The sequence below is a fragment of the Geotrypetes seraphini genome, chromosome 6 (assembly GCF_902459505.1).
Source record: "Geotrypetes seraphini chromosome 6, aGeoSer1.1, whole genome shotgun sequence".
NCBI classification, from domain to species: Eukaryota; Metazoa; Chordata; class Amphibia; order Gymnophiona; family Dermophiidae; genus Geotrypetes; species Geotrypetes seraphini.
The window spans coordinates 188,132,279-188,237,753 of record NC_047089.1 but is presented as its reverse complement, the minus strand read 5'-3'; the positions used below and the strand labels follow the sequence as shown (position 1 = coordinate 188,237,753).

Genomic DNA, 105,475 nt, shown 5'->3' with positions numbered 1-105,475 from the left:
AGCAGCAATCTGCCCATCCAACCAATTGTCATCCCCTCCCATCTATCAAGATCCTGAAACAAACGTTGAAGAGCTGGAAAATTCGCCGCAAACAAGGTAGAAGAATGCGCAGTTAACTGAACGCCTAAATACTTAATAGATTTTCTGTGCCCAATGAAAAGGAAAATCCCAGCTGAGCGTTGCACCTGAATATTGGAAAAGGAAAGATTTAAAATTTCAGATTTGTTCATATTCACCTTAAAACCAGAAACCTCTCCATAAGCGTCCAAAGTGGAGTACAGACTACCTAAGGCAGTGATGGCTATTCTTTTTGAGCCCGTGTGCCCAAACTGCCGCACAAAACCAAAGAATTTCCTCAAAGTGCCAGTACATCAATTAAACCTTAATAACAAGATTTTAGTATCTAAAAACTCTTTATAAAGTTGCTTGAACTATGTAATATCATTTTTAAAGGTTGGAATCTTTGTATTGTCAGAGAATCAATTTGATTCACAATCCTTTGGTTTTCATTTCAATTTATTGGCAATTTATAATGTTTTAATGATTTCATTCATGGGCCGAATACACACATACTTTTCTCTGTCACCGCACTCTTTGACCAAAAGATTTGTAAGCCTGCAACCACGTCAAGGTAGACTCTTTCAGCAGCTCCCCTCCAACCCCCTTACCTTTGTGGCCAAGTCAAAATGATCTACCAACAATAAAATTTTAAAAACACAAAGCACGCTGTACGCAGAGAAAATGTTAATTATCATTTATATTCCGCGGGTTTTCAAAGAGATCAAGGCAGATGACTTTATGCAATGTCACCTCAGTAACAACTATACAAAAATAGACAAATATTCCCCCTCCCTTTTTACTAAACCGCGATAGCGGTTTTTAGCGCAGGGACCTGCGCTGAATGCCCCACGCTGCTCTTGAAGCTCATAGGCTCCCTGCGCTAAAAAACGCTATTGCGGTTTAGTAAAAGGGGGCCATAGTGCAAAATATAGACAGCATATATAAATTCTCAAAATGGACACATTTTGATCACTAAATTGAAAATAAAATCATTTTCCTACCTTTGGTAATTTCATCAGTCTCTGGTTGCACTTTATTCTTCTGACTGTGCATCCAATATTTCTTCCCTTTTTTCAGCCTGCTTTCTCTCCTCCAGACCTCATTCCCTCCCCAAACTTTTTCTTTGTTTCACCCTGCCCCCTTCTTTCTTTTTCTCTCTCTCCATACCCCCTTTCATTCTGTATATCTGTCTTTCTCTCTCTCTCCATGCCCCATTTTTCTTTGTTTCACCCAGCCCTCTTTCTTTTTTTTTTTTGGCTCCCTGTCCCCCCCTTTCTTTCTTTCTCCTTGCCCTCCCCTATGGAAAATGCTGCCACCACCACTGGGGAATAGGCTGCCACTGCCGCTATCGGGAACAGGCCGGCACCGAGTTAGCCCTGCTTCTCTTTCCCACGGGGCCGACCAACTCTCACCACTCGACGTCAATTCTAACATCGGAGAGGACGTTCTGGGCCAGCCAGGCAGCGATTGGCTGGCCCAGAACGTCCTCTCCGACATCAGAATTGACGTGGGTGGCGAGAGTTGGTCGGCCCCACAGGGAAAAGCAGGGAGAACTTGGCACCGGCCTGTTCCCAATGGCGGTGGCGGCACTCAAGTGGCTAAAGAGATGCAGTTTGCCAGCCTAGGGAGAACACTGGAGGGTGGCCAGCTGTGCACCCCCTTGGGGCGTAAAACCGGGACAGACCGCCCCCCCCCCCACCTTGGTATGCCACTGTCTGTACCTCACTCCCTCCCTATGACCAAAAATTATCCTTTCTTCTATTCCCCGTGTACACAACCATCTCTTTCCCTCCCTTCCTCTCTCCCAAGACCTTGCCTTCTGTGTCCAAAAACACATTCCCTCCCCCACCTCAGCATCTCTTTCCCTCCCTTCCTCTCTCCCAAGTCCATGCCTTCTGTGTCCAAAAACACATTCCCTCCCCCACCTCAGCATCTCTTTCCCTCCCTTCCTCTCTCCCAAGTTCATGCCTTGTGTCCAAAAACTCATTCCCTCCCACACCTAAGCATCTATTTCCCTCCCTTCCTCTCTCCCAAGTCCATGTCTTCTGTGTCCAAAAACCCATTCCCTCCCCCACCTCAGCATCTATTTCTCTCCCTTCCTCTCTCCCAAGTCCATGCCTTCTGTGTCCAAAAACCCATTCCCTCCCCCACCTCAACATCTCTTTCCCTCCCTTCCTCTCTCCCAAGTCCATGCATTCTGTGTGCAAAAACCCATTCCCTCCCCCACCACAGCATCTCTTTCCCTCCTTTCCTCTCTCCCAAGTTCATGCTTTCTGTGTCCAAAAACCCATTCCATCCCCCACCTCAGCATCTCTTTCCCTCCTTTCCTCTCTCCCAAGTCCATGCCTTCTGTGTCCAAAAATCCATTCCCTCCCCCACCTCAGCATCTATTTCCCTCCCTTCCTCTCTCCCAAGTCCATGCCTTCTGTGTCCAAAAACCCATTCCCTCCCCCACCTCAGCATCTCTTTCCCTCCCTTCCTCTCTCCCAAGTCCATGCCTTCTGTGTGCAAAAACCCATTCCCTCCCCACCTCAGCATCTCTTTCCCTCCTTTCCTCTCTCCCAAGTTCATGCTTTCTGTGTCCAAAAACCCATTCCATCCCCCACCTCAGCATCTCTTTCCCTCCCTTCCTCTCTCCCAAGTTCATGCCTTCTGTGTCCAAAAACCCATTCCCTCCCCACCTCAGCATCTCTTTCCCTCCCTTCCTCTCTCCCAAGTCTATGCCTTCTGTGTCCAAAAACCCATTCCCTCCCCCACCTCAGCATCTATTTCCCTCCCTTCCTCTCCCAAGTCCATGCCTTCTGTGTCCAAAAACCCATTCCCTCCCCCACCTCAACATCTCTTTCCCTCCCTTCCTCTCTCCCAAGTCCATGCCTTCTGTGTGCAAAAACCCATTCCCTCCCCCACCTCAGCATCTCTTTCCCTCCTTTCCTCTCTCCCAAGTTCATGCTTTCTGTGTCCAAAAACCCATTCCATCCCCCACCTCAGCATCTCTTTCCCTCCCTTCCTCTCTCCCAAGTTCATGCCTTCTGTGTCCAAAAACCCATTCTCTCCCCCACCTCAGCATCTCTTTCCCTCCCTTCCTTTCTCCCAAGTTCATGCCTTGTGTCCAAAACGCACTCCCTCCCCCTTTTGTGTTCCCCGTTTGTCTCCCAGCCCATCTTAGCAACTTTCTCAGCAAAATGTAGCTCGAGCCGCGTAGGCTTGTCTTCTATTTCCTGCCTGTCCCGCCGCGCACACATAGCCGATCGGAAATCTTCCCCGACTTCAGCGCTGACGTCAGGGAAGATTTCCGATCGGCTGCACTGGGGGCACTATGGACACAGGACAGAGGTACTAAGGACATGAGAAGGAGGCACTGGGGGCACTATGGACACAGGACGGACGCACTGGGGGCACTAAGGACATGGGAAGGAAGAAGGGAGGGAATAGAAAGGGACAATTGTTGGGCCTGAGTGCAGAAAGAAAGAAATGAAAGACAGGATACACAGTCAATTAATAGATGTCCCCTTTTGATGAAAAAAATAAATGGTCACGTTACCTCTCACTTACTTTCTCTGCAGCAGAGTTGGCAGCCGTGCTGAGGTGCAGGAAGGTCCCGCGCTGACTCGTCTGCTGGCTCTGCTCTGGAAGAAGTAAGTTACGTCGGAGGGGGTGGACCCGGCAGACGCAATCATTGCGAGACTTTGCTACAACTCCCTGCGTCTGCCGGGTCCACCCCCTCCGACGTAACTTACTTCTTCTGGAGCAGAGTCAGCAGACGAGTCATCGCAGGAACTTCCAGCATGCGGCTGCTGAGTCCGCTCCAGAGCAAGTACGTCGGAGTGGGGTGGACTGGCAGCCGGCAGCTACAATCATCGTGGGACCTTGCTGCATGAAGGGAGAGAAAGGAGCAGGATTGCTGGAATGGAAGAGTGGTGGAGGGAAAGAAAGGGGCAGGGTGGTATGGAAGGATGGTGCTGATAGAATTGATGTACAGAGAAAGGAGAGAGACATAAGGGGGGAGGGAAGGATATTGGAGGGAGAGAAAGGGGGCAGATGCTGATTGAAGAGGAGTGGATGGCGAGAGAAAGGGCAGACATTGGATGGTAGTGGGGAGCCTATGCTGGATGGAAGTGCAGATGGGAGAGATAAGGGAGCAAATGCAGGAAGGACAGCTTCAACTGACCTCAAAGCTTTTCGAAAAGAAATCAAAACCATACTATTCAAGAAATACATTCTAATTTCCTAACCCCACTCCCCTCCCCTCTCTCCCCTTCTTAGGATCCTCCCTTCAACAAGTGATTTAGACCTAACGCCTTTAACTGTATTCCTCTTCCTGAAAACGTCCAGCTATCGTTTAGATGTATTAGGCCCTACGTCGTTAATTGTATTCCTATTCCTGGAAATGTCCAGTTATCTTTTTGTTGTAATCCGCTTAGAACTGCAAGGTACAGGCGGAATAGAAGTCATTAATGTAATGTAATGTAATGTAAATGGGAGGAGAGAAAGAGGGGAGCAGACGCTGGATCGAAGTGAACAGAGAGAGGAGAAGGTACTAGATGGAAGGGTTGGAGAAAGAGGGTACATGATGGAAGGAGGGGATAAATAAAAGGAGGGCACATGATGGGGAGAAAAGGATTGAGTTAGGGAAATACTGGAGGGGTGAGGGAAAGAGGTGGCAAGCTTTAGGTAGACAGTAAAAAAGGACATTGATGAGAGGGTAGTAAGAACGTAATCTAGACAGATGCAGAAAATAAATTGAAAAGGAAAATGAGGGGAAAAAGGGAAAGGGATTGCAGAGGAGAGGTGTGGGAGAGGGAAGGAGAGGAGAGAGATGCCAGACCAATGGGGGTGAAAGGAGAGATGGAAGGGGGGGGGCATACAGTTTCTGGAAGGGGCATAGAAGGAGAGAAGATGCCATATAGGGGAAGAGAGACGGCAGACAGTGGATGGAACCAAGTTACAAGAAGATGAGGAAAGCAGAAACCACAGAAGACAAAGGTAGAAAAAAATTTTCTATTTATTTATTGCTTTAGGAGACATGTCACTGTTTCTGTGGTGCACTGTATGCAGAGTCCAGCTTCTTACTGGTTCAATTTAACCTTTGTCTATGTATTTCTATTTTATCTCCCCTTTTACAAAACTGTGGAGCATTTTTTAGCCGTGGTGGTAGCAGCTCTGATGCTCAGAATTCTATGAGCGTCAGAGCTGTTACCACCATGGCTAAAATCCACACTACAGTTTTGTAAAAGGGGGAGGGGTTAGTTTGTGATGACATATTCCATACTAGGCGTAGGTGTTTTCTGTGTTCTGTGTGTTGTAAACACATGGTTTTTTGTTAGGATTGACTGCAGGATTGATCTGTACTAGTCTGGCTTGTTTAGTTTTACAATGGGTATATTGATATTGTACTGCTTACTGCATATGTAAGATGCTGCCTTTTCCTAGGTACTCATGTGCGACGTGTGGCTTGTTACTAAAAATCATGTTTTTTCATACAGATGGGGGGGGGGTCAAAAAATGATGGACCCCGGGTGTTACATATGCTAGGTACGCCACTGACTACACTTTCTAGTAATGGGCCTGACAGTGATTCAAGGGACACTCAAACTGAACTTGTCATATAGCTCTCCCCTTTGTCTGTACCTTTCATTGAGCAGCTCTGTGTTCAACATGCTCAGCCTTTTGCTTCAAAGTCACTTCATACAACAGAAACAGCTTGAATTTTCAGCCAGGTGTTTTCTAATCAGCTCAAGTCCTGACTGGACATAGGTGTGCTTTGTTTAACTTATCATGGCCTTTGTTAAGGCAAGATTTGGAACCAGAGCAATCTTGGGTTTGTTATAATAAAGGGTGTAAAGACATGAAATCAAGATTATTTTTTTTTTCTCATTTATTTATTTTTACTATTTTATTGGTTTTCTCGGGTTGAAAACACAGAAACTATTGTGTTGATCAGTGAAATAAACACTCAGATGGATTTTGAATTGTGTTTTGTAGACATGAGAATGTGAAAATTATACAAAGGTATGAAGACTTGTTGCAAGCAACTGTAAGTTCACCAAGAGTTTTCAGACTTACACTGAAGATTTTTAGGAATTTGCCAGGGATTCTCTAACATACAGTGGGAACTGATAAATTATTATATGGGAGACTAAATTCAGCACAATGCTTGAGACCTGGAGAAGGGAGTTGGAAGCCAGTATAGGTAATGGCAGATTAGCAATGTACATTTACTGGAGTGAAAAAAAAAAGGATAACGCAGGATTTTATATCCCATTATTCTAAAAGCAGATGCTGTAGCTATAGAATAATCAGGATTGGTGATATCTAGGAAGACTGTATGATGACACAGCATGTCCTCTGAAGACAGCTGGGTAGAATTTGCTGAGATGCTTGGTACTAAATAATAAACTGTGATCCTTGTCACAGTCACCAACGTTTCTAGAACAAAAAAACAACAACACACTGTACAAATCAAAAGTATGGGCTGGGTCTAACAGCTGATGTTGATTCTATAAACTAAAAAAGGAAATAGAGTAAACAAAAATTTCTCCCACTAGTGGATGATTCCTGGCATATTCATCTTTATAAGGAGCCAACTCAGAAATAACAAGTCAGCAGTCATAGCTCCAGCAACCGAGAACAGCAGAAGACAGCACAGCTTTCCCAAAAGCTGAGTGAAAAGAAATAGTTTTCATGCCAAGAGAAAGTTTAAAATCAATGATATAACACGCTCAATGCAGAAGATGAGCTGTAGTTTCATACAACTGACAAAATCAGAGTAAGTAATGCAGCTTCGTACAGGCTGTCAGCAGCTAAAAATCTGATGAAGTTTTAGTCTGATCACACAGCTCTTAAGACAGACTATTAATTGAAATCGGCCTAGAATTATGCCTGGCTTTGACCATATCTACGTACAAGAAACTGTATGTAATAAAGCAACACCAGTTCTCCATGGACAAACAGAAAATACTGCTAGAGCCAAGGGCAGGATTAATTCATTGAGGGCCCTTAGGTACACAAGCACACTGGGTCCCCCGCCACACCCCACCCCACCATGCGCCCAAGTGGAAACAGGAAGCTGCATCAGCACCGCTTGCACAATTACAGTTCCCGTTGCCTTTCTTAAACGCGTTGCTTGTTTGTCTTACTTTTCATCGATGGGGGGAGGGCTGCGTTGCCGATGGGGGGGGGGGGGGAACCCGCGTTGCCGATGATGATGGAAGGGCCCATTGCCATTTGGAAAAAACAATGTTGATGCCCTCCTTCATCTGGCCCCCCTGACAATTTCGGGCCCTAGGCACGTGCCTACTTGGCCTATTGGTTAATTCTGCCCTGCTAGAGCCAGTGGTAAAAGCAATTATTGTAGCTGAGTTTAAGAAAAGTGTGGACTAATTCCTGGAAGAAACGTTCATAAACTGTTATTAAGGTAGACATGTAGAAAGCCCCAGCTTATCCCTATGTTTAAGTAGCATGAAATTCTTGCTACTTTTGGCACTTTTCCAGGTACATGTGATCAGGACTGGCCACTGTTGAAAACCGTGCACCATTGGACTGGCCAGTAGGCAAGTCTTAAGTTCTGACATGGGGACAAATTTTTCCCCATTCCCATGGGAACTCATTTTCTCCTAGGACAAGCAGGATGAGTCAGCCACATATGGGTGTTGTCCCAACAGCTCCCAATTTGCGGATAAGCTCTGCAATAGCTCAGAGAGATTTTTTTTTTCTCTCTCTGAGCATGTGCAGTTCCCGGGCCCCACTGGGCATGCCCGAGCCCTACCCATTTCCCCCTGCTTCCCCCTAATCCCCAGTCTTTAGTTTCTGCCCGTTCCCATCGGTCGGATTTTCTACAGCTCTCCATTACAACTTTTCTACTCATCACCTTGAAGATGCCTGAATCATCAAAAGAAATGACTGGGATGCAGGAGTAGGATGAATGCACTGGATCCTCATGAATTGTGCGTCCACTGATTGGATCCGGCGCACGAGGTTCCATGTTGCTTGCATTGGTGCGCACATGTCTTCGTGAGCATGCAAGCTGACCCCTGCTTACCTTGGTGCCTGCTTGTATCCGCACGCACGTAAGCCAGCCCTCCTGGAACTGTGCCCACCTGTGTTCATGAGCACTCCAGCTGAGGAAGAGGGCACTGAGAAACACGCAAGCTGACCCCTGCTTACCTTGTGCCTGCTTGTATCCGCACGCTTTTCCATCGCTGCCCCATTCCTGCAAACTTCATCATCTGTACAAGCCTCAAGCACTTTAATATCATAAGTGTTTGGGGGGAAGTGATGTCACCGTGCAAGATGGCGGATTGACGAGAGAGCTCTGTATGCCCTGATTAATTGGCTTCTTTTAACAGCAGTCCATCATATTGCACGGGCCCCGAATTAGCAGCCTTTGTAGTAGCAGAGTGCCCAGCAGCGATCGGTGAGCTCTGATGGTGGCTGCAGGGAAAAAGATGCTGTGAGATTATGCCTTCAGGCTGGCCCCGGGAGGTGTGACAAACACTATGGCGCGGGAGAGCGAGCAGGCGGATACTGTGTCAGTGGGAGCGGGGACCGAGCCTGCAGCAGCGCTTCCGCGGCCTGAGTTGGACTCGATGGCGGAGTTGAAAGGCATGCTGCAGGAGATCCATGCTGATATCCGCTCGGTGAAAGAGGAACTTAAAACTGCAGACCTCCGGGGTGAGATAGCTGACCTTGGCCACCGTGTACAAGAGATGGAAGATCGTGTGGAGGAACACCAGAGGCACCTCCAAGAGCTGGATTCCATTACACAAGACCTGCAGGCCCACCGTGCCTTTGTCTTAGACAAATTGGAGGACTTGGAAAACCGGGGTCGCAGGTCTAATTTGCGTATTTGTGGAGTCCCTGAGCTGGCGGAGTACGTCAACTGTGAACAAGTGGCACAGCAGATTACAATCCTGCTATTATCTATGGATATAATGGTGGTTCCTCCTAATACCATTGCACTGGAGAGGGCACATCGGGCCCTGGAGGATACCAGAGGTAACCGGCCTCAGGATATAGTGGTCTGCTTCTCCAACTGTAAAACCAAAGAGGCGATCCTGCATGCAGCTCGAGCGCAGCCCACGCTGACCTGGGTTACCTTTGCAGTTGAGATCTACCAGGATCTAGCCTCGGTCACACTCTGAGACGAGCTGACGGTCCTCAATTATCTACGTGATCATAATTTTAAATATTGTTGTAGCCATCCATGTGTTATACTTTTTTATCTGGATGGCAAATACGGACAGTGAAGACCTTGGAGGAGGCAGCATTCTTGTTTCCTAACGAGCACTTTATTTCAGAGGCTGCTACCACCAGTGGCGCAGTTCGGTCTTCAGCATCTGTGGGTGCCCGTTCTCCGCAACTGTGTTGGTAGCGTGTGGCCCGCTCAGTGGGACGTCTGCAGCGACACTCTCCTGGAGTCGCATCGAATCCTGGACCAGCAACTTGAGGGGGCACTATTTGTCCTCTGTGTTTAATCTTGGAGGGGAGCAACTGTATCTTGGGGGAGGGTCTGAGAGGTGGGGAGGTGGGCCCTCCTTGAGTTGGTTCTCTTTAGTCTTTTTTCTGGGATCTGTTTGTTTTCTTGGTTCGGGTACGTTTGAAAAATTTTATAGAGGACTAGGGGTTTGGAGGCCTTTGGGTCTGTGATGTGATAATATTGGTGGGCAAGGGTCTCTGTGTGGCTCGGTGGATGTCTTGGGGGCGGGGTATAGGGGGTTCTCCTTCCTCCTTTAGCCTGGGTTCAGCCACATTAGGTGGGTGGCCGAGGGATAACTGGATTGGGGGCTGGGGTATGGAGGGGGGTAGTGAAGTGAAGGGACTGGGTTGGTAGTGTGAGAGTGTGGTGTGAGTAGGTGCCCTGGAGTGGTTTGGGGGTATGCCTAAGAGGTTTCAAGTGGGGTCTTGACTGACCTTATTGGCTGTTTTAAGACAGGGGGGTAATGGGGGATTTACATGAACTTCAGTTACTGACCATAAATGCTAGGGGTTTAAATGCAGCTACTAAACGTCAATTGTTGTTTTGAGAAGCTAGTTGCCTGCAAGCTCAGGTACTTTTTATTCAGGAGATGCACTTCAGACCTAGGCATGACCACCTATTGTGGCACCCTCGTTATCCGGGCGTCTATCTTGCCTCAAATAAAGATAATAAGAAAATCAAGGGAGTAGCCATTGCTATTGCACGTGAGGTACACACTGAGTGCAAAAGGGTGATACGGGAAGAAGAAGGCCATTATATCATCTTGATCCTTCAACTTTATGGTGAATAGTATACGCTAGTGAATATTTATTTATGCTCCTAATGATAATCAGGGTCCCTTCTTTCAAAAATTGGAGAGTCGTATCCAGAAATGTGTGGAGGGGACCCTGATCATTGGAGGGGACTTTAATTTAACTATAGACCCTAAGGGGGATAATTCAAATCCAATTGTGCAGTATGGAACAGAAGACAGGGCAGGCCTTAGGGCCTTGTTATCTCATTAGGTGCTTAGTGATCTCTGGCATCGGATGCATCCTACGGTTCGGGATTATACATACTTCTCCTCGCAGCAAGCCTCCTTTTCTCGGACTGATTTTTGGCTGGGCGATGCGGGATTGTTGGCCCGTATGAAAGTGTGTAAATAGGCAGTAGTAGTACTCTTTCTGATCATTCTCCAGTGCTTCTTATTGTGCAGGGATGTGGGGAGATATGTCCTAGGCCACCTTAGAAATTCAATAATGCTTTACATGTGGATGCGGCCAATGTAGAAGGTATTACTAAGGCTATCCTGTATCCATGGTGCCCCCAGTGCCTCTGTCCCGTGTCCATGGTGCTCCAGTGTCTCCGTCCCGTGTCCATAGTGCCCCCAGTGCCTCCTTCCCGTGTCCATGGTGCCCCCAGTGCCTCCTTCCCGTGTCCTTAGTGCCCCCTTCTTATGTCCCCCCACTACCTTCCAGATTTTACCCACCCCCAAAGCCAGCCTACCTGTCTACCTATCTCCCTCCCTCCCTGCCACGCTGCCAGCCAGCTTGCCTGCCTACATCCTGCCCTCCCTGCCGCAGAAATAAAAAAGCACCTCTCCTCTTCCTTTCCCCCAGTCTGCGCCTGCAATCTTATCTCCCCCCGCCGGCAAGAAGTCTTTCCGACGTCAATTCTGACGTCGGAGAGGATGTTCCGGGCCAGCCAATCATTGTAGCGGCGTGGCCAGAGGAAAGGAAGGGCAGGATGACCTGGACCTGGCCGGCTGTGCACCCCCCCCCAAGAGCCGTGCACCCGGGGCGGGCCTCCCCCCCCCCGGCCCCGTTAGTACACCACTGAGTGTAGTGTAGACTGGTAGGAGTAATACACTGTGTCAATCAGGTTGTCTCTCCAAAGTCAGCTGTCAGGAGTAAAGGTCACTGTGAGACATGAGTACTAAAAAAAATAAAAATAAAATACCTACAGCGGTCTCTCACTGAGACTGGGGAAAATGCTGACTGTTAAATAATTTCAAATTTACTTCATAAATATGACCTCTATGGGAAGATGGCAAAAAGAAGACAATATAAAAGGGAGTGCTGAAAAGTTCTTAGCCCAACCAAGAAGGGAATGATGTGGAGCCATGAAACAAGCTATTTCACATTTTCACCCCTAAGTTCAACACACTTGGCAGTTGTATCTAAAGTTTCTGTAACCCTTCCAAAAAAATAATCTGATGTCTGATCACAGAAATACTGCTCTGCTGCTGCAATCACCTCTGAATCACATGAAAATTGTCACCTTTCAAACTCTTTTTAAGGTTTGGAAACAGAAAAGAGTCAAGTGGAGCAAGATCAGGTAAGTAGGGTGGATGGTCTATGCATCTAATATCTAGACAACTGATCCTCTCTTCTCTCTCCCCTCTATAGCGATTAACTTGTTCTATTGATCACTCTCTCCTCAAAAATGGATTTCCTGTCCTATTAACCCTCTTTCTTCCTCCCCTCTTAAAGTCAATCAATTTGTACCTTTGCTTAATCTTTGTAAACCGCATAGAACTTCACGGTATTGCGGTATATAAGCTGTTATTATTATTATTATTATTATGCACTGAAATCCTAACTCCATTAAAACATTCATTGTTACTTCTCTTTATAATGATAGGGGTTTCCATGCAACTTATTTTGAGGAACTGGAAAAACTGGGATTGATTAAGTTATACTTTTTGGTGGGAATCTCTGTGTCACACTTTTAAAATGGAACGTATGATGGTCACACAACAGGGACATTATAGGAAGTTTATGGATATTTGGTAGCCATTGACAAAATTCTGTAAGGAGTGACTGTTGATTTTGCCCATTGATAATACACGTCCAGGGTGGGTGGGAAGATATATTTTTAATTTGAGTGCAAAGTGTTGAATATGTAGTGGGGGAGGGGATATATGTACTGTATTTGTCATAGAATATATTTTTGATTGAATTTAAAGTATAAAATGACTGTATAATATGTTGCACTTATTTTTGGCTTTAAAATGAATAAAGATTTATTAAAAAAACAACCAACATCCATTGTTTTGCCAGCTTTGTGAGCTTGTGCATTGTCTTTCAAAAAGTGAACTCCTTTCTGCAGCTTCCCTCTCCTTTCTTCTTTCAGAGTCTCCTTTAATTAGCACAGCATGTTACAGTAATATTCTGAATTAACTGTTTGGTCCCTTGGAAGATAGTCATTACAACACCTTCCTGATCACCAAACACTCTGACTATGACCTTTCCTGCTGACTTTTGGGTCTTGAGTGCTGCCTTGGACTGTTGTTTTGTCTCAGGCTTATAGTGGTGTAACCATATTTCTACAACAGTAACTAGTTGTTCCAAAAGGTTGGCACCAGCTCCCTGAAAATGCTGCAAAATCAACTTGGAAGTGTCTACTCAACATCATTTCTCATCTGCATTCAAACAGACTTGGGAGTTATGATCGACAAGTCAATGAAGCCATTCACACAATGTGCAGCGGCAGCAAAAAGGGCGAACAGAATGCTAGGAATGATAAGAAGGGGATCACGAACAGATCGGAGAAGGTTATCATGCCGCTATAATGGGCCATGGTGCGCCCTCACTTGGAGTACTGCGTCCAGCATTGCTCGCCGTACATGAAGGACACAGTACTACTCGAAAGGGTCCAGAGAAGAGCGACTAAAATGGTTAAGGGGCTGGAGGAGTTGCCTTACAGTGAAAGATTAGAGAAACTGGGCCTTTTCTCCCTCGAACAGAGGAGATTGAGAGGGGATATGATTAAGGTATTGAAGGGAATAGTCCTGGTAGATAAGGACAGATTGTTCACCCTCTCCAAGGTGGGGAGAATGAGAGGGCACTCTCTAAAGTTGAAAGGGGATAGATTCCGTACGAACGTAAGGAAGTTCTTCTTCACCCAGAGAGTAGTAGAAAACTGGAACGTTCTTCCGGAGTCTGTCATAGGGGAAAACACCCTCCAGGGATTCAAGACAAAGTTAGACAAGTTCCTGCTGAACCAGAACGTACACAGGTAGGGCTAGTCTCAGGGCGCTTGTCTTTGACCAGAGGGCCGCCGCGTGAGTGGACTGCTGGGCACGATGGACCACCGGTCTGAACCAGCAGCGGCAATTCTTATGTTCTTATTTGGGCACCTACTTGAATGACAGCTTGGATTACACGCCCAAAACATTCCCTGGATATCTGTCTGTCTGTAAGTATTTATTCATTCAATTTTCCAGCTTGTCCTCACAAAAGAGCCTATTACAAGTTTACATATATAATATAGGTTTACGGTAATTGGAGTAAGGACTTCAAATAAGGATAAGACATACATATTGTGAGTTAGCAATAAAATAGTGTCTCAGTAATTGTTTTAGCCAATATTTGCCAATCTGCCAAAATCAGGTCATGGACATGGTCAACAATTTCAGGAGCTGACACTGTTTGAGGCCTCCCAGACCTTGCTGCATCTTTGGTCTCAAAATCCCCACGCTGAAAGTTTGCACACCACTTCTTCGCTGTGCAGTATGATGGGCATTTGTCACTCAGTGTTTGCATCATAAATTTATGGATTTCCTTTGGAATTTTCTTCTGCAGGAATAGGAACTTTGTGACGGCTTGGAGTTCCACACTTGAAAATTCCACACTTTTTGTTAACATGGTTCAATTAATGATCTGAAACAATGTCAAACCATAGCATTAAGATTCTGCAAATTGTCACTTTGTAAAATAAAATAAAATTATTTTCAGCTAAAGAGGCAAAATAATGCTCCAGAATTTAGAAAGTTGGGCTGAGAACTTTTCAGCACACCCTCCTAATTATAATTGCATCACATCACCACTAGGGGGTTTTACACTAATTACCGTACTGCAGTGCAGTTACTGTTTAACAATAAAATGCCCGTTTCAAAATCTCTGCTGCTTGGAGCTGGGGTACTCAGTTGAAACTTTTTCAAGCTAGGGGGTACTTGTCTTGAAGATGTTGGGAAACACTGGTCTACACCAAACCTTTTGTGACACACTGGTTGAGAACTGCTGATCTAATTTGATTGTGTTGGGGTTATAAATCCTGCACCTTTATTTAGGATTATAACTTCTACTCTTTTGTCTTCCTATAAACCAGAAACATTTGCTTCCTACACCAAACCTGAAAGAAAAAAAAAATGTACTTAGGACCAGCCCTTCATCTTCCCTGGACCTTTAAATTGAGGGTGGGGAGAAGAGAGAATGAAGGGCTATAAGAAGTGAGGGAAAGCGAGAGGCGTCACGTGCCTGCTTGTAAGATGGCCGCTTAGCTCTTCTCCTCCGCTCAGCCCCGTTAAACTTTTTCCACGCTCGGCCCCCGAAGCTTTCAAAGTGGCCGGAAATCGCTCTTAAAACATCACAGAATGTCTTCTAAACAGGGTAAGACAGATTCCTCCTCTGCCGCGGCTCCCAGCACGTCGCATTCTGCCTCAAAGCGATCTAAACATGAGCCACCATCTCCCGCCAAGGCCTCATCCTCCTGCACGCCCGAAATTAACTCCTCAATCTCACAAGACCTGCAAGTTCTCCGCGAACTAATGCAGGAGAATCTCGCTGCCACTGCTGAAATTAAAAATGAGATGGGCACCATAATGTCCCAGCTAAAACACCATAATGCTCGTCTAGATCTAGCTGAGGAACGGCTTACAGCACATGATTCTCAATACCAGGCAATCCAGCGTGACTTACATAAGATCACCTCCTTGCAGTCTGACCTGGAAGATTTATCTAATAGAATGCGTCGGAGCAATGTGCGCCTCATTGGATTACCAGAATTAATAGAAGGATCTGATATGATGGCGTTTTTACATACTTTCATCCCTGACACACTGAAACTTCAGTTTTCTCCACCTCTAGAGATCGAGAGAGCGCACAGGGTTCCCTCGGGCCCTCCATCGCCTGCTAAGCCTCCCAGGCCGGTAGTTATAAAACTACTACGCTACCCTCAAGCCATCCAAATTCTCCAATCTGCAAGGTCTGCCTCAAATTTAATGGCAGATGGCAAATGCATTTTATTTGTTCCTGATGTCTCAAAAACAACTGCTCAGAAGCGAAAAGCTTTTCTCTCCATGCGACCTCAACTAAAGTCCATAGGTGCGCAGTATGGATTATTCTACCCGGCCCGCATGAGAGTGACATACCAGACCAAAAATTTTGACAATCCAATGGATCTTCAAAAATATCTGGATGAAACCATAGGAGTCATGACCTGATCTCCTGCACTAAACTGCTTAACCCACTTTTCACTTTGCGGGGCCGCACCCAGCATTTGTTCTGACAATGGGGCTGATTGCGGAGAGATTGCTGAGCCTCTCTTGCCAGCATGCGATCCCATTCTTGGATCTTCATTTGTTTTATTCTTCTCAATGTCTACAAGCATGTTTCCTGTGTTGTTTTAGTTTTTTCCTTCTTTGCTTCCTCCCTCGTGGATGAGATACCCACCATTGCTCCTACCAGTATTCCACTCTCCTATCTCCAATATCATCTGGATTACACCGCCTTGATGACTAAACTTCATATTGTCTCTCTCAATGTTAAAGGAATCAATCATCCAATTAAAAAGAAGAAGATTCTACACTACTTCAAGCACCTTGCTGCGGACATCTGCTTAATACAAGAATTCCACCTTACTCTGGATGAAGCACAGAAACTAACTGGTGGTTGGGTAGAGCATTGCCTTGCCGCTCCAGCTCAGAACAAAAAGAATGGAGTTATCACCTTGATAAAGAAAAATCTAAATTTCCAGCTATCCTCACACAGCTTTGACCCTAATGGTAGATGGTCCATTTTAGGCAAACCTCTGAACCTCTTCAATGTCTACGCCCCCAATGCAGATGACCCTTCCTTCTTCCAAGCTTTTCAATCTCTCAATACCTCTTCTTCGACCACCAACACCATCTTTGCAGGAGACCTCAACTTTCCGATAGATCCCTTCATCGACCGCTCCTCTACTTGCCGTCCTGCAAAAACTGAGGGTTCGAGCGGCTCTCACCAAACTCATTGACCTCCATAGATGGTCGGACATTTGGAGAATCCTCCATCCCACCACTAGAGACTACACCTTCTACTCTGCTCCCCATCAGTCCCATTCAAGAATTGACTATATTTTGGGCTCCAAAGACATTGTGAACCTAGTCACCTCATCACAAATTCATGATATCACAATTTCAGATCACGCTGCTGTATCCTGCACCCTCAACTGGTCCGCCAATCCTTCATTTCGACAATGGCGACTAAACAACTTTCTTCTACACGACGAGACCTTCCTCTCTCATATCAAATCAGAATCTCAAACTTTCTTTACCAATAACCTCAACTCAGTATCGCATTTCTCAACCGTTTGGGAATCCTATAAAGCCTGGCTTAGAGGTGAAGTAATCAGCTTTTCAGCTTTCCAACTCAAAAAACGTAAATCAACTTTGCATCAACTTGAAACTGATATTCACGCAAGTGAATCCCAACTGTACAATCGACATGATCCTCTTCTATATAAGAAACTTCAACAATTAAAATTTCAATACAACGAAATCTTCAGCTCCCTTGCATCAGCTTCCATCTTTCATCGATCTGCCACGTATTACTCATCATCCAACAAGACTGGTCACCTCCTGGCTACTTACCTAAAAGGCAAACGCTCAATAAACCGGATCACCCACTCAAGTTCTCTGATGGTAGCATTCACACTTCTACCAAAGATATGCTAAATGATTTCCGCTCTTTCTATGAAGAGCTCTACTCGTCTGATAATATTTCATCTGATAGTTCCATCACTGATTTTCTTCGTCGACTGAACCTACCTGCACTATCAGAAACGCAGCAACAATCCCTTCAACAGCCAATATCGTCGGATGAAGTTATTCAGGCCATAGCCTCTCTACCTTCAGCCAAAGCGCCTGGTCCTGATGGCCTCTCATCGGAATTTTTCAAATCGTTTTCTACCCTCCTCACGCCTCATTTACTTTCCTACTTTCAAGATCTACAATCAACTCCACATGGACTCAATCGCTTTCTAGAAGCCAATATCATCATTCTCCCAAAACCGAACAGAGACCCTCAGTTAGTAAAGAATTATCGCCCTATATCTTTGTTAAATATAGATTATAAAATATTTGCTAAAATTCTTGTGTTTCGCTTAGAAAAAGTTATGTTTTCCTTAATTCACAGAGACCAAGTTGGTTTTATGAAGGGTCGCTATGGAGCTGATAACACTAGACTCCTATGCCACGTACTTCACTTTGCCCGGACGAGCACTACTCCAGCTGTTCTTGCTTCACTTGATGCTGAGAAAGCGTTCAACAGGGTAGAGTGGAAGCACCTTTTCGCTGTCCTAGCTCAATATGGTTTCCCTCCTTCCTTCATTCATTTAACTTCACTGCTTTACCAGTCTCCCACTGCTAAATTAATAGTTAATGACGAAGCCTCCTCACAGTTTCCACTCCACAGAGGCACCCGTCAAGGTTGTCCAATGTCCCCTCTTTTGTTTAATTTAGCCCTCGAACCTCTCCTCACAGCCATCAGACAGTCCACAGACATCAAAGGCATAACCATCGCCAATATCGAATTTAAAATCTCGGCTTATGCAGATGATGTCCTCCTGTACTTGTCTGACCCAGAACCCTCACTGACCTCTTTAATGCAATTGATTACTTCCTTCTCTTCGCTCTCAGGCTATAAAATCAATTGGGACAAAACAGAACTCATGCCCCTCAATGATTCTTGCATCCCCTTTATTTTCTCCTCTCAACCTTTCACATGGGTCTCTAAGGGAATCAAATATCTTGGAATCACTTTCGATAGGGACCTACCTTCCACTACCCAAGCAATCTGCTCCACTCTTCTAAGTCAGATTTCCACCACCCTGTCATCTTGGTCTCCCTTACATCTCTCTTGGTGGGCCGTCTCGACTCTTTAAAAATGGTTGTGGTTCCGAAATTAACATATATCTTCAATATGTTTCCTCTATTGCTCCCCCCTATTGTATACAAAAAACTGGAAGCTAGAATGCTTAGTTTTCTATGGAATGACAAACCCCATAGAATCTCTCTTAAAAAGTTGAAAACCCCTACTTTACAAGGCGGAGTCAACTTTCCAGATCTCTTCAGTTACCATAAAGCCTTTATCCTCAGACAAGGGGCTGAATGGCTTGTATCCCCTTCCCCCAATGATCACCCCAATTGGTTGCGCCTAAAAATGTCTTTGATGTCTCCCTTTCTGCTGATAAGACTTCTGGGTACTAACTACTCCCCAAATCTTTCCCGTAATCCCATCATGGCGACCACACACAAAACCCTCATGGACCTTGATGCCCACTTGGACACACCTTGGAACAAATCTTCCTTTTGCCCTTTATGGTATAACAAATGTCTTCTGATAGATAAAAAACCCATCTGCTGGCCTTCCTGGTTTCAACAACAAATTTGGGACCTTGGATCCTTATGTCGACCAGATGGGTCTTTTCTTACCTTCAGTGAGGTCATGGACTCCTTCTCAATCAAAGAATCTCATTTCTATAAATGGTTACAGCTGAAATCTTCCCTCAATAAATCAGGCCTCTTACCTATTCCAGTAAACTCTACTCCCTCTTTATATTCCCTTTCCCATCAATTTTTAGCACTAGGTCATACAGCATCACACTTTTTTAACTTCTCAAATCCCTCCTTCCTTCCTCGTTAACCCCATTACACTCCTCATGGGAAGTGGACTTGGGGATTCAAATATCCGATGAAGTCTGGAATATGGTTTATAAATCCACTTTTCGAACGTCCCGCTCTGCATCAATCCTTCAACATATGTTTTTCTTGCTTCACAGAACTCCGTGGACCCCAGTCAAATCTCATAAAATCAACCCCACTTACTCCAATAAATGTTAGACCTGTCAAACTGAAGTTGGTACTCTTAAGCACCTTCTTTTCTCTTGCCCAGCAATCAGCTCCTTCTGGTCCTCAGTTTGGGCTACAGTTTGCACAGTCTTCCAGATCAATATTCCACTGACTTACCAAATGCTCTTACTAAAATCTTCCGCAATATCTGATGATCTCTCAGACTCCGATCATCTTCTCTTTGATATTTTACTCACCTTGGCCTTAAAGACTATTCTCACTTATTGGAAGGATTTATCCAAAGCTTCACACTCACATTGGTGGAACCTCGTTTGTCTCACGTACAGAACTGAAGCGTATTTGGCTAAGTCCTCCAATAGGTTTCCTCGTTTCCAGCTCAGATGGAATCTACTGAAACTCTACCTGCACTCTTCTCTCCCTTGATTGGACCCTTCTCTAGTCTTTCTTCTCCCTTCCCCCCTTTTCTTTTACTTATTCGTCTATCTACTTACTCATTCATTTGTTTATTTATTTATTTTCTTTTCTCTCTTTCTTTCTCACACTTATTTCTCTCTCTCCCTTTATTTTGCCTGGAACGTGCTTGTTTAGGTAGTTAGGATACAGTTTGTTGTATTAGATATGCTATGAAGAAAATTTCTTAAGGAATGTACGAATCCATGTTCATGTTCTGCATTTCATTTTCTGTATTTGTTGATTCCATTCATTGGCATATCTTTTGTTTTCCACTATTATGGATTGTTTTATTCCATACTTTGTAATTTTGTAAAAATTCAATAAATAAACATTGACAAAAAAAAAAAAGAAGTGAGGGAAAGCAAGTAGAAACAGGTACAAATCCATCTGATAGGTCCTACGACATCAGAAAAAAAAAAAAAAAAAAGAAGATTCCACAGTAAAAAGGAAAATCCCAAAATAAAAGAAAACTGTGGCATGTAGTTTCTTGATGGAAATGTTTATTAAACATTATAATATCAGATAACCAACAGTCATATGAGCTCAAACTTATCCAAATCAATGATGCGGCTGGGGTCCTAAAGGATGTAAAATATATGTCTAAAAAATGAACAAATATGAAGATGATAAGGGAACATGATGAGATGAATGTGATCACAAGCCAGGAAATGCACTAATGAAGCAGCGACTAGCTACAAGACCAGCGCTGTCTCACTGTCTACCCCCTCCCCCCAAAAGAAAAAGGATTGTGGCTATCTACCTATTCCCAGCCCTACTAAATCCAACTTCTGTAACAGAGGGAGGGGGATGTATCTGCCTCTCCCACTGCTAAAACAAGTGCCTTTGTATTTCTTAGCAGCTTCCCCTGTCCGGCACCACCCTCATTGCCTAAGAGCCTCCCTCCTCCTTGTGTGCTTCCTCCTCCGGGCAGAGGAGGGCAGCTCGGGCGCTGGGCTGCAGTGGGGAAGCGGATCAGCCATGGCTGTAAACCTCAGCAAGAATGGAGCAGCACTGCAGACAGCCTACAAAGACGTGGTGGACGAGAGATCCACAACAAACTGGTAAGGAAAGAAGCAAGGGGGGCTTCTGTGGCAACTTCCTTTTCTAAACCTGCTGGCTCGGGTTGGGCTGCCGAGATCCCCACCCTAGGGCTGAGACTCTGCCTTTATTTCCTGTTTGTAATCCATTCCTCTCTTGCCGCACTCTTTCTAACCCGGCGCGAGAGTGGCTGGCGAGCTTGATGCACTAAACTTACTAAAGAGTGATATTGGGGGGCGATGTTTTTTAATCCAGTCGAAATCGTGGCTGTCATAACCCTCCCGGTGCTCGCCGAGCGGAACTGGAGAGACTGCAGGAAGTCAGACTGCTGCACTCCTGGGACAAACGGAAGGCGGGAGGGAGCGTTATTGTGGGGGGTTTCCTTTCAGGGCACGTTTCCTGCGCCTTGCAACCGTGGGTTTAGCAGGCGAGATCGGTGGCGTTATAGTGGGCCAGACATTTCTGGATCTAGTCGGTGCTGAACGAGAAGGGGAGGTGTGGGCTGGGCAGTTCTGCCTGCGTTTGCAATTGCAGGGACTCGATGTATTTATTGTAGTCTTATGCGCTGCTTCTCCTTGGAGTTTGTATTTGAAACAACAACCAAAAAAAATCTATTATTTATTAGTAGTGCATGCATTAGAAACGAAAAGTGAACACGGCAAGCAGCTTCGCCTCCTCTGTGCCCACCATTGTGACTCTGGGACTGTGTTGAGATTTCCGTACCGCAAAAACGTGGCTGAAGCAGGAAGTGAAGAGTCGCCTTTAGGGAAAAGGCTTCTAAAGCCAGTAACACCACCCCCACCCAATGACATTGACTGGCTGCTCAGATATTCCCCCTGTTTCACACTGATATTTTTTTTTACGAGGTGATATTAATGTTGACTTTCAGATTTCCTTTTATCTAGCCCCTTCTACAGTGAATCTCAGTAAAGCCAAGTGCTGCTGTTCTGATCCTCCTTAGAGCATTATGCAGAGAGATTAATATTAAATGCAGATCTGCTGTTCACCTGACAATAGGAATGCATCAGAGTTCCCTAATTGGGCATTAAACTAGTGCATGCATGGACAAAGATAAAAGTTGATGGCGCTGAAGAGTTGAAATCTGGTGCAGATCTGAATCAGAGTTAGCTTAGCAGGGTTTGAAAAAGGTTTGGACACGTTCTTAAAGGAAAAGTCCATAAATCATTATTGAGATGGGCTTGGGAAAATCCACTGCTCTTGCCAGGAACTTGGACCTGGATTGACCACCGTTGGAAATGGTATACAGTACTGGCCTTTCCTAGCATGAACAATGAATGCGTGGGTTCTTATGAGCCCTTTGCAATCATCATACTGATACAGGAAAAGTATGAACACAGCACAAACAAGAGTGGATTTGGGAGAAGGAAATTAAAAAAAAAAAAAAAACCCCACATATGCGTGACATCATCACGTTGACGTCCATGCAAGTGCAGAGGCCCTCCAGATGGGCCCTGATGCCAGTAGGGGGTGCCAGTAGGGAAGAGGGCCAGAGAGAAGGAGAGGCACTGGTGTTTCAACTACTTCAAGCTAAGTACCCCCTAAATCTAACAAATATCAACTGAGTACCCCAACCACAGACCTCCTTAGGCCCACCCAAGCTCTGCCCTAGATCCCATCCCCTTTACTAATTGTAATGCAATTTTTTTCTGTTCATTTTTCATATACACACACTACACAGCAGATATCAATTCTCAAAACTGACACAGTTCAATCACTATATTGAAAATAAAATAATTTTACCTACCGGTGATCCTCTGTAAGCTGCTGTAATTAGCTTTAAAGGTGAGACCGGGAGACCAGGGGGGAAGCCGGAGGATGCTAGAGAGAAGGGGGAAACATGCAGGCCTTTGGCGAATTGGGCAGCGCTGGTACTGTACCGTGTAGAGAAGTCAGCTGGCAGGCGCCTCTCTTCCTCCTTAGTGTGTTGTGGCACACTTGAAATCTCAGGAGGCACACTAGTTTGAGATACACTGCCTTGGGGAGGAGAAGTGCAGGCTAGATGTAATAATATCTATTTCTTCTTTTATTCCTATATAAGGGGGTCTTTGTTAAAGATCAGCACATGTTATCTGCAGCAGGCTCCATAGGTCCATAGGGGGGGAGGTGGAAAAATATTTAGAAAATCGTTGTTAGCCGAAAATATATGGTAGCTAGGGAAATTTTGTTTGCCCTTCTATATGCATTTTACATTTTTGCCTTGTTTCTTTTTAGAATTCTTTTTTTTTTCCTTTCTATCCCTATTCCCTCCTTCCAGGCACTCTCCCCTCCTTTTGGCTTCTTTTTGGTCCAGTAATAGTGATGCTGCTGATAGTCATTACAATACACTTAGGTATTACTATATGTTGTCCAACACAGAACCTCTTCTCATTTGAGATTTAACCTGCATTTCTTCTGTTGATTGTTGAGTCCCCAGTCTTGGGTGCCTGGAATTCTCCCAGCCCTGTTGCTATGCATACATCTGTTGAATATGAAGACAGATTTGAAAGAAGATATTCAGCTCAGATCAAGGCGAAATGACATTTTGGGAAGTGGAGGCAATTACTAGTTTAAACAAAAGGGAAGTGGTAGATACTAGTTCTTATTTTCTTGAACCATTGACCTTAGACACTGCAGATACTTTACCATGAATCGTTCACTTCTTAGATAAATGTGATTTATTTAGAAATTTTGGTTAGTATAAAAGGAAGCTTGTGACTGAGTGAGCTCTGTTTCCTATGAGCAACAGTTTAGGGTTATAAGAAGTTCCAGGCCCTCTGGGCAGCTTTTAAACAGAAGGACATTATCATCACCATATTGGAACAGACTAAAGGCCCATCAAGCCTAGTATCCTGTTTCCAACAGTAGTCAATCCAGGTCACAAGTATCTGGCAAGATCTCAAAAGGTAAAATAGGTTTTATGCTGCTTATCCCAGAAATAAGCAGTGGATTGTCCCAAATTTACTTAATAATAACCATAAACCATTATTAAGTGGATTTGGAACAATACACTTGGGTGAGTTTATGGACTTTTCTTATAGGAACGTGTCCAAACCTTTTTTAAACCTTGTTTTGCTGACCACTTTTACCACATTCTCTGGCATGCCATCTAGTCTTGTATTTTTGGAAAGAATAAACAAGCAATCCACATCTACCTATTCCACTCCACTTAGGATTTTATAGACCTCTCTATCAGCCTATCTTTTCCTGCTGAAGAGCCTTAACCTCTTTAGCTTTTCCTCATGGGGAAGTCATCCCATCCCATTCCCTTTATCATTTTGGTTGCTCTTCTCTGTACCTTTTCCAGTTCTGCTATAGTATGAGAATTCATTTGGTAATTACAGCAAAACATATCCTTAGAATCCAGCTTTTCAATTCTTGTGTATGTCTTATTTCTAGGTGGAGATTTCAGCACACTTAACACATCAATTTCTACTTGCACCCAGTAGCATAGCCAGAAGTCCATTTCTGTGAGGCCCATGCATGCATTTCATCTCTTCCTTCCCTCCTGCCCGTGTTAAAATTAATACATTATCAGAGCTGCCTCTCCCTTCCAGACAACACACTAATGCATTTAAAGCATGAACATGGCACAGACAGCTGAATATTGGATCTTTATCGGTGTCCTATGCAGGCCTCACAAGTAAAGCATGAATATAGCCTGAAGAAATAATTACTAGATCTTTGGAAGGAGAAATGAAAAATCTGGGTATATAACCATTATAAAAGTGCATGTTTTTATTGAAAAGAGTATAAGAGTAAGGAATACAGGAACATAAAACAAGAGAGCCCTTGAGCGTTCGTAGCACTTGAAGGGAGGGGGGGAGTATCAGCCATCATGAAATGGTGATACCTGATGACAACAGAATTTAAGGCTCATGGCTGCAAGCTTCTGGAAGGAGCTCTTCTTCATGGCCTTCAGATGAGGACTGTTACACCAATGACTGATCTGGAGAAGTTGGCAGGGGATATGAGGGAAATCAAGTGAGATGCAATTTAAATCGAATTGATCTAAATTACTGGTCAGGAGGCAGGATGAATTTGATTTGACTCGCTCTTCATATTTCTTGGCATCCGCCAGGACCTGGAACAATCTCCCAGTTGACATCAGGATGGATACATTCTACAACAGATTCGGAAAGAAATTAAAAACTCTCTTCTTTGAAAGCATACACACCAAAGATAACTAACTCGAAATACCTAATGTCTCTAAATCCCATACTCAACTCATGTTATAATAGTGCAACTCAAAAATACTAGATTAGATTTAAAACAAATTTAAATCACTAGTTAGGAAGATTTCTGAACCAATAAAAGTGAAACTATAAGAGTAATATTTGCTCACCCAAAAGCTATGATAGGAAAGACAGTCAAGAAAAAATTAGGCTGAGGTAAGTATATTTACCAATCTGAAGATCCTGCATATTCAGACGTACTCAGAATTGAGGCTTGTGAAGCTGTTTCATTTGGATTACCATGCTGGCGTTTTTTGTTGCACTTTTTGCATTTTGCACACATGCCTGTCTTTACCCATAAGATACAGGAATAAAATATTTCCAGATGGAATCTCTATTACAGTCTGCTATTAAAATAGCTTTTCCCTTCTATAGTTTCCACAGATCTTAAATCAGCAGAGGGCAAATCAGAAACTTGTTATTCAGGGCTGCAGGGATAGATTCTGCCGCTCATTTTGTTTCACTTCATGTCCCTCTCAGATGTTCCATGATGAGTCAAAACCAAGGTCCATTAAGCCCTAGCATCTTGTCTCCGACAGAGGCCAGTCTGGATCAAATTACCCAGCAGATCCCCAAAATTAGATCTCGTGTAGCTCATCTCTAGGCATAAATTATGGCTCTCTGAAGTTTGCCTGGCTAATAAAGTTGTTTTTTTTAAATTCTTCCTCCAGGAATTTGTCCAAATCCTTTTTGTATTAGTCACCCTGAATACATCCTCCAGCAGTTCCTGTAGATTAATTGTGAACTGTGTGAAGAAATAATTTCTATGATTTATTCTCAGTCTATTAGTTATTAGTTTGATGGAGCATCCTCTTGTTTTAGTGATGTTTGAAGGCTAAACAGCCATTTCCTATTTAGCCTTTCCATCCCATTCATGCCTATAAATTTCTAGCATGTTGTCTTTTTTCCCCCCAAGCTGAAGAACCCTACTCTGTTTAACTTTTCTTCATGAGGGACGTGGGTTGTGTTCCTTCCCATTGTCATATTTGGTGCTCTTCCCTGAACATCTAGGTCCTATTATATCCTTTTTATAATGAGGTGACTAGAACCTCACACTACTCAAGGTTTGGTTCGGACCATGGAGCTGTACAAAGATGTAATAATCACAGTTTTGTTCTCCATTCCTTTCAAAAATCTCAGAAGTAATTTACAGGCAGTCCCTGAGTTACAGACGCCCGACTTAAGTACAACTCATACTTAAGAACGGGGCTGCAGCTTCATTTGATTTCACTGTGCAGTATTTCCAGTAGCATAGACTCCTATACTTCTCCTGTAGCAGATTCAGGAATGATGCGTGGCCACATTAAGAGCAGTGAGTGGTTGTGCATGCTGTACCTTAGAAGAAACACTCGTAGGGACAGTTGGCCCTTTTGTCAGCTGGGAGCAGAGGTAAGCAGCAGGAACCTTAAAATCTACAAGTTCTGAGTTATATACAAATCCGACTTAAGAACAGCTTTAAAAACGTAACTTGTTCTTAACCTGGGGATTGCCTGTATTTACTTTTTGGCAAGCAGAAAACAAACAGCGAAGGAGACTTGGTGTTCAGTGCCATTTATTATTTGACAAGACTCAACACGATCGTGTTTCGGTCCAAAATTGCCTGCCTCAGGAGTCTCGAATCAGGTTGGTTGTAAGATCACTATCCCTAGTATAAGTCAATATCTTAAAACATGAAAAATGGCTCTGAGAGCCGGCACGGCGGTACTGACAAGAAACTTTCACGCAAATTTTTATGCACAATTTCCTGCAAAGTTTTTTGTCAGTACCGCCGTGCCAGCTCTCAGCCATTTTTCATGTTTTAAGATATTGACTTATACTAGGGATAGTGATCTTACAACCAACCTGATTCGAGATTCCTGAGGCAGGCCCTTTTGGGTTGAAACACGATCATCTTGTCATATAATAAAAAGCATTGAACACCAAGAGTCTCCCTCGCTGTTTGTTTTCCGCTTTCTAAGTTCTGGGAAGTTGGCATCTGCTGTTTTCCTGGGTTTACTTTTTGGCAACCACAGCACACTGGTTTGAAAATTAACACCTTAATCCACAGTGACTCCAAGATTGTTTTCTTGGATGGTGTCTCCTAACATGGAACCCAGCATTGCTTACTTGTGGCTGAAATTAGTTTTCCATATGTGCATCCATTTCATATTTGTTCATGTTAAATTTCATCTGCAATTTAGATGCTCAGTTCTCTTAGGGCTCCTTTTACAAAGGTGCGCTAGCGTTTTTAGCGCACCTTTAGAGTGCGCTATTCCGCGCGTTAAGGCCCTAACGCACCTTCGTAAAAGGAGCCCTTAGTCTCGCAAGATGCTTAAACATTTTTCCACAGTCCTCTACTATTCAGCAGTTTTGAGTTCTGACTCCTTTCTCCAGTTCATTTATGCGTTTGTTAAATAGCACAGGTCACAATACAGATTTCTTAGAACCCTCTACTATTTACCTTTCCCTGCTGAGAAAACTGACCAATCAGTCCTTTTCTCTGTTTTCTGTCTTTAACCAGTTACCAGTCCATGCTGCTGGACTTCTATTCCATGACTTTCTAATTTTCTCACGAGTCTCTCATAAGGAACTTTTATTAAACTCCTTCTGAAAATCTAAATCAGCGCATCTTTAACCATTTGTTTCTTTACACCTTCCAAAAATATCTAAATTGGTAAGGCAGGTGCGTTTTGCTAAATCCATACTGACTCATTCCCATTGGCCATATTTGTCTTATTTGGTCAGTAATTTTGTTTTTGAGAATAACTTAATTTTGTTCAGAATCAACCTTATCTCTCCAGTAGTTTCTTGGATTGCACTTGAAACCCTTTATACAATTGGTCTTATATTAGCTACCTTCTAATCTTTAGGTACTGTGGCTGTTTTAAGTGATAGGTTGCAGATTACTAGTAATGGCTTTGCAATTTCATGTTTTAATTCATTCAGAGCTCTGAAGTGAATACCACCTCTCCTGGTAATATGTTATTTTTAGGCTTTAGTTTACTGTGACAGTTTCTAGATATACAGTGATTTGCTTTAGTTTATCTAATTCTTCACCATCAAAGAACAGTTGTGGTCTGGGTTTGGTCACAGCATCCTCCTTGGTAAAGATCAAGGTAAAGAATTTAGTTATTCTGCTTACTTATTTTTCTCCTTGAGTTCTCCTTTTACTCCTTGGTCATCCAGATGTCTAACTCCCTCACAGGCCTTTTGCTTTGAATATTCTTGAAAAAAAGTTTTATTATAATTTTTTGTCTCTATAGCCAGCTTCTTTTCAAATTCTCACTTGGCATACCTTCCTTTTTATATTTAACTTGCCACTGCTTGTGCTGATCCTGTTTTCCTCATTTTGGTCTGCTTTCCATTTTTTTGAAATATATCCTTTTGGATTTAACTGTCTTTCACTTCATCATTAAACCACACTGTCAGTTGTTTGTTTTGTCTTTGACCTTTTTTAATGCATGGAATATATTTTATCTGGGCTTCCAAAATGTTCTAAATAATTGTGCATGCCTTATGCAAACATTTGACCTTGGCAACTGTTCATTTTTTGACTTTTTTTTCTGTAACTTCCTCATTTTTATTAAAATTAAATACTCGGCAGCAATTTGTTTGTATCTGGTCTCAAGGGGTTATGTAAACCTTAATTGCATTATGATCGCTCTTACCAAGCAGATCTCCAACTTTTATCCCTTGTGCTATATTCTACATTTCAATGAGAATTAGATCAAAAGTGGTGCCCTTTGTTGGTTCCATGAAAAGATGCTGCATGAGGCAGTCACTTATGGCATCTCCTGATATGACATTTATCTAGTCAGTACTGGGGTAATTGCTGTTTAAATTTTTGGAATGGTCACTATTGTTTACTATTACTACTATTTATCATTTCTATAGCACTGAAAAGCAAACAGCACTCTACAATCAACACTCAATAGACGGTCCCTGCACGGAAGAGCTTACAATCTAATTGGACAGACAGACAGGACATATAGGGGTTGGGGAGTTTCTTGCAGAGAAAATGATAGAATGGAGATATGTAATTTTATGGGGAATGTGTGTTAGGAATTGAAAGCAGACTTGAAAAAGTGAGGTTTTAGCTTGGATTTGAATACAGTACTCCCCTGATATTCACAGGGGTTCCGTTCTAGGAACCCCCATGAATGTTGAAAAACTGTGAATACAGTTTTTAGCAGGGGAGACAGGAGAGGGCAGCTGGAGCACCGGCGAGTGAAGGAAATCACTCGCGATATACTCCGACCGCCTCTTCCTGTACTAAGGTCGGGCCTCACCAATCAGGAGCTGCGTGTCAAAGCAGCTCCTGATTGGGTGAGGCATGACTTTAGTACAGGAAGAGGCAGTCAGAGCATACCACGAGTGATTTCCTTCACTCACTGATGCTCTGGCTGCTCTCTCCTGCCCGGTTATTTGCGGTCGGAATGACCGGGACCGTGAATTCACGGGGGAGCACTGTACTACTAAAGATGGTGCCTGACAGAATGACTCAAGCAGTGTGTTCCATGCATATGGTGCAGCAAGATAGAATGGATGGAGTCTGGAAGTGGCAGTGGAGGCGAAGGGTGTGTATAAGAGAATCTTGCCCAATTAATGGAGTTCATGGGGAGGTGTAGGGGGAGAGAAGTGTGGAGAGATAGTGAGGGACTGCAGAGTGAGTGCAGTTATAGGTCAGTAAGAAGAGTTTGAACTGTACTTGGAAATGGAAGGGGAGCCAGTGAATTGAAGAGAAGGTAATGTGAGTGTGGCAGCTCTTACAGAATATAAGTTTTGCGGCAGAATTTTGCATGGATTGAAGTGGGGAGAGATGGTTGGAGAGGAAGACCTGAGAGAAGCAAGGTGCAGTAGTTTAAGCAAAAGGTGATGAGAATATGGATAAGGGTTTTGGTAGAGTGCTTGAAAGGAGAGGTCAGATTTTGGTAATATTATAGAGCAGGGGTGTCAAAGTCCCTCCTCGAGGGCCGTAATCCAGTCGGGTTTTCAGGATTTCCCCAATGAATATGCATTGAAAGCAGTGCATGCACATAGATCTCATGCATATTCATTGGGGAAATCCTGAAAACCCGACTGGATTCCTGCCCTCGAGGACCAACTTTGACACCTGTGTTATAGAGGAAGAAGCGACAGGCTTTAGCAGTTTGTTGGATTTGAGTGGAGGGGAGAGAGGAGTTGAAGATAACCCTGAGGTTGAAGAGATAGGGAAGAGGAAGAGTGTTGTCCACAAAGATAGAGAATGGGGGAGGAGGAAGTGGGTTTAGGTGGGAAGATAAGGAGCTCTGTCTTAGCCATATTCAGTTTCATATGGCAGAGAAACATCCAGGTGCTATTGTTGGACAGGATTTCTGTAGAGATATCTGGTTTAAACTGTTGTGTGCCGGTTAGTAGAGCTTTACACCATTTTGGTCGATTTTCATGGATTTTCTTTGTCCTATGATAGCAGAGGTTCAATTATTTTCCTTTTTGAAATGTGGGTTTAATTTATTTATTGGGATTTATTAACCACCTTTTATAAAAAGATTCACTCAGGGCGGTGTACAGGAAGTTGGCCCTGCCTATTATTACAAGGAAACCCCTGTGAACTCCAATTGAAGCCCAGAAACACAGAATACTGGCAGTGTAAGAGTTTAAGTTTATTAGGTTTTTTTATATACTGCCTGTCAAGATTATCTAAGTGGTTTTACAATCAGGTACTCAAGCATTTTCCCTCTCTGTCCTAGTGGGCTCACAATTTATCTAACATACCTGGGGCTACGGAGGACTGAGTGACTTGCCCAGGGTCACAAGGAGCAGCGTGGGGTTTGAACCCACAACCCCAGGATGCTGAGGCTGTAGCTCCAACCACTTTGCCACACACTATGCCAGTCCGGTTTTCTGATAAGCCCAGACAGAAACAGGACAGAAGCACACTTTTAGGCTACACACTTAGCAAAGAGCATACACCAACCAATACCTATTTAGCTTTTTCTAACCAGTTGCCACAGAAAACAAAGTCTGTACAAGGAGTTATTTCTAAGTTGGGAAAGATAAAACATGATTCAGTTAAAACTCCACAGTATGCAACTGAGGCAAACAGCTTCACTTCTTCCCAGAAGGTTCAGCCAATCAGGAAGCAATACACACCTGAAGCTAGCTAGCGTTAGTTGTCCCACTGTGCAGAAGTAAAGGGGGCGTGGTGGAGAACAGAGCTAAGCCAGGCCAGGAAGGCAATCCACACTGGTTTTGGAGACAGGGACCGGCCAGCAAAGGAAAGCAACACAGACCTGACTTAGAGCCCAAGGTAGTGTATCCTAACCTAGAGTTGCAAGAAGAGGCTATGTCAGTGTGTTCTGAAGAGGCTGTAATAGATAAGGGTTTTACCTTAAGAGCCAACTTTTCAAAATGATTTCGGGTGCTAAACGTAATGCAAGTGAATTCTGGAGTTTATTAATATTGGAGATTCTCTGGCACCTACTGTGTGCGCGCGAGCACAAGTTCAGCACTTGCAAAGGCTGAGCAAGCACATTCCCAGAATATAATTAATAGTTGTATTCACGATGGTATTTGTGAGCTAGGCTTATTTTTATTCTTTCCAGTCCAGCATGTTGGAAAGAATTACAGGATTCATAAGTAGTCTAAATTATCTGTCTGTATGTCTGGGAGCAATATAATGCTCTGAAAATTTATTAGAAAACAACTACCTAAATTTGGCATGGGGGAAAAACTGATAGAAAGACACACGGTAGAAAGTGTGCCAGATTGGGCTGGAGTGGCTCCAAAGAATTAAGCTCCCCCAAAACAGGCGCATTTCTAAGGGAGAAAGCAGATCCAGCTTTTGCAGCATAAAACTTTGATACAGCAGTTAAAGAGAACGGCACCTTTCAAATTTACTCTCCAGATCCTAGGTAAACACAGAGCCTTTACTGTGCACACACTTACAGGGCAGCCTTAGGGATTAGAAATGCAATTCTTAATCTCTGATAGGCTGCTTTTTAGTGATTCAAGTGTGTATTTCATTTTCTTTGTTGAAAAATTTATTTATTTATTCAATTTTTCTATACCGTTCTCCCAGGGGAGCTCAGAACGGTTTACATGAATTTATTTAGGTACTTAAGCATTTTTCCCTGTCTATCCAGGCGGGCTCACAATCTACCTAATGTACCTGGGGCAATGGGGGGATTAAGTGACTTGCCCAGGATCACAAGGAGCAGCGTGGGTTTGAACCCACAACCCCAGGGTGCTGAGGCTGTAGCTTTAACCACTGCGCCACACACTCCCCACTGTGAAACTTAACTGAATCATACACTTTTCTTATTAGGTGTTATATGTAGTGCCAGATATTGCATGTTGCTGTGAGCAGGGCCAGAATAAGGCATTGGCAGACTGGGCACATGCCTATGGGCCAAATTTTAAGGGGGGGCTATGAGATGGCAATCCTAGCCTCCTGAATTCTGAGCCCAACTATGGCATTTTTCAGGGTTTTCTACACATTTTTCTATTAATGTCTAGAAACTAGAAGGATGGTTAATGTTTCTGGATGTAAAAAACTCTGAAAAATTCTCTATTTATCTTCCCTGTATGAGTTGCTTGCCCTGCCTGTTTTCAGTGTTACAAGCAGAGATCCACTCAATGGAAAGGCAGCACTGAAAGGGAAAGGTGGGAGATGTCCACTGCTGTAAATGTACAAGGGGCCACTGAAAAGTTCTCAGCTCAACTAAGAAGAGAATGATGTGGCGCTATTATTCCATACAGACCAAAACAACTGGAGATCCAACATAAAACTCTACAAACAACAGATAAAAGAAAAACGTAAAACATTTTACTCATCCAAAATTAACACATCAGACACTAGCTCAAAAGGAGCTAATACAAACGAACTGTTTAACATAGTTACAAATTTATTTGACACCACCCGCCACACTCATCCCATGCATAATATCAAGCTACCCTCAGCAAATGATCTAGCACAACATTTCGATTCAAAAATTAAAAACCTAAGAAATAACTACTCGACAATTGTCACACACGAACATCAATCAACTGATATACATGGAAATGAAATACCAGCGAATATGATTTGGAGTTCCTTCCACAACTTAGAATGGAATAACTACATCAAGTTATATAACAAATACTCTAAATCACAGGTGTCAAAGTCGGTCCTCGAGGGCCAGAATCCAGTCGGGTTTTCAGGATTTCCCCAATGAATCTGCATGAGATCTATTTGCATGCACTGCTTTCAATGCATATTCATTGGGGAAATCCAGAAAACCTGACTGGATTCCGGCCCTCGAGGAGGGACTTTGACACCCCTGCTCTAAATCATACTGTGTTCTGGACTCATGCCCCCCAGAAATTATGAAAGCAGATCCACTAGACTTTAAACTATCTTTGTTGAATTATTTAACCAATAACCTAACCAATGGAAAATTCCTCACTAATAATGGTCACATCATAATAACCCCAATTCCAAAACACCGCAAAGAATCACCAACATCAGTAACCAACTATAGACAAGTAGCATCCATTCCATTCATTGTAAAAATCATGGAAGGATTGGTACACACCCAACTGATGGAATACCTCGACCAGTTCTCTCTTTTGCATGAAACTCAATCTGGTTTTAGGCCTCTGTTTAGCACAGAGACAGTAATTGCTGCTATCCTGAATAATCTGCGCTACTTGTTTAGTAAAGGCCTCAATGCCCTGATCATGCAATTCGACATGAACTCTGCCTTTGACTTGGTGGACCATGGGAAACTGTTACAATGCCTAGATGCAATTGGAATCAGAGGAGAAGTATTAAACTGGTTTCAAGGTTTTCTTATATCCCGCACCTACCAAGTCCGTTTTAATTACGATCTCTCTGATACATGGAGCAATTCATCTGGCGTGCCACAGGGGTCACCATTATCCCCTCTGCTCTTCAATGTTTACATGTCCTCAATGGGTGCACAATTGTCCCAGCTGGGGATAAAACTATTCAGCTACGCTGATGACTTCACAATAATTATCCCATTTACTACCTCTATCTCTGAAGTCACCCCCAAAGCAACAGAAGGAGCAATGGATGACTAAATTCAAACTGAAACTAAACTCAGAGAAAACAAAATTTTTTATAGCATCGCCACACCCACTTAATACTAAAGCATCAGTGTGCATCAATAACCTTAGTTATCCCATTCAACCCACTATGAAGGTATTGGGAGTAACACTGGACCAGAGTCTGATCATGACAGACCAGGTAGACTACTTGATTAGAAAGATCTTTCTTACCCTCTGGAAGTTTCGGTCTATTAAAGCTTATTTTGATGTCCCACTTATACTGAGTCAACTTGACTATTGTAACATCGCCTACTTGACACTCTCCCAGAAGAATATGCGGCGATTGCAACTGGTACAAAATGCAGCGGTTAGGCTACTTTGTGGACTGCAGAAGTTTGATCATGTAATACCTTCCTATCGACTTCTACACTGGCTGCCGATGGAGGCACGTGTGAAATTCAAGTTTGGTTGTTTTTGCTTCAAGGTACTTTATGGCTTAGCCCCTAAATATATAACAGACCTTTTCTCTTTCACAACCAACCGACATAGGAGAAGCTCACACCCTAACTTTGTTTCTCCACTGGTTAAAGGTTGTAAATTTAAAAGTCATCACCAATATCTTTTCTCACATCAAGCAGCATTATGGACTAAAGATCTGGAATAACTGCTCGTGCCTACTACTTATAGGGAATTCAGGAAACGCCTAAAAACACATCTGTTCCTGAAGTAACTTAGGTAACTGACCTATACAATCTTAGTCCTCAACAAATGATCTTTAGAACTCTTATTCACTAACTCTGAACTATGTTTATTCCACTCAATCTGTAATACCTTTTAATCATTGTAAACCGCATAGAACTTCACGGTCCTGCGGTATATAAACTGTTATTATTATTATTACTCCACATTCCAAACTGTTATTCCATACTTTTCTTGACACTTTTTATTTCAATGATGTGAAATGGAACAAAATGTGTCAAGAAAGGTGTGGAATAACTTGTAAGTTTAATGGTTCCACATCATTCTCTTCTTAATTGGGCTGAGAACTTTTCAGCTGCCCCTCGTATTGTGATGTCATAATGCCTCATTCCACCAATGCCTAAGAGCCAACCTCATTGGTAATGTCACAGTGGCTTGGCTTCCCTATACTTGCGCCCATTTACTAAATGCATTTGCCTCACTGAAACAAAAAGTATCAAGAGAAGTATAGAGTAACTTGTAAGTTTCATGGCTCCGCATAATTCTTTTCTTGGTTGGACTGAGAACTTTTCAGTGAGAACATAAGAACATAAGAAATGCCTGCACCGGATCAGACCTTGGGTCCATCTAGTCCGGCGATCCGCAAACGCGGAGGCCCAGCCAGGCCTACTCTGGCGAATACCTTAGTTACTCGTATCCCTCAAATGTGTCTTTCAAGAAGATGTGCATCCAACTTGCCCTTAAATCCTTGAATGGTGGTTTCCTCCACAACCTCTTCCTGGAGAGCGTTCCAGGCGTTCACTACTCGCTGTGTGAAGCAGAACTTTCTGACATTTGTCCTGGCCCTTTCTCCCCACAGCTTCAGTCCATACCTCTTGTCCGATTCACTTTTGACAATGTGAATAAAGTTGTTTCCTGCTCTATTTTGTCGAATCCTTTCAGTATTTTAAAAGTCTCTATCAGATCCCCCTCGCAGTCTCCTCTTCTCGAGGGTGAATAATCCTAGTTTTCTGAGGCGATCTTTGTAGCTCAAGTTCTCCATACCTTTTACAAGCTTCATCGCTCACCTCTGCACCCTCTCCAGTAGTATTATATTCTTCTTTAGGTAGGGAGACCAATGTTGGACACAGTATTCCAAGTGTGGTCTTACCATCGCTCTGTAAAGCGGCATTATGACATCCTCAGATCTACTTGTGATACCCTTCTTTATCATGCCCAACATCCTGTTTGCTTTTTTTGCCACCGCTGCGCATTGAGCCGACGGCTTCAGGGTCCTGTCTATCATTACCCCCAGGTCCTTTTCTTGTTCGCTTTTGCCCAAAGTTACATCAAACAAGGTATACTGGTGCTCGTTGTTTTTCCTGCCCAGGTGCATCACTTTGCATTTTTCTACATTAAACTTCATTTGCCACTCCTCTGCCCATTTCTCTAGTTGTCTCAAATCTCTCTGGAGTTCCTCGTACCCATGTATTTACTGAGTGGAAGGAAGGTTTTAGTGTGGAGAAATTGTCTCTCTGGAGTTCCTCGTACCCATGAATTTACTGAATGGAAGGAAGGTTTTAGTGTGGAGAAATTGTCCATGTAATTAGCTGGTCAAATTCCTTTGAAAACTGTTGTAATACTGGTATATGTTTTATCCTTTCAGGGATTCCAAAGAAACTAAATATTATTTTCTCTTTCTTCCATTTACGAAGCCTTTTCACCACTTTTTAAAACCTTTCTAAATTTATATACTTTGGGACACATTACATACGAATCTCACTCTTTGGTGTGGTCCATCCTTGGCAACTCTCATTTCTACCTAAGACAATGGCGGTTGAAAGTGGCTTACCCAGTTTTCCTGGTTGTCAGCCCTCTGCTGTAACCACTAGGCCCACTCCACAGTTTCTGTGCCTACTTACAACTTGCTGCTGCCGCCTCTGCACCCTGAACCAGGCTGTGCAGTTTCCCCTGTATTGTTTCTGGAAAGTAAAGTTGTGGGGGGTGGAGGCAAAGCCGTAAACAAAGATCCTAGAGGGTAAGGGCCATGAAGAAGATGAATGAGACTCTATGTAAACTTTAGAAAGGGAATCCATGATGAGCCTACAAATTTATCTTAGTATAGGGCCAGTATATTGTAGTTTTAATCCATTTCTGGCCTTAGGACAATAGCACCCTGGTTAAACTTTAAAAGCCATCTTTTGAAATGTTGTCAGTGATATCTAGTGGTTTTGCAAATTATCACACTTGTTTTCATGTTCATTCAAGACAATTGAATGTTTGGGTACCATACTACTCTAGTCACTCTTTCCTCTCAGACTCTGCCTCTGGAAGCACTAAGGATCTCTAAAAAAAAGAAGGTAATCTCTCGTAGCAAATTTGCTCCTAAGACAGAGGAGACTCCTCCCAAAGAAGCTTCTACAGTATTATGCTGCTTTGTGTGGGTAAAGTCTGACAGGTCTCCTGCTGGTGTCTGCAAAGGCTGTATCTTTCATAGGTCTACTGAACTCACTTAATGAGTCCCAAAGGATCCTCGCCAGGGCCGAGACCCACAGGTTGAGATCAGGTAAAAGTTCACAGAAGTGTCTTCACCAGCCACTGGGACTGAAACTAAGGTCATAGAGGGCCAACAGGAATCGACCCTCAAAGAAGAATTCTGCTGCACCCATCTGCTGGAGGCAGAGAAAACTGGCAAGCTCTAGGGTTGCACATGTCCTTGTGCTACTGTTGATGTTGCTGGAAAGTTCCAGATTTTCTGCCTTCATCTGCTGGTAGGGGAATATAACCCACTAAATTGAACTGGTCTAGCAGGAAGATAAGGAATCACCAGTTTTTACCTATCCTGAACCCTCAGCCTTGGTTCCAGCAAGAGCTGAAAATCCAAAGAGCAGGAGGAAACTTAGAGCTCGGTTCAAATTTAAGAACAGAACTGGAAGGGAGAAATAAAGCTGAAGATATAGGCAGAGGTCTGTGTCTAGTCAGTTGTTGCTTAAAGCTTCCTGTTTCAGTCTTCTGAGGCTTGGTGGCCCAGACTATTTTAAAGTTATAATAGCCTGAGGCATGTAAGGAATTTGAAAACTTAGGGACTAGCTAATACTCTGGCTGTTGGCCTGAAACCACCTGACAGCCTTAGTCCTGCCAGGAGGAAATGTTGTGAATGAGGTCTAAACACATCTATTATCCACAATATGTAATAATACCAAATAGAACAAGGGTAAGACTCCTGATTGGTGAGGCCCAACTTTAGTACAGGAAGAGGTGGTCGGAGCATACCGCGAGTGATTTCCTTCACTCGCCCGGTGCTCTGGCTGCCCTCTCCTGTCTTCCCCTGCTAAAAACCATATTCGTGGTTTCTCAACATTCACGGGGGTTCCTGGAATGGAATATCGGGGGAGTACTGTATTTATTCATATTTATCACTGAGAGCTAGCTAAAGGATGGTGCATTACCACTGGTCTGTCCATCCAACTGTTCAAACCTATTTAAAAAAGCACAGCCTATAAAACTTTAGGAAGCATGACTGAAATTAGCCTCTCCTCCCTCCCTATCTTGGTTTATTAGCTAAGCCCTACCCCCTTTTTTAACAAAACCATGCTAGCAGCTGCCACTGCAGTAACTGCCCCAAAGCTCATAGGGATTTAAAGGGCTTCAAGTTTCAAGTTTAATAAAATTTGATGGTTCGCCTATTAAATCTAAGCGAATTACATAATAAAAAGGATAATAGTATAAAACAGTAAAACAAGTTATTTTACATTAACAATTTTCAAAGGGCTATGACAGATTGACAATACAGACGAACTAAGAAACATTAGGAAAGGACATTAGGGAATAAAAGTTACAAATTGTTGTTTCCTCAAGGGAAGAAAGGGGTATGATATGGGTAGGACCAAACGATTAGGTTGGGGAAAATGTGTGAAGAAGTATTAATTGTTTAGCTGTACGCGGAAAAGTTGTTCTAAAGGTTAAATGAAGATTTGAAGAGATATGTTTTTAGATTAGTTTTAAATAAATTAAGATCTTTGATGTTTCTGATATAAAGGGGGAGGGTATTCCAGGTGAGAGGAGCCATAACTGAGAAGATATCATGGCGTCTAGTTCCTATTATTTTCAATGAGGGGACCATTAATAGACCTTGAGTATTGGACCGAAGTGAACGTTTCGAAGTATGAGGAATTAGGAGCCGATCTATAAACTGTGGCTCATTAGTATCTAGTGTTTTAAATACCAGTAATGCTATTTTATATGTTGTACGTTGGTTGATGGGCAACCAATGAGATTCTATGAGATAGGGAGTTACGTGATCGTATTTTTTCCCATGATGGATTATTTTGATGGCGATATTTTGTATTATTTGTAATCGTCTTTGATCTTTCTGGGTGATGTTCATGAAAAGTGAATTACAATAATCGAGTCTGGATATTATAAGGGAGTGTATTAAGATATTTAGGGATTTTGGTTCCAGATATTTCGACATTGAGCGGATTAAACGTAAACGGTAAAAACAACTTTTAACTGTGTTATTGATATGCTCATGATAAGAGAATTTGTCGTCGATTATTACTCCTAATATCTTGAGGGATTTGACGAGTTCAATTGCTGTATTGTCAATTGAAAAAGGCATAGAAAGATTTAAGCCTTGTTTAAACGGAAAGAACAACGCCTTTGTTTTTGATATGTTTAACGCAAGCTTATTCTGAGTAAGCCAATTTTTGATTTATTCTAATTTTTGATTGATTTGTATTATTTCATTGGAGTTTTCCGGATTGACTGGATGAATCAATTGAATATCATCCGCATAGGCGTACGTCGTGAAGCCTATAGATTGACTAAGGCTGAGTAGTGGAGATAAGAAAATATTAAACAGCAATGGAGACAAGATTGAACCCTGAGGGATTCCATAGTTATGTGAGAATGGTGTAGAGGATGAATTATTAAAACGTACCGTCGAGGTCCGGTCAGTTAGGCTTCAGGGCAAGTGTTTTTTTTTCTATTGTATTTGTGACTTGTCTTTTCCTTAATTGTTTTCCAGATCTATATAATCAGCATTAACTCTACTTAAGGAATTTCTGGCCAAAATGTCAGAACTGTATTCTGATTTGGTCATTTTGGCTGTTTTTTTTTAAATACATGCTAATAGACAAGACATTTAAACTTTAAATCTGGGAAATTCTGAACAATATTGCAATATATATATATATATATATATATATAAGTGTTGAATAGTTTTGTATTGTTTCAGATTATGTGATGTTGTAATCCACCTTGTATAAAGGTGGACTATAAATAATAAAACTATAAACTGAGATTTCAGCAACATGTGAAACTAGCCACTTATAAAGCTGGCCATAATCTTGACAGATTTTTTTGTTTGTTTGTTTTTAATATACAGGGGGGATGGGACTGATATACCATCTTTCTGTGTGATTACAATCAAAACGGTTTACATATTTTAGACAGGTACTTATTTTGTACCTGGGGCAATGAAGTGTTAAGTGACTTGCCCAGAGTCACCAGGAGCTGCAATGGGAATCAAACGCACAACCTCAGGTTGCTGAGGCAGCAGCTCTAATCACTAGGCCATTACATTACATTACATTATAGTGATGTCTTCTATCCCGCCAATACTTTTCAATTCTAGGCGGTTTACAACAAGAAATTAGCATTCCCAGGGAGATTATAAGGTTGATAGCTATAGTAGGCGTTGGGATCTGGGAATGGTTGATATGGTTTGGTTATATCATTTGACAAATTTCTTGAATAGTATGGTTTTTCAGTTCTTTCCTGAATGTTTTGTAGTTGGGTATCGTGGTCAGCAGATTTGAGAGGTGGTGGTCTATTTTTGCTGCTCTGGTGGCTAGTAGACCGTCATATATTTTTTTGCTTTGCATGCCTTTGATTGGGGTTGGGTAAAGTGTGCTTGAGTTCTCCTTGGTCTGGATGTGTTTTTCCAGATTAGGTGGTTGTTCAGATAGCTTGGTCCATTTCCATTTAGGGCTTTGAATAGGATGCAGTAGAATTTGTGTTGTATGCGTGCTTGTACTGGGATCCAGTGTGAGTCTTGGAAAGCTGAGGTACTGGGGTCATATTTTTTCAGTGAGTATATTAGTCTTAGGGCTTTATTTTGGACTGTTTGTAATTGTTTTAGCATGTTGGCGGGGCATGACAGGTAAAGTATGTTACAGTAGTCCAGGAGTCTTAGGATTAGCGCTTGTGCTATGAGTTTGAATTGTTCGTTGTGGAAGTATTTTCAGACTTGTCTTAAGTTGCGCAAGGTTGCGAATGCCTTCTGAACCGTTTTGCTGATTTGAAGTGGCATGGTGCAGCCTTTATCTAACATTATTCCCAGCAGTTTTAGGTTGGGTTGTAAGGGATATGTGATGGAGTTTATTTCTAGGTTTGTTATGGTTGAGGTTTTGTTTTTTTCTAGAAGAAAGAATTTGGTTTTGTCTTGGTTCAGTTTTAATTTGTGGTCTCATCCGTTTTGACACTGTTTCTAGTGCAATGTGTAGTTTGTTCCTTGTGTTGGGGTGGTTTGGTCGAAAGGCAGGAGGATGGTGATATTGTCTGCATAGCTGTATGACGTCATACCTTGTTTGTCTAAGCATGTGCCAAGTGTGGCTATGTAAAGGTTGAAGAGTGTATTATATTGTATTATATTTAGACTCATTGTACGATACTGTATTAGACTTATGTATGGTGTTGTCTTTAGACTTATTGTATTGTAGTATATTTAGACTCGTTGTATTATATTGTACTGTGTTGTATACACTCATTGTATTGTATTGTACTGTATTGTATTGTTTTGTCTTGTATTGTATGTTGACTTATTGTATTGTATTGTGACCTTGTTATTCGCTGAATGTCCAGCCTTCTTACAGTGTGAACCGCCTAGAAGTCACCTGACTATGGCGGTATAGAAAAATAAAGTTATTATTATTATTATTATAGTGGGGAGCCTTGGGGGACTCCGCAAGGGTTGTTCCAGGATTCTGATTCTTCATTGTTTGCCACTCTTCCATTTTATTTTAAACTGACCATTAATTTTACTTTGCCAGCTAGCAAACACAAAATTTCAAAATCCTCCAGAAAATTTGACAACTTTGAAACATTCATTCCATTTTGAGCACCACTGATTCTCCTCTGGAACATAAGAATTGCCATACTGGGACAGACCTAAGGTCCATCAAGCCCAGAATCCTGTTTCTAACAGTGGCCAACCCAGGTCCCAAGTACCTAGCTAGATCCCAAGTAGTAAAACAGATTTTATGTTGCTTATCCTAGGAATAAGCAGTGGACTTCCTCAAGACATCTCAATAATAGCCAAAGGATTTCTCTTTTAGGAAATTATCCAAACTTTTTTAAACCCCACTAAGCTAACATTCTTTGGCAACGAATTCCAGAGTTTAATTACACGTTGTGTGAAGAAATAGTTTCTCTGGTTTATTTTAAATCTACTACTTAGTAGCTTCATCATATGCCCCCTAATCCTAGTATTTTTTGAAAGAGTGAACAAGTGATTCATATCTACCCTTTTCACTCTACTCAGTATTTTATAGACCTCTATCATATCGCCCTTGAGCCGTCTCTTCTCCATGCTGAAGAGCCCAAGCCGCATTAGCCTCATAGGGAAGTCATTGCCCTTCTCGATACCTTTTCTAATTCTGCTATATCTTTTTTGGGATGCGGTGATCAGAACTACACACAATATTCAAGTTGTGGCTGTACCACAGAGCGATACAAGGATATAATAACATTTTAATCTTTGGTTTTCATTCCTTTCCTCATAATTCCTGACATTCTATTTGGAACATCGCCTCAAGTCTATAAAATATCTTGCCCCAATGAAGCGTGTTAATTTGCCTACTATGATTCAATCTTCGTTCCTTGAAGGCTTACAGTTTTTGGAAGAGAAGTTTAAGAGGAGATCTAATGTGGCTGCAATCTTTCTAGAATTTGATATAAAAAATATAAATTGGCAGTTTGTTGAAGTGAAAAAGATTACTGTGCTAGAACAAATCAGTGTAAAAAGTGCATTAATAGGCAATTTATCCATGGTTAAAAAATAGTTTTGAACAGGTTATAATAGTTTTGGGGATGATGGACTCTGTTCAGTTAAGTACTTTTTCTAAAGATCTAAAGCTAAGTCAGGCCTGCCAGGATAATTTGATGCTGTTGACGGATTATTCTGCATAAGGTTCTTTACATGGTAGGACATTAGCATCAAATGGTCCTTTTAATTCGGTATTTTTTTAAATTAAAACTGGAGCATTTTCTGATCTCATTGAATACATTGACAACACCCCATTTCCAGTATTCCGTCTGAAGCATGCTAGAGCAGATTTAAGCTCTTCTATCTGGTCTATCTTAAATATGAATATGAACCTGTTGGAAGGTATTGCACTGAGGAATCCAGGAGTCAGACTGCTTCTGAGGAAGACAGCTGAATCAGGTGGATATCTCCAATTTTAGGCCTATTTCAAATCTTGTCTTTCTAAAGTTATGAAGAAAGCCCTCCTTTTTTCAGCTTTTGTGATTTATCTTGAGAAGGTTAATGTGTTACATCCAAAGCAATCTAGTTTTCACAAATGTCACAGTACAAAATCAGTACTGATCTCTTTGATCAGTGAAATTATAGTTAATCTGGATGATAGCAAAGTTGCCTTGTTATTAGCCCTGCATATGACATCAGCATTTGACTTGGTACACCATGATTTGTTGTTTCTGCATTCCTAGGATAAGCAGCATAAAATCTGTTACTATATGGGATCTAGCTAGGTACTTGGGACCTGGGTTGGCCACTGTTTGAAACAGGATACTGGGCTTGATGGACCTTCGGTCTGTCCCAGTATGGCAATTCTTATGTTCTTATATGAATTTGTTCTTCATGACACTTCCTTGCAGTGGTTCCATTGTTAATTGTAGCATTTGGAATGCTACATGCTCCACATCTCATTCCTTACTACATAAGAGTTCCTCAAGAATCTATTTTTGCTCCTGTTTTATTTAATATTTTGTGCCACTTGCTATAATAATTCAGGATTATGGAATTAACAGTTATTTGCAGATGACATTCAGTTAAGCTTCTCTCTCTAAAATTCCGTGGCTTACAAAATATATCTGGCACCACCTGATCTTAATCCAAACAAAAAGAGGCACTGGAGATGTCAAATCCAACTAAGTGGTCAGAGATCCTTTATTAGCAGTTTGTATCAAGGTTAAAAAAACAAGCCTTTGGGCATTTTTGCTTGTTTTTTTTTAACTTTGATACAAACTGCTAATAAAGGATCTCTGACCACCTAGTTGGATTTGACATCGCCAGTGCCTCTCTTTGTTTGGATTGTGTTTGCTTCGAGGCTTGGTACCACCTGATCTTACACATGCTTAAATTTTATGGCAAAGTGGCTCTGAATCTAAATGGAAACTAAACTCATCAAAATCTGAGGGTGTGTGAATAGGGTTACCATATGGCTCCAGAAAAAGGAGGCCGGATTAAGACATCCGGGTCTTACTTCTATTGCTTTCAACAGAAGTAAAACCCAGATGTCTCAATCTGTCCTCCTTTTTTCTGGAGCCATATGGTAACCCTACGTGTGAATATCTAGACGAACTGAAGTGCCCTTGCTTTCACCCATCAGTCTCAGGTTTCTTTAAAATAAGTGATTACTTTACTAGGGATATCAATAGATGTTGATTGGATCATTCAAGTGTATATTGCAAATTTGACTAAGACCTCCTTTTTCATCAATAGAATTTGATTCGACATCCCTATTTGGAACGAAAGCACCCTTATTTGTTGTTACACACCTGAATTCTTAGTAGGTTAGACAGTGGGAAAGCTCTTATAAGCATTTCTGCTTTAATCACAAGGCAGTTACTAATATGCCTTCCCCTCAAGTTTCATCATGGAACACCATTGGTTTCCTGTTAAGTACAGCATTCATTTCAAGACCTTGATGGTGGTATTTAAGGTTAATTAATCAACCTATCTGGCAGACCTTCTGATCTCTTATATTCCAGTGTAAACGCCACCTTATTCTATCACCACATAAAATATGGCTCAAAATAACTTGATATGCGGTCTTTGATTGCCAGCCCCATTACTGTTAAGTTAAGTTTATTAAGTTTAAGTTATTAATTAAGTTTATTAGGATTTTATATACCGCCTATCAAAGTTTTCTAAGCGGTTTTACAATCAGGTACTCAAGCATTTTCCCTATCTGTCCCGGTGGGCTCACAATCTATCTAACGTACCTGTTCTTTTAGATATTAAGGCCATCACCTAGTCTTTCTTCAGAATAGGTTGAAAACATGGCTTTCCAGGTGGGCTTTTAGGGGAAAGCATAGAATTTGTCTAGATCTTCTTTGCTGACATGTGACTCCTGAGCTATGTTCCCTCTAAGCCAGCGGTCTCAAACTCAAACCCTTTGCAGGGCCACATTTTGGATTTGTAGGTACTTGGAGGGCCTTAGAAAAAATAGTTAATGTCTTATTAAAGAAATGACAATTTTTGCATGAGGTAAAACTCTTTATAGTTTATAAATCTTTCCTTTTGGCTAAGTCTTAATAATAATATTGTAATTTATAGCTAAAGAGACATAATGATAAAGAAACTGTTTTATTTTACTTTTGTGATTATGATAAACATACCGAGGGCCTCAAAATAGACGGGCCGCATGTGGCCCCTGGGCCACGTGTTTGAGATCACTGCTCATAGCTAAAGAGACATAATGATCAAGAAACTGTTTTATTTTACTTTTGTGATTATGATAAACATACCGAGGGCCTCAAAATAGACGGGCCGCATGTGGCCCCTGGGCCACGTGTTTGAGATCACTGCTCTAAGCAGAGCACACAAGCAATTGCTTATAGATTCTAGGAGCATCACTCGCAGATTTCACATGGTCACTCACAAAAAAACTTGCAAATCTGAAAAATTGTTGGTTTTTAGAACTTGTTTCTCACACGGAAAACATTTTGAGAACTTGTTGCTCGTGTGAGAAAAAATTTGAACGCGCTCAGCCAGTCCTGAGATGGGCTTCTGAGCGAGGTCTTTTTTTCTTCTTTATTGCCATTTATTACTATAATTTTATGATTCTTTTATGTTTAGGATTTATGATTTTGGTGTTTTGTGGTATTTTGTTTGTACCATGGGGATGATAATTCAAAGCAATTTAACCAGCCAGAAACAACTCCTGGCCAGTTAAATCACCTGTTTGGGGTTTATGACTAATTTTCAGCAGCACTTAATTCAAAATAACTGATTAGCACTGAAATGGAAAATGGCTTTTTAGGGGGCAGAGTCAGCACTTGGCCAGTTAAGTGCTGATATTCAGCACTTAACTGGCCAAGATAACCGCATAAAAGTCAGTCCAATCTTTTTGCAGTAACCCATGGCTGGTACAGTGCCAAATATTGCATTTAAAATGGCTATGTTAGCCAGCTCCAGAAACTCAGAAATTCAGTGCTGGTGCCCAGACGTGGCCTGGCATTGAATTTTCAGGTTTAATGACAGCTGCAACCAGGAAAATGCTGATTGCTGCTGGCTGAATTGTATCAAATCTTATTTCTTTCCAAACCAACAGAAGATGGACTTGTAAACATCTCTGGGGGCAAAGCAGATTCTGAGTCAGCATGGGTTCATCCGAGGAAGGTCATGCCTCACCAATTTGCTGCATTTCTTTGAAGGTGTGACTAAACGTGGATAAAGGAGATCTGGTTTATGTAGTATATGAGATTTCCAGAAAGCTTTTTGATAGTTCCTCATGAGAGGCTCCTGAGAAAATTAGAGTCATGGGATAGGAGGCGATGTTTTGTTGTGATTAGGACTTGGTTATTGGACAGCAAATAGAATGTAGAGTTAAATGACTATTTTTCTTGATGGAGGGATCTGTACTGGAACCGGTGCTACTTACCGTATACACTCGAATATAAGTCGATCTGAATATTAGTCAAGACCCCCGTTTTTCCTCCCAAAAAGGAGGAAAAAAAAAAATGGTTGACTCGAATATAAGATGGGGGCTTAATAGTCAAGTGCCATGCCCTGCCAGGATCTGCACCCAGTGTCCCCTCTATCACACCCTCCCCTGCCTGGTTCTGCACTTAGCCCTCTTCCCTCCCTGCCCTGCCAGACTCTGAACCCAGCCCCCTTCCCTCCCAGGCTCTGCACCATGTTCCACCTACCTTCCTGCCCTGTAACCTCTTCCCTGTACCCTTGAATTGCTTCCCATAACACATGTAACATTACCATTGCTAATCTATCCAATTTAACCTCAGCAGAACAGAAGCAGTTTTTGGGTCTTAAAAAAGCCACTCCCGGTTTCCTTTGCCAAGATCCTAGAGACAGCTTGCCGCTCTTATTCTTTATTGCTCAGGATATCTTCAGAGGGTATCTGCCCCTTTCCAGCCTCAGAGAACAAACCACCTACTGGATAACTCCAATGCTGTACTCTCCAGGTCTTGAGCTGCTTCCTGGCTGAGGTGCAGACATCCATGAAAGGGAATTGTGGTCTGTCTTAACAACCTCCCAAAACCCCCTCCTGTCCCAGCCCATACTAATTATTTTTTACCCCTCCCCTCCCCACCTACTTTTTCCCTGGTGGTCCAGTGGTATATCCTGCGATCAGCGGCGCACCCGGGCTGGCACACGCAGGAGTGCGGTTTTGGAGCTCCCGCCCGGCCCTACGCAGCTCTCTGAACAGCTGTCGGGAGAACCGGCGGCACCTTTTCAGTGAGCGGCACAGGGTGGGGCAGGAGCTCCAAAAGCTCACTCTTGCGCATGCCTGCACGGGTGCGCCACTGGCTTCTGACCACTGACATCGGCAGGAGGGGTTCAGCGTGGGATATACCGCTGGATCACCAGGGAAAAGGTACGTGGGGGAGGGGTAAAAAATAGTTTGGGCTGGGACGGGAGATGGAAGGGATCCCTCCTTTCCCGGCCTAACAGCAGGCCTGCAGCAAGTCGGGGAGGGTGTCGGGTGGTCACTGGGTAATCATTTTTGGGCCATTTTTTGACCCAAAAATCTCATCCTATATTCAAGTATATACAGTAATATATTTATAAATAATCTGGAAATTGTAATAACAAGTGAGGTGATTAAATTTGCAGATGACACTAAACTGCAAGAGATGGAAACATGCCTGGCACACGCGCAGAAGAGTTTTCACAGTAAAGTTATAAGTCTCCAAGTTAAAAAAAAAAAGACAAATTGAAAAGCTTTTATTTAAAGGCACAGAAAAGCTGTGCCAATGTGTGCTTCTATTCTAGACTTCTTTATTTAATTCCACACTATTCTCACAATAGATTCTAGGCAGATAACAATTAAAAAAATATATTGTGTCTATACAAAATTATTCATTTAACAATCATTAAAAATAAAAAGTTTTTAACAATTTTCTAAAGATGTAATAAGAAGAAACTTTTCTTAGTGCAGTTAGAAGATCTTTCCAAAACTTTATTCCTATAACTCCAAAGATTTGTTCATCAAAGTTTTCAAATGACCATACAAACTTATAGAACAGCCAAGCCTCAATGACTGTTTATACCAGGAGGTAGCTTTATTTATTGGGAAAGTTGTATATGCTTCTCCCTCTGTATTCGCGGTTTTGGCAGTTGCGGTTTCAATTATTCATGGTTTTTAGCTTGCTGGCTCCTCCCCCCCCAAATTATATCAGCTTGCATAGAGAAATTGCTGATTCCAAGTGTTTACAGAGAAAATCGCTGATTCCCGTCACTTTCTTCACTGTGTTTTGCCTGTCCTTCAGGAACAGGCCAGGTCTCATAAGAACATAAGCCGTGCCTCTGCTGGGTCAGACCAGAGGTCCATCATGCCCAGCAGTCCGCTCAAGCGGCGGCCCATCAGGTCCAGAACCTGTATGTAACCCTCTATCTATACCCTTCTAAACCCTTTTCCTTCAGAAAATTGTCCAATCCCTTCTTGAACTCCGGTATCGTACCCTGTCCTATCACGCCCTCTGGAAGCGCATTTCAGATGTCCACCACCCATTGGGTGAAGAAGAACTTCCTAGCATTGGTTCTGAATCTGTCCCCTTTTAATTTTTCCAAATGCCTTCTAGTTCTTATAGTTTTCGAAAGTTTGAAGAATCTGTCCCTCTCCACTTTCTCCATGTTATTTGTGGTTTCACGATATTCACGATGGTTTTTAATAGAAAACGGTGAATAACATGAAAAAGTTATTTGCGGTTTTTCTGTATTCGTGGGTCTGTTAATCCCCTATCACAGCAAATATGGAGGGAGAAGTGTACTTCATTAAACCTTCTGGTCACATTCCCTGCAGCAATTTATATATAAGTATAACCAATTTAAAATTTACTCTCTTGTCAATCTTCAACCAATGTAATTGATTCAGAAGAGGAGTAAACCGGTCATTTTTTTTTTTTTTTGCTTTAAAAATCAAATGTACAGCTGTATTTTGAAGCAATTTCAGCCTATTTTTAAAAATTCAGTCTAACACCACAATATAAAGAATTGCAATAATCCAACTGAGAAAGTACGATTGCTCTTACCACCGTTTGAAAACTCTCTAAAGATAAAGTAATGTTTTGCCCATAATTGGCGCAAACGAAAAAGACTCTCTTTACCAATGCATTGATTTGATTCTCAAATGTCAAACCACAATCTAAATAATTCCCCAAACCCTAGAATTTTCTTCTGTCATAAGAATTTCTCCAGTACTCAGTAGTATTTTCTGACCAATAAACGCACTTGGATTACCAAAACAGATTAATTTACCCCCTCCCTCCTTTTTTACAAGGCTGGCGAGAGTTCCTATGAATGTTGGCAGCAGTGCAGAGCATTCAGTGCGCCAGTCTGAGCTAAAAAATGCTATTGTGGTTTTGTAAAAAAGGGGGGGTAGTTTTTTGTTTATTCAACTGTAAGAAATTATTAGCTATCCAATTATCCACTAATATAATTAGCTTTTCTACAAATTTCAGTGCTTTCTCCAGATTATCCAATGCTGGACTTAAGATAAAAGTATCATCAACATAAGATAAAATAAAAATGCCTTAATTTGAGGCAAGATGGCGTCGTAGTGGAAGGACGCTCTGAGTTCTCCTCCTGCTAGAAACCTTTTTCTTCTCTTAATAGCTCTCTGAGGGAAATTCGTTATGCCGAAGAGACGAGGCAGGGTCGCTGCTTCATCCCGACAGCCGGAACCCACTTTAACGAGGCAAGGACTTCTCACAAGCTTCTACACATCCTCACCTTGGGGCGATCCTGCTGAGCCAGACGCAAAGTAAGCGTCGGCACTAGGAAGCGAGATTTCGCTTAGTCCCGCGGGACCTGCACCTCCCTTGCATCCGCGAGAGAGGGTAACTTCAGCAGCAATGTCAGCATTGGACTCTCTGCTGCCCCCGGAGCTATCGGGCTTGCCGTCTTCACCAGAACTCGTGGCTGTGAGATCTTCAATCAATGGAGTTCCAGCGGAGAGAGGGGAATTACCAACACTACAGCCCCTTGTTAGACCCACTGAGGTTACTTTGGACATTATTTGGACTGCGTTAGATTCCCTTTACAAGGTATGTCTGGGAACTTTCCTCTTGTTCAGACTCAATCATTGAGGTTAGAGAAATTTGAAGAGGATTTGAAGTCCCAGTGAGAAAAAGGTAATTCCTTAGAACAGTCAGTGCAGGGAATAAAATCTACTACTGGAATCATCCTGCAGGATAAACTTTTGATGTTGAGAAAAATAGACAATCTTGAAAATGATACTAAAATTGAATTTGACTATTAAATTTCCCTAAGACACTGACTATGACACCAAAAGAAACTTTTTATAAGTTTCTCAAAGAAGTTTCCACATATCCCGATAATGGACTGCCTCCTCTACATAAAATTTATTTTTTGCCAGTTTCTCCAAAAAAGCCTTCCTCTTCTGATTCTGAGGTTATTCCTCAGATAATGACAGCTGGTCCACTGGATATATCAAATATACTGGAGAACACTCAAGAGGAAGTCATTTTGTGTTCAACGCTTCTTGTAACATTTGTATTTCATCAAGATAAAGAAGCACTCCACCTATTTTTTAGGCTGAAGGAAGTCCATTTTTTGAATAGTAAAATTTCGATGTTTGCAGATGTATCAAGAACTACACAGACAAGAAGGAAAAGAATCCTGGAAATGAAAGATAGCGTGAAAGAATTGGGAGCAAAATTTCAATTGCAATATCCATGTAAATGTATGATCTATCTCAGGGGTCTCAAAGTCCCACCTTGAGGATCGCAATCCAGTCGGGTTTTCAGGATTTCCCCAATGAATATGCATGAGATCTATGTGCATGCACTGCTTTCAATGCATATTCATTGGGGAAATCCTGAAAACCCGACTGGATTGTGGCCCTCAAGGAGGGACTTTGAGATCCCTGATCTATCTGGATCATAATTCCTATATATTTTATGAGCCCTCCCAGTTACAATTTTTCTTAGAAGGGAAAGGGGGTAACAATGCAGATTTCCAAGAATGAACCTTAGTACAGAAGTCACTATTTTTCCTAATAACTTTTTGTTTATAATATCATTCCTTCTGATTGTCTCTCTCCATAATGAGGTCTATAACAAGAGTATCGATGCAGTGTAAGAAACTGTTGATTTATTTGTTTATAATTTCTTATTATTTTAATGTTTTAATGTTTAATACTCTTGTATCTCTTCAATATGTATTTTATTGAAATATGTTCAAAATGATAAATTAAAAAATAAAAAAAAGCCTTCACTTGTCAACCTTTCACTCAAAGAGCTCATATGCAAATTAAAAAACATGACACCTGCATACAAGAGTTCTTCTGCGAATGTGCCAAACTCATTCTCCCCTCTTGCTTTTACTTTTTTTTTTTTTTTTTTTTACAGTGCATCGGTGAGCTAGTTTTCTGCATTGTTTCAATGTATGGGGTGTGCGATGTTTGCTTTAGCATGGGAATTCTGAGCATCAGCCCCTTATATTGTAAACCCTCTTGGAACAGGGAAATACCTCCTGGACATGAATGTAACTCAAGTTGAGCTACAACTGAAAAAGGCTAAACCCAACATCCCTTTCCTTTTTCAGACTGATAAGATGGCAGTTGATGATGGTAGGCTTGCAGGTCCTTGGTAAATACCCATGTCTCAGTCTGTTGTATGCACAAGAGCCCAGCAAGTCTCTCTATCCTGAGGAATTACTCCTGGGGAAATTGTGAGCTACTGCGCAATGCAGAATTCTGTGTAATCTTCTTTCTAGCTGCCTCTCTTCCGCCATGCACTTTCAGTGGCTTCAATGTGGCACGAGGAAAGCTGCCCAGCAACACATCAAGCTGCTTCCTGATCCTCTGTCACCTTGGTCCCTAGTGGTTCCTGCCACATGGCCTTATAGGGGGCTAGAGGAACAGGAAGGGACTGGAGGTTGGGGCTAGAAAAGATGAATGGAGTGAGAGGCCTGGTGCAAGAAAGGGGCTATAAAATAAACAAAAGTGGATGATGCATGTGGGGGGGACTGGATAAAAGTTGACTGAGTATGTGTGTGCAGGGAGAGGGGCTGGAATAAAGATGAATGGGATGAGTGGGGGCTGGAAAAGTTGTGTGGGTATGTGTGTGAGCGTGCCATGGGAATGGGGTGGAGCAGGGGTGAGCAACTCTGGTTCTCGAGGGCCAGAATCCAGTCAGGTTTTCAGGATTTCCCCAATGAATATGCATTGAAAGCAGTGTATGCCAAATAGATCTCATGCATATTCATTGATGAAAACCTGAAAACCCGACTGGATTCTGGCCCTCGAGGACTGGAGTTGCCTACCCCTGGGGTGGAGGTATAAGAAAGGAATTAGAGATGAGTGGCGCTCTGTCTAAGCGGGGGAGAATCTCTGCTCCCTCTTTCTGCCCTTCCCAGCCCTGGAAGGGAATACTCCCTCTGTGGAACTTGCTTGTGGTATTAACAGAAATTAGTTCTTGTGTAGGACATAGATATATTTTGATTGATTTCACCTGAGAGGAGCAATTCCCATAACTAACTCCTGTACTTTCAGATCACGGAGCAATAGACGGGCCTTTGCTTCTTTAGGAAACTACTGTGGCAGTGTGTGTGAGTGTGTGTGTGTGTGGGGGGTGGTATTTCATGCCTAGGCGAGATGCCAACGTTATAATGGGGAAATTCTGTACAAGAAAATTGCAAATAGAGTGTGCAGAATTTTCAACGTTTTGGGCAGAATTCCCCTTGGGAGTAAGTTGTGAATTATTTCAAAGTAGGTTATGGTGTGATTTCAGGAATATTCTTTTTTTTTGTTATTTATTTATAAATTTCAAATTAACAAATCAAGATAAATCTTGTACAGAAAGTGATTACAACAAAAGAACAAAGAGAAACCTCATAAATTTACATAGAAACCAAATTTTGTATAATCTCTCAAGTCCACCATATGATCCATGATGTAAAATAAACGGAATTAACAAAGAAATATTAATTAAAGATAACTGGTACGTGGTTAACTGATGTTCAGGCGTCTAATATCTTGAAGCCCTCATTCTTTCCCCTTATCCAGGCGGGACAAGGAGAGAAGGGCTGTCAACTGGTTTGGCTCAAAGAAAACATATTTCTGAGAATTATATTGAACTATACATTTGCAGGGATGACGAAGATAGAAAGTTCCCCCAAGAGCCAAAACTCCAGGTTTTAATAATAGAAACTCCTTTCTACGTCTTTGTGTATCTCTTGCCAAATCTGGGAACATCTGTATCTTTAAATCAAGAAACTTTTTCTCTTTATTTTTGAAGAATAGATTTCAGGAATATTCTGTAATGAAACGTTCTGTTTTATTCGCCAAGAAAAATAATCCACATAGAGTAAGAGAGAACCATCCCAAAGTATTGTTAACCAGTCTGATCTTATACAGCAGTAGCTGCCGGAAAAGTGTGCATCTTTAAAGTGTTGCATGGTGTATCTTCATTTTATAACCAGTAAGAGAAGCCAACAAATGTGTTCACTGGGTGGGACAGGTCATGTATTGATCAGGAAGAGCTAGTTCAGATCTCTGACCATCATCTCTATGTGATTTCTCTAGGGTCCTCTTCACCTATGAAGGTAACAGCAATGACATCAGGCTGGCCGGCACTGGAGGTGAGTGCGCCATCTGAGGACAATCCTCTCCCCATCTCTCCTTCCCTCTTACCTTCCTCTGGGGACAAATCTCTCCCTCTATCTCCTTCCACTCTTACCCTCTTTCTGTTCCTCACACTGGAGGTAAGGGGCTCCTTCTGGGGGACAACACTCTCCATATCTCCCCTTCCTTCTTACCCTCTCTCACACTGGAAGTGAGTGTTCCTTCTGGGAGTAATCCTCTCCCTGTCTCTCATCCCCTCTCATACTGGAGGCAAGTGATCCGTTTGACGGAGAAATCCCCCCCCTCGCGCCCCCCCCCCACACACACACACACTGTGTTTCCCTCTCTTTTCCTTGTACTAGAGGTGAGTGATGTTCTTTCAAATGGGGGAGAATCCCTGCTCACTTTCTGCCTTCCCAACACTGGAGGGGAGTATTCCCTGTGTGGAACTTGCTTGTGGCATTAACAGAAATTAGTGGTTGTGCAGGAGATAGATGTATATTGACTATTTTCATGTGAGGGGAGCAGTTCCCAAAACTAACTCCTGAATTTTCAGATCACGGAGCAGTGTACAGACCTTTGTTCACTTAGGATCGATGTGACTGAAACATTAATCCACTGTGTAAATCCTGGGTGCTGTCTGTATATTTTAATATAAATATATATATTGCTCTATCCCATTTATTTTTTTAACTATCTCTGTTTAGCAGAATAGTTATAGGGGTGGAAGGGTAGAGAACAGGCTACTGGGCTTGATGGACCATTGGTCTAACCCAGTAAGGCTATTCTTATGTTCTAGGATGAAATCTGTAGAGCTGAGCTGAGTAAGATTTGGAGGATATAATGTGGCTGCAATGGTAGTAGAGACTAGAGCAGTGTCTCGCAAGCTTTCTGGCCGGCGGCACACTAAATCCAGTGCCCTGGCCAGAAGGCACCCGGAAGTGTGTAGATGGCAATGTGATGATGTCATGCGGAGGGATCCGGGGAGAGGAGGAGAGACGCCAGCCAGGAGGAGAGTCTTCTGTGCCTGCTGACTTCCAGTAGGACGTGCCTCTCGCTGCAAGAGGCATATCCTGTAGGAAGTCAGCCAGCGTGGATGACTTTCCTCCTTGCCAGTGTGTCATGGCACACCTGAAATCGCAGGAGGCACACAGTTTGCAATAGACTGCTGTAGAAGGATGGAGGAAAGGTTATAAGGTGGTACCATTGAAGTCTCTAGGGAGAATAACATGATTTGGAGGATGACTGCTTGGCTATGGGGATATTTTGACAGGGATTCAAGAAGGACTAGGTCTTCTGGAAACTTTGAGATTCTTTTCTTCCTGCTTTAGATTGTGGCCTGGAGGAGCTGGTGGATGAACTGAACAGTGGGAAGGTGATGTATGCTTTTTGCCGAGTGAAAGACCCAAACTCTGGTCTGCCCAAATATGTCCTCATTAATTGGGTGAGTATAGTAAATGGAAACTCAGTAAACACTTGTTGGACAAATGAGCTAAGCAGTATTTTATTAGCTAAATTTTCACCCTGATTACTAGCATAATGGTTAGAAGGGCAGCAGCCCACATACAGCTCATACACTTCTCCCTCAGTATTCGCGGTTTCAGCAATCACGGTTTCGATTATTCATGGTTTTTAGCTTGCTGGCTCCTCCCCCCCCCAATTATATCAGCTTGCATGGAGAAATTTCTGATTCCGAGCATTTACAGAGAAAATCGCTGATTCCCAGCACTATCTTCATCATGTTTTGCTTCTCCTTCAGGAACAGGCCAGGTCTCCCACCACGTTATTCGCGGTTTCACCATATTCACAATGGTTTTTAATAGAAACAGTGAATAACATATGAAAAAGTTAATTGTGGTTTTTCTGTATTCGCGGGTCTGTTAATCCCCTATCACAGCGAATACGGAGGGAGAAGTGTAGTCTTCCCCTATAAACAGCTCATCTTTTTTTTTTAACTTTATTTAAGGCAGCTTGAAACACGATACAAGCACAAGTAGCATGACACGTTACACACACATCAAAGAGTACAGAATCAAAGCGTGTCCGAACAATAATAGAGGAAGTCATCCGGTGACAGAGAACACCAGCCTCAAGCAAACCCCTTAGCATCATTGGTCACTGACCTGACAGAGGCAGAGCGCTTGAAAATATAATATAAATGTTCAGAATAACACCTCTTAAATGATATCTATGTCTTCTTTTCATTAAATCCAGGGAGAATGATGAATTAGGGGAGAGGACAGGTGAGATAGGGATGTGTGGTCTTATGGCTTGAAGAGGAGAGCATGAGTCAGGAGGAAAATCCTCTGAGTCGAGATTTGTTGCAGGGCTGCATGACATAGAAGTGGAAATGCATGTTAGAGTGGGCCATATTAAGTGTAAAATTACTGGAACTAAAAGAAGATTCTCAAGACCAGATTAGAAAATTCCACGATAGGAGTGAACCACTTACTCTGTTAGCCAACCTGAGTGTTGTATTCCAGTCTTGCTGAACTTAATTCCCATCTTGGTAGTCTTCAGTTAAGGCTCATAAGTGCCATTGACTCGTGTTCGAGTCTGAGTGACTTGATGAACATCATCAAGCTTTCATGGCAGTATGTTAGGTGTGTTAGGATAGGAGTTTAAAAAAAAAAAAAGACTGACAGGAATTTTGAAGCATTGCAATTGGTGGGTAAGTATCTGCTTTGTTTTGAGGAGATCAGAAAGGAATATCTGTTTCAGATGTGGCTTCTTGTTTTTTACAGACTGGCGAGGGGGTGAAGGATGCCAGAAAGGGTGTTTGTGCCAATCACGTCAGCACCATTGCAAACTTCTTAAAGGTATAGTGTGTGGTTCTCAGCTTATAGTACAGTAGTAGATGAGGGCCGGTGCAAACAGGTTTATTGCCTTGGGCCATCACACTACAGGCGACCCCCAAGCTTATCTAAAGCTGCAGAAGAAACAGTCTGCTGGTGGGCTTTGCCCCCTTCTCACCACACTGTTTAACACTGGTTCTGAAGATGGCAGATAAAGACCATCATGCGGAAAGAATATTTATTCTTTCTTTGTTCTGCACTCATCACAGTACAGGTGTTGTACAGTTTCACAGGGTCCTTGCACATAAAACTTGTGTGACTTCCTAAGGGTGTCACAGTAAGCAGTATGGGTTGAGTTTGAACCTAGCTGTGTAGGTGTTTTAGCTTAGTGATAGCTCAGTAATGAGCACAGCAAACTGTTCTACTGTGACACCACTAGTTCCAGCCAATCAGGAAACCATATTTTTTCCCTCTCCTAGAATGCATAGTATTATTACCAGTGCTTTTTCCAGGAAGACTGCTGTACTCACTCTATTGGCAAAATATCTTACTCTCTTCTAGGCCTGGATGGATTTGGGCCTCAGCCTACATATTGAGTGAGAGAGGTTTTAAGTGTTCCTGAATATTAAGGCAGATCCAAAACTGTGCATCCCACTGTCTGCCCCATTAGATGTTACAGTTATGCTTCCCATTCAGGAAGCTGTTTTTCAAGTCTGGTGATCTGTATAGGCCTACAATAGGCTTGGTAGTATTGGCCCAACCACCCATTTCTACAGCTTTCACAGTGCAATAGAGAATGTGATATAACAGCCTTTTACTTCTGTTATAGAAAGGCTCCAGCATGTCATTGAGAATACTTAGAGCAGTGACTCCCAAAATTTTTCAGTTCAAGGCACCCTTTGTGTGTCAGTAATTTTTTCACAGCGCCCCTAAGTCAAAAGAAATACCTCTCCTGTACTTAAGTTGTTGTATAGTCTTATATTGTCCAAAATGTTTTCCCTTGTGAATGTTGGCTTGTAACCCGTTCTGAGCTACTGGGAGGACAGGATAGAAATAGAAATAAATAAATAAATAATAGCTCCCTCCCCCCCATGGTCTGTTATCTCCTCTCCCCTCCCTCTCTCCCTCCAATGTCTGGCATTTCTCTCCTCGCTTTTCCTTCCCTTCTTTCTTTTCATCTCCAATCTGGTATCTTTCTCCTCTCCTTCCTTTCTCTCTCCCCTGTGATCTGCCATCTCTCTTTCCTCTCTTCTCCTCTACCTTCCCTTCCTTTTTCTTTACTTCCCCCGTCTGGCTTCCTTCCTCCCCTCCTCCGCTCCGATTTGGCGGTGTTCTCAGTAACCCCTCCTGATAGGGCATTTCTCTACAGGATCTGGTACCTCTCTCCCCCTTCCTTATGCTACAGCTTGTGACTTTCAGGCTGCCAGCAGCTTAAACACACTGCTTTCAATGACCCAGAAGCTTTCTCCTCTGCTTCAGCTTCCTGTCCCTGCAGAGGCAGGATATTGCAGAACAGGGAAGGCTTCCAGGTTATTGAAAGCAGCACATTTAAGCTGCCGGTGGCCTGAAGATTGTAAGTTACAGCATGGGGAAGGGAGAGAGGTTTCCCGCCGGGGGAAGGAAGGTAGGGTGCCAGGCTAGCAGCTCATTTGCATCTTCTCCCCAGGGTGCCACAGCACACAGTTGGGAAACACTGACTTAGAGATTGTCAGAAATATAAATCTGCTCCTTCATAGCCTAATCCAGCCTGTTTCAAAAATGCTTTGTGGTGATAGAGCACAGGTTGGAAGGATATGGGAAACTGTACAGAGCAGCCTGATAGAGAATTCTTCTGTGGTGGGATAGCTGTTTTTGGTAATGGTGCAAACACTGCTTCTGTGCCCATGTAGAGCTCTGTGTGTAGTCTGGGATCTGTCCCATACTTCTAGTCCTGGTTTGCAAAGAGACTTGAGAGCTTCTCTTCTGAACAGGGACATATTAAGAAGAGTGGCACTGTGTTTAGACTTGTGTTATGATGCAGGATAGAAAAATTGTTTCTTCGCAGGTTGTTATAAGGAGGTAGTACCTACCCAGGCCCAAGATACTTATTTACAGTGTCTCTATATTAATTCTTATGTTGGAAAATAAAATGCAGTAAAAGTTTAAGGTACCAAAGCCTTAAAATGTATTAATAGCAGTGGTTTCACTTGGCTTATTAGAAAAACCTTTTTTTTATGTTTAATTTTATTTTTATACCTGGACAAACACAATCTGTAAATTGTTACAAAATCTGCAATATAAACTAGAGCAGTTCTACACACTAACAAACCAAGACCTCCACATTGTTTCTTCACGGTGGTCTATAACATAAACAGATTCCCCAATCCCCCCACTCCATTGTTACATGTTCAAAATCAGGCTATGTGACAGTTTCTTGATAGTCTCCACTTTATAGGAGTTCCTCAAGTTTTAACCACTATATATTTAATTTTCAATAAAGTAAACACTTCATTTCTCCTTAGAAAAACCTTTTAATAAGAGCTATAAAAAGATAGATACTACAAGAATTTAAAAATAAAATTGAATAGGATCAACCCCCAATTAAATAAATAAATATGTTTCCAAGATGCCATGTAAACCACTGCCACTGTTTACATTTTTAAGGTTTTGCTTTATTTTATCTTGCGTTCTGTTCCTCCGTCTGTTTGGTTTCCTTTATTCTCTATTAATACGTTTTCTAAGAATATTAAGAGGAGAGGCATCACAGCCTGCCTGGAATCCAAGATAAAGGTGAAGGAAAGCACGGTGATTATCTGGTGTGATCTGGCCTGGCCTTGAGAGACAGGGCCCAACTGGAAAATGCAGCTGAGATTCCAGTGCATTTCAAGCTGTGCCTTTTCTCTCCAGGTGTGTACTTTCCAGCAGATATCCACTGATCTGTTTCTTTTCCCCACACTCCCCACAGGGCGCCCATGTGACAGTCAACGCCAGGGCAGAGGAGGATGTGGAGCCTGAGGCCATTATGGAGAAAGTTGCGAAGGCATCAGGAGCCAACTACAATTTCCATAAAGAGACCAGCAAGTTCCAGGATTCTGGCCCCCAGGGACCTGTGGTGAGTTCTGCTTAGGAGATAGGGACGGACTCTGCGCACTTTGCTGACCATGACCCCAGATCAATATGAAATTTGGTTATGTTTGTGTTAGATTGTTTTTTGTGATGGTGATGGGGTCATTGAGGCAGTCCTGTGTTAGCTGCTCCTCAATCAAAGTCATAGGGCCTCTTCTCCAAAATTCTGCATGGTCCTAGCAAGTGCTTGTATCAAATGCAGTTCCAAGTACAACATGCCAGAGTGAGCATTTCCTTCTTCAAGGATAATAATATCAGTCACCAAGTGTATGTAGCTGCCTGCTGTCATCTTTATGAGAAAATGACCTATGAAAAGCTAGAAGATATGTGGACTTTGGCCTTGAATTAATTAATGGCTGATGACATTTAATGTGAGAAAGTGCAAAGTGATGCATGGGGGAATGAGAAGCCTAAACTATAGCTGTGTGATGCACATTAGAAGTCACTGCCCAAGAAAAGGATCTAGGTGTCATCATTGATAGTACATTGAAACTTTCAGCTTAGTGTGTGGCGGCAGCTAAGAAAGAAAATAGAATGTTAGGAATTATCAGGAAAGGAATGGCGAACAAAACTGAAAATGTTGTAATGTCTTTGTATTGCTCCATGGTATGATCGCACCTTGAATACTGTGTGCAGTTCTGAAAACCGCATTTAAAAAAAGATGTATTGGAATTAGAAAAGGTACAGAAAAGGGTGACAAAAATGATAAAGGGGATAGGATGACTCCCTTTGAGGAATAGCTAAAGCAGCTAGAACTTTTCGGTTTGGAGAAGAGACTGCTCAGGGGAGATACAATAGAGATCTAAAAAAATACTGAGTGGAGTGGAACAGGTAGATGTGAATCACTTGTTTAATTTCCAAAAATACTAGAACTAGGGGGTGTGCAATGAAGCTACTAAATAGTAAATTTAAAACAAACGAGAGAAAATATTTCTTAATGTGTAATTAAACTCTGGAATTTGTTGCCAGAGAATGTGTTGAAAGCAATTAGTTTAACGGGGTTTAAAAAAAGGTTTGGGTAATTTCCTAAAAGAAAAGTCCATAAGCTATTATTAAGATGGAATTGGGAAAATGCACTACTTATTTCTAGGATAAGTAGTATAAAATCTGTTTTACTCTTTTGGGATCTTGTCAGGTACTTGTGACCTGGATTGGCCACTGTTGGAAACAGGGTACTGGGCTTGATGGAACCTCAGTCTGTCCCAGTATGGCAACTCTTATATTCTTATGTTCTAGTTCCTAGGACGGTTCTAAGTATAAATGAGAAATGCTGTGCTGATGTTGACAAAAAAAGTCAGACACCTCTCTTGTTCTGTTCTCTTCTCCTCTAGGGATCTGTCTATCAGAAGACAAATGCTGTGTCTGAGATCAAAGGAGTTGGCAAAGATACCTTCTGGGCAAAGGCTGAAGTGAGTGCTTCAACATTCAACTGGATTGTGCATTGCACTCCCTCTAGTGGCACAAGAAAAGAAATACAGCTGGTGGAGCTGTTTGCCCAGTCCTGTAACACCCTGATGGTTTTAATGAATATGCATTATCTATAATTACATTACATTACATTACATTAGGGATTTCTATTCCGCCATTACCTTGAATATGCATTGAGGGGTTTTGCATGTTAGCCTTCTTTTTAGATCCAATATATGTAAATATATTGTGTCTGTATACCTATGCCTATCCCCTGAACCATCCACTCCTACAGGTGACAAGTTTTCTGTCCCTGTGGCCATCACCTGAGATAACAAATTCTCTTTAGTGTGAGAGAAATTTCCAGAACTGATTTAACACTGGCCTTAAATTCTAGCTTGATTCAATGCTAGTGCTTTTTACATATTGCTGGTGTCCTTTCTTCTTCTGCAGAAAGATGAGGAGAACCGGCGTTTGGAAGAAAAACGGCGAATAGAAGAGGAGCGCCATCGTTTGGACAGAGAGCGTCGTGAGAGTGATCAGAAGGAGGCTGAGGAACGGGAAAAGCGATTTAAGGAACGAGCCAATCAGATTGATGCACAGAAGTAAGTAGCAAGGGTAGGCAAGGCACAGATATTGAACCATTCCAACTAGCTCTGTATGAGCTGAGTGGTGTGGTCCTCATGCTGTCCCATGAGTCTTGTAACAAAATGTTCTGGGATGCAAACTGCTCTTGTTGAGATGCACTGAAAGTTCTTGTGATCTTGGAAAGCTGTCAGAAATAATGACAGTCAGATTTTGATGCATAAAGAAATGAGCGTGAGAAATCATTATTGGTTTGCTCATATAACCAAGGTTTCTGCTTCTGGTTTCCTGCAGGAAGTTTCAGCAGCAACAGGAAATTGTCAGTAGAGAAAAAGAGAAGCAACAGTGGGTAAGGGATTTTCTTTTCTTAATGATTAATAATGTCCTTTTCTTTTCGGATTTTTTTTTTTTAATTCTTTGTTATTGATGTACTGAAAAAAGGACCTGAATGACAGTCCTGGGGGACAGCAGAGCAGTAGCTCCTGGTTCTTTCTCCTTGTCTGCCGTATGGGAGATTTTGTCCATCAGGAGTTACATAAACAAGCACAACCTAACAATGTGGAGGATATGTGGTCGACTCCGAAGTCCACCCTACACGAAGCAACAAACCACTACATAAGAACAATAAGTAAACATAGGAGGAACAAAAGACCCCAATGGTTCAGTGCAGAAATTTCGGACCTTGTTAAAAAGAAAAAAGAAGCATTTATCACCTACAAACATCTAGGCAAACGAGAGGCGAAAAAAGACTATATAGACAGATCTAAGGCTGTCAAAATAGCAGTCAGAGAGGCCAAACTCCGAATGGAAGAAGATCTAGCACGGAACATTAAGAAAGGGGATAAATCCTTCTTCAGCTATATCAGTCACAGGAAAAGAAACAAAGATGGATAGAATGCCTGAAGAAATCGGACGGTAGCCATGTAGAATCAGATTCTGCCAAGGCAGAATTACTAAACAAATACTTCTGCTCAGTCTTCACCTGTGAAGCGCCGGGAGCTGGTCCACAGCTTCAGACGGGAGACAGCAAGAAGGACCCGTTTCAAGACTTCGAGTTTACACCCAGTAGCGTCTACTATGAACTATCAAGACTCAAAGTAAATAAAGCCATGGGACCGGACAACCTACATCCCAGAGTGCTCAGGGAACTGAGAGAAGTCCTGGCAGAACCATTATCTGTTCTTTTCAATTTTTCCCTACGCACAGGAAGAGTCCCCTTGGACTGGAAAACCGCCAACGTTATCCCACTCCACAAAAAGGGCTGCAGGACAGAGACAGACAGGACAGGACAGAGACAGAGACCAGTGAGTCTCACGTCTATAGTATGCAAGCTCATGGAAACACTGATCAAACGAAATCTTGACATAATCCTAGACGAGGAAAACCTACGAGATCCCCACCAGCACGGATTCACCCAGGGCAGATCCTGCCAATCGAACCTGATTAGTTTTTTTGACTGCTGTTACTAGACAACTAGACTCTGGGGAGGCACTGGATGTGGTATATTTAGACTTCAGTAAAGCTTTTGATAGCGTCCCACACCGAAGGTTATTGAACAAGCTGAAATCGATGGGATTAGGGGACACTCTAACTACATGGGTTGAGGATTGGCTGAGTGATAGACTTCAGAGGATCAAGCGTGATCAGTGGAGTGCCGCAGGGCTCGGTCTTGGACCCGAGTCTATTCAACTTATTCATAAGAGATATGACCCAAGGACTTAGAGGAAAGGTATCACTGTTCGCTGATGACGCTAAACTTTGCAACATAGTAGGTAAAAGCATTTTGCCTGATAATATGACGCAGGATCTAATGCTGCTGGAACAGTGGTCAGCAACATGGCAACTAGGCTTCAATGCTAAAAAGTGTAAGGTAATGCACCTGGGTAAGAGAAACCCGCACAGAACTTACATACTAAATGGTGAGACCTTGGCCAGGACCACGACGGAACGATCTAGGGGTGATCATTAGTGATGACATGAAGGCTGCCAAGCAAGTGGAGAAAGCTTCCTCCAGGGCAAAGCAAATGATGAGTTGTATCCGTAGAGGTTTTGTCAGCAGGAGACCTGAAGTCATGATGCCGCTATACAGGTCCATGGTGAGGCCTCACTTGGAATATTGTGTTCAATTCTGGAGACCACACTACCGGAAGGATGTGCTGAGAATCGAGTCGGTTCAATGAATGGCCACTAGGATGGTCTTGGGGCTCAAGGATCTCACGTATGAAGAAAGACTGAATAAACTGAGGCTGTACTCACTTGAGGAACGAAGAGAGAGGGGAGACATGATTGAAACGTTTAAGTACATCACGGGCTGTATCGAGTCGGAAGAAGATATCTTCTACCTCATGGGACCCTCGACCACCAGGGGGCATCCGCTGAAAATCAGGGGAGGGAAGTTCCATAGCGACTCCAGAAAATACTTCTTCACTGAAAGAGTGGTGGATCATTGGAACAGACTCCCACTGCAGGTAATTGAGGCCAACAGCGTGTCAGATTTTAAGAGAAAATGGGATATTCACATGGGATCCCTAAGGGAGTGAAACCAGGGGGCGGGTATTTGGAATGGGCAGACTTGGTGGGCTATAGCCCTTTTCTGCCGTCTTTTTCTATGTTTCTATGTATATGAACACTGCTCTGTAGGGGAGAGAGGATGTTGCTCTCCACACTGTTGCACCGATTAGGCTGTGTCTAGAGATTAGCAGCCAGGACATCCCCTGTGTTAGAGAATGACACAGGGACAAATTTTTCTCCGTCCTCGCAGAAACTCAATTTTCCCATCCCAGCGAGTTTTGTCACTGTCTCCGTCCCTGCCCCATTCCTGTAAGCTCTGCCTTAACTGCACAAACCTCGAACACTTATGATTTTAAAGTGTTTGAGGCTTATGCAGATGAGGGCAAAGCTTGCAGGAATGGGGCAGGAACATGAAAAGAACTACATAAGAACTGCCTTCTCCGGATCAGACCTTCGGTCCATCAAGTCTGGCGATCCGCACACGCAGAAGCCTAGCCAGTTGTACACCTGGCGTAATTTTAGTCACCCATATCCCTCTATGCCTCTCGTAAGGAGATGTGCATCTAGTTTGCTTTTAAATCCTAGAATGCTGGATTCCGCAATAACCTCCTCTGGGAGAGCATTGCGTGAAGCAGAACTTCCTGATATTTGTCCTGGACTTGTCCCCCCTTAGCTTCAGTCCATGTCCTCTTCTCCGTGTCACACTGGACATTGTAAATAATTTTTTTTCCTGCTCTATTTTGTCGATTCCTTTCAGTATTTTGAAAGTCTCAATCATATCTCCTCGCAGTCTCCTTTTCTCAAGGGAGAACAATCCCAGTCTCTTAAGTCATTCCTCGTATTCCAAGTTCTCCATACCTTTTATTAGCTTTGTTGCTCGGGATGGACGGGAAAATGAGTTCCCATGGGGACGGGGAAAAATTTGTCCCCTTGTCATTTTCCACCCTATGTTTCTTCAGTGATATTTCCACCTATCAAACTCTTCTTCTATACCGAGAGAAGGGAGTGCTATAGGAAGTGCTGCATACTGGAGATGCAGGGTATTAGTTGAGAGTGGGCATGCAGGAGATGCTGACCTGGTACTGACACTGCAGGTAGAGGAGGGGCTGAATTGCAGATGGCACTGCTTCACCTTCTCTCCACATGTTCTTGTGTCCTGCTAGTTCTGGGTGAATTTGCATCCTTGTCTTGCAGAGGGAGCAGGAAGAAGAACATCAGGCCAGGATGCAGAGAGGCTTCAAGCGGAGTGAATCTGTGGAGAAAGCTCAGGTATTTGGGGGGGGGGGGATGTGTGCATGGAACTGCGCTTGAATTAGCGGTGTTAGTTATCTGTTGGATCTAAAGGCTAATGGTATCTTCATATACCAGTAAATCAACTGAAAAAAACAATGTGTTCAGTAGAGAGGACTAAGTGGGATTTGTAGAACCATATAGGGAGGGGGTGGGGTCTCACTATTGGAACTATCTCCTTTTTGCAGAGATGGTGACCATCAATGCTCCCTTTTCCTGTGCTTCTCTACTGTTGTCAAGCCGACTGATTCTGCTTTTTTTTACTATAGTGAGAACAGAATACAGTTTTTGCATTGTTATATAGAAATAGAGAAAAATTAAGGCAGATATAAGACCATCCAGTTTGCCCATCCATGCCATCTACTATCCCTTCCTCTCCCTTAAAGATCCTATGTACTTGTCCCAAGCTTTCTTAAATTCAAATACAGTTTTCATCTCCACCACCACTGGGAGGCTGTTCCATGAATTCACCACCCTTTCCATGAAAAAGTGTTTCCTTAGGTTACTTCTGAGCCTGTACCTTTTCACGTCATTCTATGCCCCAGTTCCAGAGCTTCCTTTCAGTTGAAAGAGACTTGCCTCGTATGCATTTATGCCACATAGGTATTTAATGTCACATGTAATCCAGTCCCACAAGATAACAATCGCAGTGCCAAAGGATATCAGATTACCCTCTGAGCAACATAGCTCTAAAGGGTTACTTCCTCATATTTCCTAAAGGCACATTTAATTATTATGTTTTCGTTTTCAATAAATACTTTTGTTTTATAAATAATTCACTTAACTTAACTTTCAGCCATTGCTGGAAATTCCCTCAGCCAACGCGTTTCGTGCTCTTTTTCAAGGCATTGAGCAGATTAAAGACAATTGAGATAGTATAAAACATAGGTATTTAAACATCTCTCTCATATCCCACCTTTCTTCCAAAGTATACATATTGAGATCTTTAAGTCTCTCACCATACATTTTATAAAGAAGACCACTAACCATTTTAGTAGCTGTCCCTTGGACCAACCCCATCCTGTTTATATCTTTTTGAGGGTGCAGACTCCAGAATTGTACACATAGGGTCTCACCAGAGTCTTATACAGGGGCATCATTACCTCCTTTATCCTACTGGCCATTCCTCTCCCTTTGTACTCAAGTATCCTTCTAGCTTTTGCCATCACCTTAAGATCATCACATTCTACTACTATTTATTATTTCTATAGCGCTACCAGACTCGCATTAAACATGCAAGAGATGGTCTCTGCTTGAAAGAGCTTTCAGTCTAATTACAACAGACACACTGGACAAAAATGGTGCTTATGTAGAGAAATACAAAGGAGTGAAGAGGTAGAGAGGGTAGAGGACTACAGAGAGAATGACAAGCAAATATGATGCTTTACAAGTTGGTAGGGTTAGGACTTAAACGCAGCTTCGAAAAAATAATAATAATAATAACTTTATTCTTCTATACTGCCATAATTGTGCAACTTCTAGGCGGTTCACATTGAAGAGAGCTGGACAATCAGCGAGTTACAATATGCAGATAGTCAGTGAAGTTACAGTATGCAGAATCTTAAAATGCAGCAAATTACAATATAGCATTCAGTTTGTTAAGAATTTCAGAGGGGACATGTTAGAAATAATAGAATTGGATTTAGTGTTTGGTGTAGTTACTGTTTAGGTGATATATCTGTCGAATAAGGCAGTTTTTATGACTTTTCTAAAAGCGTCGTAGGCCAGTCTAGCTCCATTAATGTAGTTGTCTAGCCAGTGTTATTGTTTGTTTGCTTGGTACTTAAAAGTTCTATCCAGAAAGGTTTTGTATTTACAGCCGGTAATGCTTGGGTATGCAAATAGATTGCAGTTTCTGGTTTGTCTTATAGGGTTGTATAATACGAAGTGAGATAGCAAATATGTAGGAGCTAGTCCCCAAACCAGCTTGAAGCATATGCAAGAGAACTTGAATATTATTCATGCCTCGACTGGCAGCCAGTGCAGCAGTCTGTAGTAGGGGCTAACATGGTTGCTTTTTTTTCAATCCAAATATCAAGCGGACCGCTGTGTTCTGAACAATTCTAAATTTCCTCACTGTTGTTTTGGGCTATCTGCCTGAATTTGACTATCACAGACGGAACCCGATGTTTTGAGTCAGGCAGGTTGTTTCAGGCATATGGTGCAGCAAGGCAGAAAGGACGGAGTCGGGAGTTGGCAGTACAGGAGAAGGGTACAGACAGGAGAGCCTTGCCCAATGAACAGAGTTCCTGGGGTGGAGTATAGGGAGAGATAAGACATGAGCAATATTGAGGAGCTGCAGAGTGAATACACTTGTAGGTTATTAAGAAGAGTTTGAACTGTATGCGGAAACAGACAGGGAGCCAATGAAGTGACTTGAGGAGAGGGGTAACGTGAGCATAACGACACTGGCAGAGTACAAGGCTGCAGCAGAATTCTGAACAGATTGAAGGGGAGGGAGATGGCTTAGCGGAAGATCTGTGAGAAGCACGTTGCAATAAGAGATCCTTTCAGGGATCACATCAGAGATCCAGTGAAGTCAGGAGAAAACAAGCCTTGGGATCTCACTCATTAAACTTGTAAGAAATCACAAAGATACCAGGACAGGGGCTGAGCGGTTTCATATGCTGGAGCAGCATTTCCAGTTCTCAGTGCTCCCCTTCAGCCTAGTGACGGTACCACACACCTTTACCACAAAGATGGGATACAAGTATACCCATTCTTGGATGACTGGCTCATCAGAGCTCTGTCCAAGGAGGAAGGCGAACTGGCAGTTTGGTTTCGAGAGTGGTGCAACTCCTACAGGACTTGGGATGGATTGCCAGCTTCAAGAAGAGTCAGCTGGAGCCAATCCAGCACCTGGAGTACCTGGGAGTCTTGTTTGACATGACCTTGGTTTTTCTTCCAGACCCATGCAGACAGAAGCTCCAGAAGCAGATTTCAGATCGGCTCCAGAGGCCAACTCTCACAGCATGGCACTACCAGAAGGTCCTGGGGTCAATGGCAGCAGCCATAGAGGGTTGCCCCTTAGGCAACATGAGACCCCTCTAAGACTCTCTCCTCTCTTGTTGGTCTCCTCAGACTGACTCGCTTCTTTGGTTACCAGCAGTGAAGAGCAGCTTGCAGTGGTGAATGCAGATGGTTACCCTTGTCAGGAGCATGCCTCTTTGCATTTCCTCCTGGGAGATACTAACAACAGATTCCAGCCTCTATGACTGGGAGGTTCTTTGCAATGGACACCCAGTTCAAGGTCATTGGACTCTGGTTCAGCAGTAGTGGTCCATAAATTGCCTGGAACTTAGCACCATTCGTCTAGTGCTTCAGGCACTGGAGAAGTTTCTGGAAGGCAAAGCAGTCAGAGTCTTCTCAGATAATGCAACAGTGGTGGCCTATGTCAACAGGCAAGGAGGCACTAGAAGCGCCCTGTTGTGTCTAGAAGCTCAACTCCTATTTTGGTGGACAGAAGCTCATTTGCAGGCTGTCTCAGCCATGCACGTAGTGGGAGTGGAAAATGTGCAGGCCAAGTTCCTCAGTCAGTAGACGCTTGAACTTGGAAAATGGTCTCTGTCCCCCAGGCCTTCAACATCATAGTTCAGTGGTGGGGGTTCCCACAGATGGATCTGATGGCCTTGGCAGTGAACACATATGCCTCACTTTTACAGCCGAAGATATGAGTCTGGAAGGGAGGGGTTGTACATGTTAGTTCAACTGTGGCCGGAGAAAGAGCTCTTGTATATGTATCCCCCATGGCCCATGCTAGGTCGAATCATTCGCAGGATTGCAAATTATCTGGGGTTAGTAGTCTTAGTGGCACTCGATTGGCCCCACAGGCTGTGGTATGCTGACCTTGTCTGTCTCCAGAAGGATGAAGGCCAGGATGACCTTCTCACTCAGGAACTGATCCCTATTGAAAATTCGGAACACTTTGGGCTTACAGCATGGCTCTTGAATGGACAGCCCGTTCTGAGCTCCATTTTCAGTAGTCTTAGGCTTTTTGCAGGAGGGACTTCAGAAGGGTCTGTTGGTCGGATCACTGAAAGTGCAGATAGCAGACCTTTCATGTTTCCAAGCACAAGGAAACAGAGACTTCCTGGCCTCTCACCTAGATGTCACCTGGTACATTAAAGGGGCTCTTCGGTTGCACTCTCCAGTGTGTCCCCTTTCCCTTCCTGTAACCTTAACACCATATTGCAGGGTCTCGGTGGACATCTGTACAAGCCTTTATGGGAGGCCTCCTTTCTGGATTTTACGATTATATTGGCCAGAAGAGTCTCCGAATTGCAAGCTCTTTCCTGCAGGAGCTGTTCCTCAAAATTATACTGTTGGGGTTTCTTTCCTGTTTCCCTACTTCTGATTATGTCTTCTATTCCAGTGCGTCTTGATTGCTTTTGTACGAACTGAGGGATCAGGATCAGCTCCTTGAGAAGGAAGTAGAGTTTTCAGTTCAATCATTTTTATTGACATTTGCATTATAGAACATACAGTGAGCAATTGACTATTATACAGTCAATTAAGTGACAAATTGTGTTATGTAGGGTCAATCACTGCAACATGGTGTAACAGAAGTAGGAAACGTCCTACAACTAAACTATCTAACAAGTCAGACGTGTGCAAAATAATAAGTTAGTAACATTAGATGTATTTCACATCATTAATGATTCATGTATGTACATTGAAGGAGGTAGAGTTGAAAATATGATTACTTGAAAAAACTGTCAATTTACGGGTTCAGATGCAATACCTTACAGTTTAGGATCACTAGACACATCCATAAAAAAGAAGATTGTCGAGGTAAGAACCTAATCTTTTTTTACAAAAATGTTGAAAAGAACCAGCCCAAGAACTGACCTATGTGTCACAACACTGGTAACATTCCTTTCCTCAGAGTAAGCTCCTAACTGTTAGTCACTTTAGGAGGAAAGAAGCATTGGACTAGAGGGGGCATGGAGGAAAGGAGGTACTGCATCAGGGTGAGGAGAGTTAGAGGTACTTCATTGGAGGGAAGGCAAGGAGGGAAAGAAATGCTGAACTTGGGGAAGGGTTGGAGAGGGAAGAAAGAGATCCATCAAGGGGATTGAGGAAGAGAAGGGGGGGGGGGGAACTGGATGTACAAAGGTATGGAGAGAGACAATGAATATGAGGGGTGAGTGGGTAAAAGAAAAGAGGAGGCACACTGGCCTGGAGGCAGGAGAAAGGAGATACCAGGATAGACCTGAGAGGGTGAGTACAGAGAAAGGAAATGGGGACTCAGTAGTAAATGAAAGATAAACAAGTGGTTTAGAAGGATTAGTTGCCAAATTCCTCTCCAATTATCTAGAAAACCATAACATACTCCATCCCACACAATCTGGCTTCAGAAACAACTTCAGCACAGAAACACTACTAGGATCTCTCTTGGACACAGCCAGACAACATCTCAGTACAGGAAAAAAAAATGATGCTCATACAACTAGACCTGACCGCTGCATTCAACTTGGTGGACTATAACATACTCCTACACAATAACATAATCCTACACTATAACATACTCCCACACTATAACATAATCCTAGACACAATAGGTATCACAGATAAAGTATACACATGGTTTGAAGGATTCCTTAAATCAAGAACCTATAGAATAAAATCAGACAAACAAAAATCTGAACCTTGGAAAAATCCCTGTGGAGTTCCCCAAGGATCCCCTCTATCCCCGACTCTCTTCAATCTCTATACAGCCTCCCTCAGCTCTCATCTGGACAAACAAGGCATAACCTCCTACAGCTATGCCGATGACATCACCATTCTCATACCCTTCGATCAACCAGAACTCTCCATGACAAATACAATATACCAAACACTAAAATCAATAACAACCTGGATGAAAGATCACAAACTGAAATTGAACCCAGATAAAACTAAATTCATACTCCTAGAAAACAACAAAATACCAACCATAACCAACATTGAAATCAACGCAATCAACTACCCCATACAAGCCACCCTGAAACTGCTAGGAATAACTATCGACAGATGCTGCACCATGCAACCGCAAATCAATAAAACAATACAAAAGTCATTCTTAGTCATGAGAAACTTAAGACAAGTTCGAAAATTCTTTGAGAAAACACAATTCCAGCTCATAGTTCAGTCCTTAATACTAGGCCTACTTGACTATTGTAATATCCTCTACCTCCCATGCCCTAAAACCATAACAAACCAACTACAAACTATCCAAAACACAGCACTAAGACTAATCTACTCATTAAAGAAACATGACCACATTATAGAAGCATATCTCCAATCACATTGGCTTACGATCCCAGCAAGGATACAATTTAAATTCTACTGTCTACTATTTAAGACTTTATACGGAGACAGTCCAAACTACCTGAAAACCGCCTCATCCACAACACCGCAACCAGACATAGGAAAACTCACACCCCATTCTCATACCCCCCAATTAAGGAGGTCAAAAGGAAAAAACTATATGATGGCCTCCTGGCCACTCAAGCAGCCAAACTAGACAACCAAATCGCCAATCTACTGATGGCATCCCTTGACTACAAGACTTTTAGAAAAGAAATAAAGACCATACTCTTCAAGAAAACTCTGAAAAAAGAAATAATACCGCAAATTTCAAACTCCACCTAACATAGTAACATAGTAGATGACGGCAGATAAAGACCCGAATGGTCCATCCAGTCTGCCCAACCTGATTCAATTTAAAATTTTTTTTTTTTTTTTTTTTTTTCTTCTTAGCTATTTCTGGGCGAGAATCCAAAGCTTTACCCGGTACTGTGCTTGGGTTCCAACTGCCGAAATCTCTTTTAAGACTTACTCCAGCCCATCTACACCCTCCCAGCCATTGAAGCCCTCCCCTGCCCATCCTCCTCCAAACGGCCATACACAGACACAGACCGTACAAGTCTGCCCAGTAACTGGCCTAGTTCAATCTTTAATATTATTTTCTGATTCTAAATCTTCTGTGTTCATCCCACGCTTCTTTGAACTCAGTCACAGTTTTACTCTCCACCACCTCTCTCGGGAGCGCATTCCAGGCATCCACCACCCTCTCCGTAAAGTAGAATTTCCTAACATTGCCCCTGAATCTACCACCCCTCAACCTCAAATTATGTCCTCTGGTTTTACCATTTTCCTTTCTCTGGAAAAGATTTTGTTCTACGTTAATACCCTTTAAGTATTTGAACGTCTGAATCATATCTCCCCTGTCTCTCCTTTCCTCTAGGGTATACATATTCAGGGCTTCCAGTCTCTCCTCATATGTCTTCTGGTGCAAGCCTCCTATCATTTTCGTCGCCCTCCTCTGGACCGCCTCAAGTCTTCTTACGTCTTTCGCCAGATACGGTCTCCAAAACTGAACACAATACTCCAAGTGGGGCCTCACCAATGACCTGTACAGGGGCATCAACACCTTCTTTCTTCTACTGACTACGCCTCTCTTTATACAGCCCAGAATCCTTCTGGCAGCAGCCACTGCCTTGTCACACTGTTTTTTCGCCTTTAGATCTTCGGACACTATCACCCCAAGGTCCCTCTCCCCGTCCGTGCATATCAGCTTCTCTCCTCCCAGCATATACGGTTCCTTCCTATTATTAATCCCCAAATGCATTACTCTGCATTTCTTTGCATTGAATTTTAGTTGCCAGGCATTAGACCATTCCTCTAACTTTTGCAGATCCTTTTTCATATTTTCCACTCCCTCTTCGGTGTCTACTCTGTTACAAATCTTGGTATCATCTGCAAAAAGGCACACTTTTCCTTCTAACCCTTCAGCAATGTCACTTACATACATATTGAACAGGATTGGCCCCAGCACCGAACCCTGAGGGACTCCACTAGTCACCTTTCCTTCCTTCGAGCGACTTCCATTAACCACCACCCTCTGGCGTCTGTCCGACAGCCAGTTTCTGACCCAGTTCACCACTTTGGGTCCTAACTTCAGCCCTTCAAGTTTGTTCAACAGCCTCCTATGAGGAACTGTATCAAAGGCTTTGCTGAAATCCAAGTAAATTACATCTAGCACATGTCCTCGATCCAGCTCTCTGGTCACCCAATCAAAAAATTCAATCAGGTCCGTTTGGCACGATTTACCTTTTGTAAAGCCATGTTGCCTCGGATCCTGTAACCCATTAGATTCAAGGAAATACACTATCCTTTCTTTCAGCAACACTTCCATTATTTTTCCAACAACTGAAGTGAGGCTCACCGGCCTGTAGTTTCCTGCTTCACCTCTCACTAAAGCCAACTACCCCAAACAAATAACCTTACCCATTTCTTACTCTCTTTGAAAATGACCAATTTTATTATTTATTTTTTTTTGTAAGATCTTGTTGTAATACATCTTGGATAATTCTTTTTTAATCCGCCTTGAACTGCAAGGTAATGGCGGAATAGAAATCCCTAATGTAGTGTAATGTAATGTGTATACTTGATTTCAAGAATTTTTGTGTGTTGTATTTTCTTTAAAAATATCTTACATGTTAATCATGATTAATCGCTAACACACAACACGATTAATCACGATTAGAATTTTTAATCTTCCTGCAGCCCTATTTATTAGAAGTCTGTGCAGAACCATGCCAAGTGCTTTGCTAAAATATAAATGCACCACGTCTAGTGCTCTCCCTCAATCCAACTCTCTGGTCAGCCAGTCAAAATAAATTAATCAGATTGGCTGACAAGACCCACCTCTCTATTTTAAAAGTATTTTCCATTAATTTACTTACCACAGAAGTCAGACTTAGTCTATAGTTCCCAACCTCTTCCTTACTTCTGCTTTTGTGGAGAGGGACCGCATCTGCCCTTCTCTAGTCCTTTGGGCCCACTTCCCACTCTAGAGAAAAATTGAAAAGGTCAGCCAGAGGAGCCATTAAAACTTCCCTAAATGCTTTCAGTATCCTCAGATGTATACCACACCTCCATTGCTATTTGGGTTTATCTCCTGCGATCTTACTCTTAAGCTGCGATCTTACTCTTCAAAACAAAAATATTTGTTAAGCAGTTTTGCCTTATCTTTTGCAGATTCTACATATTCCTCCCACAGAGGAATGAGTTTCACAATGACATTTTTGCTCACATTCCTCCCCTTCACCTTTGAGTTTCACAATGACATTTTTGCTCATCCTTCTATTGTTAACATATTGAATAATTGCCCTGTTTCCCCCATGTTTTACTATATTGACTATTTTTTTCTTTCATTTGCATTTTTGCTTTCCTGACTATTCTTATCTTCTCTTAGCTTTTCCAAATATTATTTCTTGTCTTCCTTTTTCTGTGATCTCTTGCAGTCTATGAAGGCTAATCTCTACTACTTTTGAGAACCGAAGTGGCCTTCTTTCCTTCTTACTTTTCTTTACTTTCTTTACAAAAAGGTTTGTTGCAAAACATAAAAACACAAGTCTTGTCTTACTGCGACAGACCAAAGGTCCATCAAGCACAGTATTCTGCTTCCAGTAGTAGCCAATCCAGGTCATAAGTACTTGATAATATACCAAAAGAGTAAATCAAATTTTATGCCGCTTAAAAAAAAAACCAGTGAATTTTACCAAGTCTATCTTCTAGTGCAATAGGAACATCAGACTTGACCCTGTAGGTTGTACAATTTTGGTCACTGCAGAATTAGAAAAGAGTGCCAAAAAAATGATAAAGACAATGGGATGACTCCTCTATGAAGACCCTAATCCTTAACACTGCACCAGCCGAGCAGTTTACTGGAGTGGCCAAGTAGAATTGCAGACTCAAAGAAAAATCAAAACCATGAACTTCTTTTCCTTTAGTGAATTGCAAGCTGCTTCAGAAAAATCACATTTTGTAACACAGTCATAAGGTTAACTTTCCATCCTTGACTTCAACACAAATGTAGCAGCTGTATACAGTTCCCACAGATCCTGGGGTCTTTCAAGTATCGTAGCTTCTTGACAGACTTTTATTCTCATAAGCTGTATCACACAGTTCATTGTAGGCTTTTAAATCTAGCCTCTTAGGTTCCAGGCTTGGCTGTGCCCTGCCCTGTACTAGCATGTGTGGCTTTATCTAACTTCCTTAAAGGTAAACTGCCACTATTCCATTCCTGTGCTTTGCTAATCACTATTTCTCATCATCTGTACACTGAGCTCAATCATTCATCCAAATACTAATGATTCAGTTCTCCTCTGAGCCCTTAATGGTAGCTGCTGGCTCAGAAAGAAAGGGGCAAACCTCCCAAGATATTTTGTAGCCCCCCCTCCCCCCGTGTATCTGAAGAGCTTAGAATCAAATGAAGGTTTTGAAATCTTAAGCAATAGCAATGTTAATAGTGGCTGAGAACTAGGAAGGCAAGAGTTAAAAATTCCCTTCCCCCACTATGCAGTTCTCTGATGTTGCTGACTCTGCTTTGTCATATGTTAGCCTCCCTCATTACAACACAGCATTCATTTCAATACAAACACACTTATGTTTCAGTTATTGGCTCCCACTGCATTTCCTCATTAATTTAGAACTAACAGAAGCACATTCCTCCTCACTCATGCATACATCAAGTTCTGGATCAGCTATACTTTCCTCAGAAACAGAAACCATGTCTGCCTCTGGGCTGCATAGCTTCTGGTTTAAACCCTGATAAGAAATGTGTTTGGAAAGTCCTTCTGCCAAATTTCTAGGTTCAGCTTTTCTCCTCTCAGTAGCTGAAGAACTTAAAGGCATTAAGCGTGTGCCTTCCTGCTGTTCTAAGCTGTGCTGTGCTTGGAGCCCTGCTTGGGAATGGAGCCACTCCTCCCTAACTTCAGGTTTTGTGCCTGTTTAACTGCAACTCCAGGTGCAGCTAAGGTTCTCATTGGCTTTCTCTCAAGCAGCTTGCTTATTCTGTCCTGCTTTGTTTGTAGGTACTGTTTTCTCCACCCCACCCCCCTCTCTATGTTCTGCCTAGAGCAGAAGATGTGAGACCTGGAGATGGATTCTGGCTAACAGGATTCTTACCTAAGGGCAAATAAGACTTAAGTTCCGGAATATTTTTAATCCCTTTTGCTTACTTTTAGTGACACCACTTCTGGGCCACTTCTGGGTTTCTTCTCAGTGACAGGGCATGGCACAGACTGAAACTGGGTCTTTTTGTCAATTTCTGGCTTCTTCCTGTCACAATATGAACTGAGCAATTACAGGACAGCCCAGAGTGATGGGAAGCAGAGCAGAAAAATATAAATGAGGATTTCTAACCAGGACCTCATGATCAGAGGTTCACAACCCACAGGTTCAAGACTGATGTTCTTATTTACTAGAAAGAAAATTATCAAGGTTAAGTAGCTAATCTTCTCTTAATGACTTATGGACTCCCCCCCCCTTTTTTAGGGGGGGGGAATTATCCAAACCTTTTTAAAATCCTGGTAAACTAACTGCTTATACCAACTTTCTGGCAACAAATTCCAGAATTTAATTATATGTTTATCCAACTTTATTCTAAATTTCCTATTTAATGGCTTCATTGCATACCCATTAGTATTTGTATTTTTGGAAAGAGTAAACAAGCAATTCATGTCTTCCATTTCCACTCCATTCAGTATTTTATAAACTTCTACTGTATCTCCCCTCAGCTGTCTCTTCTCCAAGCTAGAGTCCTAGCCTTTAACCTTTCTTCATAGAGGAGTCATCCCATTGTTTTTATCATTTTTGTCACTCTTTTCTAATTCTACGGTGACCAAAATTGCACACACTATTTGATGTGCAGTCACAGCATGGAGAGATAAAAAGACATTATAATATTCTCAGTTTTGTTTTCCATTCCTTTTCTAATAATTCCTAACATTCTATTTGCGTTCTTAGCCACTACTGTACACTGAGCAGAGGGTTTCAACATATCAACAATGACACCTAGATCCTTTTCCTTAGCAGTGACTCCTAATATGGAGCTTTGCATCATGTATCTATAGCTTGGGTACTTTCTACCTCTACCCATGCATTTTTTTTTTTTTTTACCAATTCAAAATTACACATGTTGCAGTCCCCACCTCTGCCCCCAGCCATGTCTTCACATATGGCGGGTAAAAGTGGAAGAGTAGGGTAGGCGGTATTGGCACTTCTAGGTAAATATTAAGCCATGCACCAGCCTGGCCCCACCCCCAGAATAATACCCTTTTTCTTTTCCCCCTTTTCCTATATCTGTGACCTGTCCTCTTCCCCCATGCCAGTGTCATTCATTCAGAATCCCCCTTTTTCCAACCAGGAACACTAGCAGTCTATAAAACAACATTTGCCTCTTGACCTGCGGGTTGACTGTGTTGGGTGTCCAGTCCTGAAAACAACTTCAGAAATGCTAACAGTGACTAGCTTGAGCTGTAAGAAGAAGTCCTGTTTACCATTTTGCTACAATGGCAGACGTATACCCAACATGCAGCATGCATGTAACTGATATGCTGTTGTAAACATTGGTAAACACTTTAGAACCAGCCTCTTTCATTCTCAGTTTAGGTTTCACATTCCTGTAGAAGTGTTTGTATTCATCAGCGGCCTGGCTTCAGTGGCCTTTACACATTTGTTGTAGTCTATAGCAAAGGCCACTGTGGAACTCTAGGTAGCAGCTTAGTTTGCCTAATGCTTCCCCCAGCCCAGAATCCAGGGAAGAGGAGGGTTATGGGAAAGTATGGGGAGTGGCTAAGGGTATGACCACTATGCTTTTGTCTATTTTCACAAATAAAGAGATTACTTTCATACTGTCACATCAAGTTTATTCATAACCAGTTACAATTTCATAAATGTTTTTGGCTGAAAATGAACTATTGGTCCTTTTTTCTAGTTTCAATACATTGTCAATGTCTGGTATTTTATTTTCAACCTAAAAAGGCAAAAAGTCTTTTTTAGAAGTGGGCAGTTTTCAGATAGTCTGTTTCTGCAGGCCAAGACAGTTTCACCAGTGGAACTTCCTCTCATTAAGAAGAAAGATAATATGCTGTAAAATTGCTATGGACTTTTTTTTTTTTTAAAATCACTGACCATTCTTACTCATTTAATTCCTTCCTCCCCTCTCCCAAACCAGGAGGCAGCATCTGTTATATCCCAGCGCTCTCAGAACCCCCGTGAGCTCTTCAAAAAAAAAGAGAGAGCCATGTCCACAGATACTGGTCCAGTTAGCTTCCAGCCAGGTAAGAAAAATCTCCATATATTCTGCATCCACAGCTAATGAATGCCAGTGCATTTATCATGCAGAAAGTCTTTTTAAGTACTTTTATTCTTTCTACTCCAACTTCTGCTCACTCTAATTATAAATCATTTCATAATTTCAGTATAAAGCTTTACTTACAGTGTACTTAAGGGAATGCGGGAATCCTTAAATGCTAGGGCCGTATTTCAGTATTTGTGTCCAATCTCGGTATAACACTACATGATCTTGGTTTTCAGAACACCTCATTCTTTCTCAGCAATTCTTACTGTACATACTGCAGCAATATCAAGGCTTAGGATGGATATTAACTGCAGTTTTGATTTTGGTTGCAACATTTCTGGAGAAGCTTAAGGATAGACTGATCTGTGTGAGTAGAGTGATGGTTAATATTAAGAGACTCTGCGGTTCATTTTCAAAGCACTTTGACTTATATAACTTTGTAATTCTAAGTTCTTTGAAAATATGCTTCTCTATGACCTTGAACAAAGTCATTTTGTATAGTTTCCTTCCTCCATTACCCTGCTATAATTGACTGATAATTAAAGGTCACTTTTTCTTTCCCCAATGCCTGTTTGCCAGATTATACACCCTAAAAGTGGCTGCTTGCATTAGGCTCATGTTTTACTTTTGTGACCACTCATTTGGAAAGTAGTTTAGATATACAGTGCTGCAGAAATCAGTGCTCAACCCTTCCACCCCCCCCCTTCTTCCAATAGGGGCAGAACTTGGATAAATCATGCAGTAATACCTTTTCTTTGTCCCACATTTGTATGTCAGTTTCTGTTTGACTTTCTGTCTGGAAGTGTCTCTGAGAAAGGGAATGTTACAGGTGATTTTTCTTGCATTGTGTTTCTCTGGGGAACATTTGTTGGCTTCATTTGCCCTGTGTGTTGCTGGTTTTCCACCTTGCTAGGGAAGCTAAGAAGCCCTTTCCTTCAGAAGCAGACGAGCCAGCCAGAGCCTCTCGCCTCGCCTGTCCATGCAAAAGACTCTCCTCCTACCTCGCCTGGGCATGCAGCTCACCAGGACATACCTCCTACCTCACCTGTCCGTACGTCAGGTGTGCCACTCTCCTACTTGGGTTTCTACCCACTGTCGCACGTCAAGGGGCAGAGTGGCTATCAGCTTGCTTGCCTGGCTATTTTCTGCTCTGTATCTTAATCTGAAGCACCTCTCTGGACAAGAGCGGCTTTTTCAAACTGTGAGGATGGCTTTTCCATTCTCATTTTCTTGGGAATGGCTAAATGAAGCAAGTTTTCAGATATTTTGCCATCTCCTAGGGAATGAAACTAATATCAGAATTAAAGGGGGGCAGTGGTGATTTTTGCTTGCTTTATCACCAGCTGTATTCTCTAACTGCATGACTTAACAAGTTCTGCTGTTTCAATGCCAGGGAGTCCTGCCCTAGGTAAGATGGAAAACGTATAGCTGACAGCTCTCACACCCGGGGCTTATCTAGAACAAATTGAGGTATGAGAGAGATGTCGAGCAAATAGTGTTAGAGCATCTCAGCTGGATTATTCTCACAAGTGGGGAGATTTATACAGTCAGTCAGTACAGTAAGCAGTATTAGATTTCTTGCCTCCCCCCATAAGGGGCAGAGGCAAGATATGTAACATACTTTCAATTTTCCAAATGCAATAGGCACCAAGTAAATTTACATGGTTTCTAAGGATGTTCTAAAGTGACAAGCCTTGAGCAGAATTATATCTTATCCTTGCTCCTGAATCTTGAAGCAGGCATGAAGGTGGCCCTGGGCTTTGACAACAGCAGTATTACTCCAGTCTGTCTCCCACTGCTCCACTGTCCCTGTCCTGGACTTGAGTTCCTTACTGTCTTGCATACGGGCATCATGTGTCCCTCTCACTCAGATTGCCCTGTCCTACTGGTTCTGTTTATTTCTTGATGGCCTGTGGTTTCTATCTTTAGAACCCCACATACAGGAGAAGAGTCTTCCCAGAGTTCCACAGGACACGAAGGAGGAAGTGAGACGGCAAGAGTGGCATGGTATGTAGCCTTCTGCCAGGGTGTTCAGGGGGCAAGTAAGAGGTCAGGGAAACAAATACCTTTGCTGCTAGCATGGAAATGTTCTATTTTTTTTGGGAAGTTTCACAACCTCTGTATGTAGTGAAAGAACCTAAAACATGCAAATGCAATGTTAATAGTCATTGCATAGAGCTGTTGTGACCTACAGAGTAGCAGATTTCCCTGGGATGAATGAGTTGCCTCATCTGTTGGTTTTACTCGAAGAGGACAGCGTGCATGTGTCTATATCCCCAAGAGGTCAGAAGACATGGATGCCTCTTGTGTCCAGCCAGGGTGAAGGGCCTGCTGCTCTGTGAGGATGGTCAGTTTAGTGTGTGAGAAATTCCAGTGCCTTTAGTTCTGGGATATTTCCCTATTCTCTTGGACTGATGATTTAATTTATTCTGCCCAAACCTAAAACAGAGAACCAGGCAGCATTTACCCTGCACTGAAAATACTGTGAAATAAAGGGGTTGATATTCAAAGTGATTTAAGCAGTCAGGAGAGGTTCCTGATTGGTTTAAACTTTTTATGCAGGGCTATCCATTTGTTTTCAGCAGCACTTCAATGGCACTAACCAGTTAATAACGGCAAAATATCTTTTTTTTTTTTTTTAATCTTTATTCATTTTCAAATCAAACAATAAGTGCACAAAAATAAATCACAAAAGTAATTTCCATATAGCACTATAATATCTAACACATAAAATCTAATAATGTAAAATCCCCATCCACCCACCCTTCATCACATTCTCAACAAAAATAGAATATACTATATTATACAACATATTCTCACATATCGTATTAAATTACATCCCAAATCCACCCTCCCCCTTGAGTGTGCTAGATATAACTAAAAATGAAAAAGATAAGGAACAGGAAAGAAAATTATGTCTATTCATCACAATACTTTTCCAATGGCCCCCATATCTTTACAAAGTTATTATATGTCCCTTTTTGTACCGCTATTGCTCTTTCCATCTTAAAAATGTGGCATAACGAATTCCACCAGAATGTGTAATTAAGATTCTTGTGATTTTTCCAATTATTGGTAATATGTTGAATGGCAACCCCTGTCATAACTAATAAAAGTTTATTATTATGTGATGATATTTGACTTTTCTTTCTCATAGCCATTCCAAATAAAATTGTATCACATGGTTTTCCAATAAAGAGTTTACTTGAGTCCAGATTGAATTCCAAAATAACTTGATGAAGGGACAATAATAAAGTAGATAATCTAATGTCCCTGGTTCCAGATTACAATGCCAGCATCTATTAGACTTAGAGCTATCTAATTTTTGTAAACGAACAGGGGTCCAAAACGCTCTATGCAACAAAAAGAACCAAGTTTGCCTCCTAGATGCTGACACTGTACATCTCATCCTCCAAGACCAAATTCGTGGCCATTGAGATGCAGAAATCTGATGCTTAATCTCAATGCTCCAAATGTCTCTGAGACCACAATTTGGTTTTTTATTCAAATATCTAGATAGTAATTTAAACCACAATGCGGCTTGATGTCCTAGGACAGTGATGGCTAACCTTTTTGAGCCCGAGTGCCCAAACTGCCACACAAAACCAAAGAATTTCCTCAAAGTGCCAGCATGTCAATTAAACCTTAATAACAAGATTTTAGTATCTAAAAACTCTTTATAAAGTGGCCTGAACTATGTAACATCATTTTTAAAGGTTGGAATCTTTGTATTGTCAGAGAATCAATTTGATTCACAATCCTTTGGTTTTCATTTCAATTTATTGGCAATTTATAATGTTTTAATGATTTCATTCAATTTAATGAATTTAGGAAGAATTTGATTCAGTTACACAATATATTTTAAATGTATTATTCACATAACATGTCAAATGTATCCTGAGTAAAAAAAAAGATAAACTTCTTAAAACTGTTAACTGTGTCAAGACTCGGTGTGCATTCCCAAAGAGTCTATACATGTTTTTTTGTAAAATTTACAATCAAATTAGAAAATAGTTAAATCATTACATTTCTAATAATATAATGTAAAGAAAACAAAAGAGCTTTCAATTAAACCAACCGTTTTTATTGGAAATTCCAGATTGGAATACAACAGGGCCATGTAAAGTCCCTTTTTTAAATAACATCTTTAAATAATATTTAAATAACTTAGAAAGTGTCTTAACTGCAAACTGAAAACACTGCTTCATGTAAACATATGCATTGGGCATGCTCTGAAAAAAATTAATGTGATTTTTGTTGTTGCATGCATGCTGATAACTTGTCAATCCTTGGCTCATAGTGCGTTAATTTCAGAGCAACACATGCAGCACTCATGTCATCCGTTAATCTGTTTCTAGCATCAGATTTTATATGATTCAAAGCCGAAAACAGCTGCTCACAAGCATAGGATGACCCAAACAAAGTAAGAAGAGCAATCCCAAGTGCTTTCATGGACTTAAAATTGTCTGGCAAAGAATTCTACGCTTTTAGGATTTCATTTTCAGAACTGCTAGCAGTGATTTCATTTGTCACCCTTTCACACTCAATACGTTCAAGAGTCATTGAATTTACTTTTCCAGATAGAGCTTTCTTGAAATTCCAGTAGCTCCATTTCCAAATTTTGAATATCCAACCACTGTAAGCAGGAAAGATCAAGATCTTCAAATGTGGACTTTTCTGGGGAAGTTATAAATGAAAGGGTTGTCTCCATCTTACGGAACTGAGAAAATCTTTTACTAAAATTCTCCTTTGCTTCGGCTACAATGGTGGAATATGCTTTGTGGATTTCCTGGTGTTTTTTATGACTGTCCACAAATGTTGTAGAATTATCCAAATGTACTTTTAGGTTGGGAAAATATTTTAGCTGTCCACTCTCAAGGTCTTTTTCAAAAACATGCAATTTTCTCTCAAAAGCTTTGAAGTCACTAAACATGCTTTCTGCTGTTTTTCCCATGCCTTGTAATTTTTTGTTTAGTACATTAAAGTGGTTAGTAAAATCTGTAAAGATCATGAGGTTGGTAAGCCAGGCCATGTTGGTGAGTTGAGGATAGTCTTCCCCCTTTTCGTTCATAAATAGCCTAACTTCTTCCAAGCAGGCCACAAATCTCTCTAACACTCGTCCTCTGCTCAGCCACCGGACATTATTGTACATCAGTAAAGTGTTATATTGTGCCTGAACCTCATCAAGAAGGGCTTGAAATTGTCGAAAATTAAGAGCACGCGCCATGATGAAGTTCACCATTTTTGTTACATCTTTGAGGACATCGTCAAGTTTTTTGCTGCTTTCTTTGGCGCAGAGAGCCTCTTGATGTATTATGCAGTGAAATTGAATCAGTGGATGTTTTGCTTCCTTAGCAAAGAAATGAATGAATCCTGATGTTGTCCCCACCATGCTAGGTGCTCCATCGCTAGTAACTGAAACTACTTTTTCTGGACTTATGTCTAGTGATGAAAAAGCCTCCATCACAGCATTGTGGATATCTATCCCTTGTGTTCTTCCAGGCAAAGACAGCAGTTTTACCAGCTCTTCTCTCATGATGTCACCAGTAGCATAACGCAAAATGAGCGCTAGTCTTGCATGGTTAGGTAATATCTGTACTTTCATCCAAGCACATGGAGTAGAAGGGTGCTTTTTGTAAGTCGCAAGTAAGCTGTTGACTAACATCAGCAGCCATTCGCAGAACCCTATCTTTTGCAGTATTTCTGCTTAGCGGCATCTCAGAGATGCGCTGCACAATTTTATCCTTGTTTTGGAAATCATGGAAGAGTGAATTACTCCCAGCCAAAATTGCCTTTTTGATAAAATCTCCATCAGAGAGGGGCTTACCATGTTTTGCCATGCACAGTGAAATTTGAAAGCTGGCAACTGTAAGATGATTAGTTTTTGAAAGATAGTTGCTAAAACTAAGAGACTGGGAGTGATATTTCTTTAATTTTCCTACAAGGAACTCTTTTCTTTGAGCTAAACCAAGTTCAGCAACACTGTTATGGTTGGTCTCAAAGTGACGTTTGACACTTGATGTGCGAGACACAACACTTTCATTACACATAATACACAATACTTTCCCACTGCGTTCAATCACTCCATATGTACTCTGTCCAGGCCTCTTGGAATGGTCTTCCACTATCTGTTTTTGCTTTTTTTGCTGTACTCATTTTCTTTGTTCAAGACTTCAAGTCTACAAAAAGATAAAATTTGTATAATAAAAAAAATCTAATATACAAATCCGTCCCCATAAAAAAATATGTGATTGGGGAATTTTACTAATTGTAGACATCCGTTTTGGTCAAAAAATATACTGTCCGGGTGAAAACCGGACTTGTGCAACCTGAGTGTATGGGAGAAGGACTTTTATTTTTCATTATTGGAGCCTTTGTTATTTTATTATGATGTTTACAAAAGCACTGTGAAGGGCCACATATACACTTTACTGTTTTTTGCTATATTGAGTTTTCCATAAGGTACAGCACAGAGGATTAGTGTGTTGGTTGTTCACAGAGAGCCCAGCTTACTGAACTTCTCTATGCAATCATCATAAGCAGCTTTTTTATTTCCTCGAATTTAGCATGTCTCCCATGGAAGATACAGAGGTTTTTACAGAGGAGCACATTATTAGACACATTAACTTCCCCCCATATCCTCACCTCTCTAGCATGGGAGCACTAGGAACTGTTCCTGATTACAGATGTCACATGTGGAGTCACACTACAGCCTCACTGAGTTCCTGTGACAGACTCAGTGTGAAGCTTCTCTTCCTCCCCCCACTTCCCCTTCACTGCCTGGTTCATAGGATACTAAGGGGAAGACAGGCAGGCTAAACATCCACTCACAGGACTGCAGCCCTCCCTCCCTCCCTCCGACGTTTGCGCTTACGTTGGGAATACTTCCGTTCGGCTCTGTACTGCAGGCAGGGTAGGTAAGGAGGAGTAGCCTCGCGGCTCGAGTGGCTACCAAGGGAGGGGGGCGGTCCGCCCCGCCCCGTGTGCAGCACAGCCGGCCAGGTCCCCTTATTTTTGTGGCGCTAACCCGACCGACCGACAACAGCCCTGGTCCAACAAACCTCCCTGCCCTTAACCGCGAATCTAAATTTCCTTCTTACAGCTGCTGTAAGAAGGTAATTTAGATTCGCGGTGCCTTCATTTCTAACAATGAATTGATTTAAACAGCCACATTTTTTTAAGCTTGTTTCTGGAAGTCAGCCTTCAGCTCTCAGAATGGAAAAACACTCTTGCAGAACTGTGCTGTCTGACCTGCTAATAATACACAGCATCATAAGGAAGAAAGCCTAATGACCCGGGAAGAGGGGAGGAAATAGCCAGCCACAGATCTAACTGGGAACACAGATAATGAGTTGAAACATACCTGAGTTGAAACATCTTTACACATGTTTTGGACCAGTAGCCCACAGAACGCTATTTTATTTTTAAACTTTTATATACAATCTTCAAGAAACATGAAACAGAAATGAATTGCAATGTACAGAACAAATCATCCTCTAAAAATACTCATTAAAAAATATTTCATTATGAGAGCCATAAGTTTACAATCGAGAGATTTAAAATTTAAAGTCAAAAAGAGATTAAAAGAAATGAAGAAAAAAAGCTTAAGAATGAAGCATAATTCGAAACATAAAACAGATTACATCAAGTTCTGATGTATTATAAAGACATTCCCCAGTACAAGCTCAACATATTAATCATCTTGGTTAGTCAAGATAGTTCAAAAAATACATAAGAGAGATCTCTGTACATCCCTATAGACTTGCAAGGAAATTTTTTTTAAAACAGTTCTCCCAGCTGCCAAACTAAAGGCCTCATCCATAAAAACTGCTTTTGGTTGGGGTTTTGTTTTTTTTGTTTTTTTCCCCTGTGGTTTTAGCAACAACAGGACAAACTTGAATCTTTAAACCAAGAAACAAAGCCTCACAATTCCTAAAATAATTTTAAACCAGTTCTAATCGTGGCCTGGTGTAAAAAGTCACATTTAGTACTCAGCTCATCTAGAACAGTGTTCTTCAACCGCCTGTCTGCGGACCGGTGTTGGTCCGCAAAAATTTCCTGCTGGTCCATGAAGAATTAGTGTCCCCTGTAAGCGTGTGTCCATCTTCCTTCCAGCTTGGCTGCTCCTTATTTACAGCGCCTGCTGCACTTCTTTGCCTGGACAGCGCACAGTGGCTCTTGCACGCTGCATTTGGCTGACCCGGACCCAGGTCAGCAGTATGCAGCGTGCAAGAGCCACTGTGTGGTGTCCTGACAAACAAGTGCAGCTGGCGCTGAAGATAACATGCAGCCAAGCCAGAAGAAAGATGGGCACACTCTTGCAGGGGACACTGATCCGGCTTTGGCAGAGGGGGGCATGCCCAGCTGGACGGCCATGAACAAGTAAGGGAAAGAAGGGATAATGTGGCACAAAGGGAGAAAGGTAGGGAGGAGTGCGTTGGGACATGGGAGGGGCATTCATTTGGGACAAAGGTTGGAAGGCAGGTAGGGGGGAACATGAACTCGGGACACAAGGAAGGGAGGAGGCATGAACTTGGGACACAAGGGAGGGGATAGAAAGGGAGAATTGTTGGGGATGAGTGTGTAAGTGAGAAGGAAAGATGGTGCACATGGGAAAAGGAAGAAAGAGGAAAATTGTTGGGCATAGAGAGAGAGAAAGAGAGGAGTGAGGTAGGTCAATCTATGTTCGAGGGTTCCAGATTTTTGCCATAGTCTTTCTGCTTTTCTTAGATCCTTCTTTAATAGCAGCAGTTCTGGATCGAACCAGCCCTCGTTGTTAGTGGTTCTTATTCTGCGGGTTTTAATGGGAGCAATCTCGTTTAGTATGGTAGTACTATCCTTGGTCCAGGCGGCCATGAGTTGATCTATTTCTTCGGTTGGAGTGGAGTTAATTTTGAAACGAGACCAAAATTCTGTTGGGTCAATCTTTCCTCTGGTAGTGTGGGTTTTGGTAGTTCAAGTATTAATGTTTTTGGTGGGTTTGTGTTGGCATCCAATGGTGAAGGTACACAGACGGTGGTCAGACCAAAGAGAGTCTGACCAGTTGCCTTGTTTCCAGTAAAAAGTGGGATTTGTTAGTTCCTTGGAGGAGAGAGTCACCAGGTCTAACTGATGACCTCTTTGGTGGGTTTTGATAGGGGCTATGACAAACACCCCCCTATCAAAACCCACCAAAGAGGTCATCAGTTAGACCTAGTGACTCTCTCCTCCAAGGAACTAACAAATCCCACTTTTTACTGGAAACAAGGCAACTGGTCAGACTCTCTTTGGTCTGACCACCGTCTGTGTACCTTCACCATTGGATGCCAACACAAACCCACCAAAAACAAACTACCAAAACTACCACACTACCAGAGGAAAGATTGACCCAACAGAATTTTGGTCTCGTTTTGAAATTAACTCCACTCCAACTGAAGAAATAGATCAACTCATGGTCGCCTGGACCAAGGATAGTACTACCATACTAAATGAGATTGCTCCCATTAAAACCCGCAGAATAAGAACCACTAACAACGAGGGCTGGTTCGATCCAGAACTGCTGCTATTAAAGAAGGATCTAAGAAAAGCAGAAAGACTATGGCAAAAATCTGGAACCCTCGAACATAGATTGACCTGGAGACAAAAACTAAAAAATTACAAAAACCTCACAAATGAAAAAAGAAAAAATTTCTACTCCCACAAAATCGGTAATATCAAAACCAATAGTAGTAACCTCTTCAAACTGGTTAATGACCTATATAACACCGAGACCCTCACTAATACACATGAAGAATCCACTCTAACGGCCAACACCCTGGCAGACTTCTTCAACTCCAAGATCCAACAACTAAGATCAACACTACCCACTAGGCCCAACCCCCTGGAGTTGTTCCCCATTCTCCCAGACCCGGATATACCTAACCCAGACCCAGGAACCAGAACAGACCTAAGCTGGAAACAATTTGCTACAATCGACTGGCACAACTTTAATACCTACTACGATAAATATTCACACTCCTTCTGCAAATTGGACACATACCCACCAAACATCATGAAAGCTGCCCCGCCCCACCCCACTTCAAAGCAAACATGATAACATGGGTCAATTTCCTTTTATCCATAGGAAACTTCCCTCCTGAGCAAGGTCAGATTATGATCACCCCAATCATAAAAAACGCGAAAGAATCACCAAATTCCCCATCTAACTATAGACAGATCGCAGGCATCCCCCTATTTACCAAAATAGCAGAAGGGTTGGTAAAGACGGAACTCGCCGCATACCTAGAAAAATTTAACATCCTATGCGACTATCAATCAGGCTTCCGCGCAGACCATAGCACTGAAACCATCATAGCCTCTCTTCTGGACCACCTCCACTCGTTCTTTAGTCAAGGCTCAAGTGCCTTGATTATACAACTCGACCTGAGCAGTGCTTTCGACCTGGTCGACCACACCATTCTACTAGAATGCCTGGCTCACATCGGCATCTCCGACCAGGTCCTCAATTGGTCCCAGGGATTCCTTAGAAACAGATCCTACAAGGTTCTCAAGAGCAACTCCCTCTCATACAGCTGGGACAAAACCTGCGGGGTCCCTCAGGGCTCCCCCTTATCACCCACTCTGTTCAATATCTACCTGGCCTCCCTAGGTAACCTCCTACATAACCTCAAGCTCAAATTTTTCATATATGCAGATGATATCACAATAACTATCCCCCTAACCAATTTCTCACAAGAACTACTTGACCACATTACAAACATTCTTAACCAAATTGAACTCTGGATGCTATCCTTCAGACTGAAACTCAATCCCGACAAATCAAAATTCTTCTTAGCCACCCCCAATGACAAAATCAAGGACACTACTATTCAACTGAAAGGAACAACTTACCCCCTCGAACCCACCCTAAAAATTCTGGGAGTCACACTCGACAAAAACTTATCCTTAGAAAACCACACTGACCTCACGGTCAGGAAAAGCTTCTCCGTTCTCTGGAAGCTACGCACCATAAAAAAATACTTCGACGACCCTTCTTTCCACCTACAATCTTCCATCCTCAGCATTCTTGACTACTGCAACATCATTTACCTTAACACCACGAAGAAAACTACTAGGAGACTAAAAATAATCCAAAATACCGCCGTGCGTCTCATCTTCGGCCTAAAGAAATGGGAACATGTCTCCCCCTTTTCCCACCAACTTCACTGGCTGCCTTTCGAATCTAGAGTTATTTTTAAATTCGCTTGCTTCTGCTACAAATCGGTAAATGGTTCTTCTCCAAGTTACATTAATCCTCATTTTAACCGGTACTACTCAAACAAGAAATCCCGTAGAATTCAGCTGTTTGCCTTCCCCTCGCTAAAACTTTGTCACCTCAAAAGATTCCTAGACAAAACCTTCGCCTTCCAAGCAGCCAAGCTGAACTCATGGCTTGCCCAAATGATACTCGAGGCCCCCACTTACCTCGGCTTCAGAAAATCACTTAAAACTTACCTTTTTAGTGAACATGACCCCTAAGGAACCCCCATTTTTCATTACTCTTCGACCCCCTAATTCGCCCCCTGCTCTTACCCTCCTCCACGATAGCTCCTCTTTTCCCGACCTCCCCCAATCTCCCTCCCTCCTCTATAAAGTTCGGTTAAATTTGTTATATAGCTGATAAATTGCTGTAAATCTGCTGTCAACGCAGATCCTAATCTAACTGATGTAAACCGCCTAGAACTCGCTAGGTATGGCGGTATATAAGAATAAAATTATTATTATTATTATACATGGGGAAGAGAAGGATGAGAGGGAGAAATATTGGATATGGTGGTGGAGAGGGAACAGAGGGACAGATTGAAAGGGATGCAAGGGGGGAATGTTGGACATAGTGATGGAGGGAGAGATGTGGCATGGTGCTGGAGAGGGGTGATAGAAGGAGAAAGGTTAGGCATGGGACTGGTGGGCAATATTGAAAAATGCTGCACATGATCCGGGGGATGAAAGAGGGAAAAATGTTGGATATGGCAGTAGAGGGAGTGGGAGAGTTGCACCATGGATCTCTCTCTCTTTCTTTCCTCACTATCTGTACAAGGGATGGAGACAGGGACTGAGTTCAAAACAAAACTCCTTTGGCTCGGCCCAAAATTAGACCATTTACCCTCCTCCATCCCATTGTCCTCCGGCTCCTCACTACAGCTTGAGTTTTCAAGCAAAGTTCTGGGTGTCACCTTGGACTCTTCTCTATCCTTCAACGACCATCTCCAATCCTTGGAAAAAAAAATGCTTCTTCAGCCTTCACATGCTAAGGAAAGTCAGACCCTATTTTCATCAAAAACACTTTGCAGTCCTAGTACAATCCATCATCCTTTCCAGATTGGACTATTGCAATTCTATCTACCTCAGCCTAACCAAGAAAAGCCTCCATAGACTTCAGTGGATTCAGAACGCCGCGGCTAAGCTTATTTTCGCGAAAAGCAAATTTGATCACGTCTCGCCACTCCTGTCTAAGCTTCATTGGCTCCCAGTAATCCCCAGGATCCACTTCAAATGTGCGTGCCTAGCCTTCAAGATCCTACATGGCATCCTTCCTGCCGTTATCCCTCTATTCTGGAACTCCTCAACTCCTACCTCCTCCAGATCCTCCCAAACTCTTAAACTATCCTTCCCTTCCACAAAAGGTATTTCTCATGTAGGCAAACTTGGGTCATCCCTCCCCTTTAGAATCACTGAGCTCTGGAATAACCTTACCTCCCCGCTCCGAACCTCAAGCTCCCTCCAACTTTTCCGTAAACACCTAAAAACCTGGCTATTCTCAAAACTGTAACACTTCCCCCCCTCTTAGGCCTCTCCCACCCATCCTCACCCTTTTACACCTAATCCTTAAACCCTCCACTGGAGTTCCTCTCTCATCCTATTTCCTGTAAACCGTGCAGAGCTCTGCGTCTACGGAGATGGTGTGGTATATAAACCCAAGGTTTAGTTTAGTTTAGTTTAGTTCACAGGGACTGGATGGGAACCGAGCTGTGGGGATGGGGCAAAGATGGGTTTTTTAATTTCAGTCTTAGTAGTTTGCCGGTCCACAAAATAATTATTTTATTTCCGCCGGTCCATAGGTGTAAAAAAGTTGAAGAACACTGATCTAGAGTACATGATTTTGTTTTCTGTTGTATTGAATTTGGCCTCATTAATGACAGTTTGCTTTTTGATTCTTAAATACTTCTAGCTGAGGAAGTAAGCCTCCTTTGTCAATGTTAGATTTTAATAAGGAATGATTGGATCAGATTCGTGGAGTTATGGAAAAAGAAGATACTAAACTTTTACCTTCCTGATCCAGTGATGATAAAATTAGGTCAAGATATCCTTCTAATGGGTTAATGCAAAGTTCAGCTACATTAATCCCAAATCCTGAATAGCCTTTATGGCAGGTATGTGGAGATCCTTAAGATTTTCCAAATGCAAACTGAAATCATCCAGCACTAGCATCTGCAGGTACTGAAGAGGGTATTGGGTGGGATGTGCCATTGAACTCACTGGATGAGTTTTCAACAGTACTTGAATGAATGTATTTTCCCATTAACCATCTCTTTAGAGCACAGTGTGATTATTTTTTCCTACCTCGGTAGTTCTCTTTCTCGTTTTCATCATTGAGGTGTTTTTTTTTACCTCTCAAGATTTTGTGATATAATTACCGTATTTTTTGTTCTATAAGACGCACCCCCCTATAGAGGAGGAAAACCCAAGGAAAATTAATTCTGCCCACTGCCCTGCTCTGTACCTTATCCCCCATCTGGTGGTCTAGTGGTAGGTCGGGACAAGGTAGGTCTAGTGGTAGGCAGCCCACCCCCCACCACCCAGGCAGGTCTAGTGGTAGGCAGCCCCCAATACCTTTTTTTACGTTCGTTGGTCCAGCGCTGTATCGGCAGGAGCTTTCTGCGGTTTTGCCCCTCCCTCGCTGGACGGCTGTCCTCTCTTCCAGCAGAGCAGCGCACAAGGCAGGCGTGACCTTTTCGCATTCTTGCCTGGTCCCGCACCGCTCCCTGAATGGCTGCCATCAGTTCTTGCAAGGGAAGGGCAGGCGTGTGGAAAGCTCCTGCCAATACAGCACTGGACCAACAGAAGTTAAAAAAAAAAAAAAAAAAGGTACCGGGGGAGGGGAGGGATTCACTCCATAAGACGCACCCTTATTTTCACCCACTTTTTTGGGGGGGAAAAAGTGTGTCTTATGGAACAAAAAATACAGTATGTAAATCAAATCGAGCTCCTATTTTTAGGCGATGATTCGGTGTATAAGACTAAGAATTAGATTAGATCAGATTAATGTAGAATAGTGGTTCTCAAACCTGTCCTGGGGGACCCCCAGCCAGTCAGGTTTTCAAGATATCCCTAATGAATATGCATGAGAGAGATTTGCATACCTGTCACTTCCATTATATACAAATCTCTCTCATGCATATTCATTAGGGATGTCTTGAAAACCTGACTGGCTGGGGGTCCCCCAGGACAGGTTTGGGAACCACTAATGTAGAAGGTTTGTGGTGGTTCTGCTGTTATCTGAATGTGGTTTCTCTCATTTCTGTGCTATCACTTCGGCTTATACTTTCATGTTGGTGTCCAACAAGGTTGCTGATATTATTTATTTGTATGCTAAGCTCTGGTTAATGTACCCCCCTTTTTTCCTTCTACTTGTCCCTGCTTCTCCACTCTCCAGATGCACAACCCAGTCAGCCTATCCATAGTAAGCCCCAAGAAGAGAATTTGTATGAGGTGACACCTGACTATCCTGATATCTATGAGGACACCATGGGGGTAGGTATCTGTGTGCATGAGGAAAGGCTGTGGGGACTGAGAATAAGGATGTCTGGGCATTTAGAGGGTGGGAAGCTCTTTTTGCAGGGAAAAGAAGAGTGACTCCTGGGAATAGAGCTGTCTTGCACAAGAAGAAGTAGGATCTAAAAGGGCAGGAAATTAGTATTTAATTTTAATGATGTGCTTGATATTCACAGGAATCCTGGAGTGAAGTACAATCAGTAGAATAATACATGAAATATAGTACAAATAATAATACATTAAAAATAGAAAAGAGTAATGTTTTCAAGCCCTTCCTAAAAGATCTATAAGAACATAAGAGTTGCCATACTGGAACAGACTAAAGGTCCATCAAGCCCAGTATCCTGTTTCCAACAGTGGCCAACCTAGGTTACAAGTATATGGCAAGATCCCAAGAAGAAAACCAGATTTTATGCTGCTTATCCTAGGAATAAGCAGTTGATTTCCCCAAGCCATCTTAACAATGGTTTGTGGACTTCTCTTTTAAGAAATTATCCGAACCTCCTAAGCTAACCACATTCTCTGGCAACAAATTCCAGATTTTAATTACCCGTTGAGCGAAGAAATATTTTCTCCAGTTTTTTAAAATCTACTATTAGTAGCTTCATCACTATAATTCTTCCCTAAAAGCAGCTGGTAAACAATTCTAGAGATAGGGGACTCTGCAAATAAAAGCAGAATACCCTTAGTTTGCAGATGAATGACAGATAATAGCAGTACAACCAAAAAACCTTATTGAGAGGGATGTATTTGCCTATCAGGAACATAATCTGGGAACACTGAAGAAAGATAATCGAGCAAAACCATGCATAGCTTTTAAAACAAGATACAGTATATTGAACTGTATGTCTTTGAACTTGAAGTTGATGCATGATCCCTTACTGCAGCTCCAATCAAGATCATCACTGTGATATTCTGGGTGATCTGTAAATAAGCCAACTGATGCTTAATATAAGAGTTACAGTAGTCCAATTTGGCCAACACTAGAGAATAAGTGACTGATACAAGATCTTGAATAGGCAAATAAGCACATAGGTGACAAGGAAAACACCGGCTGAAATCTGAGCATCCAAAACACAAGCAAATATCCTAAAGAGTGTACAGTATTACAACGGGGAACAGGTGGAAAAAGCATGTGCAGCATGGCTCATGGAATTCTTTCCAACCCCTCTGCATATGGGTGTGTGTCTATGCCTGTATAGAGAGGGGTGTACATGTTTGTGTGTCTGTCTTTGATCAAGAGAGGAGATGAGAGGGGAAGGCAGTTTGAAAAGTTGAGTTCCCTAACTCAAATTCCCATAGAAATGCATTGGGCCATATTTTTGGGGAGTTCTTTTCTCTGGAATCATTTTCCAAGCTTGCTGTGTTTTTAATATTATTTTTTCTACATGGCAAGTTTTCATTTCAGTCCATTAATTATTTTTGGCTGTAGAAGCTGAAATACATTGGGCCGTTATTGGGGGCAGCGAGGAGGGGGAGGCTTATACTGTCTCTGAAACCCCCAGTCCAATTTGATCCATATTTTAGCTTGTGTCATTTTGCTGATTTGTTTTCCTTGTTGCCAGGTTTCATCCCATTCTGTTAAATTTTCAGAGAATTATTTTGCTCCTAGATGGACAAACAAACAGACATTCTCAACCCTAATTCTTTCCAACTAATGTTGGTTATGAAAGAATAATAATAGCCCCAGAAGGAGACAGTGATGGGGAACAATAAACCTTTTCACCCATCGTCAAACTCACCTTCATTTTATTCTCCTGAAACCAAGACAGAATATTCTTCAAGCAAGCAATTAACCAGTATAGATAATCCAGTTAACTATCATCCATTACTGACATTTACTGAATGTCATCTGCAGAAACATAGTGCAGAAGCTGAGCTTGTTTTCTCTCTGTACGGGGGATGGGGGACTGGGGACAGGAACGTCTGTTTGCCCAAGAAGGATCAGTCACAGAGAAGGTTGGGGGTTAGGTATCTCTCTAGGGACAGGAAAATACCTCCTGTATCTGAATGTAACTTACTAGAGCTACAACGGAAAAAGGTGTGAGCTAAATCCCAAATCCCTTTTCTTCCTTCTTTCTCTGCAAGGGAAGGAAGACTTGGGCAGGGGTTGGGGTTGGTGGTAGGAAGCTGTGGTTTACCTTCATTTTATACAGTCATGCTAGGAGGAATATAAGAGTGTGTGTGAGTTTTTGTATATTGTGTGCATTAATATATGTCTGTGAGCCCCGATTTATTGGACAGAAAAAGCATATTGGAGTTACATTTCTGCTCTTGTCTCTATACTGGAGATTGAAGCATTGGTCCTCTTAGAAACAGAGATTTAACATCGGTACAGAATTTGTAGTAAGTGGATTATCAAGGGAAAGATCTCTCCACACCCCCTGCTTCCCAAAATATACTGAAGAAACCCAGCCCCTTCTCTATCCTTACTTATGCAGTAGTGGAAAAAAGGCCTTAAGGCTAGATGCATTAAAGTCGGTGATCGTCGCTAAACCTGTTTTCACAGTTTTAGCGATGATCGCTTTTACTGACCCGATGCACAAAACAATGCACCGTGGATTTTTCCCCTCGATCGCCCATTTTCTGATCTGGCCATGCAAATTAGTTAAAAACCCATGCAAAGTAGCCAAGTGATTGATGCACAACATCGCTTGGCTATGCAATAAAACAAAACAGGGATTTTATTTATCGGATTGGTCTAGTTTACCGACAGGTCTGCCTGTTTTTGGGGTTTTTTTCAATGGGGCAGATTGTGCATGTGTAACACACAACATCTGTGCCATAAAAAAAAAAAAGGCCCTAAGAGCAGTGACAGGAGGCTGGTTCCCATGTCACTGCTGTTAAGGCTCTGCGCATGTGTCAAATAGTTTACTGTGCAGATTGTTTGCATGCAGACTTGGTAGTGCATCGATCGCTCGGCCAGAATCAATCAGAGAATCAGCCAACAGTGATCCAGTCGGTATTACTGACTGACTTTAGTGCAACAAGCCCTTATCCCTTTTCACCCTGGCACACTGTCCTGTCCCTAGCAAACTGAATGTCAAGCCTTTGTTGCCAGACCTGGATTAATAAGTTGTATTTTTTTTTTCTTTCTTCTCTGTGTCTGGCCTCTGCCTGTCTCCTACTCATGGGCTTTTTTTTTTCTCATTGTCACCTTTTTCCCTCTTTGACAACATTTCTCTTTTATTTCCCTCTGCCTTTTCTCCCTTTCTTTGTGCTAATTCTCTTGCTATGTTCCCCTCTCCTCCATCCCTGCTTTGTCCTCTCCCTTTTGTTTTTTTTCCTTTTTTTCTATTCTCTTTTTCCTTAAAGATGCAGCATCCTGAAGCCACCTATGAAATCACCTCAGATTTGCATCAGAATCAGGATCAAGCAGACAAGGGACTCTGTGCACGGGCGCTATACGACTATCAAGCAGGTAGGTTCCTATCATACATTTTACAAAAAGTAAACATTAAAAGGGTAAGTCTGTAATAAGGCACCTGGTAAGAGCCTATTCTGGGACAGACTGTAGGTGTCTTCCCTCCTTTTTATAGAATACTAGCTTAACAGGGTTCTTAAGGTCTCTGCTTGACCTTCTATTCAAGCATATCCTTAGAGGTATACCTGTAGCTGTATGGAGGATGTCTTCTATTAGAAACAGAAACATGATGGCAGATAAAGGCCAAATGGCCCATCCAGTCTGCCCATCCCCAGCATCCACTATCTCCTCCTCTCCATAAGAAATCCCATGTGCCTGTCCCCCTCTTTCTTGAATTCTGACAGTCTTTGTCTCCACCACCTCTACCAGAAGACTATTCCATGCATCTACCACCCTTTTAACTGATTAGTGAGGCCCTTAAACTGAGTTGACATTCCCAATTGAAGTAGGCAAACACTGATCTAATATAATATAATTCCTATTGTTCTATCCTTATTTGTTCTCTTTCCTATATCAAATTGTAGTTCTTCCCTGATTTCCCCATGAAGTGCACACGTCTATTCCTATATTGTATGTCCCCCTTATTTATTGTACATCGCTTTGTAACCTTTGAAAAAAGCGACTTTATCAAATATGAAATAAACTTGAAACTTTTTATAAAACAGCATTTGCTTAGATTACTCCTGAGCCTGTCACCTCTTAATTTCATCCTATGCCCTCACATTCTAGTATTTCCTTTCAAACGAGACTCGTCTCATGCACATTTATGCCACGTACATATTTAAACATCTTTATATCTCCCCCCTCCCTCCTTTCCTCCAAAGTATACATATTGAAGTCTTTCAAGTCTGTCCCCATATGTCTTATGATAAAGACCACCGACCATTTTAGTAGCCTTCCTCTGGACCGACTTTCAAGTTGGTTGAGATTTGGAATGGAATTCCTGGTTCTATTAGAACGATAGATCAATTGCAATTGTTTCGGAAAACCTAAATAGTTTACCTGCAGAACCTACTAATCGTTAACATTGCAAGATTTACTTTTATGATAGACTAAATTAATTTCTACTATCTTTACTTCTCCTTATTTTATGTATATTCTGGTCTCTTGACTATTTGTAAACCGAGTCGAGCTCCAATGAGAGATGACCCGGTATATAAACTGAAGACTAGATTAGATTAGAAGTGATATCAGTAGGCATAATAGTTCTCACAGTTCCAAATATCAGTCACCAACATACAGTAAAAACACTATGCCTCCTTTGTTTAATAGGGAAATAATAATATGAAAAATTCTTCCTGAATAATATAGTATATTGAGAGATTGCTGGAGATGAAATAAATAAATAAAGAATTTGATTAAGTTTATAAGTTAAATTTTTTGTGTGATGGGTCCTCAGTTTTTACAAGTCGATTATGAGGCCCAGCCTGTAACATCGGATTGAGAGTTGTATTAACCCAAATGGGTTATTCAAATGTGAAACATCCCTGGACCCAATATTTTATAGTGAATAAGTGCAAAATCAAGCAACCAAAATCAAAAATTGAAAAATAAATCACCATTCATCTCTCTAATATACTATTGTGCATGTAAATGCTACTGAGTTCAAAAATCTATTTGAGATTCAACTTCCAAATTTCTTCGTTTGATATCCAAAGATCAAGAATCAAAACAGTTCATATAGTTAAAGAAGCAGGTACTTATCCTTGCAAACGTGGAGGTGTCCAATGAGACACATTCAGTCCATAGTTCTTGCTACGATACTGAAACTCTACAGGGCTCCGTTTTGGAGGATCACTCCTTCCTCAGGAGCGGTAGCACTGAACTGGTAGAAGTGAAGAGGAGAGCAAACTTAGCCAAAAGGCAATAGAAACTCAAATGAAAAATGGTGCTGCAGCGTGGAAATGCCCATGTTCTTTCGGCAGATCAAGGAGCAGCGGTTTGATGTCATGGGACGTAATTACATCACTAAGAGGCATAATCGCCTCGTGCTAAATTCAAACAAACAAGAATGTGCTTTATGATGTACATAAACAATAAAAATCAAAATGGAGAATGAAAATTAAGAATTAAATGTATAGCTGAATAAGACCAAAGGGAAATAAAGCAGCTGGGATGCCGCCTCAATGTGGAGTATTTGAGCACTTGGATATGTTGTAAAGCTAAGGGTCAGCCCTGTTAGATGTTATGTCTTTCAGCTTTTTTTTCGGTGATAGGTGGAGGGAGGGGGAATTGTGCTCCTCCCATCATGCCCAGAGGCAAGCATCATCCTATATAATAAAACTCTAAGCGCCACATGCGCACTTAGGGTTTCATGTTCCCTGCTGCTGTGGTGTGTGATCCGTGGCCGGATTCTATTTTAGAATGCAGCAGCAGGGAACACTCTGGAGCTTCCCCCCCTCACTCACTGTGAAAGAAACCGCTGTCGCCACCGCCGTTCCTTCTGCTCCCCTCTTTGGAGTGTCCAGTGCAGGCCAATGGGGTTCCTGGGCAGCTGAACACAGTCTCCAGGCAGCCGCAGCCTCAGCAAACGCCGGTCTTCCTCCCAGCTCAGGTCCAGAGCCTTTCCAGTGTCGTCGTCTTCGCCCCCCCCTCCCCGGCGCATCCAATCCCCCGTTGAGCCTCCCATCCAAACGCGGTCTGGCCGCCCCCCTTCTCTTCCCTTCCCAAGGTCCCGACAAATCTCTTGACTAGCAGCGGCCGCAGCACTCTAAACATGCTGCTTCGCGGCCTTCTACTGCCCTGATTTGCTCTGCCGGTGACGCGGCAGAGGGAATCGCGGGCAGTAGAAGGCCGCGAAGCAGCGTGTTTAGAGTGCTGCGGCCGCAGCTTGAGCCGGGAGGTTTCTGGTCGCCTCACGGTGGGAGGGTCGGATGGGAGGGTAAGTGAGGTCGGCTGCACTTCGGCGGTAGTGGCGGGGGGGAGATGGAAACATACTGCTTTCAAGGGTTCTACTGCACAGGGAAATGGGAGGGAAGGTTAGAAAAATGATAGGTTCTACTGTACAGGGGGGGAGGGAGGGAGGCAGGCAGGCAGGCTGGCTGGCTTTGGGGGTGGGGGGACACTGAGGGCACTAAAGACTTAGGAGGCACTTAGGACATAGGAAGGTGGCACTGGGGGCACTAAGGACATAGGTGGAACTGAGGGCACTAAGGGTATAGGAAGGAAGCACTGAGGGCACTAAGGACATAGGAAGGGGCACTAGGGACATAGGAAGGAGGCACTGAAGGCACTAAGGACATAGGATGGGACACTAAGGACAGGAAGGAGGCACTAGGGGCATAGGATAGGACACTAAGGACATAGGAAGGAGGCACTGAAGGCACTAAGGACATAGGATGGGACACTAAGGACAGGAAGGAGGCACTAGGGGCATAGGATAGGACACTAAGGACATAGGAAGGTGGCACTGGGGGCACTGAGGACATAGGAGGCACTGAGGGCACTAAGGACATAGGAAGGGGCACTAAGGACATAGGAAGGAGGCACTGAGGACATAGGATGGGACACTAATGACAGGAAGGAGGCACTGGGGGCACTAAGGACATAGGAAGGAGGCACTGAGGTCACTAAGGACATAAGATGGGACACTAAGGACATAGGAAAGGGGTCACAGAGAGTCAGGCAGGCATGGCACAACAGAGAAATACAGGCAGGCAGGGGGCCAGGGAGACAGAGACAGAAAGAAAGACAGACAGAGGGCCAGGGAGAGACACAGACAGAAAGAATGACAGACAGCGTACACGGAGAGAGAGAGAAAAAGAAAAAAAAAAGATAGACAGACATCTACTCTAGCACCCGTTAATGTAACGGGCTTAAACACTAGTAAGAACATAAGCAATGCCTCCGCTGGGTCAGACCTGAGGTCCATCGTGCCCAGCAATCCGCTCACGCGGCGGCCCAACAGGTCCAGGACCTGTGCAGTAATCCTCTATCTATACCCCTCTATCCCCTTTTCCAGCAGGAAATTGTCCAATCCTTTCTTAAACCCCAGTACTGTACTCTGCCCTATTACGTCCTCTGGAAGCGCATTCCAGGTGTCCACCACACGTTGGGTAAAAAAAAACTTCCTAACATTCGTTTTGAATCTGTCCCCTTTTAACTTTTCCGAATGCCCTCTTGTTCTTTTATTTTTTGAAAGTTTGAAGAATCTGTCCCTCTCCACTCTCTCTATGCCCTTCATGATCTTGTAAGTCTCTATCATATCCCCTCTAAGTCTCCTCTTCTCCAGGGAAAAGAGACCCAGTTTCTCCAATCTCTCCAATCACCACAAGCTCAGTCACTAAAAACAGCACAGGTGTCTATAAAGGCTAATCATTGAGGAGCACAAAAATACAGGGTCCCAGTTCATTCAAATATCCAAACATAAAACATTAAACATATATGCTTCAAGTCACTATTTTTTAAGAACATAACCTCTTTCAGGATCTCTAGGAGTGGGGGGGAGGGGGAACTAATTTGAACATGTGATGGGCGAGTTACCCATTGATGTGATTACAATACTTATAATGTACTGACAGAAATGAAGATAAGATTCAAGTTAATGCAGTTCCTTGTTTAGTTTATTGCATAAATGAGATTCTAGAGTATTTTAGTTTATCTTGCCGGATGACCTCCAAATTTGGAATAGTGTTACTATAAAGTTTAAGATGGCATTTAAGGAATTATATTATGGTATAAAAACGAATGACCGAGTAGATCAACTGCATATAGGGCTCCTTTTACGAAGGTGTGCTAGCGGTTTTATTGCACGCACCGGATTAGTGCGCACTAGCCGAAAATCTACCTAGTCTGCGTGTTAAGGCCCTAGCGCACCTTCGTAAAAGGAGCCCATAGTGTGTATTGTAAATCTATGGTTACCAATAAAAACTGTTAAACCTTAAACATATGTGTTGCAGAGGCTGTCCCTATGTAATGGGGCCAGCACAAGCACTTAAGCCAGTCATATAGCTGATACGTTAGCTTCTAACGTATCTCTCCTGCTGCGATTGTTACTGGTGCCGATTGTTACAGGTTACCTGCCGCAATCAGCTCAGCAGCCCAATTAGGAACTTATACTTGTTTTGACTTAGCCTAAGTCAAAATGTATAAGTTCCGTCTGGCGAACGTCAAACCTTTTTGGTTATGGCTGTCAGATGACTAAGTCTAGGTCGGCCCATCTCCCACCCTTTCCACTCCTCCAAAAATGTCCCTTTTAGCTCTAAGTGTTCAGAGGCAGGGTAAAGGCCTAAGCTGGTTTTAGATACTAAAACCAGGTTTGATTATCGGTACTTGGATCTGTCTTTTTGATCATCCAAGTATCGACTTAGGCCACTTTTTGAACATTTTTTTTTTTTTTTTAATTATTATGAGCCCCCTAGGTGCCCAAGCTGAGAAAAAAAAAAGCCATTTAAACAATGTTTTTAACTGTTTCAAGGCACCTAAAAAATCAGCTCTGGATTCTCGCCTCCTTAGACACTTTAGGCTACCCAATGCCAATGTGGGCGTGGCTGATGCCAGAAGTGGTGTTAGACGGCCTAAAGCGCTTACAGAGGAGATTCATGATTCATGGCACTGTCACGTGATTGACATGCGATCGGTGGCTGCTTTTAAGGCAGCTGCTGACAACAGTGCTTGTTAGAGAACTTGGGCCTTAATGCCTCCAGCACCCAGAAAATGTACTGAAAAACAGCTCCTTTCTGCTTTCATACAGTTTTAAAAACTCTGTTCTTCTGACATGGATACTGCACAAAAAAAAATGGACTGCCAAGCTCAGGATGTGTCCTTTATGTAACCAATATTATGAGGTTACTTTCTGATGATAACTCCTTAGTTTCATGATATCTGCTCACTGTCTCATGAAATAGTGTATAGAAAGAACACCTCCTGAACACTGTGGTTGATATTCTATAAGCAATAATTAAGTGTGAACATGAAACCTTTTTGTCTTTGTCCATTTGTTTGCCCTTCCTGGGTAATCGGGTCTCTTCTCCTTGGGAACTCTGTGACAAGCTGAGTTGTGTAAGACTAGAGTCTGATTTGTATCTTGGTTGGGGGGCAGGAGACCCTTGACTGGAAAAGGAGTGGGGAGTGGCTACCAGAATTAAGACAAGCTACGAGTTGCAAACTAAGTTTTATAGATGCAGCATAAACAATGGGGTTTTTTTTATCAGCCAGGAAACATGTTAAGGATTTTCAGAAGCAACTTGTAAGGGAAATGTCAAACTTTAGGAGAATCCACAGTCATGTTTATAGATAACACATTTCAGAGGAAAGATTTAGTTAAATTCAAGACTTCATTGTCATACTCATTCTTACCCTACTGTCTCCACCCCTACCAAAGCGGATGATACAGAGATCTCCTTCGACCCTGATAACATCATCTCTGGCATTGAGATGATTGATGAAGGCTGGTGGCGTGGATTTGGCCCTGATGGACACTTCGGAATGTTCCCCGCAAACTATGTAGAGCTGATCCAGTGACCCTCATCACCACCACTTCTGCCAGGAGCAGATCTATGGCAAAAGCAGCAAGAAAAAAATATATACTTTTATCAAATGTGATCGATAATAGAATTTACCAGCATAGAGCATGGTGGGTAAAAAAAAAAAAAAAAAGTAAATTTCCATTAGGAGCTTTTCTGCAAATTGAGCATCACTTTAAAGCTGCCAGTGCTCAAAGAGTGCTGCTATTGAGGAGTACGGGAGGTCACCTTCTTCATTCCCCAGTGGTTGGTGTCTCCCTTTAAATCGAAACTGGCAAAGGATGATGGCCTAGGTGATAGCTTGCAGGAGACATAATCAGTCATGTTTCTAAAATAGCTAACTTGACTTGATTTTTTTTTTGGGGCAGCATAGACATCTATATTGACATTTCACAATATAGTTGTCTATATGCTGCCACAGTGATGTTTATATTCCTAAAATAGATGTTCATGCTGGACATAACTGGCACATGGCCATCCATTTCACATTTTTAAAATAAATAAATGTATTTTAGAACGGGCTCTATTGTCAGCAGATCCTGTCCTAAAATATCAGTGAAACTTCAGACAACCTGACTTAGGCGTTTAAATTCCTGATTCAGATATCTTAAAATGCTGTTCTAGGTCTTGTGGGCAAATTTAGCTTTGAATGGCTGAGTTTAAAATCAAAGTCTGTGGAAATTTTAAATAATTCCTAGAGAGGCTGATTTGATTATGTATATTTCTGTACATTGGATTGTTTCCTATGAATAACTAAGTTCTGAAAGATTATATCATGTTTTGCAGAATGCACAGGCTGGCCAAAATATGCAGGAAAGTTTCTTCCAAGTTTCAGCAATGTACATTATTAAGTTAAGGACAATGTTGCACATCTTCCCTTTGCATTCTCTTACCAAATATTTGGTGGTGGTTCGGGAAGCACAGGGTGTTGAATCTTTGTGGCTAGGCAGTCTAGATGATGCTTTCTCTATTGTGACCAAATTGTTTTTAAAAACTCTAACCCTAAGAATCCTGGGTGTCTCAAGATGGAGAGTAGAACTAGCAATCCCAGACCTACAATGAGATTAACAGACAGCAAGGGTCTGAAGAAATTGTCCCACTGAATCTCCAGTGAGGTATACTTACAGCATTTGCAGTAGAAGTAATGTATCCAGTTGCCAGATTTCACAATTTCAAAGAGGTATTCAAAGCCCAGCATTGTTGCAGAGACCAGTTCCAAAGCCAGTACCAACTGTGTAGTTCACAAGAAAATAATCAAATGCCCACATTTGGGAACCAGAAGTGCCTAGCATGTTATCTGATATTGAAAACACAGGAAAAATGCATCCTTGACTTCCTCCTCCATTGCACTTTACAGGCACTTGGTAGACTTGAGGAGCTGTGTAGTGGAAGTCAGACAAAATCTTATTACAAAGTAGCTTACCAGCAGAAAGAGAATTTAACCCTTTTGCTGCATATTGTCTTCAGTTTACCCTATTTTTCACTGGCACATCATGTTCTTAGCAGCAAATGGATTAAGGATGATTGGGTTTGCTGGGCCAGATGTATTAATGTGTTTCTAATCATTAAAGTTAAAGGTGCATTTGTGTGTGAAACCAGAGGCTCAGAATACCATACAAACTTTATTTCACGTCTGATAACTTTGGTTCCAAATTAAAACTGAAGTATGAAGTATGTTTTCTGTTTAACAAGGTGTCATTGGGGCTTTGGTGTCATCCAGAAAAGCTGAGAGTATCCCCAATTTATTCTTCTGTAAGCAGTGGTGCATTCAGTACAAAAGAGGCTCAGCTTCCTGAGATATTTCGCATTAAGATGCCTGGCATAAGCTCTTGCAGTCTCTTTTCAAATATAGTCTGAACTGAAGTATCCGATGCCAATCTGAGGGTTGGAGAAACAGATAGCTGAATCTCATGGTCACATGTTTGCAAACACTCTGACAGGATGGTAAAACCACCTTTTCACTGTCAATGCAGCTTAAAGGGACCACAGGATTAAAGGGAACAAAAGATGGCTGACTTAATGAGCTTCAGATCCTGGGGCCTGCATAACCGATGGGCAAAGAGAAGCCGATGCGTGTCTTGATAATCTTCAAATTGCATTTTGTTGAGATGGA

At 42.3% G+C, this 105,475-nt stretch overlaps 1 protein-coding gene across 2 annotated transcripts; it reads left to right on the top strand.

The window, feature by feature from the left end:
* Positions 1-20,587: 20,587 nt before the first annotated feature.
* DBNL (drebrin like) lies at positions 20,588-104,416 on the top strand. 2 transcript variants are annotated; one of them, XM_033949076.1, is made up of 15 exons: positions 20,588-20,881; positions 53,821-53,876; positions 55,191-55,303; positions 56,604-56,678; positions 59,599-59,745; positions 61,091-61,168; positions 61,620-61,771; positions 62,046-62,100; positions 65,457-65,531; positions 78,559-78,664; positions 79,598-79,744; positions 80,614-80,691; positions 93,356-93,453; positions 96,790-96,895; positions 103,221-104,416. In XM_033949076.1, the coding sequence occupies exons 1-15, from the start codon at positions 20,628-20,630 to the stop codon at positions 103,358-103,360; spliced, it is 1,680 nt and encodes a 559-aa protein (XP_033804967.1). In that variant the 5' UTR covers positions 20,588-20,627; the 3' UTR covers positions 103,361-104,416. The 2 variants fall into 2 exon arrangements, with proteins under 2 accessions (XP_033804967.1, XP_033804968.1); XM_033949077.1 differs by lacking the exon at positions 79,598-79,744 and having other exon boundaries at positions 20,589-20,881.
* The last annotated feature ends 1,059 nt before the right edge of the window (positions 104,417-105,475 follow it).

What these genes read in the sequence shown, in the direction of transcription:
- DBNL (XM_033949076.1), top strand. Translation starts at nt 20,628, where the DNA reads ATGTATCTGCCTCTCCCACTGCTAAAACAAGTGCCTTTGTATTTCTTA. An exon ending in CAGGCTGGCCGGCACTGGAG is followed by an intron (nt 53,877 to 55,190) that starts GTGAGTGCGCCA and finishes TTCCTGCTTTAG; the next exon opens with ATTGTGGCCTGGAGGAGCTG. An exon ending in TCTATGAGGACACCATGGGG is followed by an intron (nt 93,454 to 96,789) that starts GTAGGTATCTGT and finishes TTTTCCTTAAAG; the next exon opens with ATGCAGCATCCTGAAGCCAC.